Genomic DNA, 144,179 nt, shown 5'->3' on the forward strand with positions numbered 1-144,179 from the left:
ATTCTTATTGCTTGGAGGTAGCATGTTACTTTTCCTTTGTTACTCACTAAGAAATCCAATCAAACTTCTGGTAATTTATAATCAACAATTTCCTTTTCTAAAACATCCAAAAAAGAAAAGAAAATAAATGAAATCCTTTGTAGAAAATGAACTATTTATCTGAATTTATTTAATCGCTTAGACTTGATCCTTACTTTATTACCTTCTTAAAGAAATAATATGACAACACAACAATAATCAAATTACATTTATATCTACAAAGAGTATAGAAAAATTGAAGTTTAAAATGATATACTTCTAATGAAAATAAAGAAAAGAAAACTTTATAACCTATTTATAGAATTTTTATTCTTTATCCAATTAAAATTTAATTTTATTAAAATATGAGTTCTTACAATATGAGCAAGAAATTATTTAGGTATTTGATAATGAAGACATTAATATAAATTTCATATTTTTTCTCATTTAAATATAAGGATATATTTTGTTTATATATTGTTTTTTTAAAAATGTATTTATTTTTCATTTAGTTTTGTAAGCCCTTATTGAAAGGTGTCAATATCCTATATAGGTTTTTTATATTTAAATATTTGAATGTTATTTTAGACGATTTAAGGATGGAAATTCTTTTTTAAATAAAACTAAATATTGTAATAAAATAAGATATCATAAAAAAATTGTTCTAAAACATTACTAGTACATAAATAAATATTTAGTGTTTGATAAAACAATGAAATCACATATTGATTCCTATAGTCATCAATAGCAATATAAATTTATGGTTATAGTGTAAAGAATTTCTTTAGAAGGTAGAAAGTGTAAAAAATAAGAAGTGTGTGAATGACTTAATTTGATAAAATAAAATTGAAAATTATATATATTTTTGAATAGTGAGGTTTTTGGCAGTGTAATATAAAAATGGAAGAATAAATGTGTAAGTTTTGTTTTTGAGTGAGTTGTGAAATGTGAGTGTAACTTATCGGGCACGCAGGGTCACTGAAAAGATTTTAATGTCAGCACTCACCACAACACATCCTTTTCTTTTCTTTTCTTTTCATCTCTGTCTTTGTCCACTTCTTGCATCAACACTGTCCACACAAACTCAAAATATCAAATAATAAGTAAAAGAAAGGACTAATAAACCTTGTGCACCCTGCAGTGGTATTGGCCCATTGGATTCAACTCAAACTTTTACATTTTAAATAAATATAAACTTTTACAATATTTTTATAATAGATTTTATGGGTCAAAATTTATGAGATCATACAAGTTTAATTTCTTGGATTTAGAAGGTGTACCGATTGGGCCGAGAGATTGGTCCGAAAGGTCCAATTAGGTCGATGCCAACCGAAAGCAATGTGAAGATTGAGCCGAGAGTTCAACCCAAAAGTGAACTAAAAAAGTCAATTGAGAGAATTAAAAGAAAGAGATAAAATAAAATGGAAATTATTATTAAGCAAAAGCCCATGAAACTGGGCCCAACTGGGCCCAAATATGTAGGTGTGTGTAGTAAATGTTTAATACAAAGAGAAAAGGCCCAAATAACTTATGGGCCCAATAAAAGAGTAGTATAAATAGAGGGTCATCCTGAGAGGTAAGTAAGGGTGAATTCATTCTAATATATTGTAAAACTGAATCTAACTTTGGCATCGGAGCACCTTTCAGGTACGCACACCCATCTGTGAGAGGAAGCCAAGACCAAAAACCGAAAGATCAAATGGAGTAAATTAAAGTTGACTGGGAAGTGTCCGTCAAGCAATACAATAAAACGTGAAAGATTTTCGAACCAAGTACAAACCAAGAACAAATAAGCCAAAAGATCACGCCGAGAAGGGAGTCCGGAAGCGAAGGCCGAGAGGTCAACGGGTGGAAGGCAAAGGGAGTTTGTTTCTAGGTCCTTGTAAGAACATTTTGGCGCCCACCGTGGGGCCGAGAAACAAAATGAGCGAAAGAGGAGAACATTCCAGAGAACAAGAAGATTGTCAGAACGCTATGACCATGGCCATGTTAATACAATTGCAAGAGGAATTTGAGACACTGAAGAAGAGTAATGAAGAGGAGTTGAGTATGTTGAGAGTTGAGAATGCTTACATGAGACAAAGATTAAATGAAGAAACCGTGTTGAATGCTTCCCTTGAAACTTTTCAGCCGAGAACACATGTTAATGAAAGAGAGAATAAGGAAGAGAGTTTCGGGGTCACACAAAGGAAGTTACCTGAGATTTCTGGTATCGCTGTGAAAACGCCAGCCAGAAGACACCCGTTTTCTGAGACTATAATAGAGACCCCATTACCTGACAATTGGAAAAGTCTAACAATAGAGAAGTATGATGGGAGTACAAATCCAGATGAACATGTTGCTATATACACAACTCAAATAAGTCTGTACACGTGGAATGACGCCATCCTATGCAGAGTGTTCCCAACTACTTTCAAAGGAGCAGCTTTAAGCTGGTTTACCTGGTTACCACCATTATCTATTGATTGTTTTGACACTTTGATAGAAAAGTTTGGAGCTCAATTCGCTACAAGTAGACCACATCACTTAACATCGATAGCTCTCGTAAACATAAGACAAGAACAAAATGAGTCGTTGCGAGCTTTTATGGAACGCTTTGGAAGAATGGCTTTAAGTATTAGAAACCTCAGTCCGGAAGTTTCTATGCATCATATGATAACTGCGTTGAGACCGGGACCATTTGCCGATAGTTTGTGCAAAAAACCGGCCGTAAGCCTTGATGAATTAAGACGGCGTGCAGCAAAGTTCATGCAAATGGAGGAGTTAAGGGACTTCAAGAATCAGGCAAGGATGGACGTGAAGAACGAGAAGAAAACAAATGAAAGAGAGGCAGGATATCAAAGCAGACGTTTCAGAGAGGAACCCCGTGGCCGAAAGTTTCAACAATACACACCATTGAGCACAACTCGGACCCGAATTCTTCAAGAGGCGATGGCAACTGAAGTAATACCGCCACCAATGAAAGCACGAACCCCAGATCGAGCTGACCACAACAAACATTGCCAGTACCATAAAAATCATGGCCATCACACTGAAGAATGCATAGCTCTGAAAGACCGAATTGAAGAGTTGATCCAGACAGGGCAATTAAAACGCTTTGTTAGAGTCGGAAGAATGAAGGCCAGTCAAAGTCCAGAACAAGATGTCAGGAGTAGAGGAGAAAAATTTGGAAGAACGACTGATATATAAAACGATCGAAAGGAGAGAAGAGGAGGAAGAGATGAAAAAAGAGATCTAAGAAGTGGAGGAAGCCACCTCCATTCTCAAGAGAGAAGGAGCCGACAACGCAGTTTGGGAAGGCCGGTTAGGGGGTTCATTAATACCATCTCTGGAGGCTTTCCGGAAAAGGAAACATATAATACGATAGGAAAGAAATATTCGAGTGGTACCATGACCGTGAATTATGTTTTCAAAAGAAGAAGTTTACCACCTATGTTATTTACTGATGAAGATTTCCAAGATATTGATCCTGATCAACGAGACCCAATGGTGATAACAGTTGAAATTGCCAAGTACGCGGTAATGAAAACTCTAGTAGATCATGGGAGCTCAGTCGATAATCTGTTCTGGGAAACCTTCAAAAAGTTACATTTGAAAGAACAAGACATGGTCCTTTTGAAGGAGCAAATAATTGGGTTTTCAGGTGAAAAGGTTGACACCAAAGGATATATCGATTTGCCGACAACCTTTGGTAGAGGAAATGCAACGAAAACAATTACAATCAGATACCTGGTGGTAGATACTCGTACTTCTTATAATGCCTTGTTAGGAAGATCTTCGTTGAATAAGTTGGGAGCTATAGTGTCGACGCCACATTTGGCAATGAAATTTCCAACAGAACAGGGAGACATAGCAACCATATATGTCGATCAAAAAGCAGCCAAAAAGTGTTATGCGACCGGATTGAAGATGGTCCAAGAGCCGAGAGTGGCGACCGGAAGTATGGAAGCAAGAAACATGGTTGCAATGGTGGACTTGGATCCCAGAATGAATGATGATGAAAGGATAGAGCCAAGAGAAGAAATTACATCGGTTCAATTAGGTGAAGATGAAACGCAATGTACATATGTTGGGGGTAGTATGCCCAAAGAAATGATTGATGACTTAGTGGCAGTTATAAGAATGAACAAAGATTTGTTCGCCTGGAAGGCATCAGACATACCGGGAATTGATCATAACATCATTTCTCACAAATTATCTGTTTGCCGAGAAGCAAGACCGATAGCTCAAAAACGAAGGAAGTTGGGAGAAGAAAGACGAAAAGCTGCTCTTGAAGAAACTGAAAAATTGTTACAGGCAGGTTTCATTAAAGAAATCCAATATACGACTTGGTTAGCAAATGTAGTTCTAGTCAAGAAGGCAAACGGAAAGTGGAGAATGTGTACTGATTATACAGATTTGAACAAGGCATGTCCGAAAGATTCATATCCTTTGCCGAGTATTGACAGGTTGGTTGATGGGGCATCTGGTCAAGCCATGATGAGTTTCTTGGATGCTTATTCCGATTACAATCAAATACAAATGTATAAACCTGACATCCCGAAGACTGCATTCACTACCGATATGGCAAACTATTGCTATCAGGTCATGCCTTTCGGTTTAAAAAATACCGGAGCTACATATCAAAGATTGATGGATACGGTGTTTAAAAAACAAATTGGAAAGAATATGGAAGTGTATATGGATGATATGATTGTCAAGTCGCATGTGGTAGATAACCATGTGAAAGATCTTGAAGAAGTATTTGCACAGATAAGGAAGTATAACTTGCGATTGAATCCAAAAAAATGTGTTTTTGGAGTCAAAGGTGGGAAGTTTCTCAGCTTCATGTTGACTAACAGAGGAATTGAGGCAAATCCAGATAAATGTGAAGCAATAATGAATATGAGGAATCCGATAAATTTGAAAGAAGTTCAGAGGTTAATAGGAAGGTTAAATGCATTGGCAAGGTTTTTGCCAATACTTGCCGAGAAGTCAAAACCGATAATGAAGTTGTTAAGGAAGGCCGAAACGTTCACGTGGAATGAACAATGCGAGCAAGCTTTTGCTACGATTAAAGAGACGATAGCTAAACCTCCCATCCTGGTCAAACCTATGTCAACTCTGCCTATCATCGTCTACCTTGCCACTTCTCACGAAGCCATAGGAGCAGCCTTGATATAAGAAAATCCAGAACAAAAGCCTATATACTTCGTGAGCAGAGTTCTCCAAAGCGTCGAAACCAGATACCAACGGGTTGAAAAAATTGCCTTAACACTTGTGTACACAGCAAGGCGACTCCGGCCATACTTTCAGAATCATCAGGTTATTGTCAGAATCGATTGCCCGATAGCCAAAGTATTAAGAAAACCTGAACTTGCGGGAAGAATGGTAGCATGGTCAGTAGAGTTGTCAGAATTTGGAATCAAATATGAGCCACGAGGAGCAATCAAAGCACAAGCATTAGCAGACTTTATTATCCAAATGCCGACAACGGAAGCCGATCATGAAGCGTGGATTGTATTTGTTGACGGATCATCCAGCAAGAAAGGGAGTGGGGCAGGAATCGTGCTAGAAGGACCAGGGAACTTTCATTTGGAAATGGCCCTGAAATTTGAATTCAAAACTTCAAATAATCAAGCCGAGTATGAGGCTTTAATTGCAGGATTGGTTTTAGCCAAAGACATGGGTGCACAAAATGTTATATGCCGGAGTGATTCTCAATTAATGGTTGGACATATGAAAGGTGAATACCAGGTAAGAGATCCCTTATTATTAAGGTATTATCACAAAGTCTTGAGCATTATGGAAAACTTTATCACAGCCGAGATCATACATATTCCGAGAGAACAAAACACAAAAGCAGATTCTCTATCCAAGTTGGCAAGTCAACGAAGACAACCTCAGCACAACTCCATTTTACAACAAACCTTGCACAATCCGACAGTTGGAGTGGAAGAATGTTTGATTGTTACCACAGAGAAAGATGATTGAATTCGATCATACAAAGAAGTGATTAACAATCAAGAACAAGGAATTGAAATTGATGTTAGAATGGCTAGAAAAGTCGCTAATTTTATCCTCATAGGGGATGAACTGTACAAGAGAGGGTTTTCAACTCCTTTGTTAAAGTGCCTTTCTCATGAGCAAGCTGAACATGTAATCCGAGAACTTCATGAAGGACTATGTGGATTGCATTGTGGTGCGCGAACAATGGCAACAAGAATCTGTCGTGCCGGATATTATTGGCCGACAATACGAGAAGATTTCAATCAATACGTTAAAACCTGTAAGAAGTGTCAGGAATTTGGAAGCCTCAACCATATACCATCACAAGAGTTGCAAAGCATTGCTTCTCCCTGGCCATTTGCTAAATGGGGAATGGATATCCTCGGCCCATTCCCTTTAGGCCGAGGACAAACAAAATTCATGATTGTTGCGGTTGATTATTTCACAAAATGGATAGAAGTTGAAGCGTTGACAAAAATAACAGCTCAACAAGTTCAAACATTTGTGTGGAAGAACATAATTTGTAGATTCGGTATTCCACATTCTATTATAACTGACAATGGCCGACAGTTCACTGATAAAAAGCTTCTGGAATTCTATGCGGATTTGGGAATCAAATCTACAACCACCTCAGTTGAACATCCGCAAACAAATGGGCAAGCAGAATCAGCTAACAAAGTCATTCTCAGTCAACTAAAGAGAAAATTGGGAAGTGCAAAAGGGTTGTGGGCCGAGAAGTTACTTGAAATATTGTGGGCATATAGATGCACACCGCAGACATCAACTGGAGAAACACCATTTAATCTCACATATGGAACAGATGCTATGTTGCCCATAGAGGTCACTAAACCAACATTACGAAGACAAATAGAAGATTAGAGTGTTAATAATGAATGTTTAAAGGCAGAATTAGATTTGATTGAAGAACTTCGAGAGAAAGCCAAAATCAGAGAAGAGGCAGTAAAAAGAAGAGCATGTAAGAGGTTCAATGCGAAGGTAAGACCGAGAAATTTTAGTGAAGGAGATTTGGTATGGAGAATGAGAACTGATGCAAGAAAAGATCCAGCACAAGGGAAGTTAGCACCAAACTGGGAAGGACCGTTCAGAGTAAAAGAAAACTTGAAGAATGGAGCCTATAGGTTGGAAACGTTAGACGAAAAGTTAATACCCAGAACTTGGAATACGAGTCACTTAAAATTTTATTTCAGTTAAGGCTTGTATTTAAGAACACTAACTATTGTATATTAAGATCTTTTGTTGAAAGTTCTAAGTGTTAACTAGAAACTCTCGGTCTTGGATACTTTCACTCCAGGTGAAATCCTTCCGAGAGAACATTTACATATAATTCTTTCGGTCTCGGATGCTTTCACTCCAGGTGAAATCCTTCCCGAGAGAATATTTACTTATAATTCTTTCGGACTTGGATACTTTCACTCCAGGTGAAATCCTTCCGAGAGAACATTCACGTATAATTCTTTCGGTCTTGGATGCTTTCACTCCAGGTGAAATCCTTCCCGAGAGAATATTTACTTATAATTCTTTCGGACTTGGATGCTTTCACTCCAGGTGAAATCCCTCCCGAGAGAACATCTACTTATAATTCTTTCAGACTTGGACGCTTTCGGCTTAATCTGATTTTTTCATTTGATTCGGCTGCTTCTCTTTTCAATTTCTCAAACTCAGTAGAAGCAATATGGTTCTTAGTTTCTTCCCTTATCGCTTTACTAATCAGAAAAGCACGGCTAGTTAGTTCAAACATCGAATGAGCTAGAGAAGGAACAGAAACAACTTTGAACATATCCCGAGCAGAGGAATCAAGATTGCAGTCAACAAAATCTGAAAAATGTGTGGACGACGTAAATATTGTTTCAAAGAGAGATTGAGAAGAACTCCCGGAACCATGACGATGTTTCTTAGAAGAGTGTGACCTTCTATTACTTTTGTCTCGTTTCCTACTCTTCTTAGAAGGTCCTATTTCGGCATCCGCGGCAATTTCAACCTCTAAGCGAGAGGCAGGCTCAACAACTTCATTTTCTGTTTGTGGAATTTCTTTCTCAAGACGAGGAGTTGAGCCTCCAGCTTGGTTAAACAACTTAGAAAAATAAGCACGATCCTTCGGCTTCGTTGCCGCCATTAAACCTGAACATCACCAAAAGATTCAGCAAAGTTAAAATTCTATTATTACTAAAAGAGAGAATCCGAAAAAATCACATACCCATGAAATCTTTTTGGGGTTTATGAGAAACGTATAGCCGAAGCAGAGCACGAGTTGGAATCTTAAGGGAGAAGTGACCTAGAACCGCAATAACATGCTTCTCTTCGATAGTCATGGAATAATAAGAACAAGAGTTAAATTTCACGGGAGCACGGGTCCAGTAGAAAGGGAATTTTGGAATATCACCATCAAAGAAATACTTTCTCCCGGTTTCCTTAATGAGAATTTTAAAGAAACCTCCTTTGAAGTTTTTGTATGAAGAAGTAAATGGAGAAAGAAAACAAATTTTTGTCTTACTAATCAGGGACAACCAACTAGGCTTCTTACCGGGCCAAGAGCTATAGTAATATAAAAAAGTTTTCGGACTCGGAGTTAAAGAAAGGTATTTACACAAAATGCTAAAAGCTTGCATATAAACCCAACCGTTGGGGTGAAGTTGAGTAGGAGCAACGTTAAGAAAACGAAGGACACCCATCTGAAATTCACTTAAAGGAAACCGAATGGAGATCAGTAAAGAGACATTCATAAAAATAAAAAAATTCGTGTTTGTCGCCTTCACGACCATGGCAAACATTATCAATGACACAAGTTCGCCGAAAAGAAATGATTTCCTCAGTGGCATCAGGAGAATACACATAAATTTGAGAAAGGAAATTGCGAAGGGTTGAGGTAAATTGGTACCGAGAGAAATATTCTCGAACTTTCGGATTAACCCATTCGTACCCGAGTCGAAGACTTAATCTTTGTTCGGCTATTTCTTCTTTTTCCTCGGCTTCAACATCTACGACATCTTTGCTTGATGAATTCATACACGAGATCGTTTCAGGTGACAAAGCGGAGTTGGCATTCTTATTGGTCTCAATCACTCTCCCAGTAGATTCATTACTCGTGCTCGAAAATCCCGTAAACTCAGAAGAAACGGAAACAGAACTCGATGAAGACATTATACCTTCCGTGAATATTTGCTTCAGCTTTAATATATAATGAGAGGAGAAACTGCGTAACAAGATGAATAGAGGTGAAGATTTATAATGGTGGAAGAGTGGTGACATATGAAGAGTCATGGCATTGTAACCATCAGATTTAGTCACATCCAATGGTTGGAAACTTCTAGCTTGTCATGTCAAGCAGTACAATCAAGAGGAAACGCGCAAAACGAAAAAGTCTTTTCGCAATGAATACACCATTAAAGTCTTTTTTCTTTCAAAATTTGTTTTCCCTCCAAAATATAAGAGAGGTGAAGTTTCATTTTTTCATAGACATTTCGTCGTCTACATCTCCTTATGCCTGGGGGGCTTAGTGTACTGATTGGGCCGAGAGATTGGACCGAAAGTCCAATTAGGTCGATGCCAACCGAAAGCAATGTGAAGACTGAGCCGAGAGTTCAACCCAAAAGTGAACTAAAAAAGGTCAATTGAGAGACTTAAAAGAAAGAGATAAAATAAAATGGAAATTATTATTAAGCAAAAGCCCATGAAACTGGGCCCAACTGGACCCAAATATGTAGGTGTGTGTAGTAAATGTTTAATACAAAGAGAAAAGGCCCAAATAACTTCTGGGCCCAATAAAAGAGTAGTATAAATAGAGGGTCATCCTGAGAGCTAAGCAAGGGTGAATTCATTCTAATATATTGTAAAACTGAATCTAACTTTGGCATCGGAGCACCTTTCAGGTACGCACACCCATCTGTGAGAGGAAGCCGATACCAAAAACCGAAAGATCAAATGGAGTAAATTAAAGTTGACCGGGAAGTGTCCGTCAAGCAATTCAATAAAACGTGAAAGATTTTCGAACCAAGTACAAACCAAGAACAAATAAGCCGAAAGATCACGCCGAGAAGGAAGTTCGGAAGCGAAGGCCGAGAGGTCAATGGGTGGAAGGCAAAGAGAGTTTGTTTCTAGGTCTTGTAAGAATAGAAGGACTTATATAAAATATGATATCAGAAATTTAGTACAGTATAAGTATGATCTAGTTAGTATGCATTTATTCAAAATTAATAGTGTGGTATATTATGTCATAAGATTAAGAATTTTATAAAATTTTATTATAGAAATATATTAATATGATATGAAAAATAAGACTTTTATTATTAATATCTGCAGTAGGATTATCATATATATATTTCAATTGCATCTATTTTGGTTTAATATATAAAATTGTAATGTGATTCTAATTATTCATATTAAAATTGTTAGATAATCATAAGGGTTTTACAAACTTCTTCTGAACCTTGAGACTTGTCTTAATCCTACTGGCTAGTGAGACCAACTTTATATATATATATATATATATATATATATATATATATTATTTTATTTATTTATTTTTTCAAAAGCATAATATACTTATATAAAATGTGATTTCTATAAAAGTTTTGTTTCAGGCTGATAGAGTTCTTAGGGGAGGTCGCGTTGCGCCATTCGATGAGCCCATTAGGCCCACCCCTCTTTATGGATACTATAAAACCAATACTGTTTTTTCCTACACCTCCATACCTTATTCTCTCACCTCCATAAGTTTTCAAATTTCCAAAAATACCCCTTTATAATATTCTGGATTACATAATTCGAAAGTCATTTTTTAAATTTGTAATTAGTTACCGGATTACATAATCCGGAAGCCATTTTTCATATGCATGATTATTCTCTGGATTACATAAGTTTTATTTAACTTCCGGATTATGTAATCCAAAAGTCTTTTTTCAAATGAGATTCTGAATTACATAATCCAGAAACTACTCTATGGGGTGACACAAGAAGGACAAAAATGTATTTTCATGTTGTGTATGAAGGTGGCAGAAGAAGATATGGAGGTGCAGGAAGAAACAGTCTAAAACCAAACCTTCAAATTTCTAACGGCCCAAACAAAAAAAGAAAACGAAGGCTCCCAATATTGTTAAGTAATTATCCAAATTGATAAGTGTATTGGCTAATGGATTTTTTGTTAAAACTCTAATGGAATGAAAATTTATAATTAAATATAAAGAAAATTATAAATCTGTATTAAATATCAAATATTTACATGTGTTTGTGTATATGTATCTCAAAACGAGGTGCATATCTCTTGAGGTTAGTAGTATCAAATTTTGGTATTCACAATTTTTAAATCAACCTCACTTTTGTGTAATTTTTCAATCTCCTCTTGAAGACGACTTGCACTAGTTTTAGTCTCTTTGAGCTTCCTCTGTGCCTCTTTGTCTTCTTCCATTCCTTTCTTCAATATTTTCACCTCATCTTTTAGATTTTTGTTCTTGTTCTTTATTTTCTTCATTTTTTCTTTATGCAATTCAATCTCTTGAGATTTGATAAAGAGAGAGGTCATACTCAACCATGATTTGTTCCAGCTCTTGAACCATGATTTACAAAAGTGTTATCCCTATTAGAGGAATCGGAAGCTATGAATGAAGGAACATACTTAATAAGGAAGAATGACTTGGGAAAGTGAAGGGCAATGATGAAGAAAGATTCTATAAAATCAAAAGTGCAAAATGTTTATGAAAGGTAGATTACGATTGATGAGAGCTAATGAAGTTTGAATATAATAAAGAAAAAATGTTTAAAATGTTGTGTGAAACAACAAAGTTTTTGTTATTAGACACTAGGTACCACATTTGATACACGGTTAGTCATAAAATATAAGTTTATAACATTCAATATAAAATAGTCATACAGAACTCGACTTCAATAAAATTGTCATAAAAAAATCATCCATAATAATTCAATCTCAAATAACTAAAGTTTAATCTATAATTTGTAAACATATTAAAACTCATTCTTCTTAAATATTCGTTCACATGTTTAGCTAAATTTATGGATTTCAAACTTAAGGAACTTATATACCAACACATATCCAAATAACTTGTCCAATAACAATGACACCACATACCGTCAATGTGGATATCCAGTTTGGATTGGTTTTTGGCCAGACAAGTCCAATCCAAGAATATTGTTATTAAGCCCAAGTTTTAGAGATAACAAAGAAAAAAAGACGAATATGAAAAATGGATTAAAATCTCATCATAATATTAATGAATATATTATGAAATAAATCTTATTAATGCATAATTAATGTGATTTTAATGCACAAATCTTGATCTCTTTAAATATTTTGATTTACTTAACAATATTTTTTATTATATTACATAAATATTTTGAATAAATAATTATAACTTAATATAAATAATAGTTTGCTAAAAACAATATTTTTTCTTACCATAATTACTCTCTTTTTTAAAATATGAATTAGACATGTTTCAAATGAATTTTGGTGGTTAGATATTTCTCTAATTTTTCACATTAATATATTTTTTTCTGGTTCAACGTTCATGACGTTACTATTACTAACATTTCAACATGATACACCTTCTATTAAATAGGTTTCTATGTAATTCTCAATTTGTAAGTCTCACATTTTATTATCGATTTAAATGATCTTTTTTAAAATTGGTTTTAGACGTTGAAATACCTTAAATCATAGTTATATTTAACATAATTAACACAACAATTTCACGAAATTTAGTGCAGTGGTACATAAATAGGATTTTACGTGAAGTTGAACCTCGTATGTCTTCTTCTTTGATGACCACTTCAAAAAACGAGAAGCAAATGTTGAGAGAAGCTTCCTTGCATACCAATCTATCACCATAATAATTGAACAACACTTACAATATAATTATAAAATAACAAATTTTTTCATTCTTTTTCTCCCAATTTGTTTTGTTTAGTCCCTCGAGACCTTAAAACAATTAATCTAATCACCTCACGTGCGCAACCTTGACTTGCTACATATTTTTCTTCAAGTCAAAGGACAAACGTTTGATTTTGGCTGCAATTGCCATCTTTTGTTTCTTGGACGAAACATTCTTCACACAATAGTGTCCACATACACTATTTCATTTCTCAATCACTCAAATACTTTATTTAAATATAATTCATTGACATTTTGGTTACATATGCATTAACTTCAAACTTAATACAATAGTCAATTACACGTGTATACATAGTTCTTTTAAGAAAACCCCTTTCCTAAGTAAGAAACTTTAGAAAAAATGTCAACAAAAGGAAAATCAAATTATAACTAAACAATGCAAATTATGAAGGTCTTCTGTTTGATTTTGTATATTTTTTATGAAAAATAATTCAAATTAATGTTTGATTTTATAACTTTTTTACGCGGAGTGTATTAATTAGAATAATGTAAATTTGATTTATATTTTGAATCAAGAAAAAAAAAAGACTTAAAGTTTAAGTTTATTAGTTCAAATAATGAAAAAAATATGTCTAATTGTGCTTTATAAGCAGAAATAAAAGGAAATCTAAAAAGATATTTAAACTGATTGTTTCGAATAGTGTCTTAATTTATAGAGATATGCATATTAGCAGCAGATTTGTGTCTTAATTTTAGCAGATTTATTTCTTAATAATACATAAGCTGTCATAAATATATACTACAATCACATCCTTAACGTGTAGCAAATTTATTTACTATTAAATAATAAAATAGACCAAAAAATCAGAAATATGTTACAATAATCATATTCCTTAATTACGACAGATTTGTTTACTAATCTATAATTATTTCCAGTCAACAAGCCTACATAAAAAAAATGAATGTCTGAATCAAATATAATTGATTTTATTAATTTAATTCAATTTAAACCCAAACTTATAAAAATGTCAAACAACATGAATATGTTTAGCTTTGATTTTTCGTGAAAATTGTTTATGCTGGATTTAATTGCCCCTTATAATATAACTTTCTCTTTGAAATGGTGAGATTTTCTTCCTTTTGCAAAAAAGTGTGTTTCTCATACAAACTATTATTTATTCATAATAATCTATTTGTGGTATGCAATCTTCTTAAATGGATTTGCTACGTAATTTCCTTTAAAAGATTGCATAAAAAAATAATTTAAGGGAAAGAAGTAACATGAGAAATAGTCATAGAAGTTGATTCGCAGCCATTCTTTGTTGTAATTAAGAAGAAACTTCGAGGAAAGTGGTGAATTTGCAACGCATTGGAACTGGGAATAATGAATCTATAAATTGTGAGAAGGCACAGGAATTGAAGAGAAGAGAAGAGAAGAAGCGATATGAAGTTTGAAGCAGTAGGAGGAGGGTGCAAGTACCACCCTGATAACAAACAACTACCAGGTGTTTGTCCCTTTTGCTTAAGAGACAAACTCTTGAAGCTCTATGACATCAACAATCCAACGTATCCTCTCCCTTCTCCTTCTCCTCTTCTTCCTTCTTATGTCTCTCACCGCCATCGCCGCCATATTTCTACCGTGCCGGATTCTGTCTCTTCCATGGTTAGTTTCAATTATGGATTGAAGAAGAGCAACTCCATTGCCTTTGCTTCAGGAAGCCAAACCACAGATAGGGAAGTCAGTGAAAAGAGCACGGGGAGAAAGAAGAAGAGTGTTTGGTCCAAGCTCCTCAAATTGACCAGAAAAAACAGTAAGGAGGTCTTCATGCATTCCAGGACCGTGAGGGAGGGAAAAACTTGGCATTTTTAATGTTAATGTAGATCCACTTTTTTAATTCTTGTAACTATACATAACTTTGGAGAATTTTAATTGATTTGCAATTGGATTGGAGCAATGTTTCCTCCATCAGATTTTTGTGTATTCATCTAAGAATGAATTATTTTACTGTCTCACATTTCCGAGAAGCAAATTTGATAACCACCGTGTCAATAACAAGATTATTCAAAAAAGGTTGCTGATGCATCAGTTCAATGTAGACTTATTCTCCCAGTTCAAAAAGGGTGTTTTTGTTGAACCTTCAGATTTTATCCTGTAATGTAAATCAAAATTAATTAACTCGTCTCAGAATAAGATGAGTATGAGCATGGGGTTCTTATATGGTAAAGAGGTTATTAGCTCTTTCAGGAATTTTAGTGGTTTTCTTTTATATTTTAGTAAAAATATCTTACCCTTAATAAAAAAATCTCTTTCTAGTAGCACTCCCTCTTCATCTTCTTTATCATATCATTTCAATCATACCCACTTTCTTTTTCTCTGCTTGTACTAACACTTCTGCACGTTTATGCGTTGTGAGAACAGTTTTGCATTCCTTCCTTTGTCTGATTCAGAGGTTGGTAAAATATACCTTTGACTTTGATGTTTTCAATTTTTTACTGTTGTAATGAGAAAATTTTCAAATTATACATTTCATAACATATACTTTTGTTTTTTTTATCTATCACAAATTTTATTTCTAACTTAACTTAATTTGAATGAATGCAATGTATATTTAAACCGATGATTGTGACCATGTTACTGAAGACTTCTGGTAGGAGAAAAAATACATATTACAATCCAATTAGTCTCTGACATGATAAATGATGAGCATGTTTATATGAGAACACAATACTTAAATTTTTGTGTTATGTATGGTACTTTTGTGCTTTGAATTTATGAAATAGTTGTACTTTTTTTATGACAAATTTTAATTTAATTTGACAACCACATTATCTTTTATTTTATTTAAGTTTGTTTTTGTTTTTGAATTTGTTTTCAATGTGTATAAGTATATATAAAAAATAGAAGATATATAACAACATTTTTAAAAATAGTAATAAGTCAATCAACAAAGTAACACATTCCAAATATCATTTTTTTTTCATTTAGAATTTAAATTTTATTTTAAATTGTCCAATCTAAAATACAAAACATCCAAATGCAAAATTTATATTTCAAATTATATAATACAGAATGCAAAAGATCACAAATGTCAAATTCTCGAACCTGTAATTCAGAAAGTCTCAACAAAGAAAGGCAATTTTGGTACTTCAAAAGCATGGGTGTGCAGGAGGAAAAAATGTGTCCAGGAAGAATTTACCTAGAGTTTGATATTCACTTCCTCCCTCCACAAGCACCCCCTGTTCCCATTGCTCTACAAGCATTCTACTAGTCATTTTTTAAAGGAAGAAAAAAGTTAATCAAGGTATACAAACACAAGGGAAACCTGAGATCTAAAACGCTGTATAGAGGTGTGGCGGGAGTGAAATGAGATTATGAATAAAAACAGAACAAATATCTGTAACTCTGTATAGTGGTTCAATTTGAAGTATTCCTTCTCTGATCATCTACATTTAATGTGAGGTTGATTTTTAAGTAGTACGAGTTCCTGTATGGTAAACTATCTATCTTTAACATGCAATTGGGGTATAAACTACATAGGAAACAAGAAACTGTACATGATAATATGGTTTTACATGATCAATTATAGAACATTTGCAACTTCTCACCCAAATAATGGATATCATCTTCCAGGGCCAGAATTGCGCCCCATCAAATTATCCTGATCATTGTTAATATTTTGGTGCAATGAAGGCTGTTTCAGTCTTTGAAATATATCATCAAGGGACTCAGATGAGGACACACTAGGGATCTTATCTTCCTGTGTTTGCCGAATAGGTGCAAACCTGTTGCCCCCTATGTTTGCCTTGAAACTCTGAAAGCTTGTTTTCATTGTTTGCCATGTTGAGGCCATGCCTGAAGTTCCAGCAGCATTACGAGTATTGTCGTGATCAACCAAGGAAACCTTAGCAGATGCTAAACTTTTCTCTTCTTCCTTCATTTTATATGCTAATCCACTTTGCTGTCTTACAGCAGCATACTTGCTGCTGATGGCTTCCCTGCTAGAGCTATGTCTTCTTGTCTCTTCCTTCAAAATTTTAGGCTGATTTCCATCTATTTCTTTATTAACTAAAGCCGAGGTTCCCTTCATTTCAACATCATTTTTCACCTGACCATACCACAGCTATAATGTGAGTGAAGTGTTGAACTTTGACCACAAGAGTAAAAAATGTCATATCTTGCAGCCATCAAATTCATGATAATGTGGCATGAATGAATAAAATAGAGAGAAAATTGCTTCAATTTTCTTATTGGTAGGGTGTTGACATACCGTACTATTGTCGTTAGATTCAAGATCAATTCCATTAAAATTCCTCACTAATGGAACAACTTGCTCGCCTACATTGCGTCCTTGTTCAAGCCAAGATCGTTCTACAGATTATGTGAAAATCAGTATAAGAAATTATCACAAATCACACATTGCTTCAAGGTTCACTAATTTAGACATGATTTATCATTTGATATTTTGACTGATGACAACTACAGAATTCTTCCCTGGCATACCTTTCTGTAAGATAATTAATCCGGATGGATCAAAACCATCCATATCTTCAGCTTCAGTTTCAAAAACATATCTCTTCCAGCTCCCGAGAAAATCAAATACCCTATCAAAGAAGTTGCTTGCAACCAAAAGGGTGTATACAACCATAATAAGTGGATAGATTTTGTTAAACTTGTCTCCAAAGAAAGGGACTGCATTATCAATGTTCCCCATTCTCTGCAATTAATCATGTAATGCACCAAATTAGCAAAAGGAACTGATAGGAAGGAAAGAAAGCAAAAAATGTTGATAAAGCAGGTGTCAATGATTTTTTGGCATAATGTGAACATTTACATATAGGCAGGTAGAGACTAAATAAAAGACAACAAAACCATCAGACACTTGCAAAAATAAGTACATGTATCAAGTAGAACAAAATAAACAAAAAGTGAAAAAGAAAACAGTTTTTTGGCAGTAAACTTGATGAAGGAATGATTCAGTGTCATGCCTTTTTCTAGTTACAATATGTCGTGCCCTCAATCAGTATAGCCATGAAAATCACAATTTCCAGGATTACTAAAAACTGAGAGGTGATTTGATACTTTCAATTGTTGTAAAATGTCTCTAGAATCAAATTACTCATCTAATCACAAAGCAACCAGAGGATGTTACTTCTTTAACTAGAATTATTAGGTTATTAACTTTATAGCTAATTCTCTCTTGCAACTTCTTTACACTAAACCGATAGTTTTTAACAATACTATATGCAAATAAGTTCAGAAGAAAATATTAAACAAGAAATCAATATGTAAACCATGAAAAAGACTTACCTGTTCAAAGATAGTTGTTTTGTCAGAACCAAGGCGAATAAGATTAAGAAAGTTGTATGAGATAGGAGGAGCATAACGAGCAATCATACTGGAAATGAGACAGAAGATAATGATGTGCAAGATAGAATCAGCAATTCAAGAAACAGAATAAGTAGCAGTAACGGTAGTGAATAAAATCTTACGAGCATATCATAAGCAGGCTAACTGAGCTGGTCTGTCGGGGTGTCAATGAGTAAAACACCAACGTTCCAATTTTGAACAAGGAGTAGTATGTGCAGATGCACATGTACATGAGAGGAACAAATGCAAACGCCTATGAAAGAAATTGAAGAAATGGGATTCAAAAGGCAGCCTGTATTCATTTTAAATATGGTATAAAGCATTTCAGGAAAGAAAAAATGCATACTGAAAAATTACAAGAGTTAGTTTGTTTTAATTTCATGTATAACCCAACTCCAAAATTGAATTTCATTTCAAACCTTTTGTTAGCTATATATGATGACAGTAGCAATTTCACAGCGATTGAATTACAACCTCAAACCAAAAAGCAAGTTTAATTTGCTAAAAAAAGATAGGCAGGGAACTGACAAAAAAAACACGTGCAGTTGATCAATATGCACCAAACAAGGCCATGTTACTCGATCAGAGAAGTTCATGAGACCTGAGAGAGTTCACCTTACTTTAAATTGTTAAAGATTTCCAATATCCTAGAACTAAATATTCATCCAAACTTTCTTTTCACAAGGTAAATTAAGATTTCAAATATACTTATAAGCATCTTGATGTCCACGTTTTACTGTAAATACTTATCTCTTAATAACCTAATCTACCTGCACAAGCACTTCCTCTGTTCCAACAGATTTTATAAGAATCGAGAAAAGTGATAGATCAAGACTAGGTAGAAGAGTAGCCTCTGCTAAAAGAATTGTAACGGACATGACACCAAGTATAACAGCCAAGCCTTTCTGAACTTGCTTTCTTAAAATGCATCGCCAGAAAAATTCTGCAAAGAAAAAACATTTATTCAGAAGCCTATGCAAAATATCTCTAACTATTATATTCCATATTCATAAAAGGAAGGAGTACGTTATGTCATGATGCAACATTAATGCAGCAAGAAAGCTAACTGAGAAAGGAAAATATAGATCAAAATGAAGTTTAAGAATCTTTGAAGCCAAAGACAGCATTTCTTTATGTGATCAAATTAGACTTCCACCATGTTTGCAAACATTAGATTCAAATTCTCTGTTCCTTCAAAACCTAGAGAAACCTCCATTAACAAGCTTGAATGCTTTAAGTGACTTTAATATACATAATTGTATTAAATAATTAAATAATAACTACAAATTCACTCTACTCTATATGCATAAAAAGTAAGCGATTTGGCTTTTCTAAATTGGGAAATTGTAAAGTGAGAAAGAAATCATGTATCCACCATTGATCTCAAATAAAATCTTGTAAAATTAACTCACTTGAAATCAGAGGTGGATCCACTCGTTCTATATCACTTTAATACACTTTAGAGAAGTCAAATCCATTATTCTGTACTGTTAGAAAACAGTTTAAATTCACTACTACATTTAGAACATACTAAATGCTAGCCAACTATAATTATGACTGTTGTTAATAGCTTTCAATTTGCCCCATTAGTTCTTGATTAGCCCATGTTCTTAATGCACTCTACTTGTAAAAAAATCAATTGCCTGTATACAAGACCTATACTATCCCCCAAATATCATGTCTAAGAGTAAATTAACTACAGTTTTTTCGGATTGCAGAAAAACTCTTGTTCTTTAAATGTTTACAGCAATCATCCTTATAGGAGTACAAACAAATAATATTTTTCAAACAATTATGAGGGTTTTCTATAGGTCTCTCCATTAAGGAGGTGTGTCAGGTGATTTTCGAAAAAAAAGATAGGGAAGAAGAGTGTAATTTACTTGTTTAAATTAGGTATCAAAGTGTTACCGACATGTACTCATCTTTCAGCTGCATTCGGTTCCAACAGAACTACAATTTCTATCATTTTCCACGTTTTCCCTTTGTTTCTTGAATCAATTATATTTATAATTGTTTGCTTTCCCTGGTGATTTATCAATTTCTATTCAACAGCTAAAGGTATTTTTTCTACCTTTTCTTGGATTTGATGCATGACAAAGATTCAAATGAAATGCTGTTTGTTCAGGGGCGGCCATGCTGAAGAGGTAGGCCAGAGTGTGACTGAGGGAGTTTCAGGGATAAGAATGGGGTGACTCTATAATGCATATGATGGCCAGTTTGGTATAAGACTGAGGTGCTGTATTCCACTCAATGGGTAAAAGGGATGCTCAATGACCAAGATAATGGCAACGTGTAGGTGAAGTTAAAGGTGCGGCGGAGATGTGACGAATGATGCTTCAGCACAGATCAGGTTAAACCATGGGTGCTGTCATCTGTCCGAAGAGAGTTTAGTTGTCTTGCTACCTTGAAATTTTGGGAGCTTGTGGTGAGTCCTAGGTACTAGTAAAGGGAATTGAGCATGTTGGGTGAGAATGCCAAAGAGTTCTTCAAGTATTTGTGAGCCAAAGATTTTCAACAGCTATAAACCAAGAACACTGCCAATAAGAGTAATATTTGATTGAGTTGCACTAACTTGTTTCAAATCTTAAGTTTCTCTGTTTGTCTTTACTTTTAACAAAATGAGCACTTAATAAGTAAAGTAAAGTAGGGTTAAAATATCAATCTAAATCCATTAACATATTCGGAACATAAGAATATTAGCCATCTATAGTTAGGACAGCATTTAATCACTGCTACCTCTGTAATTAGTACTTGTTTAGTTACATACAATTTCCCCCAAATACTCTACATTGAAACATACACTGCAAAAACAGTTACATAAAAATGTTTATTATGCAGGAAGTAACAGGTCAGTTAAGCCATATATGTTGCATTATTTTTATTGATATCTTCATAGACAGAAAGGGTAACATGTCTATGTAACTTGTGGAACGATAGGTCGGAAAGTTGTCCCGATAGAGCTAGTCCTGGTCTGCCTTAATTGCGACCTCTCAAAGTTGATTCTCAATGTCTTGGAATGGGCTATATATGAAGGAATTAGGTTCTCAATGTCTTGGAATGGGCTATATATGAAGGAATGAGGTTCTCAATGTCTTGGAATCGGCTATAAATGGAGGAATTAAATAGAGAGGTTGAGGGAATCATCAAAGTACGTAGCAATCGGGACATCTCGAATTGACCAGAGATAAGACCTAAATAGTAGTCAATCCTTACCTTACAAGCTAGGTTTTGTAAGATCGAGTTAAACACAGCCCAAATTATAATATCATACCAGAACTTATCCTAGAATCTACATCTATAGTTAGGTCATCCACAATGTCAAGCTCCAAGCTAATAGCCTTGGGAATGAAGGGGTGTGTTTGAAAGTCTCCTTGATGGTGTCTTAACAAAGTTACATATATGTCTTGGAAGGGCCACTTATGACAGAGTTGTCTAGAAAGTCTAAGTGAAGCATCATAGTGGAACCTAGATCTATTGTTTGGTCATCTACAATATCATGTTAAAAACTCATTGTCGTGGGAGTGACCGGTGTGTTGAAAAGTCTCCTTGATGGTGTCCTAATAGTTACTTACCAATGTCATGAAAGGGCCACTATGACAGAGTTGACCAAAAAGGCTAAGTGCATCATAGTGTACAACCATCAAAACATCAACTCTTAGGGTTTAAGATATTACATAGACTAGAGATAAGGCCTAAATATTACTACGAAAACTTGTATAATCTTCCCTTTATAAGGCTAAATTAGGTCTTAAGTCCAAATTCTAAAATAGACACAGTATTGCTAGTTAAAACAAATAAATATGTTTCTAGTTGCATGGGAAAAGTATATTTACTTAAGAAAAAATAAGTTAATATTCTTTATTCACCTAAAGCGTCACACAAAGACCCAAACTTGCCAGTCCGAGCAGCTTTGAAGCTTGAAATATATTTCCTGTAATGAGAGCATAACAATTGAGTAAGGTGAGCTGGAAAAACCTTTAATATATTCACTGTAGAAGGATATTGCAAGGGGGCAAAGAAAAACAGAAAAAAAAAATGATAGAAAACAAACCATCCAGATGAGTTGCGTCGATCATAATTCTTTATCGTGTCTTCCAATTCAAGGGCTTCTAACACGTAAGTTATATACTCACTACAAGAATGCAAAAGTGAGATATAAACCAAATAATCAAGTTGTAATATATACCTAGTCAATAGACTTTGGTGAAAGTAGTAGACAATGCCAATGAACAAAAATAATTAATTATCCATCAAACCTAGCATGGATCATATACATAAAATATCTCAATATGCGAAAATCTCTTAGTAAGGATGATAGAAGATTCAAGAACAATAAACCCACTTAAAAGACTGAGTTGATGATTTGCTTACCTTTTATATCTGTAGTATTCCTCAGTTGCTCCTCGAAGATGACGCCTAAGTGTTGCCATTGACTTCTCATCGGTGTCATAATCCATATCACTTTCCCCTAATTGGCCACCTTGTGGTTTGAAGGATGGATCTTCCCTAGACTGGAATATTGTAGGTTATATCCAAACAAATATCTAGTTTGTGTACTCAAAATATTTAATCAAGAAATCTAAGTTCAATACCATTTGAATTAGCATATCATCGATTACATTCATGTAAGGTCTCAGAGGATCACGCTTGGACATTTGGTTGGATGTGGCTTGAGCAATCTGTAGAAATAAACCTCATTGTTAAAATCAAGGTTACTCTTGCTTAATGAGAAAGAACACACACATACCATGTTCACATGATTAGAGTGGTGCTATGGATATTGGATATGGAAAATATCAGCAACCCAAAAATCTTTTACAAAAATATATTGGAAGTCATAACGAATTATTGAATTGGAGAAGCATTGCAGAAAAAAAAATACAATATATCCATATAAATAAATAAATGAAAAAAATATAATTTTACAATGCAAAAATAATGAAAACAATTGTACAATTAATAATAATAGCAAGTCTAGAAATTAAAATTAAAATAAATTCAAAGCAAAACACAACCAAGTTGAACTAACTTGCTTAGCTGCCATTGAAATGGCTGGAAAATATATATTTAGGGGTTTCAATTTTATAGAGATTGAGGATCGAGTAGAAAAGAAGGGAAAAAAGAGGGAGGGGAGAATAAGAGCAGAACAGAACCAATGAGGTAATAGGAAAAAAAATGAGAACCTTGCGATTTGGGCTAGGTGAGTAAGTTGGGAGAAGGGAGACAGGCGGTGGCGTTGCAATGGTTCAATGGCAGTGTTGCAGTGGGTTGATGGCAATTGAAAAGGTTGCAGGAAACGACAGAGGAACAGGTTGTAGGCGGTGGCAACATCATCAGTGGCTGACTGCATCAACTATGATAGTTGAATAGGTTTACCTTTTCAGGTTATATCTGGTTCAAGAAGGTTAGCTTAGGTTTTATTTAATTTTGGGTTGGGTTTGTGTTAGATTGGGTGACCAACCCATGTTTTTTAAATCTATTAGGCGGCTAAAAGATCTACTAGGTCAAGTTGCACTGAACCGAGACTTTTTCCTTTCTAAGGAAGAGTGGGGTTGCACCATAGGTTTGTGGTGCAATATCCGTCATAAGTTGGGCACAAATGGTTAATGTGTTGAAACCAAGGTTGAATCATTTGAACACTAGCTGAGTTTGACCCTTAGCAGAATCAATCATTGGTTAGACTTTACTTATTTCTCAACTAGGCTAAATTAGTAATTTAGGCACGTAAAAAAGGATATTGGAACCAATGAAGAGAGAGTAGATTGCAAGTTTTAGTCCTACAAAAAAGGAGAGACCAAGAACGTCCAGAAGTTGTTATGAGGGATTTCGTGAATAATATCTCTAAAGATTTGATTTCTATTTGAGTCAAATGATGTTGTGTGATTCATGTAACCTGCCTCACTAAGTGGGTTAAGGCTTATGTTTGTTGCTATTGCTTGGTAAGGGACAACATCTTACCAAAAAAAAGGAAGAACCAAGGTATCATATGCCAAATTAGTTCAGTTTCCATGATTCCAAATTTCCTTAATAATGACCCTTTCATTGCTTAATAGTTTAACAATGACTATATATCCAGTAAATCCAGAAGTTCAAATTAAATCAACTAGAATTGGGGTCATCAAAAGATCATTAGTCACAATCAAGAATAATAAGTTATTATTTTGCTTGTAAGAAATCAACAAAAATTTCAAGTTTGCCTGGCAAATTGTGATAATGTAAGAGATAAAAATTTAAAACTACAAAAGAAAATTTCACTGCCTCATGCAGACTACTTACAACTATAGCATTTGAAAGTTCTTGGTGAGCATCATCAAGCTTAACAGCCATTTTAGCAATTTTGTGGGAAAGAACTTTCTGTCGGATTGTCCAATCAGCATTTTTCCAAATGCCTTTGGGAATTTCACTTAAACCAAAGCCAAGAAGAAATGCGCCAGTAACAAGTCCAAAAGTATTTGAGCAAGCCATGGCTAATCCCAAAAGACCTCCACTCCTGTTTTAATGAGAATTAAAGAAACAAAGTGGGACTTCAGTTGAAACCAAGAAGCATAAACATGTGCGTAGAAGTGAAAAAGGTTAATTAGGCAATCACAACTATCATGTAGAAAAATATAAAGTAGTTGCACAGAAGGTAGGCAGTTGTGTATCCATGCAATGAAAAACATACAAACTACCAATTCAGTGCTTTGGTGGTGGCATATATGTAAGTTTAGCAAATCCATGATTCCCAAAATGTCCTGCTTTCTATTATATGTTGAAAGTTGAAACACTGAGCCCATTGCCATAGCATTTAAGTTTCTCAGAGCGGAAATGTGATCTCTAGGAGTAAATGCAAAAATTTCAAAAAAAAAACTATATACGTTGGATAAAAATGTGACTTGTTACTGCATGTCTTTAACAGATAACGTAGTGCATTATGTCTCATAAAAAGTGGTTTAGCTTAAATCATCATTATTCACAATTACAAAAGGCAGAAGAAATAGTATTTGGGAAACCTTGTGGCGGACATCAGTCATGACAAGAAATACAGCCAAATATTGCCTTTTTTTTATGGATGTGAGGAAACAACAGAACTCATAAGTGGAATTGGAATCTTTATCAGGAAAAAAAATAATTAGAAAAATCAAGGAAGCAATATCTTAGAACCTATTGCATTCAACAATATATATTTCAAAATAACTAAGATTAAGAGGTTAAGAACCAACCACTGCCGACGCATCATTATGAGAAGAATAATTCCAAAAACGCCAATGGATCCCACAATTACATAAAAGATCAAGTTAACATGTAAACTAGTCTTCAATCTTTCTGATACAGTGAAGTCCCCAGCATCTTCAAAACCCTGGATAAGGGGCACCACAACCCTGATCATGATAAAATGACACAAAAACATGAGCAAATTGCCTTTCTGATTTGATTTTATATTCAAATACTTGTAATACTTATTATGCAAGAAAGCATGTGAGAAGACAAAGCAAATGGCATAATAGCAATACACAAAATCTAAGTTTAACATACACTCATAATAACTATTCATGTGTTGTCAGTCATTACTACTTCCAAAGTTGGCACAAAGCCTCAGTTTGTTTCACAGCAAAAAAATGTCACATTTCAATAAGCAACATTCATGCTCACATGTAATAGTTATTTCAACTTAATCTCATTCTACATCATATCATATGCAGTACACATATTCTTTTATCTCTCTACTCTCTCCCTGAAACCTCCCTATTCTATTTTATTCCGTCTTCCCTTTTCTTTCTCTGCCTTTGTGTTTCTTTCATCTTTCCCGCCTAAATTCTATACCACATTACAAAGTTCATAGTTTATTAATTCAAATAAGGTGACTGGAGAATGTTTTATTGTCAAGAAAACAGAGACAAAAATAAATATGACCAGACAATCAAAAGGAGTTCAAGAAAGTCTTGAACCATCATCCAATACATGGAGCTAAAGATTGGCTTTTCTCAAATAATGGTAAAAACTTTTACAAGATGCGTACCATGTAAGCAAAAAGGTACTCCAGTATGACCAGCTCCAGAAGAAAGAAATGCCCCCATTCTCATGGTAGGAAGATATTGTCTGTAGGTGTAAAAAAAAAAACTCAATATACAAATGAAATAATTGCACATATATTTCTTCAATGATCCACAACACTATTCAGCATTTAACAATTTAAATGCCAGAAATGTCTAATTGAAGTAGAAAAAGGGAAAAAACAATGACAAGCTTAGATGCAAATAGACGTCATAAATCTACCTTGTCCAAAACATAGGGGGTAGCACAATAGTTTTGTCTGAAATCAAAAGTTGTTGTCTTTACACTATTATCACAAAGTCAGCCTATTCAGAGCCAAATGAATAAGGGCTTGTTTGAAATAATTCTAGTGTTTTACTTTCAAAACTTGTTTGCGATGCAGTTTTTAAAAACAACAAAACAAGGCACACTGTATGAGATTAAAATAGTGCTTTACTTATTACAAGAATACCATCAGACTTAAAAGTAAAAGTATAAAAAAACAATTCTAAGCTATTTTTGTTTCTCAATTTCAGTAATTTGGAAATAATTTGCAAAACACATGCAGAAAATAGTAATACAAACATGTTTCTTTTGTTCTTTTGTTTTTAAAAACGGAAAATAGCTTTGACCACTAGAATCAAACAAGGCCAAAATCTTTCACAAAGTTACAGATCAAATGAAATCTAGTTTCAAAAGTCCCTTTGTAAGTTTAACTTGATAGCAAGGTGGAGAAGACTTTTGTTTGGATAGTGGTAATAAACAAATAATTCACCGTGGGAATGCATCACGAGGTTACTTCTATGTTTAAGTTATATGTTTCTGGAGTTTTGAGACCCACAACCACTGAAATTCCTTTGTGCATGAACAATTGACTTTTGGCTTTTTGAGGAGCATTGGGTTTGTGCACAGTCCTGTATTGGATCGTGTTTACTCATTTTAGAGGTTTTGCCAGAGTGATAGTAAAATTCTTCGGCATTGTAACTCTTTAAAGTGATTGTAAATGGAAATACTCGAACTTTTAAAAACAATGTTTTCCCTTTCATCCTTTGAGGGACTGAGTTGTCTTTTTGGAATCTATGTGGGAATAAATATCTGTCTTAGTCTGTATAAAAACTGTAAAAAGTAGAATAGCTATTTCAGATCTTGTATTTCTGGACCATTTTCTAGAGTAGGTTGAAATAAATCATGTGCACTCTAGAAACCATCACTTGACATGCAAGCAAGGGTTTCTAGAGCTCAATTGAGAAGAAGAACACGGCACACACTAAGAGAAGTTCCCAAAAGTTCACCCTAGGTTAGCTAGACTAACCAAGGTTAAGGATAAAAAAAAAAGGTAGCTTAAACCTTAAGCTACCTTCACCCATGGGAGTCTATAAACAGGTGTCTTCTTCACTCTTGTATTCAGATTTGATATTATGTGAATGAGTAAACTGAATTTCAGACTTCATTCTCTCCCAAATCTTCCTTTGCTAGAGAGCCTAAAAGGCCTAGTGAACCCTAGAAAGTTGGCTCAACCTCTTTCTACTTCAAGCACCTGATTCACTTCATATCTTCACCGAAACTCCTCCATTCACAGTGCAATTCACTCTCCTTCTGCTGCATCTTCATCTCATTTCATCCAAGGCACACCTTGGATTACATCATAGGGCCTCTCTTGCAGGTAGACAAAGGGATCTCTCTTTTTCAATCCAGAAAAGAAAAAGAAACTATAGCAAGGAAAGGCCTCAGAAAATCGGTTTTATACAATTACCAAACTATCAGTAGATAAGTATGTGAATGCGCACCCTAACATTCTATTTCTTTTCCCAAATTGAAAGGAACAAAAAGTATATAGAAAAAAGGGTGCACTACTCAATATGACAGAAATGCTTACAAATGTACTAAAAAACACTCTAGAAAACAAACAACACTTTTGATATGAACATAAAAAGAAGCAAGACAAACATCATTGCCAATTAGCAATACGAAGAACTCAAGAAAGGCAGCAATCCACTGTTATTTGCCAATATACGATTTCTATTGTTCATGAAATATCTTCATAAAGATCATATATGATATAAAGCACATGTCCCTCAATCATAAATCAAAGAGGATGCTATTAAATTTAGCCCCGTGCAAAAAAATGTACGGGGTGTTGTTAAGTATTAATTAGTTCCCTTACAAAACTATTTAAGAAACATTCATAAAGTCCTAAAGAAACATTTCATACCCCTCTTGCGGATCCATTTTAGGCCTCAAGGTGCGGCCAATGGATTGAAATAACTACCTAACCGTTTTCCCCATCACTATACCACTATACAAGGCCTCACATGCCTTTAGGTAATTTTTTTCATGACTCACTTCACACACCTCCTACGTTTATTCTCACTCACTTGGGCGTCAGAGTTTGTGGGTTCATCTACTTGCTGGAATTCGCTCCACCCCCTCACGTGCTCATGCCCATTTGAGATACAAAATTACCCTATAAAGATAATATATAATGAATATGTCCTCAAGTTGAATTTTTTGGTTTCCCACGAAGTTCAGAGGAAATCATGTTCAAGCCATAGTCGGACAATAAATTTGGAAACCTCCCCCACCTTGGTTTGCCATGTAACGGGGCACTAGCCCCTTCCGCTAAACCCATTCTAATCTTGCTTTGCACCTCATTCAAAGAGTAAGACTACGTTCAGGCTATGTTTGAGAAGCCATAGAGCGGCATTCAACGCAAATCCACCGTGGGGGAAGGATTAGCATAAACATGTTTCGCGAAGTGAAAATGTCACAAAACAAAAACTCTATATATAAAAAACAACTAAAAGATAGTACAACTTCTCTACACTGACAATGCATCAAACTTAAATTCCAAAACCTCCTAATCATTAATATGAAGTTCATAATGAAATTCCTAAAATGCTATTCGTTTGAATTCTTCCTACGATCTTTCAAATTTCCCAATGAAATGGAATTGGAATGGTTAGGAAGTACCGTCCAGATATCAGCGGGGACGAGGACGATGATGGAGAGGGAAGAGAGCCAAGTGTATCCAACGGTGAAAAGCACGTAACTAGGGACACGTGGAGCTGCGTAGTACCTCAGCGTGAAAAGCACCATCCCCGCTGTGAGGGGCAGAGAGATCATGTAAAACACCCACATCTCTCTCTCTCTCCGATGGAACACTCGATGGATCGGATCGGATCGAGTCGAATCGGATTCCGGTGGTACGGTGGTGGTGGCGGAGGTGGAGGTGGCGGTGACTGGCCTTAGCTTCTGGTAAAGTTTCGTGAACGAACGGCACCACTACACAGCACGCAACACCTCTCTCTGGGCTTCGCGCCTTATTTCCGTTTGCGGATATCGATATCTATCTGGGCCTTCAGGGCCCGTATCTTGCTCTTGCTGTCAGTTCTGCAACCAATTCAACAGAAATGTTTTTCTTACCTTTCTTTCCACTACACTGTTATAATTTTCTACTAATTTTCTTCTTTTTCATGATATTTAACTCCGTTTTTTCCGTTTTATCATTTTTTCTTTGCGTAAATATTGTTTAGGAAAAAGTTAAAATGATCTTTTTGTCTCTCTATTTTTGTTCACAAAGCATCACTTACCTAAGAAAATTTTTAAAAAGACTTTTCGCACTGTTTCTTATTTAAATCATTAAAAAATTACGATGGGTTTGAAAAAATTACAAAAGTAACCATGGTCGAGGTTGGGTTTAGTTCTGGACTCCATAAAAAACGGAAAAGCTTGAAGTTAAGGTTTGACATTTGTCGTTTTCTTTGAAAAAATCAAAGAAAATTTTCTCGTTTTCTAACATTTACTTTACTTGTATATTTTTGAATAATTATATATTTAGTTGTAATATAAATAGATAATATGAAAAATGCATCAATAACAGTATTTTAAAAATTATGAATAAGTTGACATTATCAAACATCTATAATCATCTTAACTTATTATATGATATCCTTGTTGTCATTACATATTTTTTAACATTATATGATTGTCAATTGGCTTTGATGTGTACTCAGAAAAAACATAAAAAATTTGAAATGAAAAAACTTATTCAACAATGCCTCAAATTTAGAAAGACTTTTTCATATTTGCATAAGAAAGTTGTAAATGATGTTAGCAAAAAAGCAAAGCAATATGGGATTGTTGTTGAAATTTGATTTTGTAGTATAAAAAATGGTTTGATATTATGTAATTCGTAACATGATTGTTTCGGATTGTGTGATCCGTTGATCCACTAGATTAACCAATTCAAAAATAAGTATTTAAGGCACCGAATTGAAGAACTTACTTGAGAATGATGAACCAACCGTGAACAACATCACCATAACAACATTGTCGACACCACCACTATTGTTATCACTGTCACTACCACCACAACGCACCACCACAAGGAACACTACCACCACCACAGCAACAAATACTAGACACATTCTTTTTCACTCAGAAACAAAATATAAAACAAAACTTCTATTTTTATCTTTTTTACTAAAGGATAATTTTGTAATTTTAAAAGTTTATGGAGGTGGTAGAAGAAATCATGGAGGTGTAGAAAGAAGTAGTTGTCACATAAAGTGTCCAATTTTGAAGCTTCCATGATAATAATTGATTAGGTATGATTTATACAAAGTTGAAGGTGTAGCTTCCCTCTTTTTGACTCCACAAGTGAACACCACGAAGATTCTTTAAACCACAATGAGCATGTACAAAAAGTTTCCCCTCTTCCTTTAGCCATTGGATTCTCCTTTTTCTGCCTTTTTTAGTGTGTGGGCATGACAACATTGTTGAAGTGAACTTGTAGTCTATTTTTCAAACTCTCCAACCTATGCTCAAATTTTGTTTCTCATTTCTGAACGCCGTGTCACTTGGGATACTTCACCCACAAGATTTGGGAATGATTAACTTCAAAAAGAGATAAGAGACAAGATTTGAAAGAAAGTGTCAACTTCTAAATTCTTCTTTAAATCACTCACTCAATTTCTGTTCAATAAGAAACCGCAAATCATGCCAAGTTTCAGGAGAAATGGCCAAGAAAGAGTGTCTCTTAATTAACCCATTTCTACTTTTGTTTTATACAGTACTGGGTTATTTACTAAATTACTGATGCAAAAAAAAAGCACGTTTAGAATTCCGAAATATTATATTTGTATTAATTCTTTTTAACAATGTTGATGACATTATTGTAAATATGATTTTTCATATCATCATCATTTTTAATGTTTTATTAATAAAATATAAGTGTTTTGATAATCTATTTACATTATTTATTGTATTATTTACTATTATGACATTTCCTTTCCGACATAAAACATTTCCTTTCCTTTCCATATCTTTTTATTCTATGACAGTATGCTAAATTAAGTACGTTAATGCATAAATTTTAATTTATACATAAGGTCTTTTATCAACAAAATAAAAATATCAACATATTCTATTTGTTCGTACAAGAATAACTCTTCCAAAATTTACTCATACGTACCACGAACTTACACTAGTTATTACTAAAATAAATAATTCTATAATGTATAATAATTTATGATTGAACAATGTAAAAAGTTTACCTTGTATAAGTAACTATTCTTTCACACATGCTATTTTTTAGTAAGATTTGACAATACACTATTTTGAAACAATGAGCTGTGTGAGAATTATGTCTCAACAGTATAAAAAGGTGTAGTTAAACTGATCTGCGATCAACTATACAGCACAAAAATGTTGCAACGAATCAACGGTTAGATTTGTATCTGAATATAATTTTTATTTAATCTTCAAGTGTGCCAATTGTTTGAAAAAAAATAGTAATAGTAATAATATATGTAAAATCATTAGGAGCTTATGAATAAACTTCCTTTGAAAGTGGGATCAAAAGGAAAAAGATAGCATGGTAGAATGGAACACCATAGGCAAATGGTAGAATGGAACACCATAGGCAAATCAAAAGAAGAAGAAGGTTTATGGGTAAAAGATGTAAAAGTCTTTGGTAAAACATTATTAGTCAAATGGAAGTGTATATGAGCTTTTGATGAGACATGTTTATATCTTTCAACATGTTTAAATGTGAATACTTGAACAACCTACACATTAAGGTAGTTGAAAGATTTAAGGTTAATCTACGAGGTAGATGATGAATGTGGTTGGTTTGACCAAAATATATACTGGAAAGTTGGATGTCAATATATGATTAAACTTTAGGAGAAAATATGTGTAGGTAATACCCAACTATGCATTAGATTTCCTAGGATTTATGGGAATTCTATCATTAAAGATAAATCAATAAGTCAATTTCGAAGATGGACAAACACTGAATGAGAATGAATTTTGAAGTGGAGGAGAGAGTGATTTGAGTGGGAGAAGACTTAGTTAGCATATTTCTTTATGTGTTTATCACAACAATCTATGTATAGGGATAGTGATGACAAATGGATATGGAAAGACACATTGGTGCAACAATACACTATAAAATTTACACTACAAGAAAAATTGGAATTACATATTGCAAAAATCTGTATGTAAAACTGTCGTAGGTAAGCGTTACATACGGATTTGAATCCGTATGTAATTAACGTACAAAAATTTATTTTTAAATTTTTCATTATTACTAATTATTATTTATACCTATTTATATTTTTTATTAATGTTGATAGTTAACCATACAACTTTTTTAGTCATATTATCATTTTTATTATACTTATTATTATTAACATAATTTATACATATTAATATAATTATTATTAATAATAAAATAAATTATATTAATATTATTCATATTTATTAATATTATTCATATTATTACTATTATTATTATTATTAATATTATTATTAATATTATTATTAACATTATTATTAATATTATTATTATAATTAATATTATATTCATATTATTAATATTTATTAAAATTATTATAAATATTATTATTAATATTATTATGAATATTATTAGTATTATTAATAATGTTATTAATATTATTAGTATTAGTATTAATATTCATATTATTAATACTAGCGGGAACACGGACACTCACGTGCCTGTGTATCCACATTTTTCATTTTTACTATTTATATATTCATATAATTTTAATAAATATTAAATTATATGAGAAAATATGTAAATTATCTAAATTCACCATTGATAATAGTTTTATTAAGATTTTATGTTAATTTTTTAAAATTTTCATTTTATTGTTTTTTGGATATTAAATTTTGATTTAACTTGGTTGTGATCTTGAACTTTGTAAGGTTATCAAGATTAAAATTAAGGTTTAAAAAAAATGGACCAGCAAACAATGTCAAAACATAATGCAAATAGTTGTATGTTGGAAGTTGTAGAATCTATCACCATATCAATTGAATCCACATCTTCCATGGCAAAGAAGTTGAAAAAAATAAAATAATAAACTAAATACAAATTACCAAACTTCCAACTTATGTAATATCTAATAGATCAAAGTACCAGTAGACATACAAACTTTGTCCGCAAAGTTGGCTTAGGATTCATACAAAAATATATATAAAAAAAATTAAGAAAGCAATAGAAACAAAAATGTCCAAATCCTATAACAATGAGACACGTCTTTACTTTGAACGCTTTGGGAAGTGCGAGAAGGAGGAAGCAATGGTGGTTGTTGTTGTACAGTGGTGATTGAAGAGAGACTAAGATGGGTGAGAGTAGGAGAAGAACATGGAGCGTGAAGGAAGAGAGTTCAAAATGTGTCAAAATTTATGAGCATTTTTTTTCTTTAAATGCAACGGTGAAAACTACTCCTTATAAGGAAATGGAAGAAAGTGGTAACTGCTCAACTACTCCTTATAAGGGAGTGGATGTAACGGGTGAAAACTACTCCTTCGTAAGAAAGTGGATGTAAATGGTGACAGTGAAAACGACTGAAGAAAGTGGTAACCGCTCACTAATAATCAAATAGCTCAGGTTTGGTCACTACTCACATCTTCTAATATTTATTTCTCTCTCATAAAACAGACATTCCTTCTCATTATGCAATTAATTTTTTCAAAATAATTTATCTCTTTCAATTCAAACGCTTGCTCTATTTATTTCAAATATTTTATTAAATTTATTTCTCTCCCATACAACCGACTCTCTCTCATTATGCAATTAATTTTCAAATACAATAATAAAATTAAATATTAATATAAGGATAAAATGGGAAAAAAATTAAGAGCAGTTAAGGGGAATAAGAAATGACACAATGACCATAATACAATAATAAAATTAAATATTAATATAAGGATAAAATAGGAAAAAAAATTAAGAGCAGTTAAGAGAGGAATTCCCTTTATATATAGGTATAGATTATATTAATATTATTAATATTATATTAATATTATTAATATTATTAATATTATTAATATTATTTATATTATTAATATTATTAATATTATTCATATTATTAATATTATTCATATTATTCATATTATATTCATATTATTAATATTATATTCATATTATTAATATTAATATTGTTAATATTGTTAATAATAATAAGTATAATAAAAAACATAATCATACTAAAACATTTGCTTGGTGTAGTGGTTAAATTTTCTTTGATTTATTTGAAGGAACTTGACTTTGAATCCCATTCACTGCAAATTTTATATTTTTGTGCCAAAATTTACATACGGAATTAAATCCGTATCTTATAGTGTTACTTATAATAAGTTGAAGAAACAATGTCACAAGGTTAATTTTGATGTATTTAATGAGTTGTGGGTGTATTGTCATCTACGTAAGTCACACCAAAAAATGAGTAATCTTAGACGATATATCATGTATCTTATGTGGGAGGGATAACTTAACAAATAGCAACCAAAATATGGAATCAGTGCAACAAGTGGCTAGGTGTTAGTATTGTTCACCATAGCCTCTTGATGATGAATTTCAATCAATTCCATTGTATGTGTTTTAATAAAGATGGGAACATATTATGGAAAAAAATTATGGGTATCTCTTATTTGGTATATTTGGAATAATAGAAACAAGGTATGTTTTAAACAAGGAAAAATTAATGCATAAGAGATCTTTATCATAACACAAGTGAAAGTTTGAGCTTGGATGAAACATAAGAATCCTCGGACATAATTTTTTTTTGATTGGGTGCACTACCCAATTGAGTGTGTCTAATTGAGTGTGTACCAAATGACAACAAAATACGTGTCTAAATTTATAAATTATTGATTATAATGAGATAGGTTTTATAATTTTTTTATTAATGCATATAGGTTAACCTGTATACATAATAAAACTGCAAAATATAATTGTGAATCAAACTTTCTAATTTAGATTTTCAGTCTTTGTTCAGTCAATCTTAAAAAATATAACATATAAGTAATTGTAAATCTATGAACAACAAAACTCTTGATTGGCTTTCCAAAACCAACTATGGAAACCAAAAACCAAGTAACTTAAAGATTTCAAGATTAACAAAACCAACTAGAAAAACATGTTCAAATATGTCAGAACCCAATTCACCTATGGAACAATCATCAGAAGTGTTTGTACGGTACAAGACTTTTTTAAAGATTCGATTATGATATATTCAACCATTATGCCAAATGTGTTTTTAGATTAAAAAATGCTATAAAATCACATTGAACCTGCCTCTTCGGAGTATCTTTTATACAAGGATTATAAGTTGTTATGTTTTAATAGATTTATTCATTCTTTATCAAAATGAAAAAAAAAAGAGTTTATTTCTGGAAATTTGTCACTACAGTGATTGACAATCCCAAAGTCCTGACATGCTTCTGAAGTAGGATTTGAATGAATGAAAAGTGTGTGTGTTTCGGCTTGTAGCATGAAAGGAACACGATATTAGAGAGTAGGGAAAGGTTCTACCTAATAAAGCAAGGGAAAATGACTTGTTTGAAACTTATGGCCCAAATTACATGACTTTATAAGTTTCATCACATTCAATCCAAAATACCCAAAGTTATTTTATTTGAAAAATGAAAAAGAAGAAGATATATTTATATGGGTGTAAAAGTGGTAAAATAATATATATGACATGGTCGAGTGGCTCAATCAGGACAATAAACACTCATGATGATGCAACAACTCCAGATTTTATTGCAGGCAGCAACAACATTGATAATTGTTGGGTGGAAATTGTAGCTAAATGTGACCATCCATAAGCAATAAAACAAGTTGCGTGGATGAAAAAAGTGTGGTTTAATCTATTAGACACGCATAGTAGTAATGGAATTTAACCACTCAAAATAATGGGGCAGAGAGATGAACACATTGCAGATTATTTAACAATGAGTAGACAGCTGGAAAAATTAAGAGATCCAATTATCGAGATGGTTGAATTTGGAAACATAGAAAAAGGTGAATTATTTGGTCGGGCACACCAGAATGGTCACACTCATGTTCATATTCTTGTTCCTTTTTCTATCAAAGTCAACCCATTGAAAAATGCTTCCATTACAACTAAGAATCTCAAAAGTAATGGATCCATTTGTCTCAGCTTTTTTTTACCATATTCATAATCCAACTTTAGCAACGCTTCTCGTTATGCACAGAGGGATGGTTTCTTATCACTCTCCAAATATACTCTATATAATTATTCTAATTCGTCTAATAGTCGAATGAGGTGAGATTTGCACCCACACTCCCTCACGCTGAGACTATCAACTCGTGCGTGGAAATATATGTTATGGGTGATTCGATAACGGTCCGATAGCGTGTGACCTGATAAACCCAACAAACATTCGTTAGGATAGACTCAAAATGACTCTGATATCATATTACGATGTGGACTTTAAGCCTAACTCAACCTCATAAAATCGGCTCATGAGGTGCAATTTGCACCCACTTATATACAATGAAATCTCATAATCTCTAGTCGACGTAGGATCTCCAACAAACGATGTTATCGTAACATACTTGAGATTTCAAAAAGGAACATTTCTCTCTTAATCTAAAGGTCTGAGCAAAAAATAGTAACAAAATATAAAAAAGTTACCTCTTATTTGAAAATTCACTATTTTTATCAATTTCATTTTCCATCTTAATTAATTTTCTTTCTAATATAGATCTCATTGTTTTCAATATACCTTAACTATTGGTATGGTCTATTATTGAAAAATTAGAAATGCTTTGCAGGGAAGAAGTTAAGAGAAAACTCAGAAAAATATTTAATGCTTCATGAATTTTATAGTGACTCATAAATGAATAATGTAAATGCATCTAGAATACTACTTATTAAGGGAGCCACACGAGTAACTAGAATTAAAATTTGTATCTATATAATTACAGACTTTTAATGTCATTTTTTATTATATAAGTTAATAAGTTAAAACTTATTGATTAAAAATCAACATACAAATTATGTTTTGCACTTAAGTTTTGTAATTTAACACTAGACATAGGAGAGAGTGCACTTTAAAAATTAATGACTAAAAATGTAAAAACTCTAAAATTTATTACACCTATGAATTTATATTATATGTTATAGTAATTATCTTTGCAAAAATAGCGATTACAGCTATATTTTATCATTTAGACCATACCTGAGTTTAGAGATTTTGACATACAACTCCTATATTATAGAGATACAGTAAGTACAATGTATTGTAATTTGAATAAATTAAATTATTCTAGATTAATTAACTATAGGAATGTTTTGAACCCTGTTATTTTAAAGCATATTTTTCAATCTCATAAAGTCTAATTTAATTTAGTTCAACCAATTTTATTTCAAGAAAAATAGTTTAATTTATTTTAAAGTATACTATATAGTTTAAGGAATCTCGATCAAAATCATTTACTGAATACCTTTCCTGTGACGTGATTGTCATAATTTTCATAGATTCAACAAGGACTTAACACGAAATGATTAACTTGATCATCGTACAAAATATTATCTAAAATCTAAGATTAACCTGATCATTTACCTTAATCTTAGTCCTGTTTTAGAGATTCATCACGATCCCATAAATATGTACATCAATCAAGACAAAATATACATTAAACAATATTTTATACACTCACCTAGTGCTTGTACCAAACTCTAACTTAGACATGAGAGTACCTTTTGTAAGTACACTAGCCAAACTGATTGAAGATGGAAGACAACATCGCGGCATTACTAGCCAAGATCAATAACAATTTAAGGAAATATAAAGATATTTTCAATTTTATAAGAATATAAAATAATTCATTTTTTTTTATGTAACTTACTTCATTAAGCATCAATAATTTTATTAACAAACCTAAACGGACGATGGTTGATTGCTAATTTGCTAAAACTTTTCATTCCTTTTGTGTCACTGAGTTCCACCCAAATAATAAAATTAAATAAATAAGGAACCTGACTTCATTTCTCTTGTTTTGTGATTCTTATAAAAAAAAATTAAAAAAGTCTTTATTTGTTATAAGTAAACATACAATGAAAAAAATTTAAAAATATTTTTTTTATTATTTTAATAGTATCTAATGTAATATTTTAAAACAAATCCAAACTACAGTAGTATACCTTTGATTTCTACGAATTTTGTAGAAGGTAGTAACATCTGTAACTTGGGAGGTGTGGTGGGTGTGAAGGTTTGGTTTTGATTGTGCTAAAGATACAGAATAAAGATGTCAACCAAGTCACATGATGCTTGTCCACTTCTCAACTTCTGAATCACCCTCCTCAGTGAATCAGGCCAAACATTTTTGGCACATTATAACCACAATTATGCAGATTTTTTAAAGTGAAACTACAAAATAAAAACACTTTACTAGGTTATTTCTATAAATGTCATCACAAACCTTTTTGGCTACAATCAAACACACCTCCCCCATTGCCATTTTACCCAACTTAATAAATTGACCACTTTAAATTGGACTTCAAAACTCATGATTCACCCACCCTCTTCCATGGACCAAAAAGGGGGAAAAAGAATGAAAGGAAAAAGAGAAATCATTATTACCAAGAATCCCAGGTCCAATGCTGAAGTTCTTCCCAAGTTCCAAGTTCCAAGCTCAGATTTCTTTTTCAGTGGTTGGACATCTTCTAGATTATTAAAAGAATTTTCCAATCTGGACACGTTGAACCAATCAAAGCAACAAAGGAAGACTGTGAATGGTGTTCCTCTTGCTGACATCATTCACCAACTGCTAGGGTGTATGCCTTTTCGAGCAATTAGAAAATGATTAACATTTTGTTTGATATCATTGGCCACATTATGCACAAATCTTCACGCACCACCACAATTAACCACACAGGTTTATATATAAATGGAACTGCAAGCAAATTAGCCATAAAGGAGTGTTGCATTACATTAAAATATACAAACTTTTCTAATGCGTGCCAGTTAAAAATCTCAACTTTTACTTCCAATTAGTGATAAAAATTGTAAATGTTAAAAGGGTTTATTTATTTCTCCCATAATTTTTTTTTCTAAACCTATAGTATAACTGTTGAAAACAACAAAAGCATAGCCAGAGCTTTAGATATATACTCTAATGTGAAGTTTCTATCAGTTGTAAATGCTTCATGCCTGAAAATGACATATAACTACATTCCAAATTAATGGATATCATTATGAATCAATCAAGGTCCACCACTCAAAAACTGCATTTATGGTGTAACGAATGGACGATGCCTCAATTTAATAGGAGCCAACGCAGCATGAAGAGATAGAGAGAGAAGAAAGTTGCTTCACCATTGGTTTGACATTGTGAGAAAAAAATAAACCAGTTTCACGTTTTGGTGCCAGCAAATAGCTTAAAACAGTCTCTATCTTTGGTTTACCAAAACCAGTTTTTCTTTATTCAAATGTATACCTGTATTTCAAACATTGACTAATTTTTCCCTATAAACACTGCTACAAAAAAGAAGACACTACCATATCCAAGAGTAAAATAATGGTAATAATTAAGTTTGATGCTTTAAAAATTGTGAAAAAGACACCAGACACAAATGTTTTTCTGAGCATCATTATTCCTTACTTGTTTAATCTGCATATGCAAGTAATTAATTAACTCATGATAATAAAATAATTTCTGTCCCCAAACATGAAAAGAGCCAACCCCGTAGCAACGTTATTTGTTGTTTTGGCTGATGTTGTTGGAATTTCATTTGTAAGGTCGTGGTTTTTTCAGTTTTGGTCCTAGTTTTGCCATTGCTTTCATCTTCACTTAAAGAAGAGAGAAAAAAAAATTGAAAATAAATTGGTGGCTCTTCAGTACAAAAGCCAAAATAAATTGGCTGGAAAGAAAGTCCCTTCAGCAAATAATCCAAAATCCAAACACCATCATTCGTTTATCTCTCAAACAGCGAAAAAGAAAACCAAAAAAGCAAAAGCGAAACAAACAGTAAATTCCATTTTTTTTTCTCTCTAAAGAAAACATAGTCCCCGTCACACCTATATCCGAATATTCTAACATCTAAGATATTATAAATATATATTAAAGCATAAATTTTCAATTTATAAAATCACACGTATCTGTCATGAATGATATTTTTTTTTCCAAATTAGATATGATTAGATACAACTGCCATGAGTAATAATACATTTATCATTTCAAATATTTAATACTATCATATGTTTAGAATTTTGAGTTCTTTAATTAACAAAAATAATTATGTTATTGTTTATCAACATATTTTATTATTATAATAAAAAAGTATTAATTAAATTTAAATAATCGTAGATATAAATTTGAATTTCTTCGAAAAAAGTCAATCAGCATGTTACTTTTTTAAATTATGAAATATTCATGGATAATTAATATCTATTAATAAATCTGAGTGATAGAGTTTCTTCCTCCAACCCCATTGAATCTGAATGAGTTAACATAATGCTAATTTGAGTAAAATTAAATAATAAATGTGATTAAAAAATATGCACTATGACTATAAAAGAAATGTTTTAAAAAAGTCACTAAAAACGGTTCATTAATGTTGTTTGTAAAATTTAACCATTTATAAAACCAATATGTCTATTTTTGTAATGAAAAAATAAAATAGAAAGATAGTTATTAACAAGAAAAAGTTAATAAAATATTAATGTTTATAATTCAATGTAGAGTAAAAAAATAAACATGCACATAGCGTTATTTATAAAATTAAATATTAAAATTATATTATATACTTTTCTTACACTGTCTTTGGCAAACGAAAAGCGTAACCGCCCTCTTGAGTCTTCACCGTTTCTCTCTTTTTCCGACGCGCACATACAAACGCACATTTCGTTCCTATTTTCCGGTTAGCACTGCTTTCTCGAATTCTCCGATGAACGGCGGCGAGGAGCGTCACCGGACGGAGACCTAAGAAGGCTCTATCTCTCTGATTCTCCGGAAGGCATGTCCGAGGATACGGAGCGGGCGCTGCAGACGTTCCGCGCGCTGGTGGAAAGCGCGGACAGGAAGTTCGGGCGCGTTCGGGACGTGGAGGCCTACGGCGGCGGCGCGAGCCGGCAGCAGCAGCAGCAGCACGCTTTCCAGAAGGTGTTCAAGGCGTACACAAGGCTGTGGAAGTACCAGCAGGAGAACCGCTCGAAGCTGGTGGAGTGCGGGCTCAGGCGGTGGGAAATCGGCGAGATCGCTAGCCGAATCGGACAGCTGTACTTCGGGCAGTACACGAGAACGAGCGAGTGCAGGTTCCTCGTCGAGGCCTACGTCTTCTACGAGGCCATACTCAGCAGAAGGTACTTCCAAGGATCCGAACCCAACGCCAAAGATCTCGGTGTTCGCTCCAAGGAGTTGCGGTTCTACGCGCGCTTTTTGCTTGTTTCGGTCATTCTCAACCGGACCGAGATGGTTAACCACCTCGTCGAACGCTTTGGGGCTTTGGTTGAGGATTGCAAGAGTACTTTTCGGGTAATCTATGCATTTTCTCGTTCACTTCTCAATTTGCTTTAATTTCTTGTTTCAGCTTTCGGAGAGGAAAGTGAACTGATAATATTCATCTTCTTTTTTATGTGCGTTTAGTTATTTTATTTTTTTGTTTCTGCAAATGAAGTTGTTAGGAGTGAAGCGATGTGAATATGCTTGGTGTTTCCTTTGTAGTGAAAAGTGAAAATACTTTAACTTAGGGATTAAGTAAGAAGCTGCTGTGTAGATCAATCGGTTACTGGTCATTGTATGATACTTGATTTAGGGTCCGTAGGTGAGAACCTGAGGATGATTAGATTAGCTTCTCGTGTTATGGGCTATATGATAGAACGGAACAGCGTTTATATGCTGGCTTGATCTGTGTAATGTTCTGACCCCACCTACCCTCGTGTGTTTTTGCATGAAATATGGTATAATTCACGTTATTTTGGGATAGAATCCGTGTCAGTAAATTATGTAAGTTTTCATCGTTTGATGGCAATCCCACTGTAGGAGATTTTTGAAATAAGAATGTAATCTTTGTTTCATTGACATCTGATTCCAAAGGATAAAATTGACGGGTATCTAATGGATATTAATTTAAGCAATTTTTGTTTCCTTTGTTTTAGGGTAGGTTGTTTTCGTAGCCTTAGCCGCAAGATTCATTTTTTTTTTCTGTTACAGCTGACCTCACTATTGTATGAACTATGAAAGTGATCACTAGTGGTGGTCCGGAATATATAAAGGTTATTGAAGGTTCTCGGTTTTACAGTAATAAAGAAAGGCAAGTGGTAATTTTTTTAAAGAAATGGCCTCCTATTATAGAACCATATTAATGCTCTGGATCGACTGGATTTCAAGTTGTACACTACTATTTTAAATGTGGGGGCCCGTTTTTTCTAGAATAAATTGTTGGTGCAGTGATGATTTTCTTTTCAATCTTATATGAAGTTCAATAACAAAGAAAGAAATTACTGTCAGCTGGCAAGACAAAATTAAGGATTCTGAAGTTCTTTAATACATTTACATATGTTGATTAATTTATTATATTATACTGACTACAGGGGCAATTTTTGTTGAATAACATTGTTGGTACAGTTATGATTTTCTTTTCAAACCGTATATATAGAGTTATTTAACGAGAGCATGATATGTAGGAGTTAATCTTGACCATACTACTAAACATGGACAGTCAAGATTGTCTTACTTAAATCTAATATTGATTTTCTACTTATGATTTTGTGGTCAAAATTAGTTCGTCAAACAAGAGCATACTAATAAAATTTCTGTCAGTTTTTCAAAACAAAGCACAAGGTTCTGAAGTTCCCAAATGCATTTCATGTGTTGATTTGATAAGTATATCAAAAGATCAAGATAATTAGTGTTTATGCAGAAAATAATGATATTTTATTATTTGGATGATGACAACAGTCCTATAGACTATAGTTGGTATTTCTTAGTAAAATTACTCTATCTTTTTATGTCTGGCCTGATACCATGATCATCACTGCATTGTTCTGCTTTAGCTGTTATCATTTACCTGTTAATTTGCATCTTTGATTGTTGTTCTTTAGGGTTGGAAGTCAGGCCTCCACTTCTCAATCTGATTGTTATATACTTTTTAATTCATATCGTTCAATATTAATATTGAACTTCTGTTTTTTCTTTATAAATAGATCTCATTAATTTTCTTATAACCGAATTTGTTTATGCTTTGTATTCCATTATTCATCTGGAGAAAAAAACCATATGTACTATATTACATGTTTGACTTATGAATGTGAATAATTTCTTTTCAGGAAACTAACTTTAAGGAATGGAAGCAAGTGGTGCAAGAAATTAACCGTTTCACAAAAGTTGATAAGGGCTTTAGTTTCAGACCCCTGCGGTATTGTGCCACATTTGACACTCATCGAGCTTCTCTTCCTTGTGTGGCTCGTTTCCATGCAAAGAGGGTTTTAAAATTTCATGATGCCCTGTTGACAAGTTATCATCGAAATGAGGTTAATAATGATTCACTTTACTGTGATGATTCTTAAATTTGAATTGTTAGTTTACTTTAGTGGCTAAAAAGGGACTGGAGCTTATATTCTCCCTTTCAGGTCAAGTTTGCTGAGTTAACATTGGACATGTATAGAATGATACAATGTTTAGAATGGGAGCCTAGTGGAACATTCTACCAAAAGCATACATTTAAACCAAAGGAGAACGGTGACACAATTGATCACTCAGGAGCTTCTGGGATAATAGACATGAATCTCACTGCAGATATGAGTGATCCAACTATTCCTCCTAATCCTAGAAAAGCTACCCTGTACCGTCCATCTGTGACGCATGTGATAGCAGTGAGTTTTCAAGTGTATTGGAAAGACTATGTCAATATCAAATGATATCCCGTGGCTATTTTATGTCTTATCATGGCTTGGATATTTTTGTTTGCCTCTGGTGTGCTTAATTGGTTTAGTGATTATTATAATATACTTTCTTATCTATTTGTGCACACATACATGTGGGTTTTTTTCCCTTTGCTGTATGATCTGATTTATGATCAATGCCAAATTTTTTACTTATTGAAAATAAATGGCTGTTCACATCCTATTCATATGCAATCTTTCACAGGTCTTTGAAGACACAATTCGTTGTTTCTTATATAAGCTTCATCATGTTATGCAGGTTATGGCAACAATTTGTGAGGAGCTGCCACCAGACAGTGTTGTGCTAGTATACCTTTCAGCCTCAGGTTTACATTTTCTCTTTCTTTTTCAAGTATAAATAGTCTTCCACTCATGCCCGTTATACTAGGTTAGTTACCTTAATGATCATTCATGCAGGGAACGCTGGTCTTAATAATGTCTCTCAGGTGGAAAATTCTGGAGGTTCATCCAAATCTTCAAGACACAAAGTCCCTTCTCAGACTTCCCATGGACAGAATTCTGGACTTTCTGAAACTCAAAATAATGGCAAGAGAGAAAGGGGCTATTATGACAATTATCTGTGGTTTGGTCCCAAGGGAAATAGTGGTAAGTACATGCTCTGAGTCTATTCTCTATCTAATTTCTGTTCAGATTGTTCCAGGAAATGTTAAAAGAATGTGATATTTTCTCTTAATTTTTGGGTTAGTTTAAATGAAACGATATGCTAGAAAGGTATCTCTGTTGTTGCTGCACTTACATGTGCCTTATTTGAATTATCAGGTACAAATAATCTCTACCCTGGCGATCTTATCCCATTCACTCGGAAACCTCTTTTCTTGATTATCGACAGTGATAACAGCCATGCATTCAAGGCAGGTTTGTCATAACTCAGAACTTGTGTATGAGTTGTCTGAGAACTTTGTTAGGTGGAGCTGTTCAGGATATTCCCTGAATCTAATTTTTACTCTTTAATGGCCTGATAACACTTGTAATTAGTTTATTACTGTATAGTCCAAGGGTTTGTCAAAATCCTTCAAATTGAATTTTAACTCACCAACCACATTGTTGATTTTCTTCTACAATTTGAATATCAATGTTTAACTTTCTTTTAGGACAGAGTTAAATGGAAGGAAAGATAGGACCATTATCAACCATTCATGTGTGTTTACCAAAAAAATGACACATACAGCATCGTTCTGGGTTATATAATGAGTTTGTGATAGTTCGTTTTAGGTGTAGAATATTCTCTTGTTGGCTTGTAGCATAGTAAATATGTATTGGAATTGATAGGAAGTTGGATGCTGTCCTTTTTAGGCTTGAGAGTTGATTGACCCATGTTATTTTCTTTGACACGCGGTGACTGATTGTGTACATCATAAACTATTGCAGGTTTTACATGGCGCTGAAAGGGGTGAAACGGCTGCTTTATTCCTTTCACCCTTAAGACCAGTTTTCAAGAATCCATCTGATGTAAATTCAAATAGTGGAAGCCAATTTACCTTTTTTTTGACTTCTCCTTTGTCAGCATTTTGCCAAATGATTGGTGTCTTCCCTAATGAGGCTGATACAGTAAGCATACACGAGTAATCTCTAACATTTCTCAAGTCAACTTTAATTCTCGTTGGTCTAATTTTGTGTTTTGTTAACTTGTAGGATGTCTACAACGAAGCAGAGAACATAATAGCTAATGCTTTCACTGAGTGGGAAATAATTCTTTGCTCATCAACTACCATGGATTTAGTATGGGCGCAGGTTATAAGTGATCCATTTTTAAGGCGGCTTATTCTAAGGTGTTTACACTATACTTTTTAGCCTGTGTAGTTTTTCTTTCAATTTATAATCGGTTATTGATTGGTCTCGGGGGATGTCGACTTCTACCGCTATTAAATTTATTGAATGGACTTGCTGTGTGACATCTTGGTTATCATTTATGTACACAGATTCATATTCTGCCGATCCGTGATCTCTTTTTTCTGCCCTCCTGAGGAAAGTGAACAGTGTCTGCCAATTTGTTTACCCCATCTACCTACTTCTGTTGCACCATCGTCTCAAGCCGTGCGTTCTGCTATCGTGCAACTTGCCATGCACTTTGACGTCGCTGACTCCTTTCACTTTACTGATACATAAGATTGGATCTTAAAAAGTAACGAGTAAAATGTTAAGCTTACATGCAGGCATTGGAAGCAAAGGATTCTCTGATAAAAAACATGAGTTGACCTTTGGGGCGACAGGACAAGAGTATCTATGTGGGTCCTGGGCTGTCTGGTAAAAAAAGAAATTGTTGGTAATGGTTGCTTCTGCTTGTTGTGTTGCTTACTTCGACCCCACCTGCTTCATTCATTTATATATATTGTATTTGGTGGTTTGCTCTTTACTCTGTTAAGATTAGGCCATCATGGGTGCCTGGTGACTTTTCATCTGTTTGGTCGTGGCAAGATAATTTTGTTTTTGTAGCGTGGCAAGATAGTTGTTAGTTTAAAGTTAGTTGTTTTTGTTCATACTTCATAGCTTTGAAAAGGAAAAGAAAAAAACAGGAGCTCATTGTTAATTTTATCTTTTTTTAGCAGAATGGGACGGTATTTAAACAGCATTGATTGAGGATGATGTATTCTAGGAAGAACGAATTCTGTCAAAATTCGGAAGTAGATTACTTATCTTGTATATTCAATTTCAGAGCTCCATCATACTTACATATACAAATGTGTCACGAAATAAGATAACGTTATTATGATAATACATTTTGGTAGACGACAAATAACCATCTCATGTAAATTCTATAAAGTCTATTATTAAAATTTAAGCAGAAGATAAAGAGGCTTCAGAAAAATATAAAAACAAAGACTTATTTTTCACTCATCCATGTCGCAAATTCTATTTTACTAATATTTTTTAAAAGGAACAAATAATAATGTTTAAAACACTATTACATAAAGGATCATTCGAAGTATTAAATAACAATAAATAATAATCTTACTAGTTTATCTGATGTTCAGAAAATTTGGAGAATCAAAACCAAGTAACATACTAATGTAATTCTAAATCAAATTATTAAGTTCTCTCAGGAGTCCTTTGGCCAATCTATCACCATCCTATATATAAACGAACACTCTTACACTTTTTTTAAATGCACAGTATATCTTTACTGCCTTAGGAAATATTTTCTTATAAGAACTGAAGTGTCTGAAGAAAGCACCAAAGTGCGTCACGAGCCAACAATGCATTGAAATAGTTATTTCTTTTGAAGATAACAAACAGGTGCATAAGAGTATTTTAAAAGTAAAGGAAAATTATCTATCGTTTGATAGTTGACAAAATAGCTATTTATTGCAAATATTAGGAATACTACCATTAACTCTGAGTTGGATTGCAAGGAATAAAAATGAAGGAAAGAAGGTTTGAAGAAAGAAAATGTAGGAAAACGAAAGAAAAAGAAAAGGAGATAAAATAGAGTGAAAAATATGTTTGTTTATTTTCGGAGTATGTAATGAAAAAGGAAAAATTATCAATTTGGATAATAATAAATTAATTAAAAGTAAGTAATTGTTTAATTACAAAATTATTTATTAATTTATGATAAAGAAAGATGAGAGAGAAGTAATTTCGATTTTCATTTTTTCATTTTTTCTACTCAATGTAAGATTGAAAAATAAAATGTGAAATTTAATTAAAAATAAATTTTATTATTATTTTCTATCTTACCTAACAAGATTCATTTTTCTGCACCAATTAATATTTTTCTTAGGTCGTGAATCCTGCATTAAATAGCATATCCATACCATGATAATGATTCAAATATCGTTGCCAAGTGTTTAGGTATTTAAAAATGTAAAATAAATAACATTATTAATAATATCCTAATACTCTAAACAAAGCTTATACAATTCTAAGACCACTTAATTTTAATTTCTCAGTCTTCCAGATCTAGTCTATCACAAGCATTACTTGATTTTATTAGGAGAAAAATTTTGGTAATATTAAAGGCCTTTTTGTGAGTAGATATTGCAATTTTTTCTGTAATCAAATTAGAAAAACTTACCATTTTTAAAAAAATTTAAACCCATGTGCTTTATTTTACTAAATCACTAAAATGTCAAAGAAATTTTGAAATATTTTGATTATTTGATGAAGAGACCTTGGAAAATTATTGTAAGATATATTTGATAGAAGTTCAAACATTTTTTTTTAAATAGTGGGGTCGACACTATGACAATTGTATGACAAGTATAAGTGTACCATTCAAAAAATATTTATTGGGATTTCTGATAATTCTACTAATGTTCTAGCATAATTTAAAAAAAAATTAGAAATTTAAATCTATTGTGTAAATTTTAATTACAATTATAAAAATAAAAAATAAATGTTTTTGAATGCCTTTAGGCAGGAAGAGACTGGGCACTCTCGATTCATAGCAACTGGGAGAGAGGATGGCGGAACTTAAACCAGTACTTGTCTGGCATGGCCGGTTTAAGAATTCGTTTTAGAGATGGAAAAAAAATTTTACTCCAAAAATAAATCTAGACATACATACATAAACTTTTATTATTAATTTATATAATTTATAATTATATAATATATATTATACATATTTTCGATTACATATACGGTATAAGATATAAAAGAAAAGGAAGTAAAGTTGCAGTTGCAGACACTCCATGCTCAGTGGTATAGTCTCAGTTTCGCTGACAAACCCAACCTTTGCACGACAACGCCACTTTCTCTTTCGGCTTGCCAAGCTCTTCTCCTCCACTCGCGATGTCTACCACGCCAATCTCAACATCACCGCCCTCTCACGCGCTGGAAAAGTCGACGCCGCGCGCAACCTGTTCGACGAAATGCCCACGAAAGATGTCGTCACGTGGAACTCCATGCTCTCCGCCTACTCGCAAAACGGCCTTCTCCAACATTCCAAAAAACTATTTCACTCCATGCCGCTTCGAAACGTCGTTTCCTGGAACTCCATCATTGCCGCGTGCGTCCAAAACGATGACCTCGATGACGCGTTCCGCTACTTCGCCGCGGCGCCGGAGAAGAACCCCGCCTCGTACAACGTGGTGATCTCGGGTCTCGCGAGGTGCGGGCGCGTGGGGGACGCGCAGAGGCTCTTCGAAGAGATGCCGCGTCCGAACGTCGTGTCGTATACCGCCATGGTCGATGCCTACGCCAGAGTGGAGGGCGGGATTGGGCGCGCGAGGGCGCTGTTCGAAGCGATGCCTCGGAGGAACGCGGTGTCGTGGACTGTGATGATCAATGGTTTGCTGGAGAATGGGTTGTATGAGGAAGCGCGGGAAGTGTTTGTGAGAATGCCGCAGAAGAATGATGTGGCGAGAACCGCTATGATTACTGGGTTTTGTAAAGAAGGGAAGATGGAAGAGGCCAGAGCTTTGTTTGAAGAGATTCGATGCAGAGATCGCGTTTCTTGGAATATAATCATAACGGGTACGCGAATCTCTAATATTCAAAATATGTGTAGTACCCACAAGTTCTTTGCTTGATACCGAACAGTGTTTGTGATTTTTATTTTTACTTTTAGAAAGAAAAAATACAGTCAAACACCTTTTAAAAGACAAACATCTATCCCATCCAGTATCTATTGAAAAAAAATTCAATATTTTTTGCTGAGTTTTCCTTTTTCTCAAATGTTAAACAATAAAATAATATATTATAAATTAAGGTTAAATGTATTTTTCATTTGTTTTTTTAGTTCAAATTTTAGACTAACTGATTACATAAACTCATTGTAATAAATATTATAATACAATTTACAAAAAAAATATATTATTAAATACTCATTCGAATATAGTATCTAGGTCTAAAGTTTTAAGACATATATAGATGTCTTGCTCTTTGAGAAAAGTGTTCTTTTTTAATTCAATTTTTGTTTTTTGAAAAAAAAAAAGTAAATAGATAGAGACACTACGAAATAAGCTAGGTTCATAGGATTCTAGTTATTTCGAAATAATTTCTTTTTCTAGAACAAGATTTAAGGAAACCTTTACCCAGCAAGAGCATCTATTCTAGCATGCCTTTGATTAAGTCTCAATTTGACTCTTTAATAGGTATTGGGTAAAAACCATACTCCTTCCTACCTAGATTAGAGATAGAGCCTGAAAAAATACTAAGTGTGTGACAATCCTTATCTTAAAAGTGGGTTTCTCATAATTGAATTAACTTCAAATACATATTTTAAGATGAATCAACACAAAATATATCCTTAAGCTAAAAATAGTAGCTTCTGAAAAGAATCTTAAAACATGTTGGATCACGTAATAAATTTTAAGTATAAACAAACGAACCCAAGTCTCTGATGTAAAAATGTGTAGACCCCCCAAAATTTCAGTAAACGCACCTAGATTACAATATATATTTAAACTAAATCAAAGAGGAGTGTTCCTTGCTTGCTCTAAAATTAATCTCAATTTGAAAAAAACCTTATCCATTTATAGCATATTTTTTATTAAACTGTTGAATATAAAATAATAATATGTAGTCCAAGGAGGAGGAGGAGGTTGTTTTCTTCTACTCTGTCATTGCATATTTGTTTCTTTTATTATTCCACCTTTTCACAATTGATTCACCGTTTGTAGGTTATGCCCAAAATGGGAGAGGGGAAGAGGCACTGAATTTGTTTTCACAAATGATCAGGACTGGTATGCGACCAGATGACTTGACTTTTGTTTCAGTTTTCATTGCCTGTGCAAGTCTTGCATCACTTGAAGAAGGAAGACAGGTGCACGTTCTTGTAATTAAGTATGGCTTTGATTCCTATTTGTCGGTGAGTAATAATCTGATTACTATGCACAGCAAATGCGGTGGCATTGTTGATTCTGAGCTAGTTTTTGGACAAATTTCCCATCCAGACCTCATTTCATGGAACACTATCATTGCTGCCTTTGCACAACATGGTCTCTATGACAAAGCACGCTCCTACTTTGACCAGATGGTGACAGTCAGTGTTCAACCTGATGGCATAACTTTTCTGAGTTTACTATCTGCGTGTTGTCGTGCTGGGAAAGTCGATGAGAGCATGAATCTATTCAGTTTGATGGTTCATAATTATGGTATTCCACCAAGGTCTGAACACTATGCTTGCTTAGTTGATGTGATGAGTCGATCAGGTCAGTTGCTCAGAGCTTGCAAAATAATCCATGAGATGCCATTCAAGGCAGATTCCAGCATCTGGGGTGCTGTGCTAGCTGCCTGCAGTGTTCATTTAAATGTGAAATTGGGGGAACTGGCAGCTACAAGAATTTTGAATTTGGATCCTAATAATTCTGGTGCTTATGTTATGCTGTCTAATATATATGCTGCTTCTGGCAAGTGGAAGGATGTTCATAGAATCAGGGTTCTGATGAAAGAGCAAGGAGTTAAGAAACAAAGTGCTAATAGTTGGTTGCAGATTGGAAACAAAGTCCATTATTTCGTTGGAGGGGATCCATCACACCCTAATATTAATGATATTCATGTTGCTTTAAGGAGGATAACATTACATATGAAAGTAAAAAGTGACTACGAAGAATTTTTCTTGTCAAATTCTGTAAGTAGTGAAGATATATAATTTATTGGGGGGTCATGCCCTCTGGGGAGGAGGTATGTTTAACTTTAAACTTCAGCACCTACTGCCAGAGTAGCTCAAACTTTTACAGATAAAAAAGCTGGGAATGAGAAAATTCAAGGCAAATGTTGAATTTAATATTAGGGGGCTAGGAAGATCTAAGGGATGAAAACATTTGTAAATTGATGTGGTCCATATTAAGCTATAGGATTCCCTCACCATAATTTCCCCCAAGTTATATTGTATCTACAATATTTAACAGCACTTGTTTGTTAGTTCCGAATTGTTACATGCTACCCAAAGGGATCTACATAAACATAACAAATGAAAAAGAAATGAAGAACAAAACATAAAACCATAAATTAAGTCCTTCAATTTCTTCTCTTGTTTGTAGTATTACTCTAGTTCTTATTTTTTCTTATTATTGTAAGACCAAGTTGCAAATAAGTAGTTTCACCAATGTCGTGTATACTTATCATTTTCTTCCCCGGAGATCATTCTCAAGGGCAGCTGGACGGCCCAATTTCACTTACAATATAAAAAAAAAAAAACTTGTTTTATTTGCATAAGGAAATATGTGTTAAAAATAATGAGATCAACTTTACAATTATTTCTTAAGCATTTTCGAATTTGAATGTAGCAAAGTATTTATTTATCATCGCTATTATTAAACCTTTCTCATTTCATTGAATGTTGAATTTCCCATTAAAAAAATCGTTTTAAATAGGTTTAATTACCTTTTTCGTCCCTATATTTATAGTCAATAGTCAATTTAGTACAGTGGTTTTTAAAAAATTCAATTTGGTTCCTAAGTTTTTTAAAATGTATTCAAAATGGTCCTTTCTGTTAAATATCACCAAACGGCGTTAAGTGGTGCTTATGTGGGTGTAAGTTACGTAGATGGTGCTTACATACATTACTTTAGTGAATACTGAATTAGGGTTTAGATTATTCAAATTGAAGATTTCGAATTTCTGATTTAGGGTTCTAATACGAGGATTGCTCCCCTGGTTGGATTCTGTGGTGCGCTTCCCTGCTTCGATTCCATTCGAAGGTGTGCACCACAGAATCGAATGAGGGGAGCACACTTCCGAATGGAATCGAAGCAGGGAAACGCACCACAGAATCCAACCAGGGGAGCAATCCTCGTATCAGAAACCCTAAATCAGAAATTCGAAATCCCCAATTTGAATAACCTAAACCCTAATTCAGTATTCACCAAAGTAATGTAAGCACAATCCACGTAACTTACACGTGTCTGCCACATAAGCACCACTTAACGCCGTTTGGTGATATTTAACAGAAAGGACCATTTTAAATACATTTTAAAAAACTTATGGACCAAATTGAATTTTTTTAAAATCACAATACCAAATTGACTATTAACTATAAATATAAATATAAGAAAAAGGTTTAAATACTGAATAGTACATACAATACAAAATTTGTGCATACAGCACTAAAAAAATTTTGGGATCTTGTCTCCCGATAAGATATCATTCTCTATTGTATTTTCCTCTCTCTTGATAACTATTCAAACTGGAAACTGTAGGATGTCAAAGAATCGAGATTATAAAATGTTATCCCTAGCAAATTTTGGTGTAACTGAAAATGTCTTTTATTGAGATGAATAAGCTGTAGTTGAATGACACATAATTCCATAATTTTTCTTGTTACATGCAACACGTACACTAATACACTTGATTGATATGTCAGATAAAAAATAATAATATTTCAATAATATAATAGTTTAGATGCAAATTTCAAATCAGTTTTATGAGATGAGATTATGTTTAAAGTTCACACTATACGTTTAAAATCTTATTAGTAAGATAGAGAACAAAAATAAGAGTAAATATAAGATATTGCGATCCCTTTTATTTATTATTTTAGGAAGCAATTTATGTGAGTGTGAGTTTTTAAGTTCAATAAATTAATAGTTGTTATAAATCTAAAGTTTATCCTCTAACAACTACTACTATACTTGCAAAGATTAGCATTAAAATTGAGTTATTAGTTACTAAGAAAATTCATTTTCCCCCTAATAAGGTTGCACTATCTTATTAGGGTTTCCAAGCCAGTGTGCTGAAAATTTGAAGATTGTGTTGTCAGCATCCAAATGTGTTAACTTTCAAGAAAAACGGCAATCAATCATTCATTCATTGTAAACTCAACAAATTAAGATTTGTTGGAGATATGTTGCAGAATAAATAGTAGAATGTGATCATTGCAATCAACAATGAAATGAAGAATTAGGAGATAAGACGTCAAGAACTAAAAATTATTGGGAAATATGTAATATCATTTACACCATTCTTTTTTTAAACCAAAGGGGAGATTTAGGATAAAACCATCTAATTTCTATCATTTCTTGATAAAAAAAAAAAAGTAGGTTTTTTTAAGACCCACGGCAAATCACCACCCCAGTTAGCATAAAATGAAAAGAAAATTAACCTTTTTTTATTTATGAAAAATAAATACTTTGTATAACATAAAATTATTTACGGGAGAATTTATTTATTTATAAATAAAAAAATAGAAGAAGTAAAGAGTAGTTCTCTTATTTTTCTTGGAAGAGAAGTCACGGTTCTTCATTCCTTTATTTCTGAAATTTTAATTATCGTACTGAAGTCTATATTTTTATGAGTTCCCATCGTTTTTTTTTGGCTCAGGATATGTTAGTTTAAGTTTCTACATAATCTATTTCACCAGAATTTGTCAATTAATTTTCAAAAAATTTACAAAATTATCATAAATAATTTCGAATGCATTTATAATTTAAAAATGATTTTTAAAACGCTTTAAACATTACTCTATTTTATATTCTATAGATGTTAATTTACCAATTTTCTCCACAGTGTGTATTTTTGTGAATTGCGCCCTGGTCGACGAAAATTGAGTTGGGCCTGATTATGAAGTTTCCAAAAGCGACAGAACAACACATTAAGATTGATGCAGTGGAGAACGTGTTGAAGTTTCATTCATGGTGGAAGCGACCAATCTTCTAGAAAATGTAATAGTCTAATTTCAATCAAAGTTTAGCTAATGTATAATATTTTTAAAGCTACGATCTTAACATTATATATATAAATTATATTGTACTTTAGATAAGTAGAGTTATATCTATTATTTGCTTATCAATATACATTTGACACTTCGTTCATTCGATCAGACAAACCTTAGTATTACGTACTAAAACATTTTGGCACCTTGGTTATTCAGCTAGGTAAATTCTAGTGTCACCACTGATCAGTCTCTTAACCCAACAAGTCAAACTTGTGAGGAAGGTTAATTATAAAAGAAAAAATTAATTATTTTTTAAGAATGTTGTTAAAAGAACATTGGGCTTACATGGATCTAGAATGATTCTCTGAATAGATAGGGACCATGACAAAAACTATAAATAAATAGATATTCTTAAAGTGAAAGGTAATAAATGTTTAACCCTTGCACATAAATAAAACATACAAATCATGTCTAACTTGAACGTCATATTGTTTATGCAGATACATTGCTCCGGATCAAGTGAGAACAACCGAGATCGACAAGCTAAAGAGAATTGAGAATGATAGGATATTAAAATACTGACCTTATATCTTTGGTGATAAATATTCAACTCTATAAAAACAAATATATAAAGTTTGTTTTTGGTTAGAATTCATTGTATTTCTTTATTTTCTTGAAATTTCAAAAAGTGGTGGAGAAACTCATATATAAAAGAATTTAATAAATTTGAAAAATTCCAAAAATAGAAGAAAAATTAAATGTGACTTTATAGTTTTAATGTTTTTTACTTAGTTTGTGTTATAATATATTTAAACTAAATTAAATACATTGGATGTATTTTTTTCTCCAAAAATTGAATGCTAGAATTAGATAAATGTATCCCTGTAAAGGGAAATTAAGATTTAAAGTTTAAAAATATTTTTAATTTAAAATTTTGTCTTTTTATGATTTAGTGATGATAAAGGCCAATTACTAATTTTCAATATCACTTTTTTATTTTTCATGAATTATTAATGTTTTATTGTTGTTAAATGTTTCATGTTTATTAATTAGTCTATTTAAAAATAAGTTAATTTAAAATTATGCATTTTGATTACCTAGGATGATAAATACTAATTATTACAAATTTGTATGTCACAACATTTGTAACGATCTAGAAAATAGTTTTAGGGTAAAAGTGATATATTTTAAATGACATCTGAATATTTTATTATTATTAAAGTGAAAGGAGTATATAAATAGAAAAATCAGTTATTCAAGTACCAATCGCTTCACAAAATGATGGTGATGCCTAAAATTTCTTACCATATGTGCATATTAATTCATGTAGGTTTGCATGCAATTTATATTCCTCATTAGGTTTTAGTTCTACCCTTTGTTCTCACCAATTTTGTTACTTGGGTTCTTTTAGGGGTTTTTCACATTATTTTGGATTTCAGGGAGATTTAGATTTATTTGCCCTTTGATGGTTAAAGATTTTAGAGTTTGGGTTCTTTTAGGGGTTTTTCACATTATTTTGGATTTCAGGGAGATTTAGATTTATTTGCCCTTTGATGGTTAAAGATTTTAGAGTTGGAGTGATTTGAAAACAAAAGAAAGAAAATTGAGACTTTGTTAAACTTAATCAAGCAAAGGAGGAACCTTTGATAACTTCATTTGAAAAAAATGGCTTCACATTGAATAAAATAAAATAACAAAAAAATGGAGCTAAGAGATGCTTTATTCACTACAAGAAAATAATATTTTTTGTTATTTTTTAATTAAATTTAAAATAAGTTACATATCCATTTTATCCGTAACCGTTTTTATTTATTTACATTACATATATGTAACACTTTTTGTTATTTTTTAATTAAATTTGAAATAAGTTATATATAAATTTAATTTATATATAATAATTTTTTTTAATTAAATTTTTAATACATTACATACGGATATAATCTGTATGTAACATTTTTTATTATTTTTTAATTAAATTTGAAATAAATTATATATGAATTATATTCGTATGTAAATTTTTTTTAATTAAATTTTTAAATATCTTACATACGGATTATATCTGTAATTACTTTTGGTTTACATATGGAAAAAACTGTAATGTCTATTTACATACTTATTAGAATTCGTATGTAACGTTCATTTTACATATGAATTTTTATTCGTATGCAATAATCGATATGTAATTTCAAATTTTCTATCGACATATTTAATAAATATTTACATGTTTGGTTTGCTGAAGATTTTATTCTAGGTCCAAAATTAATTTCAAGTTAAAACAAATTTAGAAAAAAAAAAATCAGTTATTCAAGTTTCATTTTAAAAGAATCGTCATCTCTTTAGAAATTTCATTTTTCCTTCCTCTTCCTTCTCTTTAACTCTCTCTCTTTAAACCCTTTTGACATCATACTAACAATCGGAGTTTGTATTGGAATCCTGACAGCAAATACTTCGAGACTGTTCAATCAGAGTTTTAGACAGACAGAGTATGTTCATTTTTGCTCATTCTTCCTTTGAGTTAATTTTGAACTTGTTAGGTTTGTTTTTAGTATAGGTTTTTGCATGTAGTGTTTTTGGCTTCAGGGGTAGTCCTTTTTAGTTCAGAGTCTTTGTGATATGGTTAAATCATTGATTAAGACTTTATGTTGCCAGTTAAGTTGTCATTGGATCCGGTAGGAGTTAAGCTCTTGGTGAGCACATCTACCTATTCTCAAGTAAGGGAAACTAGTTTTAATTTCAATACAACCATAGGTTAGAAGATCTGGATGTGATGATGACATTGTCACCAATTTCAAAATCTCCTTGCTGGAATGTTTGCTTTTAAGTAAAGTAATGTACTGAGTGAAATTAAATGTAAAATGGTTGATTTGATAATTTTGTATAGTGTATGTTGAATTTTATTTGGATAATTTATTGAATGTGTTTTGATTGAGATTAGAAGTGTTTGAATGATAGTATGAATAACTTTAACTCTATTATGATATAATGGAGTGTAAGAAATTGTAAGTATTAGTTGTTTGATTATGAATGACTTTGATTTAGAGATGTTGAATATATAGATAATATTATAGATTGACAAGGTAGCTATATTAGGATAACTATCCAACTTTGAGTAGGAAATTGTTATTTTCGATTTGATAAAATACAAGTTAGAATGTACAAAAATTCATGAGAACATGCATAAATAACTTTTTGTGCAAATTTTTCTACATAACTCACTCAAATGAAATATTTTCGCTTAGGTGAGACCTTTCTCACTCAAGCTAGCTTGAGATAGTGAGTTCCATACCTATTTTTGCTCAAGCGAGAAAATTCTCGCTCAAGCAAAAATGAGGTGAATTTTGGGGTGTTCTTAGGTTGATTTTCGCTTAAGCGACAAAATTTTTGCTCAAGCGATGATCATTTTCGCTCAAGCTAAAAAAACTTAAATTTAAAGTTTGCTTATGTATTTATGTTTTATTATTTTTTATTGTTTTTAATAAATTTTATATGAATTTTAATTATATATTTAATTGAAAATCATGTAGTTTATGTGTTTATGGAATTTTTGGATAAAATTATGGTTTGTTTGACTTCTAAACTTTGGTGTGATTAAATGATGTGATTTTATATAATGTGAGATGTGAAATATGAAGTTGTAATTGATACATAATTGTTATGAAGTGGACTTTAAGCCTAACTCAACCCCATAAAACCGGCTCATGAGGTTGAGGTTTGCACCCACTTATATACAATGAAAGGCTCTAATCTCTAGTCGATGTGGGATCTCCAACAATAGTATTTTCAGGAAATGAAATAACGTGTTGAGATTGTTAGAATGTACATTGGCTAGTGATTCTTCTACAATGAGGTATCCCGACTCTACTGATATAATAAAATTATATAGATGAAGTTATCCAGGTAGTGAGAGTCGAAGGAGGTTCATATGAATGAGTCAGTTGTTTGAAAGATAACTAATTTGACCTGTTATATGAATTAACCTTGTAGTATGAGGTGATTCGATATTGAGATTATTATGCACATAATTGTGTGAATTCACAGTGAGGTAGTATGACAAATGCAGATCTCTAAGTCTAAGTCAATATGCAAGTCATCCAGAAGTAGAGTCAAGTGTTTTTGTTTTTGTCGGTCAGTAGAAGTCTGACATTAGAAAGATGAATTATGAATTTTTAAAGATACTTGATTTTTGTGAAATTGTATAAGGATTGTTGAATTTATGTTTGTTAACTAAAGTTACATTTATATTAGAAGTTTTAAAAATAGTTAGTTTATCCTGTGGTTTATTTTGTGCTTTGTTTTTTTTTTATTTGTGATGATCGTGTGTTTACACTTGAGCATATGTTGTTTTAGGTGATAGAGCTTAAGTATAAGTTGATGGAGCATTTGATGTTTTTGTTTAAACATATGTAAATATTAGAATCCTTATGAAAAATTATATCTTTTGAGATATAAATTATATGTTAATTAGATAATTATTTGCAATGATGTAGTTTTTAGGTGATGTAATTAGGGATGTTAAAACGTTTCTATTTTTATTATTATTAACTAATTACCAATATTCTATTGTTATTTTTTTTCATGTTTACTAATTTATTTAATATACATTTAATCTAAAATGTGAGGAGAAATTGTTTATAAACTTCTTACATTTTTGTATTAAGATGATATAATAAGAGGGTTGAATAGTATTCTAGTGAATATTTTTTTAAAACTTATGTGGTAAAATAGTTAGATTCGGTTTAATATACGAGACAGAAAACAAACAAATAATAATTTATAAATCAAAGTTTTACAAACACTCATGTACAAAAAATAAAGGTAAGATATGTATTTTTTATACTAGTTGATCTATATAAAATATATGTACATTTCTCAACTAACCGATTAATTATTTTTATCTGACATGGTTCACCAGCTTGATCAACTTGCAGTGTTTGGGGCTTTTGAACTTGTGTGAGGATGTGGTACTAACTGAAATTGATGAAAAGGATGTGTGAAAAAAACGATGGTTGGTCTGCAGTGACAGTGTTGAAGAAGATGAAAATACAAAAATGTTAAAAGTAGGCACTCACGTTTCCTTCTTCTCATGACACTCACCACCACCGTTCCTTCATTCTTTCTTTTCGAACCACACTTTTTCTCAAGGGCCCCACCACCTTCCCTTTCCCAACAATATTCCTCACTCCACACACACCAAACACAACTCTTTCCATATTTTTAATCATCATTTTTTAAAACCCATATGTAATTTAAACTATGCATTTTTTATCAACTTAAATATCACTACTTTAAATCATTTGGTATTATCAACTTAATTATCCTCTTCATGGTATATGAGAATTTTTTTTACTGGTTGGGTTAAAATTAACACTGATGGAGCTGTTTAGGGTATCTTGATTTTGCTACTTATGAATGTATTTTTTGTGGGAGTATGGAAGAATTTATTGGTGCTTTGTTTCTTGAAGTTCAGACTGTTTTGATTGCTGAGTTTTATGGAGTTATACATGCTATAGAGGAAGCTCAAAAGATGGGACTTACTACTGTTTGACTTGAATGTGATTCTGCATTGGTTTGTGTTGCGTTTACTGCTAGAACTAATGTTCCGTAGATGCTTCGTACTCGATTGAATATTTGTCTTAATTTCTGTGGGACAATCAGATTTAGGGTTAATATAGGATTCATTCATAGAGAATCATTTTATTGGTATAATAGACTTCTATCTAATTTGTTCTTAGAATTTTTTATGAATAGGTATAGTCTACCTATGTATCGTTTTTGTTAACATGTGGATTTTGGTCTAATCCCCCATATTTTTTTGTATTTTTTTTCCTTTTTTTAATAATATTTTTTTATATGATGACAGATGATTATTGTTACTTGAGGTGCCAGCCTATCTGAGATTTCAAAGTTCATAGTGAAAACTTTTATAAAAAAAAATATCATTGGGTATTATTATGGTTATAGATTATTTTCAATTTCTATACTTTCTTCATACTCCCAAACAAAACTAGTTTCGTTTCTTCATAGCAGGAGTTACTTTATGTTATGTTGATGAGCAAAGTGGGTGGAGGAGAAAAAAAGTAATGAAAATAAAGAGAGATTGATGTTTTTGAAAGACAAGAAAAATAATAAAAATGTTTAATTACTTTTTTTAGTTCCTGTCAAATAACTTCCAATATTTTTAAAAGTTTAATATAGTTTTAATTTTTTAAATCATTAAATATAGTCCAACTTTTGCAAAACAATTTATTACAATATTTTAACTTTCTTAAAAGATTTTAATAGTGTAACAACATATATAATTTCACAATAAATTTTTTAAGAAAAAATGGAACTAAATTGAAGCGGACAAGAATTTTTTTTTTAAATATAAAAAATGGAATTTATTTTTTTACCTTAATACAAGGATTAAAAAAATAATTAAGCTTTATAAAAAAATAACTCCGAGAAAACATAAAAAGGGTGCAAAGATAACTTGTTGTCAATGCATTTACTACATCTCTCATTTTTCAATGGCCACGTGTACTGGAATAATAATTAAAATATATATAAAGAATAAAGAATAAAAATGAAAATAATATTAAACATCTAAATGTAAAAACATAAGAAATAGAAAGTTAAAATCAAAATACTTATGTAGTTTTAATACTAAATGTTTATTTTAAATTAAAATAACTATAGTTACCCATTCTTTACAAAAACAAAATACATAAATGCGTATTTTTTTAAAAGAGGATATTTAAGATTTCAAAGTAGGTTACTGCTGCTATCTTTTTTTTTTTGTCAACCTACATGCATCATGGTTATAAAATTGGATAAAGTAACAATACTAAATAAATCATATAAATTATTTAATAATAATAACTGTAACCTAGATCACTCATATACAATCTAGATCACCAAAGATCTATTAGAAATTAAAAAAAAAAAAATCAAGCACGAGATTAGCACCTAATTATATAGAACTTTAATTCTAATTAAACATGATAAATCAACCGTACATCTTGATTAGCATGAAATTAAGGATTTTATCTATACCATTAAAATAATAATTTTTCTTTATTTCAAAACAACTAAATAACTTATCATTTTAAAAATAATGTTTATACAATTTTTTAATATCATTTTTACAAAATTATATTATACTTGTCATGAAATTTTAATCACATGTAATTGATATTTAATATCATTTTTTTAGTTTTTTTAATAAAAATAATTGATATTTGATTCGGTATAAAAACAATATATGACTGAATGAGACATAAATTTTATATCTAATAAAAATAATATAATTTTTTATTTCGAAGACGTACCATAGTTAAACTTATAATAATCTTATTGTCATCCTTTATGTATTTGTGTCATAATTTCATCTACATGAGTGTAAATGAGTTCATAGAAGCATGTGATATTTATTATTTTAGATAATTGCATTGAAATTTTAATTTCATACAAAAGAAGTGTGACTAAGAATACATGTATAAGTATGAGACGCATGTTGTATAATGCATTAACTTTTATAAAAATATTATATTAAAGTATAATTTTCTACTAAATTAGAGGGATGGGTGAATATAAAATTTAGATGAATATTAATTTTAAATCAACATATGAACCAACATATGAACCATCTAGATTTAAAAACAAATAGATTTTCACTTTATATGAAAAGAAAACATGTTTTATAAGTGAATTAACAAAAGTAGTGTATAAAAAATATAAAAAATAAAACTTAAATAAATTAACAAGATAAAAGTGAATATAAAAATTAGAACCTAACGTTTTAACAAAATAGCATTTTTAATAATACGTGGATTTTGGTCTAATCCTCCATATTTTTGTATTTTTTTCTTTTTTTAATAATATTTTTGTCATGTGATGACAGATGATTGTTGTTACTTAAGGTGTCACATGTCAAATTACATAGTGATGCCTAACTTGAAAACTTTTATAAAAAAAAAAATAACATTTCTAATAGCGTTTTAAAAAACAAATGGAATATTTAGTGCCAATTTTTATTATTAAGTTTAAATTTTTTCATAAATATATAAATTTTATTTAAAAACCCATAATAGAGTGTTTGTTTGTGTTATAGAATAAATAATATGAATAAAAACTGGTATTAAAATATTACATGATAAAACATACTCATGTTGTACAGTTCACAAATTTTTATAGAAAAATAAACGAATATATATATATATATATATATATATATTAAATATCACATACATATATATACACTTTACATCTGGATAAACTTCAATTTCATCACATTTTAGTTAATAATATTTTCATAATATTTTTTTATCAAAACTAGTTTTAAGCATTGTGTATATCAATCAATAATAACTCTATATTTAGAATAAAATTAATTTATAATTAAAAACAACTTTCTTAAACTATGTAGGTAAAGTTTACTCCTTTACCTTATTTAGTGTAGATTATATTCTTTATATTAAAAAGTTATTGAAGTCTTAACTTCCACCAAGTTTAATTTGCAAACAAAATCTATTATTAGATACTTATATTAATTGGGATGTATTGCTTAGTTCAAATCTCATATTCATTCATAAACTATGCATACTAAATGTCAAAATTTTATCATAAATGTTCAACTGTATGTGAAGCCAATAATATACGATATTATAAAGTAGAAAGAAAAAGAAGACACACCTATAAAATAAAAGACTTTAATAAATAAAAAAATTACTGAACCTACATTTAAAAAAAAAAATAGTTTTCTTAAATCAATCACCGAAAAAATACTCTACTTATTACATATTTCTTCCTCTTTTGTTTTCTTTTTTATCACATACATCATTGTTTTCTTATGACCTACACACCCTCACGAGAGTCAAAGAAGGCCAACAAACACTCGTTAGGATATGCTCGAAATAACTCTGATATCATATTACAAAGTGAACTTTAAGTCTAACTCAATCGCATGAAATTGGCTCATGATGTGAGGTTTGCACCCACTTATATACAATGAATTGTCCTCATCCAACAAAACACATGACATCCGGATATTTCTAACATTTTTTTTGGAAGTGAAGATAAATGAATTTTATAAAAATAACATAGTAAATTAAAAATAGATGACACATAAAGTAAAAAACTAAATATATCCAGATAAAGAAAAACAGATAAAAAATTAATTAAAAATAATACACTAATTAAAAAAAAGTGCTACCATTTTCTAAAATTATTTTTCTTCTGTTTCGTTCCATCAATCATCTAATCCTTTTTTCATCCTCTGCCATAACCACCAAAGAAATGTAAAAGAAGGACGCCATGGATATACAATAAGAGAAAAAAAACAAAAAAAATATTGGTGTTGCTGTTGTGAAAAAAGAAAAGTTCTGTTTATCTATTTATGGAAAAAAGGATCCTAAAAGATTCTCTAGTAAAACACCCACATTAAAACCTAATTTCTTTATAAAAGAAGTTATTTTGGTTTGACACGTTAGAGAAAACATTAAAAATGAGGAAGACATGATAGAGTCGAAAGTTAGGAACATCTTTCTCAACAAAAACGAAGGCTAGAGACTAGTTACAATAAAATCCAGATACATCGAATATACAATAAATACACACCTTCTACCAAATTATTGTCTTCTTTTAATTACATTTAGTATCTTTGGAGTATATACATCATGTGAATATTTTTAAATGTACATCAAATATAAAATCATAAATTAAAATATTTTAAAATTAATTGATTAAATAAATATTAAAACCAAACTGAATTTATATTAAATTTATGAAGTGTAAAACGGTAAATATTAATTTTATTGATTATTATGAATAGTCAGTTGTATGTACTATTGATTAAATAAAACAGTTATAGGTTTAGAAAAAAACAGCATAGCCTCGCTAGTTAGTTGACCTGCCAACAAGATACGACTTAGCTTTTAAGAAAAAGTTTATTAAAATAATTTAAAAATTCTAAGAAATTTAAAATTCATGAAAACTTAACTTCTTCGATTTTTTATTTTAAAGTATTTCATTTCAATAAATCAATTTAAATTTCTTATTTTCATTTAAAAAAATAATAATGTAATTATTTTCATGTGAAAAATTCATTACAAATGTTATTTATAATTACAAAAAAAAATAGAGTAAGATAATATAAATAAATAAATAATATAAAACTAGACTTAACACTTGTTATACCTATTAAGTCCTATGACTCTTGGTATCTGAATAGGTAGGTAGTAAGGACCTCTATCATGTTTTCATCAACTAATATTTTTATTTATATGATAAGAATTATCTGTAAAAGTCTCTATAACTCAATATTTCATTAAATCCAATAAATCCGAAACAACTCACCTCAAAACTTACCCAATTTAGTTTAAAAAATAACTCTTAAAAAATAATATCAAAAGTATTTGACCATTTTTCATATATATATATATATATATATATATATATATATATATATATATATATATATATATATATATACACACGTACGTGTGAGTGTGTAATGTGATACGTAAACATTAATCGATAGAAATTTTCAACTAATAAAATATTTGTTCCAAACATTACAATATCAATTAACATTTTCATATAAAGTATTATCATAACTAATTGTTCCTTTGTCTTGAAATTTTTTACAATAGTACAGGATTGAAGATTAAAAATAATCTATATAATATCTGTTTTAAAACTCAAAATTTTATCACGATTTTATTTAAAAAATATGAGAAGATTAAAGGAAAAAAATATGTTAAAAATGTTTTTAACCTTCTCCTAGATAATGTGAAAGATGTACCTAAATAACTATAACAATATAAAAAAATATCATTATTATATTTTTATTTTATAAAGTTTTCGTGTTAAACATCACTGTGCAACTTGACATCTCAGCTAAGCTGACATTAAGTAACAACAATCATCTGCCATCACATAAAAAAAATATTATTAAAAAAAAATACAAAAATATGGGGAGACTAGACCAAAACCCATATGTTAACACAAACGATACATAGGTAGATTATACCTATTCATAAAAAATTCTAAGAACAGACTAGCTGGGAGTCTATTATACCAATGAAATGATTCTCTATGAATAAATCCTAAATTAGCCAACTTATCAGCACACGCATCCCCTTCACGAAAAATATGAGTTACCCTAAACCTGATTGTCCCACAAAAATTAAGAGAAGTATATCATTACTATATTATAGTTATAGATTATTGAGATTATCCATGTTAGATTTTATTAAAAATAATAATCATAAAAGTAAAAAAACATTATTTTTATTTATTTAAAAACGTGTAATACATTACTTTTAATATATAGGAATAAAATGTCAAATAGTTTAAAATAATATACAATTTGTAAATACTCCAATATATTTAAATTCAAATTTAATGAATAATTTTAGAAAAAAAATCACCAGATTATTATTTTAATTATATTGTAGTGAATGTAAACTATACTAATATAGTTTATATTTTATATCATCCTTATTAATTAATATATATATATATATATAACAAACTGTAAAAATGTAACAAACTGAGTCAATTTTATAGTGAAAACGGGCTGTGACTTTTAAGTCTTATACCATCGTATATCGAATTAAAAAAATATTTTTGGTTTCTTTAAAACATATTTAAATCTAAAAAACAAAAAAAAAGTTTATATTTTTTAATAAAAATATTTTTAGTTTTTAAATTTTGGTAAATTTATATATAAACTATAATACGTATATTTATTTTTAATAAATAATATTATTTTAAAAAAAATATTTATTATTTAAAAAATGGTTTGATCAACAAATATTTGGGCTGGGCTAGATAAAATCCACGTACAAAAAAATCTAATATTTTATATTTTATTTATAAAAAAATTGTATTTAAGAATATGGTAAGAAGTAAGAAGAAGTTTTATTCTATTATATGTATTTATACTAGTATATAGAGAATTACTCTCTCCAAATTATAATCTAATTAGATAGGAATTCACTATGTTATTATTAAATTAATTACACATAATTCGTTATAATAGTGTATAATTTGATTTTTTTATCAGCAAAGAATTAAATTAAATTAAGAGGGATATAAAAGGGGTATTCCAACCCTTTTACATAAACCAAACCACATTAAAAATTTCCAAGAATAAAGAGATGAACAAACAACACAGAAGCAATAGATAGAAAATGTTTGCTGCATTAGTTAGACATCCTATTCCAGCTAGCACCGTGCTCGTATTGGAATGCTATAAGCATTGCAAACTCCAGCTACAAAATCATCAAAATACACCAAAATATTGGTTATTCCACCATCTTTTTGAAATTCCTTGGTATATAATTTGATAATTATTATTTTATTAATATTATTTACTTTTCTTAACATTTCAAACAGAACCTATAACTTATACTAATATTTGAATTTATAGTAATTTAAGAAAAAATATAAAAAATTTAAATTGTTTAGATTAAAATAGGTAAAATAAATTTATAGAGAAAATTTATTTAAAGATAATGTAAGTGTGTATATAAAGAAATAGTTGATTTATTTTAGTAAATAGTAGTAAATGTGATAAACGATATGCATTTTAAAGTTGTGATGAGGTGTGAGATAAGCCCTTCTCCAAAATTGTCTAAGCAAAGTATGGGTATGACCTGACCTGTCTATGCTCCTCCACCTCGTAAACTTCTATCCCATTCATTTGCCTATTTTTCCTCTTTAAATGCCTACTAAAACCCACTCTCCGAGACTATCAAACTTCTCTACTCGCGCTTCTCACGCTCAAAATAGTCAACACCTTCTCACTTTCACCATGCGTCTTTCTGCAAATGGAATGGAAGGGCGAGTACGCATCGCTGTTCTTACCCAACATTTGGTTTCCTCTCCAAACAATTCACTGCAATCTTTCTTCCTCTGCTACTACTTCCAACCAATTACTTTATGCCACGTCTCACTTTCCATCTTCTCATAAACTCCTCTTTTTTTATAATCTTTTTATGCTTAAGTTATTCAGCCCGCACATTATTATTAATACTATACCTATATGTTTGATAAGGAGAAAAAAGTAATTCATTTTGTTTCTTTATTTTATTAAAAAAAATAAAAATCACTATAAATAAAATCTTATTTCTTTTCACTTTTTCTTTCACTTCAGATTTTAAATTCCTATATTCCTTTCCTTCGCCACCTTTTCCTCCTCGTTTCAAACACAAGTATTAAGTAGACGGTTGATGTAATTCCATTTTTTACAATATTATTTAATTCGAGAAAAACATACATAGTCCGTGTATTCGCATTTCAAGGTAGAACAAAAACACTACATATGTTCACTAAATAAAAACATTCTATTATATATATAAGTGAATAAAGTTGCAGGTCTTATCATGCGTTAAACTTTTAACGTACTTCCTTATTCTTAACTACCTTTAGTTTTAAGCTTTGATGTTGTGATATTTCAATAAAGCAATTTTTTTAACAATCTATCTTTAAATTAATTACCCTTTTTTCTACGTCAAACTAATTTATCTATTATGAAATAACAATTTAATTACGTAAAATATGATATAAAAATTTCTTATCTTTGGCGACATTTTCTAAGTATTAAATGAATTAATTTTGAAAATAGAGTATAAAAATATGTTTTATTCGTAAAGATTGGTGGTTATGAAGGAAAATGGTGAAAAAGAGGATATGTTATGTCATGCGTCATAAATTATACCTACCTAAACTAAATATATATTTCTGACATACAAAGTCCTGAGTCTGAGGGCATAGTGACAGTCCAATTGTAATTTGCAACAAAGGCATCAGAACCCAGAACCCAGAACCCAATCATCTTTTTATTGCAAACTTTTGCGCATTGGAATTTGGAGGCCATAAAAAAGATGCGATGCTACACGCAAACAAGTAGTACAAGTCCAATAAGAAAAGCAACAAAGAAAGATTGGCCAATTCTCTCGCTAGCTCACACCTCATTTAACACAATTCCCTGTTGCTGATACTTACATACACTTCAATTCAAGTTTCAACTAGTTTAACCATGGAACGGTATGAGATAATCAAAGATATTGGGTCAGGGAACTTTGGTGTGGCAAAGCTGGTCAAGGAAAAATGGACTGCTCAATTATACGCTGTCAAGTTCATTGAGAGAGGCTTCAAGGTTCTATTTTCCAACATCAATCTTCTTTTCTGCTGTCATATTTTCTATACATGTCCTTTGGATTGTGGTCAGTTAATGGGGTTCTATTGGGTTTTGCAGATTGATGAACACGTGCAAAGAGAAATTATAAATCATAGGTCCTTGAAGCACCCCAATATCATTAGATTCAAGGAGGTACCAAATTCCAGGCTTTTTGGTTTCAATGAGTACAATATCAAAGGTGTTAGTGCAGTTATTATCCTTCTCTAAAACCAAATCCTTTGCTTTCTTTAGCTACTTCTTACCAACTTTTGCGAAAATGAATATGCATCCACTGCTATATGCTCCTAAACTCTGTTGTCCTAAATTCAGTTTTGTCCCAAAATGGAATAAATATTCGAGTCCAATTAAGGGAGCATGATTTCTTTTCCATGTCCTTCGTAATTCAGCTTTATTCTCTACCATATACAGTTCCCTCAGGCATCTCAATATTCAGTGTCATTTATTTCTGATTTTGCTTCAAGGGAGTTTCCAGAATCTTTTCAATTTGATTTGTAAGAAATACTTTTTCTCACAAAAACAAAATAATAATGTATATGAGTAAAACTAATATCTGGAGAAGAGGAACACTCGTTCCTCCTTTGCAATTGCACAAGGTAAATGTCATGTTCTTTCTTCTCCATATATTTAGTTTAATTTTGCTTGCTATCCCTCGTTTATATACATTGTTATTACTTTATTATTAGTCGATTTTTTGTCTACAACACACGTTTCTTGCCTTTGATTTGTGACATATAAAATGGTCATTCACTGCAGGTGTTACTCACTCCAACTCATCTTGCAATAGTCATGGAATATGCTGCCGGGGGAGAACTGTTTGAAAGAATATGCAGTGCTGGGAGATTCAGTGAGGACGAGGTAGATTAGACTTAAATCATTTCCAACAGTTGATAGGAAAAGCTTCAGTGGTTCTAAGATAGTGCTTTTGTCCAACATGGCCATTGTATTACTTAACTTTTTAGATTCCAGAACAGTAATAAACTAAGATTGCATCAAATGTACACTCAGCATGAAACAAAATAGGCGTACTGTTTCTTTAAACAAATACATATAGTACTAGTGCATGAATTTTCCAATGGCAAGTTGATGGCATGTTAGCTGCTTCCGATGATTAACATATTTTACTCATAGTTTCAATTTTCGCATTTAACACACTGTTATTATCTAATTACTTAAATTTTATTTTATGCATAGTATTTCGCATGCTAGATACTTGTAAAGAGAAAATTTCTTCTTAATTTCTCCTTTTCTTTGCATAGGCAAGATATTTCTTTCAGCAATTGATTTCTGGAGTCAGCTATTGCCATTCCATGGTAACATTTTCTTGTCCAAACTGGATCTAAATGGTTTATTCCTCAACGAATGTTTTGAATTCAGTCTGATTACTTTCATCAGCTGAATTGAAGAAGCAATTTTGTTACAGGAAATTTGCCATAGGGATCTTAAGCTGGAAAACACACTTCTAGATGGAAGCTCAGCACCACGACTTAAAATCTGTGACTTTGGTTACTCAAAGGCAACAACTCATGACTTAAACTTCATTTAATATTTCAGAGTCTAGTTAATTACTCAATGGTGTTCCTTATCTTTCTCCAGTCATCTGTTCTGCACTCCCAGCCAAAATCTACTGTAGGAACCCCTGCCTATATTGCACCAGAGGTTTTGTCAAGAAGAGAATATGATGGAAAGGTAACTTGACATCTAAATTTCCCTTTCCAATCATGTAATCGTGGCTTCACTCACTTGGAGCTAGTGTTTGGCCACTGATATGTTCTTATCCTTGAGAATGATTAGGTCGCAGATGTTTGGTCTTGTGGGGTGACCTTATATGTGATGCTGGTTGGTGCATATCCTTTTGAAGACCCAGAAGATCCAAGAAACTTCAGAAAAACACTTCAGGTTAGTTGGACCAATAATAATAGGAGTTACCTTTATTTGTCCAAGTGTACTTAATGTCACTAATTAATCACACAATTTATTAATTCAGTTTGGATAATTTTGACAGCGAATTCTCAGTGTCCACTATTCTATTCCAGACTATGTACGTATCAGTAAAGAGTGTAGGCACCTTTTGTCTCGAATCTTTGTGGCCAACCCAGAAAAGGTACAATTACTTGAATGTGTTAATAGCATATTATTTTAGATATAGGTTCAATTTTTATTAAATAACACCGCCATGAACATTTATTAGCGTATATTTTACTATGTTACACTGTTTGAAGCAGAGAATTACCATACCCGAGATTAAAATGCACTCTTGGTTCCTAAAGAACTTGCCACTAGAATTTATGGATGGGGGAGAAGGGGTGTTGCAGAATGACATGAATGAATCGTGTGACACTCAAAGCATTGAAGAAATACTGTCAATAATTCAAGAGGCTAGGAAACCGGGTGAGGGCCCAAAAGTTAGTGAGCAATTTGTTGGGGGCAGCATGGACCTTGATGATATTGATGCAGATGCTGACATCGATGATATTGAGACAAGCGGTGATTTTGTCTGTGCTTTGTGAATGATGATGCTTGCAGTATTGTTGCACTCTGCACACCAATTCTCCCTGAAAAGCAGTTTAAGATAAGATGTTCCTTAACGAGATAGATAGGGAATCAAACAAAACCTCTCTACCATGGTTTATGAGTTTCCTTTCATTGGAAGTTAGCTTGTCTTCATCTCTGTCGGTGTGGGACTAAGGGAATGTTACTGATTTTTTGGTTCAGTGTTTTCTCACTTAGCCAAAAAAATCAGACTGTAAGATATGTTTCATATTCTAGTAGTATTTAATAATGTAGTTTGGGTTTCTTTCTTTTGCACCAGCCTTCCCTTTCTCTCTTTTATGTATAAAAAATAATTTTCGAATGCGATGTCTCTTTTCTTTTCAATTATTATAATCGTTGGATGACAAATTCACGTTTGAATAATAAGTGATCTATCGTTGTCGCTGTATCGGCATCCGTTAAAAAGCACTCACTAGACAACTAACATGAACCTCAAAAATTAAAATATTAACCTTTTATTCCTTTTTATTTATTTTATATTTACGAAATATTTTAAAATACCTAAAACTTGTTTTACTTTAATGTAAAGTTTTTGAATAAAAAATAAATCATAAAAAAGTTATATGCCTTTAAATTCAATACATTTAAATTAGTCAAAGTTTAATATGATTTATAAATACTGAGAGTCTTGGGATCAAATTACAACGAAAGTTTCTATGGGGACAATAACATTATTCGGTAGTTATAACTTATATATGTAAGTTATTTTTATACAGGTATGGGAAATTTAAACAAAAATGATATAATTCTAAGTGTATAATGCATTCTACAGTTTTTAAATAACACATATCTATAACTATAACAATTAATAATAGAGATTATACATTGCGATTATTTTTTGCTATGCGTAATTTTTTTCTTTTTCCGTTCTTTTATATTTTCTATTTATTAATTACTTTTTAGTTTTCAATATCTTAAAAAACTGTCCACAAGTATTACAAATATTGTTGTTATATAATGTATTAGTATAGACAAAGTTGTAATGATGGTATGAAAAATTAATGTAGGAGAATGATTGCAAAATGAAATGGGTAAGGATTTAATGGGTAATTACAAAAATACATTAGGTATAAAGTCTAGAGAAAGGTTAGACAAATATAGGGGAATAAAGAATAATAATATGGTTACTCATGTACACAATTAGCTAGGTATATTAAATTACATGTCTCACACTTTATTCTTGACTATCCTCTTAACCATACTTTTAAACCAAGAAGGTAGAGTAGTGCACACGTTGTATCTATGGAAGCGTACAACCTACACTGTCCATATTGATATAAGATCACTGTGACTTGGAAGGTATAATGACATTGATTAAGGGTCCTGAGTTATGTGGTAAGTTTGAGGATGAGTTTAAACTTAAACAATTTAAGCTTGTTTGGCAACAATTCATAGAGAAAGGAAGACACATTATGACTCTCGATCACATCTTAAAGAATTGGGTGCTTTATAATTGGAGAAAGGAATTTCTATTAAAATGTGCATTTAAGTAAACATGATGATACATCAATTCTTTCACCCAAAAGTCCGAGCAAGTAATGCCACAGTAGATTTAGTAATTCTATTTGGTTAACAAAGAGAGAAAATGTTTGTTTGTTATTTTTAGGAGTTAAGTTTTTTTGGAGAGTGTATTCTTGTGAATACACAAATGAACGTGTGTTAGCTTTTGCATTTTTCATAAGCTCATTTGTAGATGTACAATTTTTTTGTATGAGTTATAGTATCCCAAATACTCTACTGTTAATATACTATTTTTGCCGATTAAAAAAGAGAGAGGATATTGATACCTTTATCTAGTAAAGACTTTCCTATGCTAGTTGAGAAAGCAAATATAGTTGGGAGTTTGGAATGTAAAAACAATGGGGTGCATAACCAAAGTAAAGGAACTTCCAATTCTAAAGGGAAGAAGGAATAAAAGAAACCATGTATTAAATCCCAACCTTACAAGGATAATATATCTTTATCTTAACAGTGACCGACTCTTTAGTGTTTGTTTTAGATATGAAGGTCCACATTATAACAAATATTGTTTGCATTCTTCTTCTATCATCACTTGTTACATGTGTAAGAAGTCAGGACACATGATTAAGAATTGTATTGTGCAAATGAGATATGTCCCTAGTAGTAGTGTTTTATTGGGCCAACAAGGTTAATAAAATGGTAACTTTTGCTTAGAGCGACAATCAAAGTCTTTACTGTGAATGAGAAATAAGCTTCTTAGTCAAATAACTTAGTCAAAGATATGTTTCGTAGTTAATAAATAACTTAATGTTGTGTTTGATTATAGAGCAATATACTCTTTTGCATCAAGTGCCTATGTGGATTATTTGAAACTGTGTATCAAAGAGTTGTCTTTTGATTTGTTGGTTTCAACCCTAACATCCAACTTAATAATAACATGTTCAATTTGTAGTGGTTTCCCAGTTGTGGTGGGCACATGCAAACTCAAAGTGAGGTTGATATGGTTACCTATGAAAAACCTTAATTTGATCTTATGAAATGATTTATTATTTGTTAATCTCATTCTTATAGAGTGTGACCAGAAATATTTGATCTTTCCATATCCAAAATGAGATGGTTTTAGTTTCAACTCATGATGTTTGAAAAGATTTGAAAGGTGGAGAGAAATGTTTTCGAATCCACATGGGAGCAAGTAATGAAGGTGAAATGAACATTTTTCAAAAGGAGAAATAATACATGTATGTTTTTTTGTGAAGTTGTTCTAAACTTACTTTGAAAAAGAAAGTGAATCTCCCTATTGTTGTATTCCTAAAGTAAGACTAATATATTTTTTTATATCGAATGACTCTATTTGATCTAATGAAGTTAAAAAAACAACTAGAAAAATAATTTATATTATGAAGTAATTAAAAAAACAATTTATACTATCAAAGAAGATAATATTAAATATATTTACATATTATTATGATTTTATCAATCTTTAAAAGAAACAATAAATATAATCCATATTCTTTTAGAATTTATATTAAAGATAAAATAATAACATAAATTAACTTTTTATTATTTGATTTTAACCATACACCTTTAATTCTCCAATAAGATATTAATGCATAAAATCAATATTACTATTTTTATTAAAATCCATTACCTAAAGATGACTCTTCCTGTTGCATCTTAGGTTTCAATGAGCTTCTCTAAATATTTAAAAAACCACTTTTGATTTTTTAAAATGCCTATATATCTGTTACTTTGAGATTTTTTTTTCATTAAAAATGTTAATTTTAACTGATAGGTCAAACACTCATATAACACGACATCATTCGTAACTTCACTCTGCTGATCAAGTTGACTAATTATCAAAATAAACCAGCAAAGATATCAACTTAATTTAAAAACAATTAAAAATATTAAAATAAAACCCTTCTAGAAAACCAAAACGAAAAAAAAATTAAAACAAGGTACTAAAATTGTATTCGTTTTAATTAAAACTCATGAAAAGTACGAATAAAATTTATATTATTTTTCCAATACTCTAAAATAAACTATACACATTAATAATATAAAACGAATTTATCATATATTAGCGGGAACACAGGTCCGTGCCTGTGTATCCGTATTTTTTTTTTTTACTCAACTTTTACGATGATGTAAATTTAACATACATAAATAATGTTGAATGAGTCAAAATTAAAAAGTAAAAATTAACATGTAAAAGAAAAATAATAAATTGATTAAACAACCTGTTTTTTTTCTTATTCTCTAATTTAAGTTTCTCTTCTTCAAATTTTTTCTCTTCTTCCATTGATAGTTTTGAGATGAGAGAGTGTGATGATGTTCACGTTGAGGATTTAATGACTTTACCAAATAATAGAGTTGTTTGAAATGGATTGAAAAAAGTGTTTGAAAGTAGAGGTTATTTTATTTGACATGTGAGATTTAGTGTAGAAATGGATAAGAGTATGCTCTCTCTTTCTTCTTGCTGTGACCTTAAAATAAGGAATGAAGGAAAGAGTGGAGGAGTGGAGGGGTGGAGGAGTTAGTCTCCATATAAAAACTGTATATCAATATTAATTTAAAAATTAAAAAATAATTTTATTTTTTTAAGTAATTCATATGAAATGACAAAATACTTCATTATACTAATAAAATGCTATATATTAAATAAATGTAGAATCACAAAAAAATTGTGTAAAAAAAAAAATTATAAAAAAGAATCATATTCCCCTTTATATATACGTATAGATAATTCTTATTTATTTTCCAAGACATTTGTACTTGAATAGTTAATGAGTTATTTTTTAAAAATATTTTTAATTAATTGACATATTTTTACTAAAAGTATTTTATACTTAATGCCATTCCCATTTGATGACATTAAACTTCATTCCATATCCTCATTTTTGAAGAAAAGAAAATTCACTGTATATGTGAACGGTTAAGTGTGTTTGGGTCAGGCGTTGAGATACAAAGCCCATCAGAGTTAACTGCAGGATTTGCCAAAACCCTACTAAAAACCGAACGGCATAACCGCTCGGTGAAGCAGAAGCAAGCAGAGACGACAAGAATGGGTGGTGGTGGGAGAGGAGGCAGGTCCCGCACTCAAAGAAAGCATTTCCGTCAGAGCAGAGAGAACGTGTGGAAGCGTTCCAAATCGGATACCGATCCTTCTTCAACAGAAAACAATCCTGCATGGACTCCTTTCTCCACCGAGAACGCCGCTTTCGATTTCTACTACAAAGAACAGGGAATAGTCGACCTTCAACAGTGGGACCAATTCGTTGCTGTTCTCCGGACTCCATTGCCCGCAACCTTCAGAATTAACTCTAGGTAAACCAACACTAACAATTTCAAATTTCCTATTCGATTATGTTCTTTCTATTTTATTTTCTTTCTCATTCAAATGCTGTTTTCTTTCGCGATTGCAGTAGCCAGTTTTCCGACGACATTCGTTCTCAATTGGAGAATGATTTCGTGCATTCTCTTCGCGACGAGGTATGTTACCTCATACCGCTTTTTTTTCCTTCGTTTTTTAATTATGGTGTTTATTTTTTGGTGGTGAATTGTTCCCTGTAGGTTGGTGAAGGGGGTGAGACTGAGGCTATTCGGCCGTTGCTGTGGTACCCTGGGAATTTTGCTTGGCATTCAAATTTTTCTAGGATGCAGCTTAGGAAGAATCAAACGCTTGAGAGGTGAATGGAATTATAAGTTATATAGGCTTGCGTGGCATTGATAGAGCTAGCGATTATGACATCATTGCATGTGTTTCATTTCTATCAGTGTTATTTGTATTATTGTGACGTGTGATATATTTTCCCCTGAATATTTCATATCTATGTGCATGAATGGATTAATTCAAAATTTATATACCAAATGAATGTTGACATGGATCTAATGGACCAAAGTTACGACTGCTGAAATACGAGCTCCTTAGGAGTCATCCCACACTATCTCATGAACATTTGACATTTGGTTCTCTGCTCTAAGTATAACAACTTTTTGGGCCTTCGTTATATGTTTTTTTTTTTGTTTAAAATTTTTTGAACTTTTTATTTTCTTTCTTAAGAGAGTTTTGGTATTCTATGGTTGTAATGGGATCTGAGCCGGATCATATTAGATGGTGATAATTGAAACACTAGGTTTACAAGTTCAGAAACTTAAATAGCCATTTCTTCACGCAAAATGTTATCCAATATTTTGGGAGATGGGTTACAGGAAACTTGGTTTCATTTCCGGACATTGATTTATCGAATAATGTACACTAATTATCTAACATGACATGCATTTGCTTGTATATGATGATGACATGATGCCAATACTTGAAATGTCATTTTTCTTCACTGACATTCTCCCTTTTCTTCTTTGCAATCTTATTGTCTTGATATTACGTTGACGTACACAATATACTGTTTTACATGTTTTTTTATCCTTTAGAGAAGTGTTTAGGAACCAAGCAATACATATTCTAAAATTAACGCATATTGAACTTAACTGCAATTAGTTCTCAGTTGTTGGTCGTGTGACACTTGGGGAAATGATTGGGCCCTCTTGTTCTTGTATTTATCAAAATACATGAAATGCTACTGCCAAACAATAAATTGAAATGTTATTATGTCTATTGCTGCTCTGATCATGTTAATTCTTGCAGGTTCCATGAATTTTTAAAGCTAGAAAACGAGATTGGAAATATCACAAGACAGGAAGCTGTCAGTATGGTGGGTCTCTTTATATTCTCTTCCAATCTTCGTGATGCGACAGAATGCTTTTATTTTGTTTTAGAATTTTGAATGCTTTAGTACCTGTAGGTTACTGTTCTAACCTTTCAAGAATTTAACTAATGTCACTCTAATGATTTTTGGAAACGTAGGTTCCTCCCCTCTTCTTGGATGTGCATTCAGATCATTTTGTGCTTGATAGTAAGCAAGTTGTAGTGCACAAAGTATTTTTTTGTTGTTTTACGTGCCCCTTTTTTTATATATGTTTAATCTGGAATTCAAAACTTCAGTGTTTCTGATTGTTTACTTTTTCCTTCCCCTTTCAGTGTGTGCTGCACCTGGTTCAAAAACATTCCAACTGCTTGAGATTATTCACGAATCAAGTAAATCGGGATCCCTGCCTGATGGAATGGTTTGTATCATTTTAATTACAAAAGTTACTTCTATTTCTCTGTCTTTTATTCATTGTTTTTATCATGTGGTGTTTAGCATTATTTTGAGTTTCTGGACTAAATAGTTATTTAAATCTGACCTGTAATGATTGGGTGAGCTACATATGCAGCATTTTTAGTTTTTTTTATCATCGCAACATATTTATTGTGTTTTAATTTTATAATTAGGTTATAGCAAATGATCTCGATGTCCAAAGATGCAATCTTCTCATCCACCAAACAAAAAGAATGTGCACAGCCAATCTAATTGTTACAAATCATGAAGCACAACACTTCCCAGGATGTCGATTAAACAGAAACTATGAAAGGATGGAAGATCACAATATTGGCCAACTATTATTTGATCGTGTTCTTTGTGATGTCCCATGCAGTGGAGATGGTACCCTTCGCAAGGCACCTGATCTCTGGAGAAAATGGTACTTTTTATTCCTTTCTCTGGGTTGTAGCTCTACTTTCTTTTCTTTTCAATCACCAAATTATTTTCTACTACTTATTTTACCTTTCGGCAGGAACCCAGGGATGGGACATGGCCTTCACGGCCTACAAATTTTAATTGCTATGCGAGGTGCTTTTCAATTCTGTTCTCTAATCAACATTTCGGTGCTTGTCATCATTAGTCTTGCGGTTTTGTTTCCTTATATGGTGTCATCATTCTCATTTTGCCTTTTTAGCTACAAAATTATTAATAACCAAGAGGGGGTTGTCTCACATTACATTCAGTGTTATCAATATTAGATAATCGAAAATATTGGGGACCCCAAAAATCCTTTATGAAATTATAACGGAAACCATAGGATTATGGTGGAAGCATTGCGGTAAAAAGAAATATGATATATACATATAGATAATTTTAAAAAAATAAATACAGAAAATAATTGTAATGCAAAAATAGTGAAAGAGACAACCATAGCTATTAATAATATTATGTTTAGAAATTCAAATAACAATAACATCAAATCTTAAAAAAATAATTATGTTCAAAACTTAAAATAATAACAAAAAATAAATGTCTTAAATTTCTAATTATCTAACACTTCAATCTCAACATAATTGTCTTCAATATTATCTATTGGGGGATATCCCTCCTCCTCTTCCACTTCAGATAAACTCTTGTCAAAGTTAAGTAATTTTTCTAACTCAACTCAGAGCTATCATGCAATTCATTCTCAATCCCAATTTGAATCTTCTCTTTGCCATTCCTTGTTAGGGTTGAAGTTTCACTTGGACTTTTCTTAGAAGCATGGGAGATCCAATAACAATACCACCACTTGATGTTGCTTTCTTTTATTGGTTGCTTGTCTCCTTGTATAAACTATTGGTTCTCCAATACTTGAAGCTTCATAAATAATTGCCCAATCAAAAATGGGATCATCATAAAAAACCAACTCATTTCCTCCACAAGGTATCAAGCGTCTCAAAGAGCTTTTCCCCCTGTCTTCACAAATTTAGAACCATTAATGAACTTCACAACCATTGTCCCTGTAGGGGGAGCTTACCAAAAAGTTGATCAAACATTGTTGCTTTAGGTCAGTTCATGCGTCTGACATAATAATAAAACAACCATGTTTGCTCAATTGCAATTTATGATTTTTCAACAACTTTTTAGTGAAGTCAACCTCCTTGTTGAGAAGTAGAACTCTAATTTCATGAAAAGTAGGAGTTGGCAAATTAGGTCCCTAAGCACCTATAACATCAATCATATCTTGAAAACTCTTGCCTTTATATTGATGAACTGATGAAAGCCTTTAAATTTGTGACATGCTTCTCTGATATTAGCTTGCCTTAGCTTTTCATTTTTTTCTCTTTTGTATTGCAACACTTGGATTTCTGCAAAACATATCTATTGGTCCTTTTTCTTCCTTCATCATTACTAGCTGTGGAAATTTCAACTTCATTTTCAGTCATTATTATCGTAAGTTGCACTCTATACAGGGTTGATGGAAGAGGTGGCTGTTTTTTCTTTAAATAATTTCCAAAGCTATTCTCTCACATTTTTTGGAGTCTTGGTGCAAGCAACAACATTGTTCTTCTTTGCCATCAAATGTTCTTTAGCTCTAGTAATTCCCGCTTTCATTACTTTCCCACAGTAATTACACATTTATTTAAGTTTGATTCATCCATCGGATGACAATAGTTCCAACTCAAGTCATTTATGTGGGATGTTTTTTAAGTGTCCTAGTCATTGGCCATTATTGTTGCTGGAAAATAGATATATTTATCAGAAAATAATTATACTGGAAGTGGAAAAAAAGAAAAAAGAAATTAGGATAGAGGATGCCACTGAACAAAATTATTTCAAAAAAGAAAAACACTTGCAATCAGTGGCGGCGGGAGTGGTGATGAAAGTAGTGGTAGCAGTGACGAAGGCGTTAGCGATAGTGTCAGCAGCAGCGACAACAGTGGGATTGTCAGCGGTGACGACGACGGTGAATGGAAATGGCAAGCAGCAACTGAGTGAACAATAAAGATGGAAAGGCTGCTGTAATGTGGGTAGGGTATTAGGTTAAATTATAATGTTTGAATTGGGTCGGGTATGCCGAATTCCTTTAAACAAAATGAATATTTGGGCTATAATCCAACAAAAGAACAAGAGAATAGAACATTAGGGGTTCTCTTGCTACTACACTTCAGGTTTTCTCGTTTCGCACAACCTTCCCCATGATTTTGCAATTTCTAATTTATTTCAACCAATAATGTGTGTTACCAACACTCCTCATTTCTACACATGTTGTCTTTGTTATGTGTCTTCTGAAGATGAAAGACATTTTTACACCAAGCAATAATTTCATATTATCACTTCAAACTGACTTCTCTTTTTGCTCATTCTAAAACTTTTAAAGACAAATTATTGGGGTAAAAACCTTCTCTTAATTGCCTTAGCTGGATAGAAATGAACTAGGATTTGTGATATACTAATGTTTATTTGATATTTTGGCAATCTCAACAAAATATTCATATTGTCAGGTTTATCTTTACTCAAAATTGGTGGAAGAATTGTTTATTCAACCTGCTCAATGAATCCTATTGAGAATGAAGCTGTGGTTTCTGAGGTAATCTAACTTTCTTACTTAGATAATTTGTGCTAGTTCTTATGTTTACTCATAAAAGTACTTTGATATATTAAGATCAACAAATTGAGTTATATACTTGCTTTTAGAAAAATGACTTGGATATACACTTGCAAAATTTTCCCAAACAGCACAGTATGGCCCAAACTGTTCTTTTCTTCCTTTCTTGTTGCTTGTCCTCTGCACGTGAGAAGCATCCCATTCCTCGTTGACTAACATGGTTGTTTTCATTATAATGTTTCTATTTAGTTTTCTTCCCCTTTCACTTCTTGACTCAACATGAATTAATTTTCTCCTTTGTTACTCGATTTATTTCTCTAGCTCTCTCATTTTTGTGTGTGAAAAAAATGTCTTCAGTGGAGAAAATTTAACTATGCAAAATCAAAGAATCTATTATGAGAAAAGAACAAACTTACATAGATTCTCAAAGAATTATCCTTTGTAAAACTATCTTGAAAGAACTATATTCCTTTTGGTTTTCTTGAATGAGTTTTACATTTCCATTGCATGCAAGCTGAACATAGGGTACGATACGAGGCTACAATAGATTGCAAGGTCACATGCCAAATGTTTGTACTTCATTAGCATATCTAAGTCGCAAGCTCCATTGGCGTGATCAAGAACTTCATATTCCCTATCAAACACTAGATCCATGTTAGTTGGACCTCTTACGTGTGTTAGATTCCATTTCACAACTTGTTGATGTGCCTTCCCTAGATTAGTCATGTATTGACTAACAACACTCATTTGTATGCAATATTTGATTTAGTGCGAATCGTGATATTCATTAGTCTTCCGGTTGGATTAGAGTAAGATACTTAAGACATAAAGTCCGCCTTTATTTATGGGGTGACATTTTTGTAGTTTACTTAAAGTATCTGGTTAGAGTATCATTTGCCTTTGCATTCCACATTTTTCTTTAAGTTTCTCGACATTTTCTTTTGAGATGAACACATCCTTTGAGCTTTTCAATCTCATATTATCTCCGTAGTGAGAATTCTTTTGTTGGATCCAAATTCGTTTCAAATTCATCACTCAATTGTGCCATCACCTTGTTGAGCTCAATTGAATGTTTACATTTACATGCAATTAGCATATCATCAACATGAAGAAGCAAGTAAATATGAGTTGTCAAACAATTTTTTATGAATTTAACTATTACACCATTGTTTGAATGACTGGTTCAACCTATACAGCGACTTCTTAACAAACATACATGGTCTTGTTTATTTAGTATGATGAACCCTTTTGGTTGCTGGGTAAAATTCCTTTCCTCCAAACCACTATAGGGAACATTTTCTTCAAATCAGTTGTTCTAACTCTAAGTCAAGTAGACGTATCAAATCTCCTTCCCTTTTTTAATTTTAAATTTGTTGTTTCCTAGTCCCCTTTGATGGTATATGAACTTCATGGTACTTTCCAAGGGTTCCTTTCAGAGTTTTATGGTTGAAAGACACTTGGAATTCATAGTTCCTTTCAATCCTCCTATGGATTACATAAATCAGACTTTAACACACCACATTCAATGGCAGGAAGAAGGATAAGTGCCATTGCAAATCCAGCACTAGATAAGATTTTTCAATATTAGAACCAAAGTGAGAGAAACAAACTCTTAAGAAGACTCAATTTCACTCTTAAACTAAAGGAAACATAGAGAAATAGGTTTCCGAGATAACAAAGATGCTTTATTTATATTTGAGAAAAAAGGAATCAATAAAAGAAACAGAGGAGATTTAATATTCTCTAATAATAAAGATGTGATACGGGAATAAATATAAAGTGTTTCTAACAAAACATGTATAATCTAGATATCCTTAGTTATGTAGGATTTGCTTCTTGTTTTTATAGCTGAGGTTGGAGCATATAAGTTGAATGTGCTCATCTTGGTGCAAATACAATTGATCTTTGGTCCTCTTAGAGACTTGGTGAATATGTAAGGCAATTGTTTACTAGAATTGACAACTCCAGTGGTGTTATATTCAGACTCTAGTTTTTCTATGAAATTACAATCTACCTCCATATGTTTGGTCCTCTCATGAAAGAAGATTAGAGGCAATGTGTAATGTTGCCTGATTATCACATATGCATTCGAGAACTTTCTTCAAATTTAAGTTCTTTGAGTAGTTGTTTTAGCCATATGACCTCACAAGTGACTAATGTCACTGAAAAGATTCTGGGGTTGAGTCAAGATTCCTAGAAATGAAAAGAGAAACGACTAGGTAATGACAATGAGCTGCCCTTTTTTAAGTACATAGTTTGTAAGCCATGTTGAGCCATGCTCTCTTTGAAAATTTAAGAAAAAACATGTCAAACACGTAATTGGGCACTCCCATGGTTTGTATGGGTACCTGTAACTTGCAGTCAAGATTCAAAGATTAATATTGACATTATTCATGGTCATTTAACTTTTGGGTACATTTTGATAAGTTTCTTTAGGGAGCACTTTTTCAAAATACAATTTTTCTTTTTGCTTTTTCGAAACCTATTCTTTCTAGTTTCTAGATATGTAGAAAAGGTACTAAACTTTTTTGGATTTTTTTTTCATAAAAAAACAATTTTTGTTTTAAAAAATGACGAATGGGAATATAAAATGAAGCTCCGCTTAGTCCTTTCTATCTTTCAACATTTTTTGTCATGTTGCAGGTTTTGCGTAGGTGTGGAGGTTCTGTTAAACTTGTTGATGTCTCTAGTGAGCTTCCACAACTTATTCGTCGGCCAGGTCTCAAGAGATGGAAGGTGTGTTTGCTGTGACCAACTTACCATTTATTTAATTAAGGAGTTGTAGTTTTGGAGAAAATATGTAATTTTAAGAAAGAATTTTGTTCCTTACCTATACATGCCAAAGTTTTAGTGTACGTATCTCATCTTTTGTGGATTCTCTTGGAGACAATGCCCTCTTATATCATGTGAGTTGTTAATATGAAGGGTGGTTAGCTTTCTTATTTTCCTCTGTTCCAACGTAGTTTACTTTCTTACGGCAGCTGTGGGTAAAAAAACTTGGTGTGGCCAAGCAGCTGTATCTCTTCTAATACCAATCCAGGACTGCTATGCTGAAATTGTTTGCTTCATCAGTTATAGATGTTATTACTTGCTATTTGGATTTGATGGACTTGAAATGCTGTTTTACTGATTTATTCATTTTTGGAATGTGACTGATTGTGAATTCTTTCAAATCAAATTTCTTCTAATTGATTTTGATCTGTTGGAAGTTCTGTCAAGTTATACCCCCAATAACCCCCAATCAAGTTTTAAACTTTCTAAACGGAAAATTTGAAGTTTATCCTACTTGAACATGTATTCTAAATAGATGTGTTGGTCCTGCTTGTGTTTCAAATATAGAAGAGGTTAACTTTGTTTTGTAGCTGCGTGCATTAAGATTTTTTTAAATGTGTGTTCGGTCGGAGATGCAGGTATATGACAAGGGCACCTGGTTTGTCTCGTATAATGATGTTCCTAAGTTTCGTAGAAGTGCAGTTCTTTCCAGTATGTTTCCTTCTGGTAGAGGTCATCGTGATGTCGATAGTAGTTGTAATGTTAACGTGGAGGATGTTACTAATGGTATTAATGAAAACGCCGGAGATGGTGTTCAACCAGTACAAAATCCTGTGATGTCTGAATCTGATGAGGAAGTTTCTGATTTCCCTCTAGAGCATTGTATGAGGATAGTGCCTCATGATCAGAATACCGGAGCCTTCTTCATTGCTGTTCTGCAAAAAGTTTCTCCTCTACCTGGTAGTTTTCTTATTATGACTACATTTGTTTCACTCTCTGACTTTTTTATTAGTTTCCATTTCTAATGATTCCAAGTTTCCCTTTCTTCCTTGTCTATGTTCATTTTGTCACAAACCTTTCTTTGCTTGCCAGAATAGGTTTTTAATTGTTTTCTTTCTTTCAGTAATTCCAGAAAAAACAAAAATAAAAATTGACGACCAATGTGTAGAACCAGCAAACCAGAGTCTTGATGATGCACAAGTACAACAGATCACTTCACCAGAAAATGCACGTGAAGAAAAGTTGGAAGTAGTTTCAGAGGTAAATGTAGATGACAATGAACCCAATACCGAAGATATGGAAGGTGAAGACTTGAAAGCAGTTTCAGAGGAAAATGTAGACAATGAACCCAATACCGAAGATATGGAAGATGATCCTGATACACGTGAAGAACAGAATACCAAGGAAACTCTAGTGCCTGATAATGTACAAAACCCGATGAAGAGGGTTGCAGGCAAGAGAAAGCTACAAATTCAGGGGAAATGGAGGGGTGTTGACCCTGTTGTCTTTTTCAAAGATGAAACAATAATTAATAGTATAAGGGATTTTTATGGAATTGATGAGCGTTTTCCATTCAACAATCACCTTGTTACAAGAAATAGTGATACAAATCATGTGAAAAGAATTTATTATATCTCCAAGTCTGTCAAGGATGTTCTTGAGCTGAACTTCAAAGTTGGGCAGCAACTTAAAATAACCTCAATTGGCCTGAAGATGTTTGTAAGTATATTTTATTCTGAATTGAAAGATATTGTTTTTCTTCGGACTAGTATTTTATGTGATTGATTTATTTATCCTCCATGCTACTAATTGTATGAATAATTCATGTTGATGTACATAATTTCTTATTGAAAGCTATCCAAAAACATAGTTAAGTAGATAGTCGTTCAGTCATAGGTGATCAATCTAGTCCTGGAAGGCAAATTTAGTCAGAATTTGATTAGTAAAAGTAAATTGTATAATTTTTTGACATTTGATGTTAAAAGAGGGAAATGAGGCTCTAGTACCTAGGCATTTCTATTTTTGTTTTGTTGACTCGGTTTCTGAGTTCATGTTGATGTTGATTTTTATTGATGAGTTAGAGTCATCTGCTCATTAATTTTGACATATGATGCTAAGGTTTGATTTTGTTATATTAAGAAAATAATGCATGTAGAACTGTTTTACAAAAACAATTTCTTCCTGGATCATCCTGGTATTGACACAATCAATATCATTTTGTTGTAAATGATCGGTCCTAAATTATGTGTGATAAATGAGCTTTGATCAATTTTGATGACCCATTATAATATACTTTGATCTTACAGGAAAGACAGACAGCACGAGAAGGTAGCTCTGCACCGTGTGCTTTCCGGATATCGTCTGAAGGATTGCCCCTTATTCTCCCATACATAACCAAACAGATTCTGCATGCTTCTCCCGCAGACTTCAAGCATCTTCTGCAGAACAAAGAAGTAAAATTTGAAGATTTTGCTGATGCCAAGTTCGGTGAAAAGGCAGCAAACCTATTGCCCGGCTGTTGTGTGGTAATTCTGGGTACAGGTATGTATCACCACGCCATAGATAATTTAATTCCCATTGGCATCAATATATTTGTTTATACGGCCTTTTTCTCCAGGAAACACAGTTGCTGTAGAGTCTCTCCGAGTGGATGAGTCAACGATAGCCATTGGATGCTGGAGGGGTAGAGCGAGATTGTCTGTGATGGTTACTGCAACGGACTGCCAAGAACTACTTGAAAGGCTTTTAATACGTTTTGACAATGGAAATGGTTCATCTGGGCATGTCGACAAATCCTCTAATAATGAGGAAGAAATAGGAGCCGTGCAAGAGTAAAGCAGTAAAAATTATGACAATGATGGTGTGAAAGCTGCCGGGTTAAGGGTCACTACTTAACAGATATTCTTTACTCTGTTGTAACCAATATTATGTTATTTCATTTACAGAAATGGTGATTTGTTCTTCACCTATGAAACGTTAGTGAAAATTTCTTGTTTTGTTAAACTCGTCATTATTTTCAAAGACAGACGTTGGTCCATATTTGTATCAATAGTATTATTCTATTGTTTTGGTTTCATAAATTGTTTCTTGAAACTCTTGCTATACGGTTTAGAAGCCATGTGATGTTAAAATTTTGAATGTTTACTCCCTGCGCTATTATGTAAACTGCTCAATTTTGGACGAACTCTGATGCACTTTATTACTTAACGGAAATGAAATCCAAAATTATTTAACAATTTTTCCATCAGCTAACATAACTATTGCTTATGTATTATTTAATTATCTTATTTTATTTTATTGATATAGGTTTGATCATAATTAAATTATTAAACCTAATACTAGTTGGTTAAATTAATAGTACCATACTGCGTTGTCTGGAACACTTTTCTGTTTAACGTACTATGTTGCTCCTAATTGAAATCAGTTAGTATTGCGGTTGCCGTGTGTAAGTAGGTTCGATAATTTAGTCTAATTATTTAATTAATCCAATTAAATTTAATTGTGTGATTGGAATGAGTTTACATATTTTTTTATTTAGTAATTAAATCCAACTCAACCTAATTATAATTAGATTAGACTAGGTTGGATAAGCGAATTGAGTCATTTAAATTTAAAGACTACACAATTTTTGTATTATGTGAAAACAAAATGAGTTTTGATCTTTTAAAAAAAAGATTGTTTTGATCCTCATAAATTAACTTTTTTATAATTTATGAAATTTACCATTTTGATCAAATATAAATTGTCATATAATAGTATTGTTAACTTGTAATAGTTATTTATAGTCATTTTTTAATTGATTTAGTTGTAGTTTTTTTACCAAAGATGTAAAAGTTAAAATGATCTATATTGGTTAATGATTCTATATATAGAGAGATACCAATTCTCTGTTATTATTTTGAAATGATGTGACAACCCATTTAATTGCATGTCACGATATTAATAAATGAATAATAAAGAACAAAATTAAATTCATTGTATTTAGTGAATGATCAAACATATTAATTCTGATTTAAATTATATGACTACATATTTTACTGTAATAACTGCAATTTTTAGAAGCAATCACCCTTTATATTTATTCATACAAAAACGACTTCAGACAGATAAAGCAGCTACAAAAGCTATGCCTGTCAATCGAGTAGGTGATTTTGGATTAGCTCCTGGAATTCCGGGTCGTTTTTAATATCATTTTAAACAAATCAATGTTTTTCAACTTCAATTCCTTGACATTTAATTTATCAAAATCTAAAATTGATAAACCCATTGTCTGCACACACATGTCTCAAGATCGTTAATATTATGATTAGCACATCGCTAAGTCAATATTCTGTAGCTCTGTCGTAATCATCTAACACACTTGATAACGTTGGTCCTGAATTTATGAAGGAACCTTGTACGCAAGTTCATGATCGCTTTGCAGTGCAGCCATGTCAAACTATAAAAGCAAGAATGATGACATCGTTAAATGCCATAACATTCCAACTCCAACCAATTTACCTACAAAAATCACGTATATATCGAACCAAAAACTTATACAAAGAAAAAACAAAACAGCAGTTTATATTTACTCCATTTTAGTGGTTTAGTCGGCAACCCAAACAGATTAAATTTAAATGTACAAAAAGCAATTAGCCAAACCTTTAAAATTTGGTAACAAGAAACGAAACAACCATGAGATACACTAAATATAAACTAATTATAAATAAAGTCAAGATGCTTGACAACACATATTCCTCTTAGCAGGAAGTTCCTGTGCAGGGCCTGGAACGATAATCTTCTGGCCAGACAAAGATGCGGAGTTCCCATTTCCCTGATTTTCATCAGCAGTTAGATTCTTCTTGTTGACAATGTTGTATATTTCTGTCAAGACAGTTACAAAGGCTGTTTCAACATTAGTTGCTTCTAGTGCTGAGGTCTCTAGGAAAAACAACCCTTCTTTCTCAGCAAATTCTTTTGCATCCTCGGTGGGTACATCACGCTGGTTCTCAAGATCACATTTGTTTCCTATGAGGATGATGACTATATTCTTGTCAGCATGGTTGCGCAGTTCTTCTAACCAGCGGGGTATGTGATCAAAGGTTTGGCGTTTAGTGATATCATAAACCAACATTGCCCCCACAGCACCCCTGTAGTATGCACTTGTAACTGCTCTGTACCTGTATCATAAACCATTGATATATAAGGGTAAACTGAAATTTGATGTACTTTGTAAGTCAATCATTCGAACCAATAAATACATAACACTAATAAATGAGGAGAAAAAACACTAAATAGATATAATTTCCATGCAAGAAAATATATCTCTATTCTACACGGTTCATAACAAATAAGTCAGAAACATGAAAACATGTCCAAACTAATTATGTTGGTATGTACAATTTATAGTGTGAAAAAATTATGCAATACGATACCCAAAGCACTCTTCACATATGAAGCATGTGCATCGACTGTCCATGGATTGTCTGTCACAGGTTCTTCTGTGTTTATATCTGTGCTAGATATCAAGATTTTAAAACTGAGGTTTGGTGTAGTCCATATTGGAAAAATCAGTTGTTATTTTAAGAGCTCAATAAAAGGAGAATATTGACATCTAGTTGACTAGTTGAGAATGGGAAATATGACGAGATTCTATTTCTCTGCCTTAACAATGTAAACAAACTTATTCCTCTAAACTCTGTTAAACATGATATCGTATTACATTAAACTTATGCAATAATTCATGCACTACAATAACTTCATTCAGTTGGAATCTCCTCCGATAATAATATCAAATGTGTTCCAAATTCGGAATTCATTTTCCTTTAGAAAAATTGTTGTCACATAGTTTGAGAATATAGAATGTTATATATCGAGTAGGAAGAAAGTCAACATCTTTATGAAACGAACAATTAATCAAAAGGCATCAATATCAATTCCGGTGAAGTTGATCCATAAATTTATCAATACTTAGACAATAGCAGCTAAGATTTACCAGAATGAAGAAACACAAAAGCAGCAATGAGAAATGCAGACTTAAATCTAATGGGATTATATATAGCTTTGAGTTTTGCTTAATAACTACATCATTAACAAAATAAATGATGCAAGACAATGGCATTGTAACCATAAACTCGTTCCACAGCAGTTTCTCACGAAAAAAAAAAAACGTTGCAAACTTAAAAAAAAAACTCACTTGGGTAATTGACAAAATCCCCACGATTTCGGTAACCAAGAAGAGCACAGCCATAATTAAAATCATCAACACACATAACTGATTCTAATTCACAGCCAAGATTGTAAAATGGGTCCGCAATCATAACTCTAGCCACAAAATCAAGATTTCAGGTCTTTGCAACATATCACAATATTTGTCCACAACTTTTGACTGTATCAACGACAGTCGCGACCACACCGCAGCCATGATTGTAACCATAATTACAATCTGAATATCAAGGCTCTCCGGACATGAGTTAGACTAACATACCTAGAACTCGAAACTACCGGTTTAACTGATACCGTTTCACACGAGTTGATACACACGTTCGATGATATTTTATATTTTAATATAATTACCTAAATTGAAAATTAAGAAACACTGTTTTCTTGATCCTTAACGGAAATCACGGAGACAAGTGATGTCAAGTGTTCGTCCAACACAAATTCGTGCGAATTAGCAATTTTCCTTGTTTCGTGGTAAAATCCCGAAACTAAACCTAGCACATGCTGTTGAATAGCGCGTGTTATTTGTTTCGCTGCTTCAGTCGCGAATCCAGAACGTGATAGTGATGATAAGGTTAGTTAGGAGAGGATCGCTGGCGGCGGCGATGAGATCACGCGCGAAACGAGGCGGTGGCGCGGATAACAGATTGAAAGCGAAGCTAAGAGTGAAGAAAATATGGAAAAGGAAAAGAGGTAGTTGGAAGAGAAGTTAGAGTACCGTTCTTGGCCCGCAGTGTCCCAGATCTGAGCCTTAACGGTCTTGTGATCGATGAGCAAAGTGCGCGTCTGAAATTCAACACCGATGGTGGACTTTGAGTCCAAGCTGAACTCGTTCCTCGCAAACCTGGCTAGAATCTGCGACTTCCCGACCGCAGAGTCACCAATCAGCACCACCTTGAAGACGTAGTCTATCCTCTGGTTGGCGTCCCCATAGCCTCCTCCTGCACCTGCACCTGCCATTTCCACTCTCTTTCTCACCGTTTCTTTCCCTTTCAGCTTAAAACTCAAAATAAAACAAATTAAAGGTGACACTCTTTTTGTGATTGCCTTTTTCTATCAATCAAAGGGAAATGTTGAGGGGTGGGACACGTGTCAGGTGGCACGTGCTGGAATGAGTTGGAAATGAGAAGTTAGTTGGTTTGATTGCATAAAGAGTGTTTGAAGATGAGTGAATCGGTTGTTGAGGACAGCTCTTTCGATTTTACTTTCCACCCATCGCACCACCCTTCTACGCGTTGCGGATTTCTCGCTGCTACTGTCCCTTCACGCAAATGCATACACATTATTTCTTCCACATAAATTAACTTCAATTGTCTCTCAAATAGACCTCAATTTATCAATTATATCTTCATTTTAATGTATCTTTTAAAAGATATTATCAAAATCAACTTACCTATCACTCCATGTTTATTACAATAATTTCGTCTATATATCCTTTTTCTTCAAATCAACCACTTAATATAAAGTGTTTATTAGAATGGGAGACACTTAAGAGCAATTTAGGTTTATGATATAATATTTTGATTGGTTTCTTAGTTTATATATAAATAAAAGACTCAGGCATTATTTTAATAATAGATTTAGAATCATAAAAAATGGAAGTTTCTAAATGGATGTTAGAAATTTATTTTTTATTTTATTTCTAACATTTTTATATTTCTAAACTTTTATTTCTTTACAATAAAATAGACTCTAATTCGGATTATGTCAAATTAAGATCTTTAGAAATTGGAGGAGTATAGTTTGATTTGAATTAATTAAAGTTTTAATTTGGTAAGCATAATTAGTTTTACTTGAATTTTATTTCTTATTTTCTTTTGTCTCTTAAGTGGATGGTTGAAGGAAAAATGTTATCGATATATAATTGACTTTATAGAGATTTATTGTTGAAATTGCAAGAAGGATTAGAAGGGGATTGTTGATTAAAGAATGCTTCAATTTATGTAATAATATTACATCTCTACAATCTACAATGTAATAATTAATCTAATATATAGAATATGTAGATGTTATAAAATATATGGGATTTGAAGATATGTGAACTACATAAATTATTTTATGGGTTAAGAGGAACAAGTCTCACTAACACCTCACACAATTTGTGCAGAGTAACTATTCTACTATTAATTTCAACTTGTAAAATACAATGGTTAGGCCTCCTATTTATAGGGGAATGAGCATTCCAAAACAAGCAAAGAGGATAGGATGAGAAAATGGGAAAAAATGACTGTTTTAGGATTTGACTAAGTCAAACTCGCATCATAAGTTTGTCCTCATAGAAACTAAGTCAAAACTCTTTCAAAAAGGATTAGGAACAAGTTAAAATGTTAACTATACCCCTATTATGCTAAAGACACCTTATTCTAGCATATTTTTGCTATTTGGACCTAAAAGTGAGCTCAAAATTATTTACAACATATTCTATCTCTTATGAAAACCAAAAGAAAGAACAATTAGTGCTCTGATTTATGTCCATCTCCTCTTGTCGGATCCATGAGATCCTTGGTGGGATCTTAAATGGTTTGTTGAGATAACTGCTCACCATGTGCTTTGGTCATCTTCATAAATACTTGGTTTGTATCAATTTACACTCATCATCATACATCGTTCAAGCAACATGAAATTGCTTAAGTGGTGAGATATAACTCAAAGAAAGATTTGTAACTTATACAAGAGAAAAACTAAGATGATTTTATCTTTTTTAAAAACATATCATTTAAATATTATATAAAACACTCGAACAATATAGCTAAAAAGTATAGGAGATGAAATTTTGCTAAAAGTATAAGAGATGAAATCTTTAAGCCTCTTCATATTAATTTTATTTAAAAAAAAAAACATGCCTAATTTTTTTCAATAACTACTAACTAATTTATATATATATATATATATTAAGTTTTATTTTCAATAACTAGTCACTAATTTTTAATGTAAAAGATAACATACTTTGTATCTCTTTATTCTATTAATTAATTAGATATTCTAAATAAATTTCCCCTTCACATACACAATCTATCTATGCTATTCTAATTATGTGAATTATCTTATGGTTTATGTGTAGTATGCTTGATATTTTTTATAACTTACATCTTTAATTTGAATCTTTAAAAGATTTTCTTAAAATATATCAATAAATAAAATCAACCTCACATAACAAACAAATTTTTTATTATACAGAATATTTATTTTTTATTACAGATATATACTTATAATATCATATATTTGAATATACTATATATTCTGATTTAATTATATGAAAATAAAAATTTATTGTAAGTGCTAAAATCGTAGTAAAAATACCACTCTAAACTCGTCCAGGCGGTAACACAACACAGTGCTCTCGTGTAATTTCCCAAATCAAACACGTAGAATGTATAAGAATTATAAATAATAATCAAGAAGAACCCTAGTTTTCATTCCAACAATCGTGTTGTTGGCAGGGAGGTGTAGGGTAGATAAAAGGCTTTGTTGCGTTGGGTTTTGTAGAATCGGGAGATGGAGGAGGAAGAGCATGAGGTGTACGGAGGAGAGATTCCCGACGAGGGTGAGATGGAAGGGGATGTTGACATGTCCGCCGCCGATGATGACGCTGCCGTCAAGGAGCTAGACGAGATGAAGCGCCGATTGAAGGAGATGGAAGAGGAAGCCGCAGCGCTTCGCGAGATGCAAGCTAAGGTCGAGAAGGAAATTGGTAGCGTTCAAGGTTTTTCATTACATCTTTTCATTATCCTTAGTTCAATTCATCAATTTTATCTTATCATCTTTTGGTTAGTCACTATTCATTTTTATTTCGAACTGATCCTCGAGTTTTCTCATCTTGCTGTTATCGGATCTTCTTCAAATCTTGTTGTCGGTTTGATCGCTTGAGAGTACTTTCGTTATCATCTTTATGCGATTCTTTCTTTTTGTGGAACGTTAACTCTTCTGTTAAAATTAAAAGAATGCGATTATTGATAAAACCTAAAACTTACCAGAACCTGAACAATAACCTCTTCAATCTCATCTATCATTATTGTTCATAAAACCTAAAACTCACCAGGTTTTCAGTAAATTTGATGTATTGATACAACCTAAAAACACCAGAGCTTGAATAAAAATCTCTTAAAACTCGTATTCGAGATCAAAGTTTCAAATTCGAGTAGCGGACCATAGCAGTTATGCCGCAATGTGCTATACCACTATACTGTTTTTTTGCAGTTGTCCCCCACTTCACTATTTGCCATTGCTAACTATGATTAATTCTTAGTTTCTAGTCAAGGTAATTTTATTTGAATTATTCTTATTTGTATACTTCCTTGACTGCGGTTAAAATTTTGGTAAAACACAATGCCTTTTGCTGAACTATATTTTGTGAAATCTATTGTTTTTACCAAATCGTGTGACTACTATCTAAAGACAGTTCCCATCATTTTTTAAACTTCAAGACTGAATACTTTTTGCAGATCCTGTTAATGCAGCTGCTTCTCAGGCAAACAAGGAGGAGGCAGATTCTCGGTCTGTTTTTGTCGGCAATGTATGAATTACATCCTATCCTTTTTTTTATTATCACTAGTTTTTCAATTTGAATCATGATTTCCCTTCTCTGCCTTTTTATGTGTAAGTTTGCATCCATCCGTCTACTCTTTTTAGTTGGGTACAAAATCGTTTTCCTAATCAACTAAATGACAGGACCTGATTTGGTTAATACGAACTATATTGAGTATTTATTAGTCCTATTTAACTCAAGTTGAGTATGTTGAAACAGTCCGACTGGATTGATTAGATAACCTAAAACCAAAAACTGATCTACCAAATTGTTAGGTCCAGCCTTTGAACTGATAGCTTACATATTAGCTATTAAACCACCTAACCAAGTATGAATCGGTCAGAAAAATTGCAAGAACCATTTACATTTTACCTATAACTGGTCTGTGGTCTTTATGCATTGCTGTAAAATAATATTAGTTTATTTAGACACACACATAGAGACATGGTGTTTGTGAGTGGTTTAATTTCCCCATCCTGTTTTATGAGTCTTCTACTGTCAAAAATATCTTAATCCTACGTTATTTGGTGCAATATAATATTCAATACACTCTTGATGGGTTCTGTAACCAAGTTTCACAATTGTGAAACACTTTTCGTAATCGGGAAATTGTAATTTGCAATAACTTAACTTTCAGTTTGTTATTTATTCACTTATCATTCCAAACTTGATTATAAATGTTCCACTTTAATTGTAAAATTAATTATTTTAATCAGATCAATTAAGACAACGTGGCACACCAGGGCAGTGGTTATAATCTTTTAATTTTGATAGAATAATTTATCTTGGTTATACAACTTAAACATGTTTAGATTGGTCAAGTAGTCTGTCCTAAAATGTTGTTTTTACTTATTGGCATTGATTACCTAGATATAGCCTTTTCTTATCAGCTAGGAGATAACACATCTCTTAAGCTCTTTTTATCAAATTTTCAGTCTCAAGTAATTTGAACTAAAAGTACATAGCGGTCATCTAAGTAAATAATATGATGTTTTTTATATCAAATTTATAATTTCCAATTTTAGATGTGGATGTGGTACACTAGGTATTACTCGTATGTAAGGGTTACTTTAAATGTCATGCCAATGTGAAATTGTGGAGATGATTATACTTGGCAATGGCATTATGTTTCAGTTTCTTTGTGCCTAGAGTCCCGCTCTATTGTGTATTATGCATATCAATTATACATGGATTACATATTTGATATTTCATGCAATCTAGGAGTGAATAGTATTATCATCCATTAACTGTTTAAGTTGGATAGATATTTCATCTTGGTGCTTTTTCCATAGACCAGTGATAGGGCTCATAAATTTGGATCTAGTTGTCTGTGATACAAGGAAAAAGTAGTGAAAAACATGCAAGAGATCTTAGTAATTGGAGTCTGTCATCCAAATCCACTAGAAAATAAAATAAGTCTATCAAATATGAAATTTGAGTTTCATTGAGTAGTTTCTTTAGAGCTTCCTGAAACATTTTTTTTCCCATTCTTAATGTTTTATTGCCAATGCTATGTTGAAATTAGCCGTGATCTATGAAAGATTTCATATAAAGTATTTAGCAAACCTTCACCTTCATGTAGTTATTTTCATCGGACTGTCCTTTTTGATTGACATTTGATAATTCTAAAATTTTAAACTTCTTGCCCTTGTTTATCACTAGGGATAACATAAGTGTCCTGACTTAGGCTATCTATTAATTTGGCCTGGTTTTGAAGCATTCTGTAATTCTTTTAGTTCTTTCAATAGAAACTTTTGTTGAATGGGTCTTGCACTGAATTCTAGATGTTTCTTTCATTTTGCATTGTATTCTTTTATTATGATATATTTGAAAATGCATATTCTTTTTGTTTTGGAGTGAATACTGTTAATATTCGGAGACAGGGTTTGACTTTTGTCTGACTATGATCGCAGGGTCATTCTTATTACTCAGGTTCTATAATTAGCGCTGGGATGCATTGTATGTTTTGTGTGTGGGACAATGTGATTGGTGTCTCTTAGGGTTGTTCTAGAGGGAAAAAAGAAAGTATATTATGCTTATGAAATTTAATAAGATGCATGAAGGAAAACAAAGACAAAAGATTGAGGAGGAAAAAACTAAGTTTCTGAAAAGAAAAAGGGAAAAAAGATGAAAAAAAACATTATACAGAAAGAAAAGTAGATCAAGTTGAGAAAAAAGAAGAAATGAGTAAATAGAAGAGGAAAAAAAATATGTTGAGGAAAATATTAGTGGCATTTCATGGATGGATGAAACTGGTACAGCTGGAGTAGAATGTGTTAAAGATGCATCAACTTCACTCCTGGAGGAGACAGCTTGTGGTTCTTTTGGAAGAACATTCTGTAAGTGCTGGGCTTGCAATCCTAGTCTTAGAGCCCTATTGTTGATTGCCGTGAGGTCTGTAGTACCTTTGTTGTGTTCCATTTGGTCAGCATGCCCATTGGCATGCAGCTTGCCTGCTGTCTTTTTTATCTCATATATTTTTTTCATCACTGTAAAATTAGACCAACTGGTATTTAGGTATTTTCTTTCTCATTTCAAGTGTTTTCAAAAATCATTGAGTTTCAAGTGAATAATTATTTTGCATTCTTTTTCCCTCTCTTCTATACCATCTTGCAAAATTATAATAGTGAAATTTTTACAGAAAAAGTTAGAATTATGACCAATATGTTTAGGCTTTTCTTGTACATCCTTTACTGGTGATGCATTACTTCCTTGGCCATTCTTGGGAGTAACTTGTATACCAGAAAAAAGGGTTTATTGTAAATGGCTATAAGGAGGCTGAAACCAAGGAGTAGAAGGAAAGGGTTTTATCGTAAGTTTGAGAAGAGCCTGTAAAATGACTCTGGACATAAATTAAAGTTACATAAATAGGGTGCATAGCTTGGTAAGGTTTTGTGTTTTGGACGTCCTGTTGATAGGAATGGGTGGTTTATAGAGTTAGAAATGTTGAAATTCTTCTGACGTTTAAGGAGTTGGGAAGATGCTTGTCTCTGCATGTTGCAGTTATAAATAATAATTGTTTGAGATCTAAGAGGGTGGCCGATTAGATTGAAAGGTTTACGAAGTAAGAACTGGTGAATTCTTCTGTTGTTTGAGGAGTTGGTAAATACATATTTCTGTTGATGAGTTGCACTGACGTTTGTCTTAGTCAGAGGGTGATCTGTCAACCATTCTTTTGAAGAGGTATAATGTTAGAGACAAAAATAGTAATGTAAAGATTTCAATAGAAAAGGTAATAATGCGGAGATAGAATTGAAGGAAAAATTATGCTCCAGAGTTTCTTAAATGAATTGTCCTTTGTAATTTATGCAATTCCAAGTTAAATAGATCATAATTAAGTTATGAACTTTTATATTTTTTTCAGTTTTTCTAAGTGTAATATTATAATTTTTTACTGGAACAATGTTATCATATATATGATGTAATGATGTAAATCGGGAATCTAGTTTCTTTTTTATGATACTGATTCAAGTGTAAGCCCCTTTTTGATTAACATGATATTACCGACATCAAAATCCCTTGAAATTGATTTGGGTGGTGCAGGTTGATTATGCATGCACACCAGAAGAAGTTCAGCAACACTTTCAATCCTGTGGTACTGTTAACAGGGTCACTATCCTGACAGACAAGTTTGGCCAGCCTAAAGGTTTCGCTTATGTGGAATTTGTTGAAGTTGAAGCTGTTCAAGAGGCTATCCTCTTGAATGAATCTGAACTGCATGGCCGGCAACTGAAGGTACGCTGTGTCCATTGAGTTATTATTTGAACTAGGATACTATTGTTTCAATCAGCCAATATATTATTAATTTAATTTAGTAGCATTTAATCATTTGGATACTTGTATTTATAGGTTTTGCCTAAGAGGACCAATGTCCCTGGAATGAAACAACATCGACCTAGACGGTTTAATCCTTACATGGCATATGGCTTCAGGAGGCCATATACTCCTCCTTACTTTTTCTCCCCTTATGGATATGGGTATGTTGCACCCCACATCTCAATTTGCATATATGGTGTGAGCAAAGTTTTGCTTGATGTTTTTATTTTTATTTCACTTACATCAAATATCCTGCAGGAAGGTTCCTAGGTTTAGGAGGCCAAATCGTTACATGCCGTACTACTAGAAGTATCATATGGAATGGGTTAAAATATGAAGATGGTGCCTCCTGGAGCAATAATTTTTTTATTTGGGCATTGACACTGTCTTCGTTCAGTATTATCTACTCTGCGATGGATTGTCCATTTGTCTTAGTCTTAGGATGCTTGAACTTTTACTTTTCTTGCCTAGTTATTGGAAGATGGCTTACAATTGCCATTGAGTATTATATTATGTTAGTGATTTTTCTTTCAGTCTTTTAGTTTGTACTAACCAAAGACCTTTGGTAAACTTACCCTCTTCTGTCCGGTCGCACTGAAATTGGATCAAATCACTAATTTAAATTTATGTCATCGTATTATAATTCTAATATGTCATCGTATTATAATTCTAATATGTGGGGGTGGTCATGCATTGGATTTTTCATCAAATCCAAATAAATGGTTTGAATTTAAAATTCAAATAAATGGATTAGAAAAGATCAAATTTATTTGGATTTTTCTAAAATCTATTTAAAGTGGATTAAATCCACTTTTTTAATTAGAGTAAATCTACTTTCTCAAATACATTAAATTCATTTTGATATCTTGGATCGATGCGGACTAACTCGGCTCAACACTGACCCAGGCTCGGACCACTCGACATCTTGAGCCCAAACAACTCGACATCGGTTTGGTCTCGAATGACTCGACATCGGCCCAGGCCTAGACGACTCAAAATTGGCTCGGGTTTGGACGATCTGGACAACTCGACATCAGCCCAAGAACGGACGACTCGACATCAGGTCCGGGACCGGACAACTCAACATCAGCCTGGCCTGTACGACTCGACATCAGGTCCGGGACCGGACAACTCAACATCAGCCTGGCCTGTACGACTCAACATCGGTACGGGTCCGTACAACTCGACATCGGCCCATGCCCGTATGAATCAAGGCCCGCACGACTCTACATGGACCTGGGCTCACACGACTGGACATCAGTCTTGGTCTGCTCGACATGACAACGACACGGGCCTGCTCGACTCGACATCGGCCCGGGCCCGTACGACTTGACATGGGACCGAGCCCGCACGACTCCAGATCGGCCCAGGCTCGTACGACTCAACATCGCTCCGGACCCATACGACTCAACATCGGCCCGGGCCTGCACCACGCGACATCAGGTCGGGCCTGCACGACTCGACATCAGTCTTGGTCCGCTCGGCGTGACAACGGCCCGAACCTGCTCTTCTCGACACCAGGCCCAGACGACCTAAAATTGGTCCAAGCCCGAACGATGGACATCGGCTCGGGTCTGGACGACTCATCAGCCTAGGCACGAACAACTCGACATTGATCCGTGCCCGGACAGATAGACATCAGGCCCTGGACCGGACAACTCGACATAAGTCTGGGCCCGCACGACTCCAGATCGGCCCATGAGACATCGACTCGGACCCATAAGACTCGACATCGGCCCGGGCCTGCACAACACCACATTGGCCCGGGCCCACACGACTCTACATTGGCTCGGGCTCGCACGACTCGACATCAGTCTTGGTTCGCTCGATGTGACAACGGCCCGGGCCCGCTCAACTCGACATTGACCCGGGCCCGTTCAGCTCAGTATCGACCTTGGCCCGCTTAGCTTGAAATAGCCAACGGCCCGGACGACTCGACATCGGCTCAGGCTCGGACACTGGACAACAACCCGGACCCGAACGACTCGACATCGATTCATGCCTGCTCTGCGCAACATCGGTTCGAGCCTGCTCGACTCGACATCTTCTCGGGTCCGCTCGACTCAATATCGGCTTTGGCTTGCTCTGCTCAACATTGGCCCGGGCTTTGACGATCCTGACAACGGCTTGGGTCTGCTTGGTTCGACATCAGCCTTGGCTTGGTCGTCTGGATATCGGCCCGGGCCCGCTCGACTCCATATGGAACTCGAAAGACTCAGTTCGACATGGGCATGAATCGACTCGAGTAGACATTGGCCTGGGCCAACTTGGCTCGATATCGACTCCGAACGACTCGTATCGACTCAATATCGGCCACTCAGCTGGACTTGACCCAGGGTTGACTCAGCTTGACTTTGGTCCGAAACGACTTGGTCGACTTTGATCCATACCGACTCGATTCGACTTGGACCTGAACGACTCAGCTTGATGTGGACTTGGGCCGACTTTGCTCAATCTGGACCCAGACTGTCTTGGCTCTACCTAGATCGGGCCAAGTCAAAATCCAACCCAAAATGCAATTTGGATAATCCAAAAATATATTCAATCCATATCTAATCCATATTCATTTAAATGGATTGGATTTAAAATACAAAAATATGGATTTGAATTTGAATTTGAGATAAATTCATTTAAATAAATTAAAACTAATATGAATTTGGATCATTATGGATTGGATTTTGTAATTTGGATTTTTTGCCCACCTTTTATAATTTATATTTGAATGGCGTTTTGCTGGAGCATTTTGGTATACGATTTATGGCCTGTTACTCTACGGATGTTCATATTAATACGTTTATAAAATTCAACAATAGTTATATTTGATCAGTATAGCAAAATTGAATAGAAATTAAATATAAAATAAAATTAACCATTTCCTTTGGTTAGGGCTATTATTTTTGAAATGGTTCAATATAAATAATGGATTGGATTTTACAAAATTCATTGGATTTTTTATATGATATCAAATTTATTTGGATTTTTTTTAAATGCATTTAAAGTAGATTAAATTCACTTTGTCAATTACATTAAATTCATTTTTATATGACATCTACCTAGGCAAGCCCAGACGATTCAACATCGGCCTAGGTCTGCTCGGTTCGACATTGACCTAGGTTCGCTTGGCTTGTTATCGGTCCGGGACCGCTCGGCTCGACATCGGTCGGACCGCTCGGCTCGACATTGGTCCGAACCGCTCGGTTCAACATCGGCCTAGGACCGGACGACTCGATATCGACTCGAGCCCCGACGACTCGACATCGGCCTGGGCTTGGACAACTCGACATCGGCCCGAGCTTGCTCAGCTCGACATAGGCTTGGGCCCGCTCAATTCGATATAGCTTGAGCCCACTCGACTTTACATTGGCCCAAACTCACTAGAATCAACATCAATCCAAGCCAGCTTAGGTCGACATCAGCCCATGCCCGCTTAACTCAATATTGGTACGGGTTTGCTCGGCTCGACAACGACCCGAGCCCGCTCAACTCGACATCGGTCTAAGCCTGTTCGACTCGAAATCGACTCAGGCCTGCTAGGCTCGACATCAACCCAGACCCAGACGACTCAACATCAACCCGGATCCGAACGACTCAACATTGACTCGGGACCAGACTACTCGACATCAGCTCGAACCTACTCGACTCGACATCTACATGGAAAAATTAACTTAAAATTTAAAATAAACTCAAAGTAATTTAGATTAGTACAACTATTAATTTGATTATATTTAAATGTTTGTGGTTAACATTCCTACCCAACATTATAAAAGAATAAATATTTGAAACTTTTTATAAGTTTTTTTCTTATAATTTATAGTGTCACGTGAGCAAAAGTTAACTAGTTAACTAAATTCGATGAGAATTACGAGAAAGATTTTAATAAATACCTCTTTGGGGCTAGAATTTATGACGAGTCTTTCAGATCCATACAAACCAAAGTCTTAAAACTAGTTATTAGACCTAATCAATAATATTTAGGGTTTTTTAAATACAGACACGAATTGAGTTTTGACTAGTTTAATTTTGTCCTTCAAAACTACTATAACTTGGCCACATAATCCTATAAAACAACAGCATATGAACAATCGTTTCGACAAAATACTTCAATTCATTTATATTGTTCTCATTCCTTTGCATTCATTGCCTATATATGTTCTAAATCATGGCAGCTACTACACCCATAAGTTCGCTCCCGACACAAACAATTTCTAGAGTTACATTACCATTTACTGATCCTGTTTTCACTTTCTCTCTAACCAAAATTTACTGATCCATGTTTTGCCATGCAGTTCACATATTTGAAACTGTCACGGAATGGTCAAACCCCGAAAGCCATCCACCAAAATGAATATCGACAATTATACCTGCAGATATTTACATGAGTATACTCAGTGATCAACATTCAATTTATCAATCAAGCTTATAAGGGGATTCAATATATAGACTAATTGTCATCGAGTATCGTGGCAAACCATTTTGATCTTTCAAAAAAGCACGATCAAGGAGACATTTCATCTAACTGTTGCCTGTGAACAGCTAAACTCTGTACATACAAATGAAAACATACAACATGGCTAGTATCAAATAGGTTCACGAAAAAAAATATCTCAAGTAGTTAAAGACACAATCTGCTAAATATCAAATACGACGAGACAAAAATTTCAGAAAAAATATTATAGTATTCCCTCATATACTTTGAACCCCAAACCAAACGATATTAGCTGTTGATTGGACAAGAACAAAATACCAAAACTAACTGAACCCCAAAGGAAATGGATTATATAATTCTCCATTAGACTATAATCTCTTCAAGACACAACCAGATTCATGGCTATATACCCGATCTCAAGAAACATGCCGGAAAATTGACCAGCAAATAGAAATATTCCAAAGTTTAACACAAACAGTAAACAGAAGCAGCAAAATTTAAGACGAACTGTAAAACATGACATTGCCTACAGCATCTTACAAAATTTCGGACCACCGATATTAAATCAAGACATCACATAAGGCATTAGACTAATCTAGGTTGGCTGGGGGTGATCACCACGAACAATAAAACACTTCATCCATGTATTAAATTCAGCGTCATTCCAAGGAACTCAAACTCAGTTAACACTCCTCTACTTGAACTAGAACCACCCACTAGCTAATCTAGGTGCTTGGTGGTAATGGGAGAGATTGTTCTTTGCCATGTGTGAGCATTCAATGATTTAATTATAATTTTACATTGTTAAGATGCAAAGTTTCAAGCTTCGTTTCAAAAATCACAATTGAAAAAATTGTCAAGGATGGATTGAATGAGGAATGAAATGTCGTTTTTCAATTTTATATTGTGAAAAAGAAATATTGTAGTCGTAACCCATTACTATAAATATACAATTTTGATCCCAAGTTTATTACTTTTGTCCCTCCACACATGCTTTCTAGATCCATCCCTGTTTGTTGTGTGGTGGTGTTGATTTTTTACTTGAACTAGTACATCGAGATCATTTCCACTTCTCAAACAAAAAACAAGCATAAAATGGAGTGACTCGATACTTGTGATGAGTCTTGATAAGATTCCACATAAATAAACAATCATAAAGCAAGTGTCTAGGTAGCAAAGAGAGATGGGAGGCCTTGTGGAGGATTGAACCTCAGATGTCATCAGATAACATCCAAATCTTAAAGGTTTGGTCATTGACAACTATACTATGCGCTCGTTGGCAGATGTTTTGCATTAGCATAGCACATAACTTGGTTCCAATAACTACAGGGGGAAAATAGAACACTAAAAAAACTACAAAATTTGATCATTTACAAGTGACAATTAGCCAACAGGAAAAAGAAAAAAAATCCAAAAGCTGCAACACACTAAGCCACGTGACCCAATCATATGTCACGCATAGAAGCAGATGACTATTTCATGTTTCCTAAATATTACCAACCCTCACATAGCATTGATCCCTCGTTAATTTGAGTAGCATTCCGTGTTAATTTCATCTCACCAATAACACCAGGTAAATAAATACCAGCAAAGGAATCACACCTGAGTGTATGCATAAACACCATCTTCTGTAGGCCCCACAGGACTTCCTCTACTCGTATACTTCCCCTCTGTATATATGTAAAGCAACGGTACACCAGTTGATAACTCTAAACTAATGACCTGTTTGTTCACAGACAAGTAAAGTTCAATCATATTCCTGTTATTTGATACCAAAGAAAATTTTACGTAAATGAGATGGATGCATTCATAAGAACTGCAGGATGCTACCTCTTGAGAGGTTAATCTTTCAAGATACATTATAATGGACCTCAATGAGTTTCCATGAGCAGCAACCATCACGTTCTTTCCTGATTTTAGTTGGGGTTCAACCTACAACACATTATTTTCAGAATCATCTCTCGGAGAAATTTAAAATGTTTCAATCCCCAGCAAGATAGCAAGATCATACAAATCCAATGTTAAACTTTGACATTAAAGAATAAGGAAATCAACACCCTTACAAAATCTTTAAAATACGCAACAGCTCTCTGTGAACACATTTCCAGGCTCTCGCCCTTGGGAGGAGGAATGTCAAAACTCCGACGCCATTTATGCACTTTCTCCTTCCCATATCTTTCTGCAGTCTCCTGTTTATTAAGACCTTGTAACTCCCCATACCTGAAGAAATAGAATAAAGAAGAATTTTAGAATATCCTTCAAAAATTCATTGAACATATCCTATGAACAGAAAACAAAGGCAGGGATTAATAGCTGCATACATTCTTTCATTCAACTCCCAAGCAGTAATAACTGGAATAGATTGCTTGGTAGTTTCTTCGCTGTAAACTTGAGTCCAAGTTGTTGACTGTTCACTCTCATTATGGATGATAATAGGAATCTATACAACAAAGATTAGGTTAAAAAATGCAGCTTCTAAAAATCTTCTACAGGTATCCAAAATACCAGTATTTACTGTTTACTGGCCTTTTTATGTTTAGCATCATTTCTACATAGAACAGATAATACTTTTCCGTACAAAGTAGACCACAAGAAGTGGTTAAAAATAATTGAATTTATTGTTAAACTTATACTGACTGTTTTTGGTCGTAAAACCCCTACTTCTATTTAGCCATAGCATTTTTCAATGTACAGAATCTTCACCAAGCAAAGGAAGAAGCAATCAATCTTTGATAAGTGGCGTCACTACCTTCTTCTGGAGGTGCTGAGTCATTACAAGCATAGCCGTCATCTGTGCTCGAATCAGTGCAGACGTGAAAATCATATCAACTGGTATATGGCTAATCCTCTTACCAGCTTCAATGGCTTCCTCTACACCTCTCACGGTCAACGGCACATCGCAACATCCGGTGAACAAGTTCTTCTCATTCCAGAAAGACTCGCCGTGACGAATCAATATCAAAGCACTCTCAGCTATAAAACAAACAAGGTCACAACACCGTGACATTCGGTCTTAATCAGTGATCAAAACACATAGATTACATTTTGAATATCAAGAATCAATATATGCGGTAATATCAAATTTAGTTCATAGAATTACAAGTCGGTCACTCTCAATTAACTAGAAAAAAAAAGAAAGAAAGAAAGAAACCAAGAAAAATAATTTCTCACTTGATGAGTCGTGGGAAATGGAGAATGGTGTAGGGTCAACGAGAGAGGCGTGAGAAATGGATGCATGAACGTGACGCAATTTATTGCAGCGAGTGTTGCACGCGAAACGCATTGAGAAAAACCTTCCGAAGTTTGTAGAAGATCGAGGCGCGGACGCATCAACGGGCAAGCCGTGAAGTCCCGTAGATTGGCATTTGAAAGTAGCAGCAGCCATCATCCTGAAAGAAGAAAAGACCTATTGATATTTCCACAGCGTGAAGAAAGATCGTGGAAAGAATGAATGATAACAATAATAACAAGGAAACCAAATGCAGAAGAAAGAAGATACTGACAAGGGTGGAGTGAGCGAAAATTTAGAAGTGGGGTTTGCAAAAAGAAGAAGACAAGAAATTTATAGTGTGTAGTGAGATTTGAGAATGACCCCAAAACAGAATGACAGAAGAAGACCGAGCGAGGGTTGCTGGGAAAACAGTACGACGCCGTTCCGTGTTGACAATGAGCGACCAAGAAGAAATAAAAGAATCCCGCACTTTTTACTTTTTAACAAACTATTTTAAAGTTAAATTCCAGTTTTTTTTTATTTTTTAATTCAGATTTTTGTTGTTAAAGTAGTTTTGAGGATTTGGGTTCTTTTATTTATTGAGGAAAGGTGCAGTTTAATAAATTCTAATAATTTATTGTGTTTATTGTTAATTATGTATTAAAATAAAAGTTAACTAAAAATATTAAAACATGTGAAACATATATGCTTAATTTAGTGATAAACATGGATGTTTATATATTCATAAAATGGTTTATCTTTAATGATTAGCTATTTTAAAAAATTACACTAAGTAAATACATGAGAGGACTGGACAAACAGAGGACTTAATTTAATTATGACCAAAAAAATAGATATATTAGGTGAAGAAAATTATTCAGGTGAAGAAAATTATTCAGCAATATTAGGAGGGATTGAAAACAATAACAATACAAGTTAAATGTTGAGAGCGAGAAAAATTATATAAAGAAAACATTTTACATGAGGTTGTATCAAATTTTACTTAATTGGTTCTGTGAAGTTAAGATATAATTAAATTTTACTATTTTAAAATTATAGAAGAGTTATTAATAGTTTATTTTAGTTGAGATGAGTTTATCATGTTATTTGTTATAAAATCATTGTTGATTTTTATGCTCGACGTTCTTGGTAAGACATGAGTGGTCTATTGAATATCTTACATCAATTAAATATATATAACAAAAATTATAATATATAAATATGTGCAAATCTACCTTACAAAGCCGATTTTGTGAGATAAAGTTATACTTAAATTTAACTACTCTAATACATCAAGTGTTATATAATATGTACTAGAAATTACAATGTACTTGTATAAACTAAAAGAGATTTAGATAGTACCTGGAACTGAAACTGGCAGTAACAATTGTTGTTGATGTCTCAGTCGCTCTTCCTTACTCTTCTCGTACTCTCATTCTCTGGTGCTCGATCACTCCTAATTACTTTTCTCGTACTCCTTCTCTGGTAGTTAGTCTTTCATCCTTACTCTTCTCGTACTCATTCTCTGGTATTCGGTCGTTCCTCCTTGGTACTCAGTTGGGAGTTAACCTTTAAAAGGTTCTCCGACAATCAAGTAAGTATTAAGAGTGTATGATGTAATTGATCAAAGTGTACCTTACTCCTTCGTAGAAGGGTTATTTATAGTGTCTAGTAATGGGTCATTTGATTCATGGGTTGTATCTGACGCATATCTTCAATAAATCAGTGTTAACTGATTTTTCGAGTGTCACCATATTTGGCTGGCATTGCTCGGATTTGTAGGAAGGTTATCTTGATTTATAAGATCTTTTCTTACTTGTCATTTATTTGTCAATTTGTTCTTTATTGTGGTTGATCACCCGGTTGATTGATGTCAAGTGACATGACTCATTCAGTTTGTAATGTGGTTGATAACTTGGTCGGTCAGTCAATGATGCCAAGTGACATGGCTCATTTGGCCCTTCACCGGATCGATTAGTCAATGATGTCGAATGACTTGTCTCGTTCAACCATACAATTACGACCAATACATACAATAAGGATAAAAATCTTTTTATAAAATAAAAAATGATTATTCATCTTCTTAAATATAACCTCTTGTATATATTGTAATTAGATAAGATATCTTATTAAGGTAAAGGTAAAGTGTGATAAAACACCAAGAAAATTTACTATTATATATTGGTATTACCTACAAATTTTGATTATAGATACATATATTATTTACGAATTAGATATGAATAAAATTCGTACGTATTTTTTCATGTGAAACGTAAAACTAATACAAATAAATATTACCTACGATTTTTTAACTACGAAATTGTACTGACGGATATTATTTTTAAATTATCCATAAATAATTACATATAATTTAAATTCATATAAAATTATGTACTAAAAAAATTCGTAAATAATCACATTAGTTTAAGAATTATTAATATTATTAATTATTATTAATAATATTATTAATATATTGTTCCTATTAGTAATAATAAAAATAATCACAAAAATAATTATAATAATAATACTAGTACTACTAATTATTATTATAATAGTAATACTAATACTTATTATAAAAATAACAATAATGATAATATAATCAAAATATTTATATAGTATAGTGGTTAAAAAAATTATGCGTAAAAGATCACTCATCCGATAACAAATAATTTTAATAAAAATTAAAAAAAATCACAAAAAGTTCATGCTCAATTAGGAACTGAAATAATGTCCAAATCTCACTTTTACATTATTTGAAATTGAAATTTCATCATGTCATCAAATTAACGCCTTATACTACTCTTGATTAAAAGTAGGAACATTTGTTGCACTTTACCTAACAAAATATACATAATCATTTTTTACTTCAATACATACCATCACTACTATGTGTAGAATCCCTTCTAATTTTATATTAGATGGAAACCCATATTTTCTATAACATACGTGTATTGTGTGGAACGATTTGTCATAGAAAATATAGATCATGCTATTATACCAAGTCTTTTTTCTTTTGTATATATATTTTTTTTCAATCAAATTAATTATTACTTGATTTTCTTAAGTGTTTGGTTCTAAGTCACTTTACCTTTCATATTAACATACAACAAAGAAAGTAGAATTTAAGTAATGGAAAATACCCATTAAAAACCTCATCACATAATCCTCTTCTCCAAATTTTTTTGTAATTTTTTACAACATCACAAACACAACTATTTGGTTTATATGCTTCCAATTCTTCCCAAACGACCTCTAAATGTGTAAAGCTCACATGCATTTTTTCATGAACATCACATTCTCACTATGGAAAGAGATTTTGAATTAATGACCCAAAAATAATCACGCATGACACACCAACTCAATGTCCTTTTCATTAATCTTAATAGTGCATAGTTTCCAAGTTTAATACCTTATTCACCAAGTTGTAGAAGTATTTTCCAATGGATAATTAAGGACTTATAGCTTTTTGTGGAGGATCCTCAATGAGATCCCAATTAAAATTATGCAGCAACATTATTTGAGATGCACATAAGAACTCTCAAGATGATAGTTGTGATGCATAATAAAATAACAAAAATAATGATAATTAAAAATAAATCATTCTTAGATGAATACAAAAATAACAGTCATTTGAAAAGAAAAACAAGTTAAACAAACTATGTACTAACTTAGTGACAAATCCAGCTTCGTGGATAACTTTCAAACAGACAACTGACTTATTACTAAATGTCATCTATTAAAACTTTTATTGATTGAACATTTTATTAATAAAGAGGCCAAATTGAATACAATAAATAATACAACTAATTAAAGATGATGGAAAATAATATATTAAGAACTAACATTGGTTGATTTAAAAAATTAAGCCTAATTAATTTTATTCCCAAATATTTGAAAAAAAAATTGAAAAATCATCATTCGACCCATCATAGTCTATTATATTATATAATTTAATTGATTAATGTCTTTTTTATTTTGTACTTGTGCTTTTCTAGTTATAATAACAATAAATAATAAAATAATAATAAACAATATTAATAATATTTAAACATTTTCAAAATATTTATTTTTCTTTAACTAAATAATTTATTTTACTCTATTTCTTCTTACTTATCTTTTTACTTATCTTTTATCTTTTATGAGGATGGATGAAAGCGAAAATGACTAGTTAGAAAAACAAAAGTAAAACTCATTATAAAAAAGAGTGGAAAATGTGGATAATGATTGATTGAATGCAACCATTTTGTTTGTACTTATTTTTCAAGTTATTTCTTAATAAATTTAATCTGATTATTTTATATATAACCATTTTCTTATTATTTAAAAAGCCAATCATATATGTTAATTTAATAAATAATTTTATTTTAAAATTAATTATTTCAAAAATAAATAAATTGTTTATTCATAATTTAAAATACTTATTTTAATTTAAATAAAATGTTCATAACAATTATGTTCTTAAAAAATGAACTATATTGATTTTATAAATTACATAATTAATCGATCATGGTATTTTTTTATTTTCTTTTAACTTTTTCCTATAGTAATAATAATAAATAAGATAAAATACTAATTAAAATTTAAAAACTTAAACTAAACAATTTAAAGAAAACTAAACTTTCCATTTTCTATTTATTTTTCACATATATGTTTTTGTTTGGTCTTTTTTTTCTCCCGTTATAATCGAAGTATAAAGAAAGAAATAAAACGATGTCCACGTAGACATGGCGCTAAAATCAGTTTTTATCGTTTGCCAATTTATCTCCATTGGTGGTGGACCTTGGGAAGTTAAGTCAGGTTTTGAAGTTCGGTGCAACGTGGGGACACAAAAAAAGTTAAAAAATATTAATGGTAACGTGAAATTCGATAATTATGTGCATTTTTCATTTTCTTCTGTTTTGTTTTTTAATTATTTATTTTCTTTTTCTTTTAATTTCTTTCCCTCAAAATTAGGATGAGAAAATGGTTCATTTTTCATTCGGCTGGCCGTTGACACGTCAAAAATGAGACTGGATAGACTAATTTGTGGTAAATAGGTGGACTACAAATATTTTATCCGTTAAAGATTAATAGATTACTTAATATTTTTAATTGAATAAATTAGAATGATTACTATATTTATATTTAATTATTTTATTTTAATTAATAATTAATAATTAAATTTTATAAATATTAATTATTTAAGTCAAATTATTGAATTTTTTAATCTTTAAATAATATAACATAAAAAGGTTACATTTTTAAATTATTATTTTAAAAAAAAAATAGTCCGTTCCGTCTTTTCTTTGATGGACCAGAGTGAACAAATAAAAACAGAGTATTGGATTGAAAACAAATCAATTTCGTAATAGAGATGTATGAGTATTGTATTTCTCAAATTTATTTTGCACCATTGCACACATCCTATCGACTGGATTTTGTATGTCCCACCAATATCTTCTTAGTAGTCCCATCATTTCACCTATCTCGGAAGTTTCCTGATCGGATCCGGACAACAAAGACACGAATTAATAATACAATATAATAAATATGTGATAAAAAAAATAGTTATAATTAATGTTGAATGAGTCAAATACACATTTCGAAACACACTTTAGTACTATCAGGAAACCATTACACACGACCTCAGGACCACTACACATGTCTCGACAAACTGGTTATCTGACCCACGCGAGTGAAGGCCCAAGTCAACCTATAAAAGAAACATTTGAAGGAGAAAATGTACGTTTTTCATATACTAAGAGAATAAACTAATCACTAGCACTGACTTGAGTCGGAGTGCAATTGCAGGTACCCGCTGACCGGCAGAGCACGTGCGTAGGAGAGGAAGAATTTTGAAAAATTCGGAGACTACCAACACGACAACGAATTCTGTATCAAATGGATCAACATTATTCAGACCCCGACATCCATACAGGTATAGTAGTCCTATCATTTCACCTTTCTCATAGGAGTATCCACCAATTCTAAACTTGATTAAAAGGATTTTAAATTTTAAAAATAGGTATGATATATTATTTTAGAATCAGCAGCTTATACGATTATTGGTCTTGGTCCGATAATCACTTAACATTGACTTTATAAGTTTGATAAATTTTTCTTAAAAATATAATTTTAATATTATATGAAGTATGAAATTTTAAGTTTAATTTAATTTTATAGAATTAATTTACAAAATAAAATTTGCATCTCCTTAAATACTATAAAATATTTTAATGCTATAAAATGTTTTAATATTTTTTCGTCGTGATCAGATCCATAACACTTATATTTTTTAAACTATTATATATTACTACATGCAATAAAAAATATCTTACACAACACATGATATTGTATTTATAAAAAAAATTATTCATTTTAAAAAATATATTTATAAAATACAGCTTAATTTTATTTTTTATATTTATTTTATTGTACAGTTTAACTATACATAAAGTTACAATTTATATATCGTATTATATAATTATGGTAATTATATTTTAGTTAAGTTTTATAAAATATAATTTAATTTCAGTTTTATATTTCGAGTTTTTATTATGAGATCATTTTACATATTGGAAATTCCTCCTTAATTTAATGGGGATTAATTTAATGGGGACTATGATCAATGAATCTTGATGATTGATCATTGAATTCAATAATGGTCATTCAAAGTCTTTGAATTATATTTCTCTGAAAGACTATTAACCTCAACCTAAAAAGTTGAAGATAGTATTTTTAAGGTATCTTTAAAATGTGATAAATATTAATTATCCATTATCATTTTATGAAAAAAATGGGTTAAAGCGTTCGAGAATGTTGGCCCCTTGTGCATTAAAAACGCATTAACTATGTTGTGATGATAAAGTCTTTTCCTAATATTATCCTCATCAGACAAGTGAAATGGGCTTTAGGTCCATTCTAACACGAATTGGGTTAGCTCGATCGGTCTTATTAAGCTTTCAGGTCGGTGGGCTTGATCAGCCATATTCCTAACAAGTACGGGACGATACAAAAGCTAACTTTGGTTATACTTTATTAAGAAGTGAAATTTAAACATAACTCAACCTTACAAAATCGGCTCATGAAATGAAGTTTGAACCACTTACTTATATACTATGAAATATTTTTTTTGTCTTTAATTAATTTATTTGATGTGAGATCTCCAACATACTTTAGTAAAAATTTGTTGTAATAAAAATCGTTAAGTTATAATTTTTAAGTTGATTAAATTATCTCTCATATATATATATATATATAAATTGAATTTTGTTCAATTTAACAATGTTAATTTCTTTTATATAATTTTTTCTTTGTATTTTATCTTAGTCATATATTTTTACGAGTTGTAAATGCTCATTAAATTTGAGTGAACTAATTCCTTACACCGACATATTTAACAAAATATTCTTATGAGCATATTTTTTTCATCCAATTTATTCTCTGCCAGTAGGACTAATTTGATCACGTGTTTATTATATAAACACATGACAGAGAACATAGTGAGTGAACATTGTTTTAAAAACAAGTAAACTACCTTAAGTTCTACATGTGAGATGCTTCATGATAGAGAGTATAAGACATATGAATTTGATTTGGTATGATTTTACAAAAAACTGAACAGATTAATTGTGCAAATAATTAGGTTAGAAAGGTTTCGATATGATTTTTATTTATTTTTTCATTATACTGTGTTTCTTTTAATTGGATTTCAACTCTCCCTACTAAAGAAATGCCTAATTATCTTATTTGAAGAATCAAACAAGTACACCCAACCATTAAAAATGGTCAATATTGCTAAATCTATTTTTCTTCATTATCAACAGTATAACCCTAAAAAATACACACTCACAGTACTGGTTAAATAAATATTATGGTATAAATACTGAAATATAGGTTACTATCTATCTATATCAATATCATATATATAAAAAAAGGATGAAATAATAAAATCTGATCTGAAATAAAAGAATATAATATATAATAAAATTCATTCTTATCTTAAAGGAATAGAAAAAGATAGAAGGTAATTATTTTGAAGAAAAAAAAAGAAATTGGTATGATCCCTCTTCTAGAAATAGATTGTGATGAATTATGTATTGTATGAGGACAAAGAGGTGCGTACGGAGGAGCATGATGGGGAAAAACATAACAGTTTGAGGAAAGGAGGCGAGAGAAAATAGTTGATAAAGGAAAAATAAAGAGAGAAAGATTTAATTTAATTTTGGAAGAGTGGAGTAAATAATTGTTGAATGTATTATTGAGTGATGAAAAAAAAGTGTGATTATAAAAAAATAAAAATAAAAATAAAAAGTGTATATAGTCGTGGCAGGTGAATGCAGTGGCCAAGTGTATAAGGTGGTGTGAAAGGAAGATGCTAGAATGGAAGACAAAAGAGTGAGGATGACGTGACTTGTGAGTGGAGTGAGTAACGTACTAACATAACATGTGTTCTGGACTGCTCTCTTCCACGCTCCCAATGGGCTTGCGTGTGAACACCTTCCAAAATTGTTGGTGGGACATTCATGGTCCGACAAGTGTCCTATGTACACGTGGTTCAAAGATAATAGGAGGGTGAGAGTTTTGGAAGATGAGAGGTGAGACCCCACATTTTGTCAGCTTTAAACTGTTCCTTTTGTTTTGTTCGGTAAATAACCTTTCCTTTAACCGTTTCATGAGGACCACCTATTACGCTTCTCTCTCTCTCTCATTATGTCTACTATTTCTTTGCTTTTTTTAATATTATGTTTTAAACAATTATCTCAATTAACAATTTTTATAAAAAAAATATTGTTTGGATTCAAAGATAAATTTGAAGGAGTAGATTCTAAAAGATTTGAGGTGAAATGGAATTTACATTAAGGGAAAAGAGGATGAGAAATAAATGATGAGAGATGAAGAAAAAATATAACAAAATTAGTGAATTATAAATTAGTTGCTATAGTTAAAATTATATCAAAACAAAATATGATTAAATTGTTTTATGTAAAATTAAAATTTATGTAGAAATATTTTATAAATTTTGAGATTTTATTTTAGATAAATAAAATTCTTAAATTATTAAAAAATTTAATAAATATAAATATTGAATTATTTAATATCATACTTATAAAAATACTTATAAAAAAATTAAAATTAATTAAAATTATAAATAAATGCAAATTTAAATTATTTAATATTAATATAAGTACAAAATTTAAATTATTTAAAATCTTATATAAATAAAAAATCTGAATTATTTAATGTTGTTTTTAAAAAAATGAAATAAATAAAATTTTAAAATTATTAAAAATCTTAAATCAATACAAATCCATAATTATTTAATGTCATATTAGAATAAAACTCTGAAATAAATGGAAATTTTAAATAATTCAAAAATCTAAATAAATGTAAATTCTAAATAATTTAATATCCTATTTATAAAAAACTGAAATACATAAAATTTATAATTTATTAAAAATCTTAAATAAATAAAAATTTAATTATTTAATATATTATTTAAATAAAAATAAAAAATAATTAAATTCCTCTTTTTTAAATTATAAATAAATATAAATTTTAAATTATTTATTGTTAGAAGGGTAACAATGTAATAACTCTTTATCCACGTTAATTTCTTCTACAATCACAGCAAATGCATTGGGAAGTTAAACTCTATTTTTTTGTTAATCATCACTCTCCATTCCTTTCCAATCAGCAGATGCAAACACTGTGTTTCCTGTTATTCCATCCGCGTGAACAGTGTTCACCCGGATGCAAACAGGGTGTTAAGGACCGAACGGTCCCAAGATGTATCGATACCTGACATTAACCGACTGTCACTTGACGATCATTTTTTCATTATTACAGTATGAAGAATTTGGATGGGAAACAAGTAGTGTCATATATGTGTATTACGTACGTCATCTTGTGTCCAACTTCTACATAAAGTTTAAAATTTGGAGTTAAAGAGACAATTGATTAACATAAGTGTTATTATTGATTAGCTTTCATTATAGAAGATTACACAATCACTTAATGTTTAAGTTGTTTCATTTATTATATTGTCACCTTATGAAATGAATCATTTAACTCTTTAAGCTAAGTTATCGACTATGAGATCATAATTATGACAAGTGGTTTGCTGGATGGATTAAATACCATTAAAAAGTTGAGTTAAGCCTATGATGGAAGCAAAAGGTATGGACATATGAAAATAAATATAGCCGAATGCATGAACTTTGTTTTAAAAGGGCACGTTCCTTACAAATTTATGTTATAGTTAAGACAACATTTGAAAAAACAACAGATAGAGTCCATGTTACGAGTAGGCCATCAATATCCTAAAGATATTACTTATAATTAGGAAGAATGAACAAAATTTGATCATGTGCATGTGCATAGGTATAATCAAGAAAATTCTAAGCTTAATGTTCAAGAGATAGTCTCACCTTACCTTGGTCAACGACCAATGCTGTAGACAATTAAATTAAATGATTGATGATGTGATTGTAGATAGTTTCAAACTCTTCAATTGTTTTATCCTTACCTTATTGCCATTTGTTTCTTTTTCCATTTAACATTAGTGACATTTATTGACCCAATGTACAACCTCCACAACATTTACAATGTTTATGAAATTTAGTTTCATCCAATTAAAAATGATGATTAATAATATACTTTTATGGTACCAAATTTCACACCTAACTTTCACACACAATATAAATATTCAATCTCGAAGTAGTCAGAGTAATTATTACCTCACTTTCTTGAAATTTGTGTACTTAATCACAAGTCATTATTTGCAATTATAAATATTATCAGCATAATAAAATAAAAAATATATTAAAAAATATATATCACATATTTAAATAATGAAATATTTCACATAGTAATTAAAATAAAAAATAATTTATTAAATAATATTTTTAATAAATCAAAAAAATTATTAAACAATTTATTAGATAATTTCATTTTGTATTGTTTATTACATTCCAAATCATTTTGTTATTTTTTATTATTTTTTCATTATTAATAAAAAATTATTAAATAAGCAAAAAGTATTGATTCTAAATAAACAAAGAAATCATGCATAACAAGTACAACTTCAATATAAAAATAAAACATTTGAAACCATTGTTGTCATACACAACTTCTGTTGATTAAATTTGCACTAAAGTCGTACTTACGATGCATGTCTTCTCTCTTTTAGAAAACAAAATCTTTTTGGCCATGCAAGACTTCTAACAATTAGTAGATACTTAACCAAATTAAATTCGAATTTAAAAAGCACAACTTTTGTCCGTGAAAATTTTAAGGCGAAAGGTGTCTTTCATATCCTTACTTTTTTTTAAAAAAATCAAAGTTGTAGTGTTTAATAAACACAATTTTCTTTATATAAAGTCATGTACATTAAACATGACTTTTTAATATAAAGTATTTAACTAATACATTTGTAAGTTATATATAATTTAATCTTTATGTAATTTAAAACTTATAATTTACATTCTAATTTCATTTTTTGTTTTTTTTTGTTTAAATATTGTGTGCAAAAGAAAAAAAAAAAGAAAAAGTAAAAATAAATGACCAACATGTTATGTATAATATGTAACTAATCAATTGTTTAATCTTAAATTAGTTAATTTGCATCTTAATATGGCAAAGAATATTCTATCTCAATATTAACAACATATATATAACTTAATATTATAAGATGTTATATCTCAATATTAATAATATATATGGCACTTGAGTCTTTGTATCTATTAACTAAATGTTCTCGTATGTCAATACAGTCCCACATCGCTAAGAAATCGAGGCCAAGGGCAGTTTATATACTCCCTCCTCACTTCACCCTTCGAGGCGCCTTTTAAGGACAAAACCGTGACGGAGCACCAACCTCCAAAGCGGACAATACCTCGAATGCGGTGATTGACCCTAGTGATGTTGTCCAACGACTTGAGGTCGGAACAATGGCGCCCACCGTGGGGCCGAAGAGGCTCCTTCGCCCCTCAACTAGGGGGACAAACTCCCCTTAGACCTCGACTGGGGGGCTTGTTCCCATATGCCAATACAGTCCCACATCGTTCAAGAATCGAGGCCAAGGACAGTTTATATACTCCCTCCTCCCTTCACCCTTCGAGGCGCCTTTTAAGGAAAAAACTGTGACGGAGCACCGACCTCCAAAGCGGACAATACCTCGGATGCGGTGATTGACCCTAGTGATGTTATCCAACGACTTGAGGTCAGAACAATGGCACCCACCGTGGGGCCGAGGCAAAATTTCAATTTTTAAAGGCGCCAAGAGGAAGAAATCGCCTTATTGAGAGAGCAGAATGCACGACTCCAGTGACAGGTCGATAATCCCGAACGAGAAGGCCAATCCTGCTTCCAGAGCTGAAACAGTCGAAAGAAAGTCAAGTAAAAGGGGTCATCCTTTTACAGACGATTCATCACCACACCACTTCCTGACAAATGGAGAGGCATCACCATTAAACTCTATGACGGCTCGACCGACTCGGACGAGCATTTAAATGTTTACAAGACGCAAATGACTTTGTATACCACAGATAATAATGTGTGGTGTAAAGTATTCCCCACGTCGCTTCAGGGAGAACTTCTTACCTGGTTTACAGAGCTGCCTCCGAACTCCATTGACAACTTTGACATCCTAGCCGTGAAATTCTCCACTCAATATGCCACCAGCCGACCGCATCACATGTCCTCCATGTCTCTCCTAGCGGTACAACAAGAAAAAGGTGAATCTCTCAGAACCTTTTTAGATAGGTTCAACAAAGCATGTATGAACATCCGAGGGGCTCAAACAGGAAGTTGCATTACTGAAAGTCTCATCAAGAAGCCGTCTCAAGACATGGAAGACCTTCGAACTCGAGCAACCAAATTCATGCAAATCGAGGAACACATTGACTACCACCAACGGTTCAAAGCCGTCGGATCCGGAGTCCTCAAAGACCAAATACCGAGCAAAGAAAGAGAAATTGAGATCGAACGTACCGACCGAACCACTCCAAGATCCGACCAGAATAGAGGAGGCCGAATTTCCAGGTTTAACAGTTACACCCCTTTAACTGTTCCGCGGGGACGAGTCTTAGATGAAGCACTACAAACGGACTTAATCCCGACACTAAAGCGATATCAAACGCCACCAAATGCTGATACCGCTAAGCATTGTCAGTACCATCGAAACTTCGGCCACACGACCGAAGGATGTCAGGCGTTGAAGGACAAAATCGAAGAGCTCATCCAGGCTGGCCATTTGCGGCAGTTCGTCAAGAGGACAAGGAATTCAAGATCCCCACCACGGAGTACCGACCGTCCATCCCGTGGTGTCGACCGGTCATACCGTAACAATTACAAACGCCGAACTGACCATAGCCAGGCTTCGCGGAAACGCAGTGAAAGCCCCGTTCGGCGTACACGCGCCTGTAGCACAAGTCCCGATCGAAACGCCCGCCCTCGCCAACGAGTCCGCGAAGTCATCAACATGATTGCTGGACCCGTTACCTTGGGCGAACCGAACCATGAAGCAAATTATATAGCCAGGGGCTTCGCCGGTGGTGGGTGCTCAAATTCCGCCCGAAAGAAACATCTCCAGGACATCCAGTCCGCTCATGCTACCACGAGGAGGCGTCCACACATACCTCCGATCACTTTCACTGACAACGACTTCACAGCCATAGATCCAGCCCAGGACGACCCTATGGTAATCACCGTGGAAATTGACAAGTTCGCAATTGCCAAGACTTTGGTAGACCAAGGTAGCTCGGTCGACATATTATACTGGGAAATCTTCAAGAAAATGCGCATCCCAGAAGCAGATATTCAACCCTATAACGAACAAATTGTAGGGTTCTCAGGTGAACGGGTCGACATTAAGGGGTATATAGACTTATATACAACCTTTGGTGAGGAAGACGGTCTCCACAAAACAATAAACGTATGATATCTTCAGGTTAACGCTCAAACTTCCTACAACATCCTGCTCGGTCGTCCGTCCATCAACAGATTAAAAGCCATTGTTTCCACCCCACACTTAGCCATGAAATTCCCTTTGGCAAATAACGACATCGCAACAATCCATGTCGATCAAAAAACCGCTAGAGAATGTTATGTCGCAAGTTTGAAAAGTGAGCCAACTCGACGGCTCTACACGACCAATCTGGACGACCGACTTCCGCAAAAAAGAGGACGATCCCCGATCCGACATTCCGGACGACGCATGTCCCGGCGACAAATGATAGCCCTTGTTGATCTCGACCCTCGTATGGACGATCCCCGTATGGAGGCAGGAGAAGACTTGCATCTGTTCCCACTTCGCGACGATCGCCACGCTACACATATCGGCACTTAACTGAAGCCGAACGACCGAATGGCCATCGGCACGACACTTGTCAAAAATGCCGATCTGTTCGCATGGACAGCCGCTGACATGCCTGGCGTAGACCCACAGGTCATCACTCACCGATTATCACTGTATAAAGAGGCTAGGCCAATAGCTCAAAAGAAAAGACATCTAGGCGAGGAACGACGCCAAGCCGCACGTGACGAAGCCGATAAATTGTTACAAGCTGGATTCATTCGGAAAGCCCATTACACCACATGGCTAGCCAACGTGGTTATGGTAAAGAAAGCAAACGGAAAATGGCGAATGTGCGTTGACTACACCGACCTCAATAAGGCATGCCCAAAAGACTCTTACCCTCTGCCTACCATTGATCGTCTCATTGATGGGGCGGCCGGACATCACATCCTCAGCTTCCTTGATGCCTACTCAGGTTATAATCAAATCCAAATGCACCCGGCTGACCGAAAGAAGACAGCCTTCATGACTGATTCCGATAATTTCTACTATGAAGTTATGCCCTTTGGACTCAAAAATGCCGGGGCCACTTATCAAAGACTAATGGACCATGTATTCCATGACATGATCGACAGGAATGTTGAAGTCTATGTCGATGACATTGTTGTCAAGTCTGACTCATGTAAGCAACATATTGCTGACCTAAAAGAAGTTTTTCAAGCCCTCTGCCAGCACCAGATGCGACTCAATCCAGACAAGTGTGTGTTTGGCGTCGAGGGGGGGAAGTTCTTAGGTTTTATGCTTACCCATAAAGGCATAGAAGCTAACCCTGAGAAATGTAAAGCTATTTCCGAAATGAGAAGCCCCAACTCCATTCAAGAAATTCATAGACTCATCGGCCGGCTCACCACCCTATCCAGATTTGTTCCTAAACTTGCAGAACGAACGAGACCCATCGTCCGATTATTGAAAAAAGCATCTCGCTTTGAGTGGTCGGCCGAATGCGAGGAAATTTTCCTCCAATTGAAAACTTTTCTATCTTCCCCGCCGGTCATCCAGAAACCGGACGCCCGAGAGCCCATTATAGTCTACCTCGCCGTTTCACACGAAGTCGTTAGTTCAGTCTTAGTGCAAGAAATTAATTATGAAGAACGGTCAGTTTATTTCGTTAGTTGCGCCTCCATGGCGCCGAAATCCGATACCAAACGATCGAAAAGGTGGCTATGACTCTCATCATTACCGCCCGACGAATGCGTATGTATTTTCAAAATCATCGTATTATTGTTCGAACAAATTACCCCATTGTAAAGATTCTCACTAAACCAGATTTAGCCGGACGAATGATCAGATGGACGATAGAACTATCCGAATTCCATATTCAGTACCAACCACGAGGAGCCATCAAGTCGCAAGCTCTTGCTGATTTCGCGGCTGAACTCACTCCTTCCTCAGCCGAGACTGAACACTAATCGTGGATCTTATACGTGGACGACTCCTCCAACGAAAGGTCGTGCGGCGCTGAAGTCGTTTTGGAAGGCCCCAACGAGATTGTCATCGAGCAAGCCCTCAAATTCGACTTCAAAACTTCAAACAATCAGGCCGAATATGAAGCCATTTTAGCCGGTCTACGCCTCGCTCAAGAATTGGAAATCACAAAGTTAATTTGTAAGTGATTCAAGGCTAGTCATCGGTCAGCTTAATGACGAATATGAAGTCCGAGAAAGCTTTCTACAGCGATACTATCACTTAGTCAAACAGTTGATGAGCGCCTTTTCTGAAATTTCCATGCAACACGTTCGACGCGATCACAATACTCGCGCGGACGCCTTGTCCCGGTTGGCAACCACGAAGTGTAAGGGAATGCATAGGTCAGTCATCCATGTTACGCTTGCACGCCCAAGCATCGACCTACAGGAATGCCTAACGACCAACGCAAAATCTATATGATTACCCCAATTAAGCAATATTTACTCGACGACACATGTAATCCTCTCGGTGAAAAAACCATGAAGTTGCAGGCCGCCCGTTTCCTCTTAATTGGCGACGACCTTTACCGTCGAGGTTATACCCGACCACTCCTCAAATGTTTGACACCCGACCAAGCTTCCTATGTCGTCCGAGAATTGCACAAAGGAATTTGCGGAACTCACTCCGGCGCGCGAACAATGGCTGCCAAAGTATTCCAGGCCGGATACTACTGGCCGACCGTCCAAGGTGACTGCACCAATTTCGTCCAAAAATGCCTTAAATGCCAAGAGTTTGACACTTTGTCCCACCAAAAACCTGAAGAACTCCATTTTATATTATCACCGTGGTCGTTCGTCCAATGGGGTATGGACATCATTGGCCCTTTCGCCCCCGGTAAAGGCCAATGTAAATTCTTGCTGGTCGGCACTGACTACTTTACCAAGTGGATTGAAACTGAACCTCTAACCGCGATCACCGCTCGCAATGTCCAAAATTTCGTATGGAAAAATATTGTTTGTCGTTTCGGCCTCCCACAGATCATCATCACCGATAACGGTCGACAGTTTACCGACCGGACGTTAGCTGAATTTTACGAGAAACTCCACATCAAACACATCGCCAGTTCCGTCGAACACCCACAAACAAACGGCCAAGCAGAAGCCGCCAACAAGGTCATTCTTAACGAGCTGAAGAAACGTCTTGGCCCAGCCAAGGGTAACTGGGCTGAAGAACTCCTAGAAGTCTTGTGGGCATATCGCTGTACCCCTCAGACGACCACACAAGAAACGCCGTACAGCCTAACATACGGCACTGAAGCCATGATCCCCGTCGAAATTGGAGAACCTTCCCTCCGCCGACAAACCCTTGATCTTGACCTAAACAAGGAAAGTCTCTCTGTTGGCCTAGATCTTATCAACGAACTTCGAGACAAATGTAGAATTCGTGAGGAAGCATGCAAAATCAGAGCAGCCAGGCGGTACAACTCCAAAGTTAAACCAAGACAGTTCCACAAAGGTGACTTAGTGTGGCGAATGCGAGGTGACGCCCGGAAGGAAGGCGACAAGTTTTCTAGCAATTGGGAAGGACCATTCCGCATAGCAGACACGGTAGGCGGCGAAGCCTATTATTAAGAACATTTATCTGGAAAGAACATACCGAGAACGTGAGATGCCACGCATCTCAAATTTTATTACAGTTGAATTAATACAAGTGCATTCTTTCCTCGTTCGGTCGGTTTTTCCCTAAGAAGGGTTTACGACCGAGAAGGTTTTAACGAGGCACTATAAACCACACCTATTTTTTCTCTCCCAAACTATGCCTCGTTCGGCACCAGAATTATCACATTATTACTAACGTAATCAGAATTAATTATGTCTCGTTCGACATCCGAATTATATTATTTCAACATAACCAGAATTCCTTATGCCTCGTTCGACATCCGAATTATTATTTAACGTAATTAATTATGCCTCGTTCGGCACCAGAATCATCACATTATTACTAACGTAATCATAATTAATTATGCCTCGTTCGGCATCCGAATTATATTACTTCAACATACCAGAATTCCTTATGCCTCGTTCGGCATCCGAATTATCACATTATTACTTTAACGTAATTAATTATGCCCCGTTCGGCATCTGAAATATCACATTTACTTATGCCTCGATCGGCATCCGAACTATCACATTCTAACGTAATCAGAATTAATTACGCCTCATTCGGCATCCGACTTATCATTATTCAACGTAATTAATTATGCCTCGTTCGCCATTCGAATTACCATTATTACTTAACGTAATTATGCCTTTTTCGGCGTCCGAATCATCATATTGCTTTAACATTATAGATCGCCATACCAACCAAACATTGTTCAGAAATCATCGCTCGTTCGTCCTACGAACTATACATACATACCCATAAATATTACAAATATCCAAGATACAAGTTTATATTGCCCACATGCCAGGTCCAGCAAACATATCATTGAATATTGTTCATCAATTCTTCAAACGAGGCGTTCGGTTGTGGCCCAGCAGTCTCTGCCTCGGCTTCTTCGTTCGAATTGTCAATGGGGTTGGTCGGCACCAGCTCTCCGTCAACCACCATTTTCTCTATATCGTACCGGTCGTCGTCCACCGGTATTCCATGTAAACAAGCCACCTGTTGAAGACCCAGCCGGAAGTACTCCTCACTTATGCGAAGCATAAAGTCTTGGCATTTTGTCACTTCAGCTTTGAGGGCCTCCTCCCGGTCGGCCCCCATCCTTCAATTGCAACTCAAGGCCCCTTTTCTGCTCTTCACACGCCCTTACGGCCGCCCGCTCCTCCTCCAGTTGGCCTTTCAGCTTCTCGACCATCCCGGCCGACGCCTTTGAAGCTTGGTTTGCTTCAGTCACTTCCTTCTTCAAGCGAGGAACGGTGACGGTCGTAACTCTCTCGAGTTCCTCGATCACCGTTCGGCTCGCCACGAGCGCCCGACTTTGCAGTTCTAAAGTCTCCACCATCAACTTTGTTGTAGGGATGGTGGAGAGCACTTCATTCTCCTCGGCCATCAACTCTGTTTGCAGGTGGGAAGCAATCTCCAAACCGGCCGTCAATAAAGAAGGCTCACCAACCGTTCGGGATGGCCCGGTCGACCTTCTTGATTCCCCTTAGGGGGTCGCCCCCTTTTCTTTGTTGCGGCCGCAGCTGTGGTCCCCGCAGCAGGCACCACGGTAGTCGGTCGGGCGGCCAACGCCCCACTTGTCTCAAGTGAACCCCTCTGTCGGTTCCTCTATTGGCGCAAATTGTTCATGTACTCGTTCAAGGATGTGTCCGTCCGTGTTAGGATTTCTGCAAAACACACAAGAATTAAACACTATTAATGAAGTTATTCAATCACAAAAAATTTGCAATCACATACCAATAAAATCCGCCCAAGGATCGGACGACGCATATAAGGCAATTATTTCCCTTGTTGGCAATTTATGCGGGAGCTGGTCGAATATCGCCATTACAGCCTTACCCAGCACCGACACGGCCGGACGGAAATTAGAGTTAAGGGCAACGGGATTCTGCATCCAATGAAATGGGAACCTCGTTCCACCCTCAGCAGAATAAAAATACTCCCGACCGTCCGGTTCCACGAATATCTTAAAATACCTCTCTTTGAAGTTCTTGTAAGAGGTGGTAAACGCCGCGAATCGCACACTCCCCGGGCGGCTCACCAAGGAAACCCAACTTACTGGACTAACCGGATATGTACTATAATCAAACAAAAACACTTCCGCCATGGGTGTCAACTCAAAAAGTTGACACACCATTCGGAAGGCTTGTAAACACGCCCATGAATTTGGGTGAAGTTGCGTCGGAGCTAAGTTAAGGATTCGTAGCACGTCCATGGTAAAATCATCGAACGACAAGGTCACTCTCAAATCAGTAAATAAAGTTGTATACACAGAAGAAATCTATCGACGCATTCTCCCTCCCATGGCAAACCCGGTCGGTATACCCACATATTTCGGCTATTAAAATATCTGAGGGTAAACCAAACTGCACAAACGGCGCCCTCGCTATCACCTTATCTAGGTCGTTCGGTTTTCTAAAAATCGTAGGAAAGTTCCTAACGCTAATGTCCACCCAGTCATATGTTGGACCCCTAGACCCACTTGTACTCTCACCACTCCCGGACGAAGAGTCCTCACTCCCAGATGACTCTATATTCACTATCCTATTTGACGAATGTTGAGACGACATAACTAACCTCAACGCGCAGAAACACACAGCCGGTCGGCAACACACGTTCACAATATAGACTCGGCACTCGGAGCGACTCGGATGCCGGATTCACAAAAACACGCAATTCACCCAAATGCGAACGCTATTTATAGCATTCCTCCTCTTCCCTCAACCGTTGGATGCACATTCATCCTACGGCCTCAGCCAGTCGGAAGTCGAACCGCCACTCGATCTCCACCGTCAGATCGATCTTTGTCCCATCCGACCAAAAGCAAACGTCTCGTCATTCCGTTACATTAAATGCCTGACACCTCGAAATGCACAACAATCATTACAAATCTTCGGCTTTTATTCACCTTGAGCCTGGGGGGCAAGTGTACCGGTAGACACCGGACGGACATGGCCGACCGACCGAATGTAAAATAAATGCAAGTGCATTTATGTAACAAGCCAAAGTAGTTAAGATACACCCCCGAAAAATAAGGAGAACGCGCTTAGAGAATATATGTTCTCCGGGTATTCCGGAGCACGACTGGCAAGACCTATCCATAACCACCCTGAGCCCAAGGGATAGAAAGCCCATTAGGCAATCCTATAAATACTGTGCTCAAGCCAGAGAAAGGTACGTTTTCATTCACTGACTAAATCACACTTAGAATCTCATACTTACTTGAGCGTCGGAGTGCCTTCGCAGGTACCCTCCCCCGCCCGACCGAAGGAGACACCAAGAAGGAGCGACCGACCAAAGGAGAAGAAGATCGACACGTCAGCAGTTATACTACGTCAACCGACCATGCCTGGGCCCCATCTCTCCACTCAGGTACAATTGGCGCTCACCGTGGGGCCGAAGATGCTCCTTCGCCCCTCAACTAAGGGGACAAACTCCCCTTAGACCTCGACTGCGGGGCTTGTTCCCGTATGCCAATACAGTCCCACATCGCTCAGAAATCGAGGCCAAGGGCAGTTTATATACTCCCTCCTCCCTTCACCCTTCGAGACGCCTTTTAAGGACAAAACCGTGACGAAGCACCGACCTCCAAAGCGGTCAATACCTCGAATGCGGTGATTGACCCTAGTGATGTTGTCCAACGACTTGAGGTCGGAACACTAAATAAAAGTCAATATAATCATACAACATATATAAAAAAACTTAATGTTCAAATGCATCAATGAATAAAGCATATGGAAGTAAAGAGTAGATAGATATTAATTTTGTTGTTTCTATAATCCATTATGCAAATCAGGTAATTGATTGTCTACAATAGAGAAAATGCGTAAACAATACTGGAGAAAACATGTGAAATGAGTTTCAAGCTTGTTATTATTATAGAATAAGATTCAAATAAGTGAGTTTCACAACAAAATAATAATTAGAACCTGTAAAAACTAAACATAAAACAACAATTTGTTTGGTATTAGTTACGAGATTAGTGACATCACAGTAAAAAATGATTAATGACTTACTGGTTGAATACATATCACATTAATTTTTCTTTAATAAATAGATAATAATTTATAAATATTAAATACATTCTCAATTATATTAATTATATTCAATATTATCAAAATTCAAATAAAACTAACAAAATTAAAATTTTATATTAAAACTTTATATGAAGACCGTTGTTTTTCTCATTACACTAAAAATAAAACATATAAGTATTTATTATTGTGAATCGATTAGTGTTATAAAAGTTAATAAATTTATTTTTTGTTCGACATAATATGTGATGTCATTGAAGACATTTGATGTCGGAGCATTATAGATGTAACTAGTTTTTTTTTCTGTAATAGCATTCAATTATTGATGGTAAGTTTTCACCAAAAGAAAAGTATTATTTGTTTTTTTTATCATTAAGAAAAAAATAAAATAAATTATTTGTAAGACATGACAGCTTTTATGCAATGAACAATAATTATGACTTGTATAATTTAGAGTTGTTATTATATAAATCAATAATGAATGAATTATCGTTTATAATAGAATTAAAATAATTTTACAATGTTTGTGACGTCGATTTCATGTTTTTTCTATTCTCTGAAATTGGACTTGTAGTCATCTAGTGTTTTTAACAACGACACTAACGTGAGAGGTTAAAAAACTAGTGAGATGGTTTGCATAACATTTTAAAGGTAAAGAAAGGTAAACAAATCTATAAAATTTATATTAAATGCTGATATATTCCTTTATTATTATAAATATAAAATAAATAAATTTTATAACAATATATTAAAAACTATATTTAAAATAACATTTAATTAGTTGGAATATAACAACTTTACACTCCATAAATATTAATAATATCAAAGCATTTCAAAATATATTTAAACATTTATCACATAAGAAAAACTAAACATTATTTTCAAACAAAACAATTTTATGTTCAAATTCAATTATCTTAAAATCCATGTTCAAATTTAATCTATTGTTTACTTTTTAATTCTACAATCAAACAATATACAATTATGCTAAATTTTTAGGCCAATTTCAATAAAGTTCTCACTTTATTTTTTACTTATAAAATACAAGAATGATAACTTCTCTTATGTGAAAAAATTTCAAGTTATAAGAGACACCTATAGTCACTAAATAATTCTAAAGTTATAGAGAATTGAACTATATAATCAACACATAATATAAATTTCAATGTAAGGCTAAATAAAAGGAGATATTCAATTTAATTAATTGACCAAACTAAAATATTTGTGATGAATAAGAAAAGAAGAACAAATATCTTTAAACCAAAAGACACTTATGGGTGTGTAATAAAGGATATTTTAGATAATATTGTGATTTCAAGAATCATATCATTAATGTTGTGTTTATTTCTATGTATGAGGAGGGAGGAGGGTGCAGAAGGAGGGAGGAGGTAGTTCTTGTGTTTATTTCAGGAGTTTTGAGAGTGGGGGAGTGGATGAAGAAGAGGATGAGAATATTTTTTCAATCTTCTTACAAATGAAGGAATTAGTGTTGGTTCTATGTAGGATTATTGCATTTTATCCAAATAACCTTGTGCATCCATTTTATTATAATATACAATATACAAAATTAAATATTACGTAAATTTATTTATCAATTTAAAAAATATTTAATTATATTATTAATAACAACAAATAATTATAAATAATGAAATCAATAAAATAAAATTATAATATCAACAACACAACACATATATAGTTATATAAAATAACAAATATATATAATAATAAATATTATGTTTATAATTTTTAATATATTTAATAAATTTATTTTAATTTAGCACAATTTTTTTATTGAAAAATACAAGTAATTATAGATATTATATATTATAAAAGTTTAATTAATTCAAACCTACACACACAAAAAACATCATAATTCATTATTCAAAAGATTTTAATAATAAGGATAAATTTGTAAACTTACATTTTATATCTTAAAAATAATATTTAAATTCCTTCCAACTATCACACTTTACCCACAAATTTCAATAAATCATCCTCACAAATCCACCGTGAGAGAATTCTAATTTTTTTTAAAGGTATAAAATGTTATTTTACAAATTTACCCTTGCCTATTAAAAAAATTTAATAATGAAATGAGTTATTTTTGTTTAAAAATAAAGAACTTTCACATATTCATAAATTTAAAAATTATAATAAAAAATAAATATATATTAAATGTAAAAGGTATAATTTAAAAATTATAATCAGGAAAAAATATGTATTCAATAAATAAAATAAAAATAAAACTTCACGTAATTTATTAAAATATTAAATATGTACTATAAAATTGAAAAAAAAATAAGATATTATATAAATAAAAAAAATTATTTTTTAATATTAAAAACCATGTAGTAATGAAAAATAAAAAATACTACAGCAACAAAAGTATAATGTAATTAACAATAGAAAAGAATGTCATAACAAATTATTATCAAATAAGTTATAACTCATAAACATAATAATAATACACAAAAATATATTAATATAAAAAAATAACAAATTAAATAAAAACAGAACATCAAGTAATTTTTTAAAATATTAAACATATACTATAAAATTGAGAAATAAATCACATCTTATATAAATAAATAAAAAATACTATTTTTTAATATTAAAAAACCTTACAGTAATGAAAAGTAAAAAATACTACAATCAGTAGAATAAAATAAATGAAAGTAAATTCGAAAATAACACATGTTGGCCTGACTTTTCTTTTACATCTCTTCATTTTACAGAGAGAGTATATTTACTCTTAGATGGATATCCTCTCATTCTCTTCTTCCCAAAACCCTAAATTCGACAGATATCATCTCACTTCTTTTGTAAACCGTATATCCACCTAAACAAACAAGTCCTAAGTATAAGAAGCCTAAAATTCTCTTATTTTATTTTATTGATAGTCTAAATAACATATTAGGAAAATTTTGTATTACATGTTGATAATGTTTGTATAAAGAATTATCTTCGTGTCATAGAGTTGAGGTTTGCAAAGAAGAAAAACTTAAAATGACTCATGTGTTTGTCTTATTGGAACATGGAAAATGCTTTGAAAAATATCAAGTTGAAAAATAATACTATTTCCTTAAAATGTGTAATTCAATATTCCTATTACTGTGATAATTTATTGCAACTTTAGATTGATGTGATTGATAGGTGAAATTATACATATTATTGTGTAATTATTTATAAATTATTAGTTCACCTTGTATATATTGTTATGATCGTGCTTATGCAATAAGAAGATGGTAAAAAAGATAAAGCTATGAATAATGTTTTATTTGTACTGATAATGTCTTTCACTAAAATTTATTTTTAAAGTCTCGAATTATATATATACACATATATATAAATAAGTGGAAATTTGAATTTATTTAAATTCACACACTTTTTTATATTTTAATTTTAATCCCTCATAATATAATTTGATAATTAATATTTATCTTTTCTCATTATTAGATTAAAAATATTTTCTCTCTTGATGTGACTTGCTTATCTATATAAGTTTTCTTATGATAAAAACATATACATTGAAAATTGAAACATTTACGTATTTGAAAAGTAACAAATTATTTTAAGTTTTGTAATATATATTTGTGCCTGTCGGGATTTATTTTTCGAGTTTTTTTATTTCTGTTTTTTCCATTAGGAATTTTAAAAAAGATAATAAAATCAATTTATAGACCTATTTTTTTTAAATAAATTATTCAATTTGAAAGTCAACAATCATTATCTTTTTAAAATAAAATCATTTATAACTATATTACAATTATCTTCATTTTTTTCATATCAGTATTGTTGTTGGTTGTTGCTAACACTGATGTTCTATTTGAGAGGGAAAATAAATAAAAAAAGTGGAAGGTGAAAGAAAAGAAAAAGAATAGATAAAAACAACAAAAAGAAGTTATATTAATAAGCAGAAGAAAAATATTTTTTTGTTAATAATTTTAAAAAATACTATTATTATTCTTAATTTATTATTATTATTATTATTATTATTATTATTCCCCCACTTATTCCAAACTAAGTATATCTATTATCAATATATAGGGAAATGAACGGTGTATTGGTCAAGGCGAATTTGACTAACCATCCTCAATGAAAATAGAGAGAACTGAAATTTTAGCTTTTGCAATGACGAAATATTTTTTTTTTCATAATTAATAATAAATTGTAAACTAAAAGAAAAATCTATTTTAGCGTGAGGGCTATAAAAAAAATCAATAGAAAAGGTGAAGTTTACTCAAGTTGGGCACAAAAATAAATTTTAAATATTGTGTTTACAATGAAGACTTTTAACTCACACTAAAAATTATTAAAATAATAATTATAAGTTAACGTTTAGAATGAGAACACAAAGTAGATGCAATAAAAAAATAAGTTGTAGAATGATACTGGATCAAGAATGAGGACACAAAGTTGATGCAAATTAATACTTTACTAAATTTAGTGTAGGTCTAGGCGACACTAATATTTGTTTCCGAGATAGTATTCCTAATGACGACAATTTACTCACATTTTTTTTTCTCAAGTAGTGTCCCTAATGGCGACACTAAATTTAATTATCGTTGGAGATCCCACATTAACTAGATATTACGACATTTCATAGTATATGAGTGAGTGTAAACCTTAACTTATAATTTGATATTATGAGTTTGAGTTAGACTTAAAAGTCCACTTCTTAATATGATATTCGAGTGTGACAGTCTCCACATGAAGAGGGGTTATTGTTCGATATCTCACATAGACATTAAGACCATTTCATAGTATATAAGTGAGTGCAAAGACTTAAAATTCACTTCTTAATAATTATTTAATTTTATAATCATTTTAGTGTCCTCCAAATCTACGCTATAGTTAAATAATATATTTTTCTTTATGTAGCCTTAACCAACACTACCTTAAAAATTTGTATCCCATTGTAGGTTGTATCTAATGCATAGCCACCACCAAAACATTAACTTCCATTTCTATTAAGACAATAGATTATCGATATAGATCGAAGATTTAATGTAGTTAGTTTACATTTTTGGGTTACTGCACCAAAAATTAAAATAAAGACAAGATAAATAATCTTAAAAAATAGAAACATTGTTTTTAAATTCTTAATTATAATGACTATTCAATTTACTTCTCGATCTAATAGTTTTATTGAGGGTCAACTAATGAGTTGAAATTTATAAAGTTGAAAGGTTAGTTTTAATTGAAAAACAAATTTACAAACAACCATCATTCTAAACACTTTTTATGCTATTTATTTATTGTTAGGTTCGACAACTTTTTACTTTTTGTATACATCACCAAGTTGCCTTTTAACGTCCAACATTCAATATCGAAGTGTTTGGTAGAAGATTCCTTCTAAGTTTTAAGGAATCTTAGGTTCCATCATAAAATTATTATGCTTGTATAAATATTTTAAAATACTTTTAAAACCATTTACATGAATTGCATTCTAATTAAGTTTATCACTAGTGTTCTATAGAATGATTTTTTTTATTGATATAGATGGATTCAATTTTTTAAAAGTATTTAAAGAGATTCAAATCAGATTATAAGTTGCTTCAGATTGAATAAATTGAATTTAAATATACCAAAAAAAAAAATTGTTTTGAAAAAAAGAATGAGAAAGGGGTTAAACATTTAAGTTTATAGAAACCCTGCCTATTCTGTAAATCGTAAATGGTATCTGTGCCATAGTTTATATAAGTTTTTTTAATATTTTATTATTGTGTAAAATAATTTATATATTAAATACGACTAAATATTTTTAATAATTATTTTTATTAATATCATGTACAATTCAGATTTTTACTTTCTTTATTTATTGTTATATTTGTATTAGATTTTTTCACAAAATAATTAATATAGAATTAAAAAATCTTAATTACTCTATTGATTTCTTGTTTCATTTTTTTAAAATTGTGCAAGGCTGTGTAGGCTTCTAGTTATGTACAACAGATCAAACATATAACTAGCAATGCTTAAATGGGACTATCCAAAATGGAATTAGCCAACCCACATTCTCATCATTAAAGAAAAACAAAAATATAGATTTTTTTTTTATAAATTAACACATAGATATATTAACTAAATAATAAAAACTATAATACATATAACATCTAAAAGCCTGTGTGTGTGAACTAATTTAAGACTGAAAAACAAATTTAATTGAATATTTAAGACTTGTATTGGATTTATTAATTTAGACTAGTTTAGATATTATTTAGTTTTGACATTATGTTTTAAGTAAGAATGAAAATTAAGGGAGGTGTTATAAATATATAAAAAGAAAAACAGATGGGCTCATAAAAGAAAACAATAGCTGAGCTTTATTATGAGAGGGTGCCAATAAGATAATCTTTCTTTCTCTTCCATATCTGTGTGTATCTATATTGTTAATGAATTCTACTTAAATAGTACAAGAATTTGTAATTTTTTAAAGTGGTTGATTATGGATTTTTTTAAATATTAATTTATTGAGTTATGGTTTGTGTTTCGCTTGTTGTACTATTTGATCCGTACTTTCTGTTGTTTCTTTCTTCCTCTCTCCAACACAAGAAATGAGTGTAAGTTTAGACGACATTAATATTTGTTTCTCAGATAATGTTTTCAATTACGACAATTTACTCACATTTTGTTGTCTCACGTAGTGTTTCTAATGGCAACGTTAAGTTTAATTATTGTTAGAGATCTCACATCAACTAGATATTAAGACATTCCATATTTATTAAAATTATTTATGAAAATATATATGTTTGTTAATAAAAACTAAACTCGAAAAAGTATATTTAATAATTTTACATGAAAAATGTTACTTATTAATTAAAAAATTAACACATCTAATAAAAAATTTAAGCTCTTTAAACTAAATAATTTTATAATACTCATTAAAAAGGTAATTACAATTATTAAAGTATCATCAGAAGAACATATAAAGTTAAAAATATTTATCCCTAAATAAAATTTAAGAGGCAATGAAAGAAATAATAATAATGTAACACCCTTATGTTTATTTCAGAAGGGTATTTAATGAAGTAACTATTATTAGACATTTCTTATCTTAGACAAAAAAAAATTCAAAAATATATTTAATTGAATTATATGCAAGGCTTATTAATTTTAAATAGCAAGCTATATATAAAACTTTCTTAATAATAAAGAATATTATTTTTTTTAACATTTTTTTCTGTATTGAAATTTTAAATTATAAAACCACGTAAATATTTGTAGTTTTATTTATTCATAGTGTTAAATAGCTTCATTAAAATTTGTTAAAAAATCAGTATTAAAAAAATAAAATAAACAAAAATCTGTGAGAAATTACAATGAATAATATTAACAACATTAAATATTCCTCTTTTAACTGGATATTTTTAATTTATCAATCATTACCTCATGTTAATGCTGAACATAAATAATATTACAAAATGAAAAGTCTCATTCAAAATTTTTAAAACATTAAAAAAATATGTTATTTAATTTACTTTTCATAAAATATGAGAAATTACTAAAGAAGAAAAATGTAGTCATTTGTAGACGAAAAAAATCCAGTTAAAAAATTAAAAATGATCAACCAATATTAGATACTGAAATGATTGCTCCAATATTTTATACAAACATCATACTTATTAAAAAAAAACTCGTTAACATTCAGTATCGAATTTTAGGATAATAATGTGCCAATTAATTAGTTCACTGATAATTCCATTGTATATCTTGTTTAAATAGTTGCTATAAAATTGAATAATTTAATCACAGTGATCAAATATTGAATTCATAATATTTATATATAAAAGGACAACATACAAAAGATTGACACTGACAGACTGTAACTGTGTTTTAACCAGAAATTGTAGAAAAAAATATTGTAAAGTTGTAAAATAATAATGCACATAATATTTTGACAATTATTGTAAGAGTGTAGATCTCACAACCACTCATCTTGTGACATGTGAAGTAGCATACAATAGCGGTTCCTCTATATATTGAGGTTATGTGCTACGTGAAAGTGCACACACAACCACCCATCATCTTCTTCTTCCCAACAGAGTTTTTCTTTCTACCTTCGGAAAGCAAGAAAAATGTTCATAGAGAGTTTCAAGGTTGAGAGTCCCAACGTGAAGTACACAGAGAGTGAGATTGAGTCTGTGTACAACTATGAAACCACTGAACTTGTTCATGAGAACAAGAATGGCACTTATCAGTGGGTTGTGAAGCCCAAAACTGTGAAATATGAATTTAAAACCAACACTCGTGTTCCTAAACTAGGGTTAGTTCTGGCGTTTTCCCTTTTCCCTAGCTTTTGAATTATTTTGATTGTTTCGTTGTTGATGTGGTTTCTTTGATGTGTGTCAGGGTAATGCTTGTGGGGTGGGGTGGAAACAATGGCTCAACCCTCACCGGCGGTGTAATTGCTAACAGAGAGTTAGTTTCATCTTCCTAACCATTGCTTTTTTGAAACTGTTTTTGTTGTTATGATTATTATTATTTGTGGCTATGGTGATGATTATGGTGACCAATGAGAGGACGTTGTGGTTCTCAGGGGTATTTCATGGGCAACTAAGGACAAGATTGAAAAGGCCAATTACTTTGGGTCCCTGACCCAAGCATCAGCTATCAGAGTAGGATCTTTCCAAGGAGAGGAAATATATGCTCCATTCAAGAGCTTGCTTCCAATGGTACACTTCCATCTCTCTTGGTCTTTTCTTCACTCTTTTTCTGTGCTATTAACTCACTTTTTCTTCACTACAAAAAATAACACTCCTCAACTAAACTATATTAATTATTATAAGTACTTTTATTATTTTAAATTAAATCAAAATTTGTTTTAGACTTATTAAAATAAAAATATATATAGGTTATATTTGTTTATTTTTAATTGAGTTTGTATTAAAAAAAATATAAATAGTTGATTGGGTTTGTATTAAAAAAAATCTTTTAGTTGAGTATACACAATATTTTTTATTTTTCTGTGAATATTTTATTGTTCAATTTTTATTTTCAACGAAATAATATAATATTTTTTTTTCTTTTTATCTCATTCATCAATCAACTCTTTTTCTCTTTTTTTTTTTCAAAATCTCTAATCAAACTCTCAACTAGTTTATACTCTATCTAAGAGCAAGTTAGAAGAGTTTGAAGAAGAAAAAAACGACTTAATATGCAAATTGAAAATGAAAAGACGAAGTCATATAATCCTAATAATCAGGGATAATCCCCATAATTAGAGATAACAATACAGACCAATTTATGAGAGAAAATATAAGTGTCAGATAGTTCTTTGACCCACCTAAGTCTTCTCTCCATAACTTGCATCCCATGTGAGTCAATGACAAGGTGGAACAGATTAACAGCATAACAAGTAACAGAAAATTCAACAATAATTTTTTTTTCATCCATAAAAGATTTAACGTAAATTGTCAATGTTAAACAAAAATGTAAAATATTAAAACAAAATTATTGTTACTGTATGTAGTTTTCTTTAAAAAAAAATTGGAGACAGATCCATATACGAACCAACCATTATACAAGCCATACCAATACAATTAATTTGTAATTCTTATATGAGACAACCTATTCCAGTTCAATTTTTTTTACCAAATACGAGAGGGCTAAAAACAACCCGATCAGCTTGCATTATCATTTTTATGAATAATGGAGAAATCAAATAACCCCTAAACCTAAATAATTTGTTGTTATTTTTAAAAATAATCATTAAAATTGACATAAATTACCTGCATAAAAACAAAAACAATTTATGATATTACACTAAAGTTTTGTTGTCAAAATATTATTAAGTTTTTATTAGAAATTATCTGAATTTCTTTTCTTTATCCTGCCCCACTTATTTTATTTATTTTCCTTTGTCCCGTGAGTTCAATTGTCTCAGAAATGCGTTTTTATCAAGGAAAAAGTGAGCAAGGCCCACAAGGTACTGGGCCACCGGGGACAAAAACGAAGATTGGAGATGAACATTATGAATTTTTTTATAATAAAAATAAGTATTAAATAGGGTGCATATATTTGGAAACATAAAGTATTTAATATTATTCTATTTAATAATTAAATTTATAATTTTATTAAACTATCGATATTGTAAATGTATTTATTTTTATTATATCAAAAAAAATATTTAGAGTTGTTTCTAATTATTTGAGAATACAATATTAACTCATAATTTTTTTAAATGTTAAAGAGAATATATATTTATTTATAGTTGAATAGATTAAATAAATACAATGTACAACACAGTATAAAGATGTGGGCGATGAGGTGAGTCGCACTCCACAAGGGTGGAAACATCAGTGACATGAACTCCTATAATACTAACATGTCGAAACATAAAAATTCTTAAATCAATTATACCTTTTTCTCCAACCATGCATGAATCAAGAGTTTTAATTTATGTAGGTAAACCCTGATGATATTGTGTTCGGGGGATGGGATATCAGTAACTTGAACCTGGCTGATGCCATGGCCAGGGCCAAGGTGTTTGACATCGACCTGCAGAAGCAGTTGAGGCCTTACATGGAATCCATGGTTCCACTCCCTGGAATCTATGACCCCGATTTCATTGCTGCCAACCAAGGAGACCGTGCCAACAATGTCATCAAGGGCACAAAGAAAGAACAGGTTCAACAAATCATCAAAGACATTAAGTAAGTCCAGCAACCTCAATCTAACTAACTGACTAGTTAGCACTTTGTATACTCTGTTTGAAACTCACAGAATTTGTTTCATCCACTATTTGTTATGAAAACTCAGGGAGTTTAAGGAAAAGAGCAAGGTTGACAGGGTGGTTGTCCTCTGGACAGCCAACACAGAGAGGTACAGCAATGTAGCTGTGGGATTAAACGACACCGAGGAAAACCTCTTGGCTTCCTTGGACAGGAACGAGGCTGAGATTTCCCCTTCCACCTTGTTTGCCATTGCTTGTGTCATGGAAAATGTTCCCTTCATCAATGGAAGCCCTCAGAACACCTTTGTTCCAGGTTTCTTAAATTATGATTATTATTAAGTGGATCATTAAGTTTTATTTAAGCAAAAGTAAAATTGATGAACTTTGGTTGTGTTGTCATCAGGGCTGATTGATCTGGCTATCAGGAGGAACAGTTTGATAGGAGGAGATGACTTTAAGAGTGGTCAGACAAAAATGAAATCTGTGTTGGTGGATTTCCTTGTAGGGGCAGGCATCAAGGTACATGTTACTAATGTCGTATCACGTGGTGCTACTTTCACTGGTTTAGGACAGAGTATCGTTGTTAAATTGTTTGGTTGTATGCTTAAAATTTAATTAAAATAATGTACTTCATTATTTTTTTAAATAATTTATGTCAGCTAATAAAATGGAAGCAAATTGATGTTTTTACTGTCTTGGTGATGAGTAACAGCCAACATCAATAGTGAGTTACAACCATCTGGGAAACAATGACGGTATGAATCTTTCAGCCCCTCAAACCTTCCGCTCAAAGGAAATCTCCAAGAGCAATGTCGTTGACGACATGGTCAACAGCAACGCCATCCTCTATGAACCTGGCGAACATCCTGACCATGTTGTTGTTATTAAGGTAACTTTTGTTTCACATTTTCATACTCTCTCTAATTGGTTGTTTATCTGATTCTTTTGTTTACTTGTTATTTTGCAGTATGTGCCTTATGTTGGGGACAGCAAGAGAGCGATGGATGAGTACACTTCAGAGATATTCATGGGTGGAAAGAACACAATAGTGTTGCACAACACCTGTGAGGATTCACTGTTAGCTGCTCCTATTATCTTGGACCTGGTCCTTCTTGCTGAGCTTAGCACTAGAATCCAGTTTAAAGCTGAAGATGAGGTATGCATATTATGTCTCTTAATCTTCCAATTTCCAACTTCTGTTATTTTCAGCTTTCCAAGACTCACTGAATTATGGGTTTAACAGGGCAAGTTTCACTCATTCCACCCTGTTGCCACCATACTCAGTTACCTGACCAAGGCCCCTCTTGTAAGTTTAAATTCTATATCTATATATAATATGTAAATTTGGAAGGTCGCAAAACTAATTATTGTGGTGGCATCAATACAGGTTCCACCTGGTACCCCAGTGGTGAATGCATTATCAAAGCAGCGAGCTATGCTGGAAAACATCATGAGGGCTTGTGTTGGATTAGCTCCTGAGAACAACATGATCCTGGAGTACAAGTGAAGTAGGGAGAAGAGAGTAACAGTTTGGGATAGTGTGGTTAAATGTGCCCAAAATTGAACTTATATCCCATAGCCTCTTTTTTCTGATATATATTGCTGCTAAAAAATGTGAAATTTAAAGATCTTACGATCTCTGGGTCTATGTTCCTGCCACTTATTTGAGAGCAGGCTATCTACGCATGTAAAATAATACGAAGTTATCCAAGTGTTCTGTGCTTAATTGACGTTTCTCTTCCTTAACCTCTTTTATTTTGTGTATTTGGAAGCATTGACACAGCCTTTTTGGAACTGATAATACAATGTTAACTTTCAGGGACGCTAAGGACCACACATCACATGAACAAAAATATTCCAATAATCACCCACAGTTCCTCAAAAAAAAAAGAGTCTAATACTGTATTTTTTTCTTCACTTTAATAAAATGATTATAAAAAATTTCATTTTTTTATTTCTCCATGCCAATAAATACACACGTAAACTAATCCCTAGTTAATAGGGAAATATATTGGTATATTGTAATATTTTGGATAATATTTGTAACAATCAATATTTAGCTTATTTGTCGGAGATATTTCTCACATATTTCGGGATATGAATGTGACTCCTGAAGTGCTATTGTAACTATCGTTTATTTATTACATGACTTGAGGTGTTTTTTTACTCGATTGGTCGGTTATCAAGTTCAAGACTAACTCGTCGAGTCAGGTACCGACTGATACATCTTAAATTTTAAAAAAACACTTAAATAACAATATTTTTATTAAAAAAAATAGTCATAATGTTTTTAGATTTGATCAAAATATTATGAATTAGAACATTTGAAAATTTTATTTCGACTTGTTTTGCTTTAGTAATTCATATTAATAATTCTCATTGACACTTTTAGGAATTTGGTTGATTAAGAATAACAAATGAATCCATTTTTTCTATCGGTAATGTCTTAATTTATCTCAATTTTGATAGAATTTTTTATATTAATTATGATTATGAATAGTATTTGATTTTTTAAATTGAGTATAGTGATGAGGATAAGATAGTACATATTTATGTCATCTTCGTTAACCTTTAATTTATTAGCTAATTACAAAATATATATTAATTTTTTTTATCTTAATTTTGCAATTTTTTTTGTGTGTTTTATTTTTATTTTTTCTTTAATTATTTAACATTCTTATTACCGGACAAAATCATTATTAGACTTAATTAAACTTAATTACAGGAATATAATCACTGTTAATGAGTCTATAATTAGACTTAATTATAGGAATATAATCACTATTAATGGGTCTATAATTAGTCTTAATTACAGATGTTATGTGAGAAAAAGAATCTGTACGGTTCTAATGCTATGATTATATATATGTATCATTGTTATAGATGAAAGACAGATTGAATAAAACAGAGAATATTCTTTCATGGTATCAGAGCACAAAACTCTGATACCCGACAAACACAAAGCAAAGGCAACGGTGCACAACCATGGCAGATGCACCAGAAAAGAATAATGCCAACAAAGCAGAGCACGAAGGAGGAGGTGCTAAGAAGACCTACTCGTCATATGATCTCAACGCGAGTGACAATCCTGGAAACATAATCACGCAAGTCCAATTGCGCGGAGAAAATTACGACGAATGGGCAAGAGCAGTAAAGATCTCGCTTCGTGCCCGGAGAAAATGGGGCTTCATTGATGGAACACATATCCAACCAGAGGATGAGGCACCCGACCTTGAAGATTGGTGGACCGTGCAGTCCATGATTGTATCTTGGATTCTAAATACCATTGAACCAAGCTTACGATCCACAGTAGCATATGCTGAGACTGCACATAACTTGTGGGAAGACATTAAAGAAAGATTCTCGGTCGTGAATGGACCTAGAATTCAACAACTAAGGTCGGACTTGTCAAGATGCAAGCAGGAGGGAATGGTGGTGGCAACTTACTTTGGAAAATTGAAGGTTCATCAACTCCTTATGGGGTTTGATGACGCAAGCTACGGGACAGTAAGATCAAACATTCTGGCCTCAGATCCATTGTCGTCTCTGAACCGCGTATATGCTATGTTGGTACAAGAAGAAAGAGTGAGAATGATGGCCAAATCAACGGAAGAAAGGGGGTTGGTCGTGGGTCTCGCGATGCAGGCCAACTACAAAGAAAAAGGGCGTGGAGATATGGTAGAAAAATTAATGACGTGCAGTCATTGCGGTAAAAATGGTCATGACATGAAGGGATGCTTCCAATTGATTGGATATCCCGAATGGTGGGGTGACAGACTAAAAAGTGAAGGCAAATGGAACGGTAGGGGACGCCAAGGGATGCGAAACAAAGGTAACCCGACACGTGCAAATGTGGCACACGCTAGTGGAAGCAACAGTCAAGCCAACAATGACGACAAGAAACTTGAGATGGCAGGTCTGACCAATGAACAATGGAAGGTACTGGTTGATATGATCAGCAAACGAATCAGAGAAAATGTCTGGTAAGAGCATTTGGGATTTGTGGATTATTGACAGTGGGGCATCAAACCATATGACCGGGTCACTGGAAAATTTGAGTGAAAAGGAAACTATACAAAGGTGCCCCGTAGGGTTACCCGATGGTGAACGTGTTCTAGCTTGCGAACAGGGAACAGTGACTCTTGAAGAAGGACTTGAATTGAAAAATGTCCTTTATGTTCCCAAATTAAAATGCAATTTACTTTCAGTACCTCAATTGACGGATGAAGAAAATTGTGTTGTAACATTCACTGATAAATTGTGTATTATACAGGACCGCACTTCGAGGACGCTGATTGGAGCAGGTGAACAGAAAGATGGGCTTTATTGGTATCGTGGGGTACGGAAGACTCAAGCATGTCATGTCAAGATGGAAAATCAACTAGCACTTTGGCACCAAAGATTAGGACATCCGTCATTTCAGATTGTGCAAATGCTTCCTGATATAAGTGGGAAATGTACTCGTGATGAGTTGAATACAGTTTGTGAAGTTTGTGAAAAATCGAAACAAACGAGAGATAAGTTTTTCTTAAGTGCGCATCAAGCTTTGAATATTTTTGATTTAATTCATTGTGACTTATGGGGTCCTTATAAAACTCCTTCATCCTGTGGTGCTTCATATTTTTTGACAATTGTGGATGATTGTTCACGGGCAGTTTGGATCTATTTGTTGAAAGAAAAAACAGAGGTATCAGTGACTTTGAAAAAAAATTTCACACTCGTTGAGAGGCAATACAACAAATGTGTTAAAATGGTTCGCTCTGACAATGGAACCGAATTCATGTGTCTAAAACACTATTTCATTCAACAAGGTATCCTTCACCAAACTTCCTGTGTCGGGACCCCGCAACAAAATGGACGCGTCGAACGCAAGCATCGGCATATTCTGAATGTTGCTCGGTCATTACGGTTTCAAGGCAATCTTCCCATTAAATTTTGGGGGGAATGTGTTTTGACTGCAGGCTTAATCAATCTCACACCATCCTCCATTCTAAAAGGAAAAACCCCTTATGAAGTGATCCATGGATGTGTACCCAGCTACGCGCACTTACGAGTATTTTTGATAGTCGTAGCCGAAAATGTGTGTTTGTCGGGTATCCATATGGCCAAAAAGGATGGAAATTATTTGATTTGGAAAAAGAAACTTTCTTTGTCTCTCGTGATGTACATTTTTTCGAAAATAAATTTCCATATTTTGAAGCCAAAAAGATGGACACTGCACCACCATTGCAAAACCCAATTATTGCCAACTCTTTAGAAACTGGAACGGACCCACATTTTCTTCATGAAGTTGCCTCCTCAAACCTAGATGAATGCATCGTCAACCAACCCATTGCATCTCCCATCCCAGCCAAGGAGGATGCTACCCTCACAGATGACTTCGACCACACTATCAATGACTCCGATCCGTGTATAGAAGCCTCGACGCTACCCGCGGATCCACCGTCGCGTCCGACGGAGACGGCGCCGTCGGTTTCTTCACCACCGCTGACGGCCGCGGTTCCCTTGGGCGAGGGCATCGCGCGAAGCTGCCTTCCGTACGGTTACGCGATTTTGTCGCAGCCACCACGATACCGTCAAGCCCCTCTGTTCCGTCACCTCCTTCAACAGAATCCTCAGGTGTTTCGTATCCTATACATGATT

The 144,179-nt window shown here is 32.7% G+C and overlaps 12 protein-coding genes across 21 annotated transcripts; 9 read left to right on the forward strand and 3 right to left on the reverse strand.

Annotated features, from left to right (window-relative positions):
- The first annotated feature begins 1,998 nt into the window (after positions 1-1,998).
- LOC137809518 (uncharacterized) lies at positions 1,999-3,207 on the forward strand. Its single transcript, XM_068610626.1, has one exon. The coding sequence runs from the start codon at positions 1,999-2,001 to the stop codon at positions 3,205-3,207; it is 1,209 nt and encodes a 402-aa protein (XP_068466727.1).
- A 10,981-nt stretch (positions 3,208-14,188) lies between these two features.
- On the forward strand, positions 14,189-14,837 carry LOC150029178 (uncharacterized). Its single transcript, XM_090299431.1, has one exon. The coding sequence runs from the start codon at positions 14,313-14,315 to the stop codon at positions 14,736-14,738; it is 426 nt and encodes a 141-aa protein (XP_090155557.1). The 5' UTR covers positions 14,189-14,312; the 3' UTR covers positions 14,739-14,837.
- A 1,408-nt stretch (positions 14,838-16,245) lies between these two features.
- Positions 16,246-29,724, reverse strand: LOC137812372 (LMBR1-like membrane protein). Its single transcript, XM_068614318.1, has 14 exons — positions 29,220-29,724; positions 26,236-26,315; positions 25,439-25,597; positions 24,513-24,726; positions 22,829-22,915; positions 22,608-22,747; positions 22,288-22,368; positions 22,103-22,167; positions 19,007-19,179; positions 18,359-18,489; positions 18,177-18,264; positions 17,370-17,583; positions 17,137-17,237; positions 16,246-16,974 (listed from the first exon to the last, which is right to left on the reverse strand). The coding sequence occupies exons 1-14, from the start codon at positions 29,385-29,387 to the stop codon at positions 16,489-16,491; spliced, it is 2,187 nt and encodes a 728-aa protein (XP_068470419.1). The 5' UTR covers positions 29,388-29,724; the 3' UTR covers positions 16,246-16,488.
- An 11,565-nt stretch (positions 29,725-41,289) lies between these two features.
- On the forward strand, positions 41,290-47,142 carry LOC137812374 (signal transducer, putative (DUF3550/UPF0682)). Of its 2 annotated transcripts, none has more exons than XM_068614319.1 (9): positions 41,290-42,066; positions 43,860-44,063; positions 44,163-44,405; positions 44,734-44,800; positions 44,892-45,080; positions 45,255-45,346; positions 45,864-46,043; positions 46,128-46,264; positions 46,415-47,142. In XM_068614319.1, exons 1-9 carry the CDS (start codon positions 41,551-41,553, stop codon positions 46,599-46,601), a joined length of 1,815 nt encoding a protein of 604 aa, XP_068470420.1. In that variant the 5' UTR covers positions 41,290-41,550; the 3' UTR covers positions 46,602-47,142. The 2 variants fall into 2 exon arrangements, 1 of the variants encoding a protein (XP_068470420.1); XR_011081251.1 differs by having other exon boundaries at positions 41,336-42,066; positions 45,255-45,350.
- Positions 47,143-48,874: 1,732 nt separating this feature from the next.
- Positions 48,875-52,301, forward strand: LOC137812375 (pentatricopeptide repeat-containing protein At2g13600). 3 transcript variants are annotated; one of them, XM_090298935.1, is made up of 3 exons: positions 48,875-49,910; positions 51,059-51,201; positions 51,276-52,301. In XM_090298935.1, exons 1-3 carry the CDS (start codon positions 49,127-49,129, stop codon positions 51,294-51,296), a joined length of 948 nt encoding a protein of 315 aa, XP_090155061.1. In that variant the 5' UTR covers positions 48,875-49,126; the 3' UTR covers positions 51,297-52,301. The 3 variants fall into 3 exon arrangements, with proteins under 3 accessions (XP_090155061.1, XP_090155060.1, XP_068470421.1); XM_090298934.1 differs by having other exon boundaries at positions 48,922-49,910; positions 51,059-51,246; positions 51,332-52,301; XM_068614320.2 differs by having other exon boundaries at positions 48,927-49,910; positions 51,059-52,301.
- Positions 52,302-68,399: 16,098 nt separating this feature from the next.
- LOC137812376 (serine/threonine-protein kinase SAPK2) lies at positions 68,400-72,025 on the forward strand. Its single transcript, XM_068614321.2, has 9 exons — positions 68,400-69,178; positions 69,278-69,352; positions 69,974-70,075; positions 70,477-70,530; positions 70,641-70,733; positions 70,814-70,906; positions 71,012-71,116; positions 71,223-71,321; positions 71,443-72,025. The coding sequence occupies exons 1-9, from the start codon at positions 69,059-69,061 to the stop codon at positions 71,725-71,727; spliced, it is 1,026 nt and encodes a 341-aa protein (XP_068470422.1). The 5' UTR covers positions 68,400-69,058; the 3' UTR covers positions 71,728-72,025.
- A 4,088-nt stretch (positions 72,026-76,113) lies between these two features.
- LOC137812377 (uncharacterized) lies at positions 76,114-87,315 on the forward strand. Of its 2 annotated transcripts, none has more exons than XM_068614323.1 (14): positions 76,114-76,558; positions 76,657-76,723; positions 76,805-76,920; positions 77,877-77,943; positions 78,096-78,144; positions 78,270-78,355; positions 78,564-78,811; positions 78,905-78,960; positions 81,360-81,445; positions 84,107-84,199; positions 84,874-85,195; positions 85,359-85,954; positions 86,542-86,776; positions 86,853-87,315. In XM_068614323.1, the coding sequence occupies exons 1-14, from the start codon at positions 76,296-76,298 to the stop codon at positions 87,068-87,070; spliced, it is 2,502 nt and encodes an 833-aa protein (XP_068470424.1). In that variant the 5' UTR covers positions 76,114-76,295; the 3' UTR covers positions 87,071-87,315. The 2 variants fall into 2 exon arrangements, with proteins under 2 accessions (XP_068470424.1, XP_068470426.1); XM_068614325.2 differs by having other exon boundaries at positions 76,220-76,558; positions 78,096-78,167.
- Positions 87,316-88,768: 1,453 nt separating this feature from the next.
- On the reverse strand, positions 88,769-91,751 carry LOC137812379 (ras-related protein Rab11A). The gene is made up of 2 exons (XM_068614326.1): positions 91,155-91,751; positions 88,769-89,394 (listed from the first exon to the last, which is right to left on the reverse strand). Exons 1-2 carry the CDS (start codon positions 91,394-91,396, stop codon positions 88,947-88,949), a joined length of 690 nt encoding a protein of 229 aa, XP_068470427.1. The 5' UTR covers positions 91,397-91,751; the 3' UTR covers positions 88,769-88,946.
- A 1,977-nt stretch (positions 91,752-93,728) lies between these two features.
- Positions 93,729-99,404, forward strand: LOC137812380 (polyadenylate-binding protein 2). Of its 5 annotated transcripts, none has more exons than XM_068614327.1 (5): positions 93,729-94,139; positions 94,879-94,949; positions 98,505-98,696; positions 98,811-98,938; positions 99,036-99,404. In XM_068614327.1, the coding sequence occupies exons 1-5, from the start codon at positions 93,932-93,934 to the stop codon at positions 99,082-99,084; spliced, it is 648 nt and encodes a 215-aa protein (XP_068470428.1). In that variant the 5' UTR covers positions 93,729-93,931; the 3' UTR covers positions 99,085-99,404. The 5 variants fall into 5 exon arrangements, with proteins under 5 accessions (XP_068470428.1, XP_090155064.1, XP_068470429.1 ...); XM_068614328.1 differs by having other exon boundaries at positions 93,760-94,127; XM_090298937.1 differs by lacking the exons at positions 93,729-94,139; positions 94,879-94,949 and adding an exon at positions 96,908-97,300.
- A 3,458-nt stretch (positions 99,405-102,862) lies between these two features.
- Positions 102,863-106,860, reverse strand: LOC137812381 (2,3-bisphosphoglycerate-dependent phosphoglycerate mutase 1). Of its 2 annotated transcripts, XM_068614331.2 has the most exons (9): positions 106,707-106,860; positions 106,375-106,592; positions 105,953-106,176; positions 105,525-105,643; positions 105,267-105,423; positions 105,034-105,135; positions 104,806-104,925; positions 103,247-103,317; positions 102,863-103,138 (listed from the first exon to the last, which is right to left on the reverse strand). In XM_068614331.2, the coding sequence occupies exons 2-8, from the start codon at positions 106,589-106,591 to the stop codon at positions 103,273-103,275; spliced, it is 984 nt and encodes a 327-aa protein (XP_068470432.1). In that variant the 5' UTR covers position 106,592; positions 106,707-106,860; the 3' UTR covers positions 102,863-103,138; positions 103,247-103,272. The 2 variants fall into 2 exon arrangements, with proteins under 2 accessions (XP_068470432.1, XP_068470433.1); XM_068614332.2 differs by lacking the exon at positions 103,247-103,317 and having other exon boundaries at positions 106,707-106,852.
- Positions 106,861-118,922: 12,062 nt separating this feature from the next.
- On the forward strand, positions 118,923-120,335 carry LOC137809520 (uncharacterized). The gene has a single exon (XM_068610628.2). The coding sequence runs from the start codon at positions 118,923-118,925 to the stop codon at positions 120,333-120,335; it is 1,413 nt and encodes a 470-aa protein (XP_068466729.1).
- Positions 120,336-135,767: 15,432 nt separating this feature from the next.
- LOC137812382 (inositol-3-phosphate synthase) lies at positions 135,768-140,262 on the forward strand. Its single transcript, XM_068614333.2, has 10 exons — positions 135,768-136,127; positions 136,214-136,282; positions 136,401-136,536; positions 138,269-138,516; positions 138,623-138,849; positions 138,940-139,055; positions 139,249-139,425; positions 139,504-139,692; positions 139,780-139,842; positions 139,924-140,262. The coding sequence occupies exons 1-10, from the start codon at positions 135,940-135,942 to the stop codon at positions 140,041-140,043; spliced, it is 1,533 nt and encodes a 510-aa protein (XP_068470434.1). The 5' UTR covers positions 135,768-135,939; the 3' UTR covers positions 140,044-140,262.
- Positions 140,263-144,179: the final 3,917 nt, after the last annotated feature.

Source organism: Phaseolus vulgaris, chromosome 2, assembly GCF_051622355.1.
Source record: "Phaseolus vulgaris cultivar YP4 chromosome 2, ASM5162235v1, whole genome shotgun sequence".
NCBI classification, from domain to species: Eukaryota; Viridiplantae; Streptophyta; class Magnoliopsida; order Fabales; family Fabaceae; genus Phaseolus; species Phaseolus vulgaris.

Excerpts from the sequence above, each read along its gene's own strand:
- LOC137809518 (XM_068610626.1), top strand. The coding sequence starts at position 1,999 with ATGGCCATGTTAATACAATTGCAAGAGGAATTTGAGACACTGAAGAAG.
- LOC150029178 (XM_090299431.1), top strand. The coding sequence starts at position 14,313 with ATGAAGTTTGAAGCAGTAGGAGGAGGGTGCAAGTACCACCCTGATAAC.
- LOC137812372 (XM_068614318.1), bottom strand. The coding sequence starts at position 29,387 with ATGTGGGTGTTTTACATGATCTCTCTGCCCCTCACAGCGGGGATGGTG. Across the intron at positions 22,916-24,512 it reads AACTTTCAAATGCTATAGTT|ATTGCTCAAGCCACATCCAA; the intron begins GTAAGTAGTCTG and ends TTATTTCTACAG. Across the intron at positions 17,584-18,176 it reads AAACAACTATCTTTGAACAG|AGAATGGGGAACATTGATAA; the intron begins GTAAGTCTTTTT and ends GATTAATTGCAG.
- LOC137812374 (XM_068614319.1), top strand. The coding sequence starts at position 41,551 with ATGTCCGAGGATACGGAGCGGGCGCTGCAGACGTTCCGCGCGCTGGTG. Across the intron at positions 44,406-44,733 it reads CTGTGACGCATGTGATAGCA|GTTATGGCAACAATTTGTGA; the intron begins GTGAGTTTTCAA and ends CATGTTATGCAG. Across the intron at positions 46,265-46,414 it reads TTAAGGCGGCTTATTCTAAG|ATTCATATTCTGCCGATCCG; the intron begins GTGTTTACACTA and ends TTATGTACACAG.
- LOC137812375 (XM_068614320.2), top strand. The coding sequence starts at position 49,127 with ATGCTCAGTGGTATAGTCTCAGTTTCGCTGACAAACCCAACCTTTGCA. Across the intron at positions 49,911-51,058 it reads TTGGAATATAATCATAACGG|GTTATGCCCAAAATGGGAGA; the intron begins GTACGCGAATCT and ends CACCGTTTGTAG.
- LOC137812376 (XM_068614321.2), top strand. The coding sequence starts at position 69,059 with ATGGAACGGTATGAGATAATCAAAGATATTGGGTCAGGGAACTTTGGT. Across the intron at positions 69,179-69,277 it reads TCATTGAGAGAGGCTTCAAG|ATTGATGAACACGTGCAAAG; the intron begins GTTCTATTTTCC and ends TGGGTTTTGCAG. Across the intron at positions 69,353-69,973 it reads ATATCATTAGATTCAAGGAG|GTGTTACTCACTCCAACTCA; the intron begins GTACCAAATTCC and ends CATTCACTGCAG.
- LOC137812377 (XM_068614323.1), top strand. The coding sequence starts at position 76,296 with ATGGGTGGTGGTGGGAGAGGAGGCAGGTCCCGCACTCAAAGAAAGCAT. Across the intron at positions 76,559-76,656 it reads ACCTTCAGAATTAACTCTAG|TAGCCAGTTTTCCGACGACA; the intron begins GTAAACCAACAC and ends TCGCGATTGCAG. Across the intron at positions 84,200-84,873 it reads CAGGTCTCAAGAGATGGAAG|GTATATGACAAGGGCACCTG; the intron begins GTGTGTTTGCTG and ends TCGGAGATGCAG.
- LOC137812379 (XM_068614326.1), bottom strand. The coding sequence starts at position 91,396 with ATGGCAGGTGCAGGTGCAGGAGGAGGCTATGGGGACGCCAACCAGAGG. Across the intron at positions 89,395-91,154 it reads GACACTGCGGGCCAAGAACG|GTACAGAGCAGTTACAAGTG; the intron begins GTACTCTAACTT and ends TTTATGATACAG.
- LOC137812380 (XM_068614327.1), top strand. The coding sequence starts at position 93,932 with ATGGAGGAGGAAGAGCATGAGGTGTACGGAGGAGAGATTCCCGACGAG. Across the intron at positions 94,140-94,878 it reads GGAAATTGGTAGCGTTCAAG|ATCCTGTTAATGCAGCTGCT; the intron begins GTTTTTCATTAC and ends TACTTTTTGCAG. Across the intron at positions 98,939-99,035 it reads TTCTCCCCTTATGGATATGG|GAAGGTTCCTAGGTTTAGGA; the intron begins GTATGTTGCACC and ends AATATCCTGCAG.
- LOC137812381 (XM_068614331.2), bottom strand. The coding sequence starts at position 106,591 with ATGATGGCTGCTGCTACTTTCAAATGCCAATCTACGGGACTTCACGGC. Across the intron at positions 106,177-106,374 it reads CATTTCCCACGACTCATCAA|CTGAGAGTGCTTTGATATTG; the intron begins GTGAGAAATTAT and ends TTTGTTTTATAG. Across the intron at positions 105,644-105,952 it reads CTCAGCACCTCCAGAAGAAG|ATTCCTATTATCATCCATAA; the intron begins GTAGTGACGCCA and ends TTTGTTGTATAG.
- LOC137809520 (XM_068610628.2), top strand. The coding sequence starts at position 118,923 with ATGACTTTGTATACCACAGATAATAATGTGTGGTGTAAAGTATTCCCC.
- LOC137812382 (XM_068614333.2), top strand. The coding sequence starts at position 135,940 with ATGTTCATAGAGAGTTTCAAGGTTGAGAGTCCCAACGTGAAGTACACA. Across the intron at positions 136,283-136,400 it reads GGTGTAATTGCTAACAGAGA|GGGTATTTCATGGGCAACTA; the intron begins GTTAGTTTCATC and ends TGTGGTTCTCAG. Across the intron at positions 136,537-138,268 it reads TCAAGAGCTTGCTTCCAATG|GTAAACCCTGATGATATTGT; the intron begins GTACACTTCCAT and ends TAATTTATGTAG.